This window comes from Arachis hypogaea, chromosome 17, assembly GCF_003086295.3.
Source record: "Arachis hypogaea cultivar Tifrunner chromosome 17, arahy.Tifrunner.gnm2.J5K5, whole genome shotgun sequence".
Classification (NCBI taxonomy): domain Eukaryota; kingdom Viridiplantae; phylum Streptophyta; class Magnoliopsida; order Fabales; family Fabaceae; genus Arachis; species Arachis hypogaea.
The window spans coordinates 77,310,230-77,454,408 of NC_092052.1; the positions used below are offsets into that span (position 1 = coordinate 77,310,230).

The following is a 144,179-nucleotide window of genomic DNA, read 5'->3' on the forward strand; positions in this document are numbered from 1 at the left end:
CGAAGAAATTACATGAAGACCTTACCCCCAATTTCTGCTAACAGGGAAGAAAATCAAAACCTAAAATTACAGAAATAGAAGTAGTAACAATTTGCAAAACAAAGTATGAGTAATTAAAAGAAGAGAATGTGGATTTGTATATAAAACTAATTCAACGAAGATGGAGAAGGAGAAGCTTCACAGAGGACAACACGGTGGAGCAGGAAAAATCACACAGCAGATCCATCGATTGAAGTGAAACGTTGATGGAGTGAAATGTTGAAGGAGGAGATCGCAGCTAGAAGAAAAGCGTTGATGGAGGAGCTTGCCGCCAGAGGAGAGCCTCGTGGATGAGATTGCAGATCTCATATTGCGATGGAGTTTATTCTAGGTTTCTCACATTGCGATGGAGGTTCGATTAAATAGCACAATCTTTATTAATGAAATAGAAGAATTTTTATATCAGTGAAGCAGAGTAAGTAATGGCGTTTAAATCTGTCAAAAACACCAAAAAACCGCTGCTTTCTGGAAGCAAATTATGGCAGCTGCATAAATCGCCTTAATTTATGAATATAATGGCAGTTTTATAGAAACGCCATTATGTTGCTGCCATTTTGTGCTCTTTTTTTTGTAGTGCTATCACTAAGACATCCTCGACACTCTATTTTCTTTTCTATTTCTAATATAGCAAATGAACTCGGAATTGCACAAACTTTATATCCAGGCGTTCATATTGAAATAAGCTTTCTAACAAACTAAATATCATAATTTTCTGATTTTTCTAGCCTCAAGAATAAAGGAAAAACCGTGACTACTCTGCAGTGCATAAAACCAGAAAAATAGCAGCAGCATGTGATATTCAAAATTCAATATAAAATCCAAGTTAAATCCAATGACTTTGAAAATTAATGTAGTTAAACATTACTCATCCAGGTTTCTTTCTCAATTGGTTCTGAGTCAATACCATTTTTAATGAAAAAGTTACATTACCTGGAAGTTAAGTAAAAATGAGACAAAATCTGTTTTAAAAACCAACAAGCTTAGTACCTTTCAATTAGAATAACTTTTATTACAAAACTCCAATTAAGCTAAATTTTGATTTAAGGACCCCTAGCTCATCCAAAAACAAGTGTGTCTTGGTTGCAACCCAATTTCTATTTAATTCTAAGAGTTACAAGCATTGGAAGTTGATGCATAGCTTGCTGAAATCTGTTTCTTTTCAGTTTTGACCACCAATATTCAAAAATTCACAACTCCCAATCCTCAACTCTTAAAATTCTGAAATTTTAGAGAAATAAATCAAGTTAATCAAATTTTATAACAAAATTGGTTTCGCTCCAAAACTCAACTCGTAGAAGTCGCAGAAAGACAAAAAAGTTGCTGCCCTGTTTGATCTTTTCTGCTGCTGGACAGATTTAACAACCTAACTTTAAAAATTTGCCATAAATTGTAAATTTAAGAAAAAGGTCCCAAATTTTCCAGTTTAGTTCCTTATATTCCCAAGTTTAGCCCAAACTTGGTCTCATACAATTCCGATCATTACGTAATTAGTTACAGCATATACAATACCACCACAACACAACTCTACATCCTTATTAACAAACACCAATTCTAATCCATCATAAATAAATATAAGAGCACACCATTAATAACTTTCACACCTCATAATTCTAATATATAAATTCACTAACAAATCTATTCTAACAACATTACAAGGCTAATCATTAAATACAACAAACAATCCAACTTATTCTATGGTTCCTCTAACCTAAGTTTTCACAACACCGTAAATATTAAACGTGCGAAACTTAAACCATACCTTGGCTGATCACTTAATTCACCCAAGGCAGCCTCACAACTCAAAATTACAGCCCCTCCAAACTCAATCAAACAGCCCCAAACCAAGCTTGATCACCAACAAGCCTCCAACAAGCATCAACATTCACATACACACTACCTAAACCACAATTAACACATCCAAACATAACAACTCAATACCCAAATTCCTAAATTCAGAAATTTCATTAGGGTTTAAGATCTCTTACCTTTACCCACTGATCCTTGGGCAATACCCACAAGAAATCAAGTCTAGTGGACCCCTAAAACATGAAAATCATCAAGGAATTGAGTTTCTCAAACCTTAAACCCGAAATTCATATACCAGCCGAAATGGATCTAGGAAAAAGTGATTTACTTACTGTTTTATTTGAATAGAATTGAAGAACTCAACGAGCCCGATGCGTGACCGCAAACGGCTCGTCAATCGGAGCTCCGGATCAAAAGTTATCAAAGAAAGAAGATCAAGCTAGGTTTTGGAATTCATTCTCTTCTTCTCCATGCATTTACGTTGCTTCTGTTGTGTTCTAAGGCAGAAAATGAGCTTTAGCTCATTTATATACTGGGCTGGTTGGGCCCATGGGCCTGGTTTGGGCTCGGTTCAACCGGCTCGGCCCATTCGGCTCAATTTTGGGCCAAATTTTTCGAAAGTGATATCAAAATTCTCGTTTTGCCGAGCTCTATCCTATTTTGATATTAGCTTTGCATATTTAATTTTCCTATTAAAAATTCGATTTATTGACTAATTATATACCGATTTTAGCGGGGTTTACAAATCACATTTTATAAAATTCAACCTAAACCCAAAATAACAATTATCTAAATTAAATTATATGTCCTTTCATTATTTTTTTATTGCTGGAACTTTTATTTCAATTTATATAAAATAACTAATTACAGTAAAAGTTGTACATAAACATTAATTAACTTAAACTTAAAGTATTTATAAAAATTAATTTAATCATTCCTAATAAATCAACCTCTAAGAGCTCAACTTAATAAAATAAACCATAATTTATTCGTGATAGAAATTACCTAAATTAAATTATATAATATTTCCATTACTAAATTTTATTTTTCAATCATATGAAATAACCAATTATAAAAATTACATAAGAATATTAATTAACTTAACTCCAAATTTTAATAAAACTATTTTAATAAAATTTTAATAAGGAGTTCAAAATAAAATAAGTCACAACTTATTTATAATAGGAGTTACTTAAATTAAAGTGTACAATTGTTTCTTATTTTTCAATTTTTAAAATGATGCAAGATATTCAATTATAATAAAATTACTTCAGAATATTAAATGATTCAAAATGAATTTATCTCCGAATCTCTTTAATTATTTCTAATAGAATAATTTCTAAAATTATAAAGTTTAAACTTGATAAGATAAAATCACAATTCATTCATATTTAGATTTTTAAAAATGTGGGATGTTACAGTTTGCACCTCGTTTGTATGCGAACTTTATCCTAAATCATGTGTACGAGACTCTTTGTAACACCCTAATTACCCTAAGCCTTACCTCGCGTCGTAAAGCAAAGGTTAATCAAAGGTTACGACAATTCAAAAGCTTATACATATTTATATAGAAGGAAATTAATATATTCTAGAAGCCAGATGAAGAATTAAGCTCAAAAACAAAGTTCGGAAAGCGCAAACGTACTCACGAACCTATACTAAACGAAGCACAAGATATACGTACGGATATCAAGGTATATGTATATAGATATATCAAAAGATACTAATATAGAGATCTAGCCACCACTCACAGAGTTTAAGCTGGCTAGTTAGATACAAACATACAGAGTTTAGACAGTAAAACAGCTTATACAAACTACCTCTCAAAGTAAGCCTCTAGGCAAAATAGATATAAAAGTGAGAGATCTATACAAAATAATCAAAAGAGACTTCAAAACAAGATAGCAATGCTCTGTTCTGTCACCACCAAGCAACTCACCGAGGTGGGTTACGACCTGCATCTAAAAAATAACAATAGAATATGGTATGAGAACCGGAGATTCTCAATGTGGTAACAGTGCCCAGTGATGTAAGATATAAGACTCAGGGATGCCAGAGGCAATCCTAGAACTTCATATCCATCACAACATTCAGCTTAAAGCATAACTCAAACATTAAAACATCACTTAAAACCATAATGATAAAGGGGTAATCTAACTTAGTGGATTTCTAAACTAACAACTCTCTGCTATCCCACAGCCTTCACTAATCTATCCTCCATGCGATCCCATCACCACCGCCTTCTGAACCTACTCAATCCCAGTAGAATACACAATTAATACAATGCAAGGAAAACACAAGTATAAGTATGTATATCAAGTAATTCAATTAGACAATTAGGCATGTTATACAATTAGGCATACAATTCATGTCGGCAAAGCAAGCAAGCAGATAAAAATACACATGATGAATGCCTATCCTATTGGATGTGATATCACATTGTCGGTTCAACTGCCAACCCGACACGTCCCCATGGAGATGTCGCCCTTCGGTCTCATAATGGGAACCCCTGAGATATCATGCCCGGATCACGGTCTAGGATGTCAGTGCCTGCACACTATATTGATTCCGAAGGGATGCGAGCAGGATACTCTTGCCACAGACCTCACATCTCAGCGTAAGCGGGATAAATTGACAGTCCTTACGCCGCCGCGACCTCGACAAGCAAGATTAACCTACCGTCCCTGCCAGGCGCATAGCGTCTCAACAAATCTCAGTATATAACAGTAATCCAGTGGTTTTCAAAAAAATCATTTTTCAGTATATCAATAATTCATCATTTCATTTCGAGTCCCAAACTCATCTCAACCACTGTCAATTCAAAATTTCCATTCCGAGTCCTATACTCATCTCAACCACTGCCAATTCATAATTTCCATAATTCTTTATATCAATCGGTATTATAGTACTTCGTCATCTCTCTCAGCTAATCCGTCCTCATTACACCAGAAACCTAAGCCTCCGTTCTCTAACTTTTTACCAGAAATACCAAATTAAATTGCCTAGGACCTTTTCTATGTTTTGACACAAGCCAAAGAGTCTTATATAAGTGTCACGGAAGTTTACAAGCTTGTCGGGAAGGTGAAACAGTTAAAAACAAGGTTTTTATTGAAAAACAAGGCAGTGTGCGTACGCATAGGGTTGTGCGTACGCACGCCCATAGGAATTTTCAAGAAGTGTGCGTACGCATAGGGTTGTGCGAACGCCCTCAACAGAATGCACCTTTCATCGTGTGCATACGCACAAGGCTATGCATGCGCACATCTTGCAAAACTTTGTAGGTTGTGTGTGCGCACAGAGCGTGCTAGCGCTCCCAACAATAGGCCTCCCCTTCTGTGTGCGTGCGCACAAGGGTGTGCATGCATACAAGGGTGTGCGTGCGCACATGTTCAAGATTACACAGGGTGTGCGTGCGAACAAGGCTGTACGTGCGCACACAAACCAGAAATCACAAATTCTGCAGCATTCACAAAATTCAGATTTTAGACACCAACTTTCAACGATCATATCTTTCTCTACAAAATTCATATTTCTACAAAATTGATATCGTTTTAAAGCTCTTTAAATTATCTTTGATTATAAAATTTATTCCAATTCAAAAATGGTAGCTCAAGATATGATCCATCAAATTTCATCAAAAGTCCATTTTTTACCAAAGTTCACTAAATTCTCAACTTACCAAAATTTTCAACCAAAACCATACCAACTTCATCACACATCAGTTCTTACCATGTGTATCACATTCCACCACTCATATCATCAAATTCTTAAACCCAATTATCAATTATATCACCTTAAACCATCTCTCACATACAAACTCATCAATCATCATTCCATCAATACTAATCATGAGAAATCAACTTCAATTTCAACATCCAATATCATTTATCAACATCAATACCAACATTCATCAAAATAACCCAAAATCATCAAATCATCATACATCATCATTCAACAATTCAACAACCAATTTAATCCAATCCTATCCTATGGGTCATTAGCCTAAGTGTCCAGAAATATTATATATTACATAGAAAAAACCGAAATCATACCATGGCCGATTCCCAATATGCAATAATTTACCAAATTGACCCTAACCAAGTTTCCACAAGTTCCCAAGCTCAATCAAGCCACCAAGTCCACTTTCAAGTCACCAACATTCTCCATATAACACCCATTCAAGCTATATACACATAATTCATAGCTAATCAACCTAGGGTTTATCATAATCACAATTTCACAAGGGTTAAGAATAAACTCACCTTACCCAATGTTGATTGAGTCAAAACCCAATAGGAATCAAGTGCTAGAGTGTACCTAAACACCCAAAATCACAAGATTCCACTCAAAACCAAAACCAAATTTTCGAATTTCACAAGGGCAGGAAATTTCGAGAAGCTTAACACAATGCTTAGCTAGAAGTGACGGACTTGGCGAGAGCTTCACGTAGCCGCCGATGGCACGTAAATCGGAGCACCGTAGCTCGAGATATGATGGATTGAAGAAGAGAGTGAATAGTGTTAATGGAACCCTCTTCTCCCTTCTCTTCTCAGATGTGTTGTGTTGTTTTTGAGGATGGTAAATGAGCTGATGGCTCATTAAAGAAGGTCTTATATTTTGGATTGAATTGAGTGGATTTTGTTAACTTTTTTCACATTTATTCATGTAAATTACATGTTTTTATGATTCCTTCATAATTATGCTTCATAGTTCAAAACATGTTTCTTATTCCTTAAAAATGCTAATTATTCAAAACATGCATATGGTTTTATATGCGACAAAAAAGTTCCTTTAAAACTTAAAGGTAAATTCTATCGCACCGCTATAAGACCAGCTATGCTTTATGGTACGGAGTGTTGGGCGGCTAAAAGGGAGCACGAACATAAGCTGAGTGTGGCAGAGATGAAGATGTTGAGATGGATGAGTGGTCATACGCGTTTGGATAAAATAAGGAACGAAGATATAAAGGAGAGAGTTGGAGTAGCACCCATTGTGGAAAAGATGGTTGAATCGCGTCTCAGGTGGTTTAGACATGTGAGAAGAAGACCGATAGAACATCCAGTCAGGAGGGTGGATGAGATGGAACATGGACAAGGGGCAAAAGGCAGAAGAATACCTAAAAAGACCATCCATGAGGTGGTCAAATGAGATCTACACGTAAACAGTCTCTCTGTAGACATGATACATTACAGAGCACAATGGCGTCATTTGATTCATGTAGCCGACCCCACTTAGTGGGACAAGGCTTTGTTGTTGTTGTATTAATCCTTTCTTGTTATCATTCAATGCCGTGATGCGTTTGTTCAGTGATTTTAGAATTTATAAGGCGGGAATTGGCTTAGAGGATGGAAAAGAGGCATGCAAAAGTGGAAGGAAAACATGAAATTGAAGAATTGAGAAGTGGCTACTCACGCGTACGCGTGACCAAGTGCAGTAGTCGACTGACGCGTACACGTGGTTGACACGTGCGCATGACAAGCATCACATGCCTCACTTAAAGGAACACGCTGGGGGCGATTTCAGAGCTCTTGTTGTCCCAGTTTCAAGCCCATTATGCATATTAGAGGCTGGGAGTGAAGAAGGATGGGAGCATACATTTGATTAGTCTAATTTTACATACTTTTGAATTCTAGAGAGAAAAACTCTCACTTCTCTCTAGATTTTAAGGTTCCTTAATAATTTTCATTTGAATTCTTGGATGAGTTCCTTTTTAATTTCAGCTCTTGTTGCTTTAATTGTAGTTTCTATTCTCAAATTTTACTTAGCACTTTTGCAATTTTACTTGTTTTGGGTTATAATTTTAGATCTTGTTGGATTTTGATTTTATTAAGGCATTGAAGTTTTTCATATTCTAATTGTGTTAGTTGAATTGCTATTGTTGATTATTGCTAGTGGGTACCTTTGATTTGGATTTATTTTCCAATTTTATTATGTCTTCTTTTAGCGCATACAAGGTGTTTGTGAAAATGCATCTTATGATTATGGAGTAGATTTCTAATCTTGGCTTTGGGGTTGAGTATTGGTAACTCTTGAATTGTCAAAGCCTATGGTTGATTGAGTATTGGAAGTTGCTAGTTGGCTTGAATTTAACTAAAGCTAGTCTTTTATTGTGAGTTGACTAGGACTTGTGAACTCAAGTTAATTGTATTCACTTGACTTTCCTTTATTTGTTAGAGGATAACTAACTGGAAGCAATAGACAATTTCCATCAAGATTGATGATGACAATAAGGATAGAAACTCCAATTCTCTCCCCTAGCCAAGCCCTTTATATTGATTGATTGTCATTCACTTTTGCTAGTTGTGATTTCCTAGTTTTCTCATTCAAATATCATAGTTCTTATTCTTATATGCTTCTAGTTGTAGTTATCTTGATGCATTCTTGTTAGTTAGACAATGTTTGCTTGATATTTCGAGTTATCTCAACTTAATTGTTAGTTGTTTGTTGCTTTTATGTACTTGTCATTTTACTTCTTTCGTAAGCAATCCAAAAACCCCAAAATTCCTAACCAACAATGTGCTTTCTAGTGCAAGTCCTTGGAAGAACGACCCGGGATCCTACTCCCGGCTATTGATTTCATAGTTGTGAAATCCTCTTGTAAACTTTGATTAGGGGTATCTCGTCAACTTTGCGACATTGAATTGGAAAAATCCTTTGCTGAATTCCTAACCGGCATTTATCCCTCATCAATCTCCCCGCGTTTGGCCTCTCTCTCTCTCTCTCTCTCTCTCTCTCCTGAACTCTGCGCGTCTCTCTCTCTCTCTCTTCGCTTCGTCGGCGATGTGACAGCCTTGACAGTGCGGTGGTGGTGCGCGACGGTAGCGGTGTGACGGTGGCTCCCTCTCTTTCCTCAGCTTGATCTTTTTCTCCTCTGATGTCTCTCAGATCTCACTCTCTTTTTTGTTTATTTGGGTATATGCGTTGTAGCTGAGAGGGGAAAAAAGATAGGATGGCAGTGGGTGAGGTGGTGCTAATGTGATAAGGGAGTGAGGGTGAGTGTTAGGTTAGGGTTTTGTGTATGAAATTGGGAATTTCGGGTAGTTTAGTAATTTTAATAAAATTAGGGTAATAGAGTAATTGAAATCCAAATTTTAATACAATATTAATATCTATAAAAATATCATTTAATTATCAATTTACAAATTTATTTTTAAATAAATACTCTAATTCAATAACTAGAGATAATTAAATTAATTTCTCTTAAATCATAAAATAAAATTCAAAATCTAATTATTCAAATTAAAGCAGATAAAATTCTCATTATTTTTCAATCACTAAAGTTGTAAATTAATAATAAAAAAGTACCCAATTAATATAAAAATCTCTGAAAATATTTTCTAGATAAATAAAATAAATCATAAATAATTTATTAATTAATTTTTCAAAAAAATTTAGGTTCTTACATCTTACCACCATTTATAAAAATTTCCATTCTCGAGAATTTAACTTAATACTCAAAACATCACAAAGTCTCAACACTTTACTTTTAGACATCTTATGGAAAGACAAAATGTCTCAGCATATAGATACATTTACAGTTTCAAATACCAAGATGTTCATATGGCATAAAACATTTATAGAGAAAAAATGTGGTACAAAGCAGAACATACAATATAGGTTCGATACAGAAAGATTATAAGACGGGCTGGCATTAAAACGAAGGGTATATTGTCTGCACACCAAACTCCTACCGACTCCAGAGCTTCAACTACCCAAACTTCAACTCTTAACGTTTCCCAAACCCCACGATATGTGTTACCTATGAGTTCTATCTTGTCTATGTTAACCCGTGCTCTCATGTACATAAACCATCAGTATTAAGCTGGCCAAACTTAATATCATGAAGTATGCAATGATTGCTTAACGGCATTAATCAATAGACAGTCATGTGCATAAAGATCTAACTCTCGTCATTAGGATAAGACCTACAACATGACAGACACTCAGAGTATGCAATTGAAGCATAGTCAGTCCATTTTTCAGGTTCTACAGAAAAAACTGCTCTGATACCATAATGTAACACCCTTACTATTAGAATGTCACGCTTCCAGTTGCGGCTCTCTGATAGCAAGAAGTATTACGATAACTTTATATACTTAATAATAAAATAGGAGCCTTTGACTTGAAACTGTTTTGCTGTTTTCTTTGATAAAAAACCGAAAAAATACTTTATCATGAAAATCACTAAGTATATCCATATATACAAAACTTATTACATAAGTAGCTTATAAATATAATATACATATAAAACGTACAACTTCTATACCTCTTACAAAATTACAATAACAAGGGCGAGAGAAGAAAAATTATCTAACTAAAACAACATTGTATAGACAAAACGCAATAAAACTCTTCATAATGCTCCTTCATCAAATTCCTAAAAAGGTAAAGTTGTAGGGGAGTGAGAACATCGTCCTCGTTGGTTCTCAGTAGAGGGTTTAAAAGAGTTGTTATAAGAAGATATTTTAAATAAAACCGTTTTCAGTCGCAGTGAATGTCAACGTCAGTTCATTGGTTAAATTTTAAAACTTATATTTTTCTAATAAAATTCGCACAAAAATAGCACTCCATACATTTCACCGCTTACTAAGAAACCTTTTTAAACAAACTTACCACTGAACTAACCAATCATGACCTCTGGCCCAAATCAAATATATCAATTTGGCCTCCGTCCCAATATAAAATAAATCACCGCTATCATCAATCCACCTCCAATACTTCAAAATAGAAATCAACCACAATCACATACAAATACAATGCAAACACGTTTTAAGAACAGTTACAGCATGTATCACAGTTATCAGTTAAATAGAATTCATCAAATAGGCAAACCAAAACACTTAGGCATACCCAAACAAAGCAAACAAATGCAATATGATGAGTGCCTGTCCTACGGCTAATGAGCTTATTCGTCGGTTATATAGCCGAACCCAATATGTCTGGTAGCTAACCCAGACAATGTCTCTCTATTGCACATTAATACCACTAGAGGGAATACGTGCCCTGTTACCATTCCAGGGATTATGTGCCGTGTCACCATTAGAGGGAATAGGTGCCCTGTCACCTTTACAATCAGACAGAAAATACATGTAACACCCTAATTACCCTAAGCCTTACCTCTAGCCGTAAAGCAAAGGATAACTAAGTGCCATGATAGTTCTAAGGCTTATACGATAATATACATATATATAGAAAGAAATAATAGTACGAGAAGGCCAATGAAGGATTACAGCTAAAAAAATGAGATACAAAATTGCAAAGCGTTCACACGATAACTAAAAGAGTAAAGGATAAGATATCGGTACAAGATAACAAAGTGAATGTAGACATATAAGCATAATAGTCATAGAGTACCAGCCGCAACCCGCGGAGTTTAGGCCGACTAGTTATATACAGACATAACAGAGTTTTATAAAGGTACAACCATAAACAACTTGTCTCTCAAGTTTAGCCTCTAAGGCAACAAAGTAATAAAGGTACAAAAGATAGAGAGAACTATAACAAAATAATCAAAATGCAAAAGGTGATGAAAGATCCTCCGCTATGTCACCATCACGCAACTCACCGAGGTGGGTTACAACCTGCACCTGAAAAACAACAACAGAATATGGTATGAGAACCGGAGGTTCTCAGTATGGTAATAGTGTCCATGTAAGATATAAGGTTCCGAGACGCTAGAGGTAATCCTAGAACTTCACATCAAATGTAAGATTCAAACTTAAAGCATAACTAGATTTAAAACCATAACTTTAAAACCATAATAAAACAGGGGTAATCTAACTTATGGGATTTCTAATCTAACATTTACACCAATATCCTACAGCCTTCGCCAGCCTAATCACCATGTGATCCCATCGCCATTGCCTACCGAACCTCCTCAATCCCAGTAGAAAACACAAGTAGTTTCATACAAGTAAAACACAAGTAATAATCATGTATAAAAAGTAATTCAAGAATATAAATGGGCTGTGATATCACATTGTTGGTTCAACTACCAATCTGACACATCTCCATGGAGATGTTGCCTTTTGATCATGAATATAAATGGGAACCCCCATGAATATCGTGCCTGGCACACTCTTATGATTCCGAAAGGATGCGAGCGGCATACTCAGCCACAAACCTCACATCTCAACGTAAGCGGGACTAGCCACCGCCCTTACACTGCCACCGCGACCTCGACAGGCAAGATTAACCTACCGTCCCTACCAGGCGCATAGAGTCTCAACAATATCAGTATAATACAATACATATCCATATCTCATTCAGTGATCACTTTCAACATTTAATAATTCATCATTTCTCTTCGAGTCCCAGACTCGTCAAAACCATCATCGGTCCATAATTCCACAACCCATCACATTAATCATCATTATAGTACTACGCCATCTCACTCAACTAATCCATCCTCAGTACTCTAGAAACCTAAGTTTCCGTCTTCTAAACTTTTTACCAGAAATATCTAGTTAAACTCATTTATAGTATTCTCTATGTTTCAAAGCCTAAAAACAAGCTAAAAGATCTTAACCAAGTGTTATGAAAGTTTGCAAGCTTACCGGGAAGGTAAAATGATTGAAAACAATGTTTTTATTTGAAAAGCAGGGATTGTGCGTATGCATAGGGTTGTGCGTACGCACGTACTAGTAGAGTTTTCTTAACTTGTGCGTACGCATAGAGTTGTGCGTACGCATAAAAGGTAAAATTTCCCATCTTGTGCGCCCGCATGAATACGTGCGAACACACTCAACAAAAGGCTCTTCCCAGCTTGTATGTACGTATGATGTTGTACGTATGCACAACTTGCAACTTTCATGGGGTGTGCGTGCGCACACCCCTCGTGTGCACGCATGAGTCATAACATCTGTTCTGCTCGGTGCGTAGTGTAACCACCCTACCCCACGAAGCCTGTGATTCCTCATTCTTTACAACATTTGCTGACGCGCATAGATTTAGATATATAAATATATAGCATAGATAACGAATTAAAATTAAAACACGTAGCGCTAAAATTTTTTTTAGTGCTTCCAAGTGACGAATCTTGGTAATTAAATAATTACCGCTATAGTAAATTTTTCTTTCAAATTAGCCACATCTTGTTAGTTTATTAGTCTCATTAAGTGATGAATTAGTAAAGAAACAACCCTAGATAGATCATCAGTCAATTAGTACATGATCACAATTTTTATTGTCAAACCAAAATGCCCTTGTTATATATTAAGCTAAATTAAAGCTTTAACTATCCTTGCATAAAACCATAAATTAACCCCAAACCATTAGTTCACTTAAACCCATCAATGTTTAACCATGGCTAAGAATAAAAAGAAAAGAAACCTACCCTCTCCTTCCTTTAATCCCCACGGACATCACCCTCAAACCATAGTTACACCACTTAGTTAATTAGCTAGTACATGCTTAGTCATTAGTGCTGAGTACAGGTGTTACCCTATCCTCCTACAAGAGCCACAAAACATATATAGAAGCTTACACCTATCCCACCCTTCCCTTATTCAATTTCTCACAAAAAAAATAATCTGATTCAAAGAAGAGAGAAAAAGAGAAGACCGAGAGCAACTCAACAGAGAGCACATTTAGCATGTAACCTTCTCCAATCCTTTCGACTTCCATAGGAGCTTGAAGCAATATAATTTTCACCTTCCTCTATCAACCCTTGCTATTTTGGAATTCTTCACTAGGTAAGCTAGATTTGGTTTCTTCTTCTCTGTTCAATTCAGTTTTCACCATCACCTAGCAGCCCATCCTTGTTTTCCCTTCCAATTTGTGTAGCTCAAGTGCATTTTCCTTAACCTATCTAAACCACCGAACCACCTAGCTTAAGGAGGTGAGTGTTTCATCTTTCTTTTCCTGTGATCATGGGTTCAGTCTCAAGGCCATAATGATGATGATGAATGAAAATAAATTATGATGCATTAGGTGTTGTAGCCGAGCAAGTAAGCTTAAAAGCAAAGCCCTTCGATTTTCGACACCACCAAGTAAGGGATAGGATAGTTAGATTATTATTCTTGTGGTTCTGTCTGCTGATGAGAATTATTCAAATATCATATGTTTGATTGATGGTGAACATAACTTTATTATGTGTTTGAATGATGATTATTAGTGTATATAAATTGTTATGTACGACATAGTGCAGAAAAGTGAAACTTTGATTATGATTAAGTACTTGAAATTGTGAAAATTATTGAATTTAGGTTTTTGGGCTGTGTTGGCTGTGAAAGAAACTTTGAATAACTGAATAAAAGTTAGAAATGTGATTTTGGAAGGGTTATAAGTTTAAATGAGTGTTATAGTATGTAAGGTTGTTGAAAAAGTCCAAGGCAGAATTTCTGCATAATTGATAGTGAAGTAAATCCATTTCTGGGAGCAGTCCCGATTATAATTTTGAATGAAACTATTTTTTCATGAAACATTAAGGTGTTTTGAGCATCTCATAAAAAATCCAGAATTTATTGATGAGTGGTTTGGGAGAAATAAATTTTTGAAGTTTGATGGTTTCTGCAGAAAATTCTGCTTCTTTACTGCAGAAGCACCAACTTCCAACCCACTTAAATTTTAATTCTGGAAAGATTTTGAGCTGAAACAAACGGCAATTTTAAGATTTGCATACCCAAAATCTTCAGTTAAAATTTTATGTCAATACTTTTTTTAACCAATTAAATATGTTGCAAAAAGTGTGAGTAGCTCACTGGATTTTGAAAACAGAATCCTAAAAGGCAGGGCTGTGTTTCAAACCTCATAACTTATTCATATGGCATGATAATGATCTGAAACTTAATTTCATGGAAAACTGGAAGAGTTTGTTTAAGGTCATAAATTTTGAAAGGCAATGGGTGAAAATTGGATTTTTAGTGAATTTAATACATTTACTGCCCCTGCTATTTTTTCTGCACTTTCTTAAAAACACTGACAACATTTTTTTTTTAAAAGAGATAGTACAAGTTTAAACTATGACCAAATTACCTCAATACCAAGTTTTGGATTCTAAAAGAGTAGTATTAGAATAACCAAGGGAGGTTTAAGGTTAATTGGTGATGCGAAGATATGTGTAATTAGGCAGTGATGCGGAGGAACGTTTAATAATGTAGATGATATGGAGGTGTGTATATAATTAGTGATGTGGAAGTATAATAAAAAAAAGAAAAATGAGAAGTCATGTATGAAAGAGATAACCGAAATGGATAATAATTTATGAAAAGTGTATGCTGAATGGGCCTGATGAACGGACTTTTGTGTGGTCTAGAATTCACAAATATATTCTCGTTGAAAGTATCACTACAAGAAAAAAGGCCTACGACCACGCTTTTTTTGCTATGCTTTTAAAGCGTAGCCAAAAGTGGTCTATGGCCACACTTTTATGAGGGTGGCGATGGAATAAAGATTTGGCCACGTTTTTTTTTTGCTACGCTTCAAAAGCATGGCAAAAAGTGTCAATGGCCACGCTTTTATGAGGATGGCCATTGATGCGAGATTTGATCACGTTTTTATTTGCCACGCTTAAAAAGCATAGCTGTAGAGAGAAACTGGCACGCTTTCAAAGCGTAGCAATAGAGTTTTATTATTGCGGCGTTCGAAAAGCGTAGCCGTTTCCTACAAGCCTTTTGGCACGCTTCAAAAGCGTGGCCAAAAGGTTCCAAAAAAATAAATAAATAAAGACTTGGAGAAAATAAGAAAAAGCTTCTCTTCTTCGTGCCCTGCCCTAATTCCTCCTTCAGAAGAACGTCCTTAAAGAAAAACCACACTCCTCCTTCTTCGTGCGCTGCCCTAACTCCTCATCCTTCATTGCGCCTCGCCCTCACCGCCACAACGACACTCCGACGAAACTACGTGAAGAACGTCGCTGCGCTCGCAATGCCTCCTCCAGCAATCCCTCTTCCGGCACCACTAACCCTCCTTCTACGGTGACTCTCTCTGGCGGTGACTCCCTCCGCTCACCCGCTGTGGATCCTCCCCTTTGCCGCCGCTCCCTTCCGTCACTGCAATTTTCCTCACGAAAAACCCCTAACCACAACGAAGAACCCCTAACCACGATGAAGAACCCCAATTGAAGAACCCCTAACAGCACTCTGCGAAGAACGTCGTCAGTTGCCGACGCTCGTAATGTCTCCGTCGAAGAACCCCTAACCCTCAAACTCACTGAGTCTCATCCTCCGTCGTCAGTCTTCGCTCTTTTCTTGCCACTCTCACCCTCAAGCTCACTGAGTCACACCTCTCTCACGGCTGGTCTCGCCGTTGACCTCTCTCTATATCTCTGGTATATCACTTTCTTTGTGGGTGTTTCAGACTCAAGTTCATCGCGCTCTGCCACCGTCGCTGCTCTATTGCGTGCTATCGCAAGCTCTGCTTCGGCCATCAATGCTTCCTTCGCTGTGAGTTGGTCCCCGGGCAGGTGGTGGTAAGAATTTCAAGGTCCTTATGTAAGTGTCTTTTGCGTATTTATGCTTACAATTTATTAGTAAGAAAATAATTTGAATCTCTTACATGAAATTCTGATTAGGAGGTGCTATACTGTTACTATGAGTTTCTCATTACTTATCCCGTTTTCATAGCCATTAATAAAAATTTGAAAGATAGCCTTAATGAGAGTTGTCTTCTGAATTTAGTGTTGTCTTCCATTTGTATTTACTCTGTGGATTGTGTTTGGGATTCTGTACAAAAGCACATTTGATTATAAATCCTTACCAGCATTTGTAAGTATTGAAGCTGTTAGAATATGTGCACCTTTTGTAGTCCCCTTAAGCACTTTAAGATAAATGGTCTGCTTTGATTATTTTGTTTTTTTATTTTTTTTGGACCTTTTTCTGCTGCATTAAGCTCTAAATTTTGACAATAACTTAGAGGGATATTGGGGCCAGCATCTTCGTGTTGCAATTTGTAATATTTTGGAACTAAGATCTGATGCAAGATTATAAATTACGCCTCTGAATATGTTGCATCATTCTCTCGGTCACGGTTTCCAGAAAATAGAGTTCCTTGTTTGATTGCCAACATTTTACCTTCTTGACCAAACAGATTTTCATCTCTCTTAATGACTTTTAGTTTATAACTGTAAAATCGATGAGCAAACCAGTGAGTTTTAAGGAACTAAGATGTAACGACCCAATTTCTGGTACATCATGATCATACTAGAAACTGAGTGAAGAGCGGATAATTTATACGCTTTTTGACATTGTTTTTAGTATGTTTTTAGTAGGATCTAGTTACTTTTAGGGATGTTTTTAATAGATTTTGTGTTAAATTCACATTTCTGGACTTTACTATGAGTTTGTGTGTTTTTCTGTGATTTCAGGTATTTTCTGGCTGAAATTGAGGGACTTGAGCAGAAATCAGATTCAGAGGTTGAAAAAGGACTGCTGATGCTGTTGGATTCTGACCTCCCTGCACTCAAAGTGGAATTTCTGGAGCTACAGAACTCGAAATGGCGCGCTTCCAATTGCGTTGGAAAGTAGACATCCAGGGCTTTCCAGCAATATATAATAGTCCATACTTTGGCCAAGAATTGACGACGTAAACTGGCGTTCAACGCCAGTTTTCTACCCAAATCTGGCGTCCAGCGCCAGAAAAGGATCCAAAACCAGAGTTGAACGCCCAAACTGGCACAAAAACTGGCGTTCAACTCCACAAATGGCCTCTGCACGTGCAACACTTAAGCTCAGCCCAAACACACACCAAGTGGGCCCCGTAAGTGGATTTATACATCAAATACTTACTCATGTAAACCCTAGTAGCTAGTTTATTATAAATAGGACCTCTTACTATTGTATTTTGACATCTTTGGACGCCTGGTTCTTAGATCAGAGGGGCTGGCCATCTCGGCCATGCCTGGACCTTTCACTTATGTATTTTTAACGGTAGAGTTTCTACACTCCATAGATTAAGGTGTGGAGCTCTGCTGTTCCTCAAAGATTAATGCAAGTACTACTGTTTTCTATTCAATTCATCTTATTTCGCTTCTAAGATATCCATTCGCACCCAAGAACGTGATGAAGGTGATGATTATGTGTGACGCTCATCATCCTTCTCCCTTATGAACGCGTGCCTGACAAACACTTCTGTTCTACATGAAATAAGCTAGAATGAATATCTCTTAGATCTCTTAACCAGAATCTTCGTGGCATAAGCTAGAATGATGGCAGCATTCAAGAGAATCCGGAAGGTCTAAACCTTGTCTGTGGTATTCCGAGTAGGATTCGATGAATGAATGACTGTGACGAGCTCCAAACTCGCGATTGCAGGGCGTTAGTGACAGACGCAAAAGGATAGTAAATCCTATTCCAGCATGATCGAGAACCGACAGATGAATAGCCGTGCCGTGACAGGGTGCGTGAGCATATTATTCACTGAGAGGATAAGATGAAGCCATTGACAAAGGTGATGCCTCCAGACGATTAGCCGTGCCGTGACAAGGCATTGGATCATTTTCCCGAGAGATGACCGAAAGTAGCCATTGACAGTGGTGATGTATCACATAAAGCCAGCCATGGAAAAGAGTAAGACTGATTGGATGAAGACAGCAGGAAAGTAGAGGTTCAGAGGAACGAAAAGCATCTCCATTCGCTTATCTGAAATTCCTACCAATGAATTACATAAGTATTTCTATCCCTATTTTATTATATTAAATTCGAAAACCACATAACTGTTTTATATCCGCCTGACTGAGATTTACAAGGTGACCATAGCTTGCTTCATACCAACAATCTCCGTGGGATTCGACCCTTACTCACGTAAGGTATTACTTGGACGACCCAGTGCACTTGCTGGTTAGTTGTATCGAAGTTGTGACAGACTGTAAAACTAGATCAGAGTATCTGGCCTAAGAAGCCATTACCAGAGATCACAATTTCGTGCACCAAGTTTTTGGCGCCGTTGCCGGGGATTGTTCGAGTTTGGACAACTAACGGTTCATCTTGTTGCTCAGATTAGGTAATTTTCTTTTTGTTTTCTTTTCAAAAAAATTTTTCAAAAACCTTTCAAAAATTCCTCACTTGTTTTCAAAAAAAAAAAAAATTTACTAAAAATAATGTTTTCGAAAATAAATTATTCTATGGCTTCAAAATTTTTAAGAATGAATTCTAGTGTTTCATGAAGCATGTTGCAGCCTATCTGGCTGTAAAGCCATACCCAAACTGCTTTGGGATTGGCTAATCACTTCAGTGGAGTCATGGCCAATCCTTCTGGATAGGGTATGTCAGGCTTGTCATGTCTGAATTACACTCATATTTTTATTAAAGCTTGGCTGGCTATTAAGCCATGCCTGATCCTTTGATTGGAGCTTTAAGGCTAACATGGCAAGATTCCTGGAATTCATATTAAAAATTTTGAAATCCTTATTTTTATTTTTCACAATAATTTTTGAAAAAAAAATAATAAATAAAAATACAAAAAAATTAGAAAATCATAAAAATCAAAAATATTTTGTGTTTCTTGTTTGAGTCTTGAGTCATGTTATAAGTTTGGTGTCAATTGCATATGCATCTTGCATTTTTTCGAAAATATCATGCATTCATAGTGTTCTTCATGATCTTCAAGTTGTTCTTGGTAAGTCTTCTTGTTTGATCTTGATGATTTTTTGTTTTGTGTCTTTTCATGTTTATCATATGCATTCTTGAATTCTTAGTGCGTAAGCATTAAAGAATTCTAAGTTTGGTGTCTTGCATGTTTTCTTTGCATAAAACATTTTTCAAAATTGTGTCTATGATGTTCATCTTGACATTCAAAGTGTTCTTGGTGTTCATCTTGACATTCATAGCATTCTTGCATGCATCACATGTTTTGATCTAAAAATTTCATGCATTGCATAATTTTCACGTTTTCATAAAAATTCAAAAAAAATCAAAAAAATATCTTCCCCTTTTTCTCTCATCAAATTCGAAAATTTGAGTTGACTTTTTCAAAAATTTTTAAAATCAAGTTGTTTCTTATGAGTCAAATCAAATTTTCAATTTGAAAATCTTACCTTTTTCAAAAATTTTTTCAAAATTCAAAATCTTTTTCAAAATTCATGATTATTTTCGAAAATTCCAAAAAAATAATTTTCAAAAACCTTTTTCTTATTTTATATCATAATTTTCGAAAATAACATAATCAATTAAAGTTTTGATTCAAAAATTTGAAATTTGTTACTTGCTTGTTAAGAAAGATTCAAACTTTAAGTTCTAGAATCATATCTTGTGATTTCTTATGAATCAAGTCATTAATTGTGATTTTAAAAATCAAATCTTTTTCAAAAACTAATTTCTATCATATCTTTTCAAAAAAATATCTTCGTATCTTATCTTTTTCAAAATTTGATTTCAAAATATCTTCTCTAACTTCCCAACTTCTTATCTTTTCAAATTTGTTTCAACTAACTAACTAACTTTTTGTTTGTTTCTTAACTTTTTCAAAACCACCTAACTAATTCTCTCTTTCTAATTTTCGAAAATATATTCCCTCTTTTTCAAAATTTCTTTTTAATTTATTAATTATTTTAATTTTTAAATCTTAATTTTCGAAAATTACTAACATTTTTTAAAAACTATTTTCAAAAATCACTAACTCCTTTTCAAAAATTATTTTCGAAAATTCTCTTCTCTCTCATCTCCTTCTATTTTTTTTTATTTATTCATCTACTAACATCTCTCCCTCATTCAAAAAAAAAGGATCTCTATTATTATTATTTTTCTGTGCCTTCTTCTTTGTCATATGAGCAGGAGCAAGGACAAGAATATTCTTGTTGAAGCAGATCCAGAACCTGAAAGGACTCTGAATTACAACTAACCAGTAAGCACCTGTTAGGAATTTTCAAACAAGAAGAGGAGATGGCAGCCGAAAATAATAATAATGCAAGGAGGATGCTTGGTGACTTTACTGCACCTAATTCCAATTTACATGGAAGAAGCACCTCCATTCCTGCCATTGGAGCAAACAAATTTGAGCTGAAACCTCAATTAGTTTCTCTGATGCAGCAGAACTGCAAGTTTCATGGACTTCCATCTGAAGATCCTTTTCAGTTCTTAACTGAATTCTTGCAGATATGTGATACTGTTAAGACTAATGGAGTAGATCCTGAAGTCTACAGGCTCATGCTTTTCCCTTTTGCTGTAAGAGACAGAGCTAGATTATGGTTGGATTCTCAACCCAAAGACAGCCTGAAGTCTTGGGATAAGCTGGTCACGGCTTTCTTAGCCAAGTACTTTCCTCCTCAAAAGCTGAGCAAGCTTAGAGCTGATGTTCAAACCTTCAGACAGAAAGAAGGTGAATCCCTCTATGAAGCTTGGGAAAGATACAAACAGTGACCAAAAAGTGTCCTTCTGACATGCTTTCAGAATGGACCATCCTGGATATATTCTATGATGGTTTATCTGAGCTATCAAAAATGTCACTGGACACTTCTGCAGGTGGATCCATTCACCTAAAGAAAACGCCTGCAGAAACTCAAGAACTCATTGACATGGTTGCTAATAACCAGTTCATGTACACTTCTGAAAGGAATCCTGTGAGTAATGGGACGCCTATGAAGAAGGGAGTTCTTGAAGTTGATACTATAAATGCCATATTGGCTCAGAACAAAATATTGACTCAGTAAGTCAATATGATTTCTCAGAGTCTGCATGGAATGCAAGCTGCATCCAACAGTACTCAAGAGGCATCTTCTGAAGAAGAAGCCTATGATCCTGAGAACCCTGCAATAGCAGAGGTAAATTACTTAGGTGAACCTTATGGAAACACCTATAACTCAACATGGAGAAATCATCCAAATTTCTCATGGAAGGATCAAAAGCCCCAACAAGGCTTTAATAATGGTGGAAGAAACAGGTTTAGCAATAGCAAGCCTTTTCCATCATCAACTCAGCAACAGACAGAGAACTCTGAACAAAATGCTTCTAATTTAGCAAATCTAGTCTCTGATCTATCTAAGGCCACTGTAAGTTTCATGAATGAAACAAGGTCTTCCATTAGAAATCTGGAAGCACAAGTGGGCCAGCTGAGTAAAAGGATCACTGAAATCCCTCCTAGTACTCTCCCAAGCAATACAGAAGAGAACCCAAAAGGAGAGTGCAAGGCCATTGACATAAGCGCCATGGCCGAACCTCTGAGGAGAGGAGAGGACGTGAATCCCAAGGAGGAGGACCTCCTGGGACGTCCAGTGATCAATAAGGAGCTTCCCTCTGGGGAACCAAAGGACTCTGAGGCTCATCTAGAGACCATAGAGATTCCATTGAACCTCCTTATACCCTTCATGAGCTCTGATGAGTATTCCTCTTCAGAAGAGAATGAGGATGTTACTGAAGAGAAAACTGCCAAGTTTCTTGGTGCAATCTTGAAGGTGAATGCCAAATTATTTGGCATTGATACTTGGAAAGTTGAACCTCCCTTGTTCATCAATGAACTAAGTGATCTGGATCAACTGACATTGCCTCAGAAGAGACAGGATCCTGGAAAGTTCATATTACCTTGTACCATAGGCACCATGATCTTTAAAGCTCTGTGTGACCTTGGTTCAAGGATAAACCTCATGCCCCTCTCTGTAATAGAGAAACTGGGAATCTATGGGGTGCAAGCTGCTAAAATCTCACTAGAGATGGCAGACAGCTCAAGAAAACAGGCTTATGGACAAGTAGAAGATGTATTAGTAAAGGTTGAGGGCCTTTACAAACCTACTGATTTCATAGTCCTGGATACTGGAAAGGAAGAGGATGAATCCATCATCCTAGGAAGACCTTTCCTGGCCACAGCAAGAGCTGTGATTGATGTTGACAGAGGTGAAATAGTCCTTCAATGGAATGAGAACTCCCTTGTATTCAAAACTCAAGGATCTCCCTCTGCAACCATGGAGAGGAAGCTTGAAAAGCTTCTCTCAAAGCAGAGTCAACCAGAGCCCCCACAGTCAAACTCTAAGTTTGGTGTTGGGAAGCCACAACCAAACTCTAAGTTTGGTGTTGAACTCCCATATCCAAACTCTAAGTTTGGTATTGGAGAGTCTCAACAAAGCTCTGCACATCTGTGAGGCTCCATGAGAGCCCACTGTCAAGCTATTGACATTAAAGAAGCGCTTGTTGGGAGGCAACCCAATGTTTATTTATCTAACTATATTTTTCTTAGTTATGTGTCTTTATAGGTTCATGATCATGAGGAGTCACAAAATAAATATAAAAATTGAAAACGGAATCAAAAACAGCAGAAGAAAAATCACACCCTGGAGGAGCATCTGTCTGGCGTTCAAACGCCAGAACAGAGCATAGTTCTGGCGCTGAACGCCCAGAATGGGAGCATCCTGGCGCTGAACGCCCAGAACAAGCATGGTTCTGGCGTTCAACGCCAGAAATGGCAGCAAATGGGCATTGAACGCCCAAAATGGGCACCAACCTGGCGCTGAACGCCCAGAGTTGTGTGCAAGGGCATTTTGCATGCCTAAATTGGTGCAGGGATGTAAATGCCTTGACACCTCAAGATCTGTGGACCTCACAGGATCACCTCAGGATCTGTGGACCCCACAGGATCCCCACCCACCTCCACTCACTCTCTTCTCTCTTCTCAATCATCCTCTATTCCCAATAAACACTCTTCCCTAATTAACCCTTTACCACTCACATCCAAACACCCACTTTCCTTCAAAATTCAACATCTCTTACCCACCCAATCCCACCCATATGGCCGAATACACACTCTCATCCATCTCCTCCATATCTTCTTCTTATTCTTCTATTCTTTCTTCTTTTGCTCGAGGGCGAGCAACATTCTAAGTTTAGTGTGGTAAAAAGCATAGCTTTTTGTTTTTTCCATAACCATTGATGGCACCTAAGGCCAGAGAAACCTCTAGAAAGAGGAAAGGGAAGACAAAAGCTTCCATCAAGGGTCTATAGCTCAGTGGTAGAACATTTGACTGCAAATCAAGAGATCCCTGAGATACCTCAGGGGATACATTTTCTTCCACACAATTATTGGAAGCAACTAAGGGTGGAACATCAAGAGCACTCCATCATCCTTCATGAAATCAGAGAAGATCTAAAAGCAATGAAGGAGGAGCAGCAAAGACAAGGAAGAGACATAGAAGAGCTCAAGGACATCACTAAGGTGGACTCATTCCTTGTTCTTACTTTCTCTGTTTTTCATTTTCTATGTTATGTGCTTATCTGTGTTTGTGTCTTCATTACATGATCATTAGTAGTTAGTAACTATGTCTTAAAGTTATAAATGTCAAATGAATCCATCACCTCTCTTAAAAAAAAATGTTTCAAATCAAAAGAACAAGAAGTACATGAGTTTTGAATTTATCCTTGAACTTAGTTTAATTATATTGATGTGGTGACAATGCTTCTTGTTTTCTGAATGTATGCTTGAACAGTGCATATGTCTTTTGAAGTTGTTGTTTAAGAATGTTAAATATATTGGCTCTTGAAAGAATGATGACTAGGAGACATGTTATTTGATAATCTGAAAAATCATAAAAATGATTCTTGAAGCAAGAAAAAGCAGCAAAGAACAAAGCTTGCAGAAAAAAAAATAGAAAAAAAAATAGGCGAAAAAAAAATAAAAAAAATATATAGAAAGAAAAAGAAAAAGCAAGCAGAAAAAGCCAAAAGCTCTTAAAACCAAGAGGCAAGAGCAAAAAGCCAATAACCCTTAAAACCAAAAGGCAAGGGCAATTAAAAAGGATCCCAAGGCTTTGAGCATCAGTGGATAGGAGGGCCTACAGGAATAAAATCCTGGTCTAAGCGGCTAAACCAAGCTGTCCCTAACCATGTGCTTGTGGCGTGTAGGTGTCAAGTGAAAACTTGAGACTGAGCGGTTAAAGTCAAGGTCCAAAGCAAAAAAAGAGTGTTCTTAAGAACCCTGGACAGCTCTAATTGGGAACTCTAGCAAAGCTGAGTCACAATCTGAAAAGGTTCACCCAATTATGTGTCTGTGGCATTTATGTATCCGGTGGTAATACTGGAAAACAAAGTGCTTAGGGCCACGGCCAAGACTCATAAAGAAGCTGTGTTCAAGAATCATCATACTGAACTAGGAGAATCAATAACACTATTCGAAATCTGAAGTTCCTATAGATGCCAATCATTCTGAACCTCAATGGATAAAGTGAGATGCCAAAACTATTCAAGAGGCAAAAAGCTATAAGTCCCGCTCATATGATTGAAGCTCTGTTTCATTGATGGTTTGGAATTTATAGTATATTCTATTCTTTTTATCCTATTTTGATTTTCAGTTTCTTGGGGACAAGCAACAATTTAAGTTTGGTGTTGTGATGAGCGGATAATTTATACGCTTTTTGACATTGTTTTTAGTAGGATCTAGTTACTTTTAGGGATGTTTTTAATAGATTTTGTGTTAAATTCACATTTCTGGACTTTACTATGAGTTTGTGTGTTTTTCTGTGATTTCAGGTATTTTTTGGCTGAAATTGAGGGACTTGAGCAGAAATCAGATTCAGAGGTTGAAAAAGGACTGCTGATGCTGTTGGATTCTGACCTCCCTGCACTCAAAGTGGATTTTCTGGAGCTACAGAACTCAAAATGGCGCGCTTCCAATTGCGTTGGAAAGTAGACATCCAGGGCTTTCCAGCAATATATAATAGTCCATACTTTGGCCAAGAATTGACGACGTAAACTGGCGTTCAACGCCAGTTTTCTACCCAAATTTGGCGTCCAGCGCCAGAAAAGGATCCAAAACCAGAGTTGAACGCCCAAACTGGCACAAAAACTGGCGTTCAACTCCACAAATGGCCTCTGCACGTGCAACACTTAAGCTCAGCCCAAACACACACCAAGTGGGCCCCGGAAGTGGATTTATACATCAAATACTTACTCATGTAAACCCTAGTAGCTAGTTTATTATAAATAGGACCTCTTACTATTGTATTTTGACATCTTTGGACGCCTGGTTCTTAGATCAGAGGGGCTGGCCATCTCGGCCATGCCTGGACCTTTCACTTATGTATTTTTAACGGTAGAGTTTCTACACTCCATAGATTAAGGTGTGGAGCTCTGCTGTTCCTCAAAGATTAATGCAAGTACTACTGTTTTCTATTCAATTCATCTTATTTCGCTTCTAAGATATCCATTCGCACCCAAGAACGTGATGAAGGTGATGATTATGTGTGACGCTCATCATCCTTCTCCCTTATGAACGCGTGCCTGACAAACACTTCTGTTCTACATGAAATAAGCTAGAATGAATATCTCTTAGATCTCTTAACCAGAATCTTCGTGGCATAAGCTAGAATGATGGCAGCATTCAAGAGAATCCGGAAGGTCTAAACCTTGTCTGTGGTATTCCGAGTAGGATTCGATGAATGAATGACTGTGACGAGCTCCAAACTTGCGATTGCAGGGCGTTAGTGACAGATGCAAAAGGATAGTAAATCCTATTCCAGCATGATCGAGAACCGACAGATGAATAGCCGTGCCGTGACAGGGTGCGTGAGCATATTATTCACTGAGAGGATAAGATGAAGCCATTGACAAAGGTGATGCCTCCAGACGATTAGCCGTGCCGTGACAAGGCATTGGATCATTTTCCCGAGAGATGACCGAAAGTAGCCATTGACAGTGGTGATGTATCACATAAAGCCAGCCATGGAAAAGAGTAAGACTGATTGGATGAAGACAGCAGGAAAGCAGAGGTTCAGAGGAACGAAAAGCATCTCCATTCGCTTATCTGAAATTCCTACCAATGAATTACATAAGTATTTCTATCCCTATTTTATTATATTAAATTCGAAAACCACATAACTGTTTTATATCCGCCTGACTGAGATTTACAAGGTGACCATAGCTTGCTTCATACCAACAATCTCCGTGGGATTCGACCCTTACTCACGTAAGGTATTACTTGGACGACCCAGTGCACTTGCTGGTTAGTTGTATCGAAGTTGTGACAGACTGTAAAACTAGATCAGAGTATCTGGCCTAAGAAGCCATTACCAGAGATCACAATTTCGTGCACCACTGAGCGCTACCAACTTGTCCACCTAATTATTATCTATTATTTATTATATGAGCCTGATTTGTTGTTAAAAGCGTAGTTATTTTGTGAGGTATTTTTTTTAAACGTTTGGATTAATAAACAGAATCATTCATAATCAATTCACAAATAATAACAGATAAAACAGTTATAAACAACCACACATAAATACATCACAAGTAGTTGACAACATTCGGTGATTCAGCCTTTATTAGAATATAGGCTGTTAGTTAGAATACCCCTAGATATAGCTAAATAATAACTATATACATATATATACATACAACATCCCAAGTCCTGACCTGTTCAAGACGTCCCTAAGCTGGCACCCAGGCTAGCCTAGACTCTATACTCACTTAGTCCCTCTAAACTACTAAACCGAGGAAAAGTACGTTCTAGGTCTTCAAGACTCAAGTCAGGCAGAACATCATCAAAAGGTGGGGCACCATCTACTACTCCTCTGCATGATCAGTCATTGCCATATGACGTCTTTCTGGTACCTCATCAAGTAGCCAGATAGCAAGAGTCTCGTACACAAGACTTAGGTTAAGGTTCACGTACAAACGGGGTGCAGACGTTGGCTGGTCTTACAGTATATACATATAAACAGAGAACGAGATTCACCCTAGATTCAGAAGACTACCTAGAGTAGAATCCTCTTTGCGAACGGTCATCAGTGAATTACGGAAGGGTACTCATGCTTCCATCTGAAGGGGGAAGGGAAAGAGAAGGGGTAAGAACTGGGGAGTTCTTAGTAGGGTCGGGGTTATTAGTTACGTTCATTAATTCCGTGTTGTTTAGCAGATAAATAGCAGAATACCGAGAAGCAGTAGACATAAGAAACAGATAAATAGAGAACATAGAGAAAACAAAAAGCAAAACACACACAAAATAATACAAGAAAACAAAACACAGACACGGAGAATAGAATGAAAACAAAGAAGGCATACATTCAAACAACAATCATAATAGAGGAAATGCGCAACCAAATATGATGCATGTCTAGCCCTAGTGCAGGTAATGAGCTCATCTGTCGGTTACATACCCGCTCCCAACGTTACCCAGCAACCTCTGTCTAGATAAGGCTTTCCTGTTGGCAATATCCACTGCAAGCAACCTTTGTCTTGCAGGGTATCCACTGCAAGCAACCTTTGTCTTGCAGGGCGGCACTTATTAGCCGATATACGCCCAACAGACTCACTGTAAGTAACCTCTGTCTTACAGGAGCAACAACATACTCACTGTAAGCAACCTCTGTCTTACAGGAGCAATAACACACTCACTGTAAGCAACCTCTGTCTTACAAGAGCAACAACACACTCACTGTAAGCAACCTCTGTCTTACAGCAAAGCATTATAGCAAGGTATCCCAGGAAAGCATTCTCAGTGGTCGTACCACTATCTATCTGACTGCCTCTCTGTAGCAGATTCTTACATAATCATTCTCATTATCATCATTCATTAACATTCTCATTATTCATCATCTCTTTCACATTCTTATGCAGTACTTCTTTCTTTCTCTGTTCAATCATGCTATACAAACTCTACAGCTTTTACTTTTACAACATCTTAACTCAAACCATTTCTCTTTATCAGATTACTCTTTTCTCTGTATCCCTTTATTCTTCTCTGGTTACTCTGTTCTCTGTGTTTCTTTACTCTGCTTTGATTTCTCTGCTTAACGTATGTATTTAAAGCTTATGTAAATTTCGGTATGAATAGTTAGTCTGTTCCAAGTATAGGTTCATTAAGTCTATACTGAAACATTTTAACTTTTCATATTATACCTAACCCTAGTCGGAACTCAAGAACTAACTATGTTGCCCTAGTTCGTTCACTAATCTCTGTCTGTTTTTCTGTCATTAAAACCTTACAGACTTTTCTTTGGTTCTTATATTTTCTTCAACTTTTTATCTTTCCTTTATCTTTGCCTCACTAATATGTTCTTACCACTCCCTAAGTGTTTTATGAAGGTAATTATGAGATTCTGCGCTTAAAGTTGTCTTTCTAAAGTTTTTACAGAAAACTACCTTTTTTGCATTATTTTATTATTTTTATTAAAATATTATTTTTAATTAAATATTATTATTTATTATTTTATTAATATATTTTTGAAAATTACCCCACTTCAACTTTTAACTTTAAAATTCACTTTTTACCACCCGTAACTTTTAATATTTCTACTTTAACCACCCTAACTTTCAGAAATTACAAAATAACCCCTCAAACACCAAAATATTTACTTCCTTGCCCTTTTCAAGATTTAAAAGGTGTTCTTCATTGTTCTTCACCACACTCAAAGTGTTCTTCATGTTCTTCATAAATTCTTCAGATTCTTTCTCTGTATTTAGCCGTTTTTCAGTCTTTCTAGCAACCGATTTTTACCATAATTCATAATAAATTAGCAGCCACTAAAACCCCATCTTTTCTACATGATTTTAACACAAATTGAACCCCATTTTAAGCTCTAGGTTTCGTTTTTCCAGCAGCCCTCAAGAACAACATTCATAGCTTAAATATCATCAAATTTCATCAAATTTTCAACAAACTTTCACCAAGAATAACTCATATAAGCAATCAATTTCAAGCATAACCAAACCATATCATAATCACACATCTAAAACACAATAAATCAAGATTAAATTCGTCACACCCTACCTGGTTTTGCTGCTCCTAATTCGGTTATAGTTTCAGGTGGTCCTTAAGCACTTTTTCCTCTTAAATCACATCAAGAAAAACTTTAAATCCAAAAATCCTCAACTAAACAAATCTCACTCAGCATGTTAGGAAATGATTTCTGACCTTATACTTGCTGAAAATTCACGTTTCTTGGCCCTCAAGTCAAGTTAAGCATGATTCCTAAGGAAAAACATCAAGAAAACACATGTTTTGCATGGTTTTCCTTGAAAACCGAATTGAAGAGGGAGGGAGACAGCCATCTCACCTTATTTTCAGCCTTGATATGTTATATGGTTATGTAGAGGAAGAAGAAAGGATCATTTTGGTGAAATCGGAATTTTGATTTGAGTTTTAGTTCAGAAGAAATCAAGCTTTGAAGATTAAGTATTCATGAAAGTTTCTCTCTTTTCTCTCTTGTTATTTTCGGCCAAAATGAAGAAATGAGACACCCTTGTAGTGTCTTGGAGGTGTAGGGTGAGTTGTGATTGGTTGGCTTGGAGGTGGGTTAAAATAATATTAAAATATCTCAGGTGTATAACTACTAAAACTAGATGTATTGGAACACTTGTAAAAACATCTCTAAAAATTATTTTCTGAGCTACTAGCATAAATGACACTAGTAACATATTTATTATGAGAATAAAATATGTATAATGAGGCCTTAGCATTGCTAAAGTCATCAGAGAGTGCTGGTGTTAAGCTGCACCAGTAAACTGTGAACCTGGTTAAACCGATTTTTCTGTTTTTAATTAAAATAGTCCAGGTAACCTTATAATATCATTCAAGCATCTTCTAATACTAATATAATACTAATATTATACTATTATCTCTATTTTCTCATGAATCAAGTTCGGTTCCTCAAACTGAGACTACTTACGAAAATCAGAATTAAAACTCCTAACCGGTACGATTCAAAAACTAGGTTCTTCATGATTGCGTTATCGAGCTTGCCTCTGAAGAAGTTCTAGCTTAAGGATGACATAATGACAATGAGGATCAAGATACTTGTTGATATAGAAGAGGTGTTTCCTTACTGATCTTTCGGAGGAATCCGTACCTTTAGAAAAGACCTCGCGTACTCGAAAATCAGGGTTGTTACATTCTACCCTCCTAAAAGAAAATTTTGCCCTCAAAATTTCAGCCGCGTGCAAGAATTCTTCTTCAAGCGGTCTATTTCCTTCAAGCCATCCTAACGAAGAGATCGGTTCGTTCCTTACAACATCCAAATCTCACACAGCCATATCCATGAAGATCATAACAGCTATGAAGATAGCTGTGGCTCACGTCGATTCATCATTCGGAGCTCGATTAAACCATGCCTATTCACAGTCATTGAGGTCTTATCTGCACTAAACAATCAACATTAAGGTGATCAGTCTTAATATTTCAAGCTAGGCACGAACATTCCCAAAATGAGCGCTCATAGACATTCATACCAAATGTATCTTAAAGATACCCTAATAGCATGAGACACACAATAGAGTATGCAATGAAGCATAGTCAGTCCACTCCCCAGGCTCTACTGGGAATGAACTGCTCTGATACCAAATTGTAACGACCCAATTTCTGGTACGTCATGGTCATACTAGAAACTGAGCGCTACCAACTTGTCTACCTAATTATTATCTATTATTTATTATATGAGCCTGATTTGTTGTTAAAAGCGTAGTTATTTTGTGAGGTGTTTTTTTTTAAACGTTTGGATTAATAAACAGAATCATTCATAATCAATTCATAAATAATAACAGATAAAACAGTTATAAACAACCACACATAAATACATCACAAGTAGTTGACAACATTCGGTGATTCAGCCTTTATTAGAATATAGACTGTTAGTTAGAACACCCCTAGATATAGCTAAATAATAACTATATACATATATATACATACAACATCCCAGGTCCTGACCTGTTCAAGAAGTCCCTAAGCTGGCACCCAGGCTAGCCTAGACTCTATACTCACTTAGTCCCTCTAAACTACTAAAGCGAGAGAAAGTACGTTCTAGGTCTTCAAGACTCAAGTCAGGTAGAACATCATCAAAAGGTGAGGCACCATCTACTACTCCTCTGCACGATCAGTCATTGCCATATGACGTCTTTCTGGTACCTCATCAAGTAGCCAGATAGCAAGAGTCTCGTACACAGGACTTAGGTTAAGGTTCACGTACAAACGGGGTGCAGACGTTGGCTGGTCTTACAGTATATACATATAAACAGAGAACGAGATTCACCCTAGACTCAGAAGACTACCTAGAGCAGAATCCTCTTTGCGAACGGTCGTCAGTGAATTACGGAAGGGTACTCGTGCTTCCATCTGAAGGGGGGAAGGGAGAGAGAATGGGTAAGAACTGGGGAGTTCTTAGTAGGGCCGGGGTTATTAGTTACGTTCATTAATTCCGTGTTGTTTAGCAGATAAATAGCAGAATACCGAGAAGCAGTAGACATAAGAAACAGATAAATAGAGAACATAGAGAAAACAAAAAGCAAAACACACACAAAATAATACAAGAAAACAAAACACAGACACGGAGAATAGAATGAAAACAAAGAAGGCATACATTCAAACAACAATCATAACAGAGGAAATGCGCAACCAAATATGATGCATGTCTAGCCCTAGTGCAGGTAATGAGCTCATCTGTCGGTTACATACCCGCTCCCAATGTTACCCAGCAACCTCTGTCTGGATAAGGCTTTCCTATTGGCAATATCCACCGCAAGCAACCTTTGTCTTGTAGGGCGGCACTTATTAGCCGATATACGCCCAACAGACTCACTGTAAGCAACCTCTATCTTACAGGAGCAACAACATACTCACTGTAAGCAACCTCTGTCTTACAGGAGCAACAACACACTCACTGTAAGCAACCTCTGTCTTACAGGAGCAATAACACACTCACTGTAAGCAACCTCTGTCTTACAGGAGCACACTCATCTCGATACCTCTGTAAGCAACCTCTGTCTTACAGCAAAGCATTATAGCAAGGTATCCCAGGAAAGCGTTCTCAGTGGTCGTACCACCATCTATCTAACTGCCTCTCTGCAGCAGATTCTTACATAATCATTCTCATTATCATCATTCATTAACATTCTCCTTATTCATCATCTCTTTCACATTCTTTTGCATTACCTCTTTCTTTCTCTGTTCAATCATGCTATACAAACTCTACAGCTTTTACTTTTACAACATCTTAACTCAAACCATCTCCCTTTATCAGATTACTCTTTTCTCTGTATCCCTTTATTCTTCTCTGGTTACTCTGTTCTCTGTGTTTCTTTACTCTGCTTTGATTTTTCTGCTTAACGTATATATTTAAAGCTTATGTAAATTTCGGTATGAATAGTTAGTCTGTTCCAAGTATAGGTTCTATAAGTCTATACTGAAATAGTTTAACTTTTCATATTATACCTAACCCTAGTCGGAACTCAAGAACTAACTATGTTGCCCTAGTTCATTCACTAATCTCTGTCTGTTTTTCTGTCATTAAAACCTTACAGACTTTTCTTTGGTTCTTATATTTTCTTTAACTTTTTATCTTTCCTTTATCTTTGCCTCACTAATATGTTCTTACCACTCCCTAAGTGTTTTATGAAGGTAATTATGAGATTCTGCGCTTAAAGTTGTCTTTCTAAAGTTTTTACAGAAAACTACCATTTTCGCATTATTTTATTATTTTTATTAATATATTTTTGAAAATTACCCCACTTCAACTTTTATTTTTAAAATTTACTTTTTACCACCCGTAACTTTTAATATTTCTACTTTAACCACCCTAACTTTCAGAAATTACAAAATAACCCCTCAAACACCAAAATATTTACTTCCTTGCCCTTTTCAAGATTTAAAAGGTGTTCTTCATTGTTCTTCACCACACTCAAAGTGTTCTTCATGTTCTTCATAAATTCTTCAGATTCTTTCTCTGTTTTTACCCGTTTTTCAGTCTTTTTAGCAACCGGTTTTTACCATAATTCATAATAAATTAGCAGCCACTAAAACCCCATCTTTTCTACATGATTTTAACACAAATTGAACCCCAATTTAAGCTCTAGGGTTCATTTTTCCAGCAGCCCTCAAGAACAACATTCATAGCTTAAATATCATCAAATTTCATCAAAATTTCAACAAACTTTCACCAAGAATAACTCATATAAGCAATCAATTTCAAGCATAACCAAACCATATCATAATCACACATCTCAAACACAATAAACCAAGATTAAATTCGTCACACCCTACCTGGTTTTGCTGCTCCTAATTCGGTTATAGTTTCAGGTGGTCCTTAAGCACTTTTTCCTCCTAAATCACATCAAGAACAACTTTAAATCCAAAAACCCTCAACTAACCAAATCTCACTCAGCATGTTAGGAAGTGATTTCTAACCTTATACTTGCTGTAAATTCACGTTTCTTGGCCCTCAAGTCAAGTTAAGCATGATTCCTAAGGAAAAACATCAAGAAAACACATGTTTTGCATGGTTTTCCTTGAAAACCGAATTGAAGAGGGAGGGAGACAGCCATCTCACCTTATTTCCAGCCTTGATATGTTATATGGTTATGTAGAGGAAGAAGAAAGGATCATTTTGGTGAAATCAGAATTTTGATTTGAGTTTTAGTTCAGAAGAAATCAAGCTTTAAAGATTAAGTGTTCATGAAAGTTTCTCTCTTTTCTCTCTTGTTATTTTCGGCCAAAAATAAAGAAATGAGACAGCCTTGAAGTGTCTTGGAGGTGTAGGGTGAGTTGTGATTGGTTGGCTTGGAGGTGGGTTAAAATAATATTAAAATATCTCTGGTGTATAACTACTAAAACTAGATGTATCGGAACACTTATAAAAACATCTCTAAAAATTATTTTCTGAGCTACTAGCATAAATGACACTAGTAACATATTTATTATGAGAATAAAATATGTATAATTAGGTCTTAGCATTGCTAAAGTCATCAGAGAGTGCTGGTGTTAAGCTGCACCAGTAAACTGTGAACCTGGTTAAACCGATTTTCCTGTTTTTAACTAAAACAGACCAGGTAACCTTATAATATCATTCAAGCATCTTATAATACTAATATAATACTAATATTATACCATTATCTCTATTTTCTCATGAATGAATCCGGTTCCTCAAACTGAGACTACTTACGAAAATCAGAATTAAAACTCCTAACCGGTACGATTCAAAAACTAGGTTCTTCATGATTGCATTATCGAGCTTGCCTCAGAAGAAGTTCTAGCTTAAGGATGACATAATGACAATGAGGATCGAGATACTTGTTGATATAGAAGAGGTGTTCCCTTTACTGATCTTTCGGAGGAATCTGTACCTTTAGAAAAGACCTCGCGTACTCGAAAATCAGGGTTGTTACATAAGACAGCGATGAAAGAAGGAAATACTTGCTATTTAATTCTTTGTTGATTGTCATTATCAATCTTATATTTGGTTTAATATTTCTTCAATGGCATAGAACTAATGTTATTTTTTGTGCCTTAAAATACTAGTGAAGTGACTATCATAGTACTAAATATGCTTCAGGGATTTGGCCAAATTTAAGGGCTAGGTTCTTGTCCCGGTCTATGTTTCACTTATCTTTTATTTCATGACTTCATAATAAAAATAATAATAATAATAATAATAATAATAATAATAATAATAATAATAATAATAATAATAATAATAATAATAATAATAATAATATATTTGTGAATTTTGCATTTCTTCTCACTCTTCTTCTTATGTAGTTATTGTCTTTGTTTCCCTGTTTCTGTGTTTCCACTCACTCACTTCACTTTCACACACACTCTCCTCTCTGCTGCTTCTGTCACCGCCCTTTAATTTTGCTCCATGAAACCGTTGCAACACTAAGCTTGCTCTTTATCATACAGTCACTCAAACCTTGTCTTGTGACCCTTTTCAGTTTTGATCCTTAATCTCTACATAAATGTCAGTAATGTTTCCTATTCTTTTATTTCCCCTTTTTCAAGTGAAATTCCTGATGTATTCATAGCATTTCTTCTTTTTTTTTTCAGTATCTCAGGTGTGTGTTAATTCACCAAAGTTTGTAACTTTCTCTGTGATTCTCTGAGCTGTTATGTTTTCTGAGTGGCATTTTCTGCTGTTTGCTTTAATTTTGGAACTGGGGTTTGTCAATTATTCCATGACACTGAGTTGAAGTAATTAACTGGCCCTTTAAATTATTGTTATTATTATTTTGAAAAAAAAATATTCTCTGTTTTTTGGGTGAGCTTGATTTATGTTGTTTGTGGTGTTTGGCTTGGATTTTTGCTTGGTGTTTAAGGTTTTATAATGGGTTGGTGTGTGAGTGGACATGTTGCAGTTCATCCTGGTCTTTTATCTTTGATGTGAAGCCTTTTAGTTGTTTTCTATAAAGTTTGGTAAGTTGTGTGAAACCAGCTTCTCTTTTTATCTTTGTTGTTTTGGTTGATTAGAACTATTGTAGAATTTTTTCGCCTTTATTTCATACGGTTATTGTCCCGGTCTATGGCCAATAAGTTAATAACCCTATTGTAGAATTTTTTCCCCTTTAATTCAACTGAGCATATTGTTTGTTGTATCCAGATTAAAGATGGTTCCTACCTTTCTAATATGCAATGTGTGATGGATTCGGGAGCAGAAGGTTATGATCAGGTATGCTTCTTTCCTGAAACTCTGTGGTGGTCACTCATGCCTGTCATGAAAGCCGGTGTATTTTAAGTTCATCAGTGCGATTTGTAGCTTTTTATCTGTCTATTTTCAAGATCTGGAACTTATTATTAGGTTGAATCTGGTTTGATTATGACTGGTGCGTCTATTTGGGTGCAAGGAGTTGTGGTGGAGAGCCAAGGATCCAAGCAAAAAGTGGAATTAAAAGTCAACAAATTAATATTGGTTAGTCTTCCCTCATTCTCAATCAAATTGGTCATTAATTCATTATTTTTCTCTCATATAATTTCAGCATCTTGCCTATATTAGTCAGCCAAAATGTTGTATAGACATCTTTCCAATTATATATCGGCATTGTAACTGCTGTTTGTTATTTTCAAACTCAATGCTGTTTTCACTGCTATGATCATTATTATTCCTTAAAGCAAAAGAGCAACCTTTGATCTTCTTGTGACTTGCTCTATGACCCCCAAGGGCTTGGTATGAATGGAAGATCTTGTTGCAGGTTGTACACTCTAACTTTCCTCTCTTGTGATTATGAGAAGAACTGCTCTTGTGATTTTTATTTTTGTAGAATTTAGTGATTGTCATTATGCTTGTCATTGTCTATCTTGTTATGTGCATGACAATTTTCAGTGGTTTCCTTTACAGAACTCATACATGCCAAAGGTTTTAAAACGATTGCCTCTTGCATGCGAAATTGACAAAATAACACCAAAGGATTCGCAGGTATTAGGATTCAGCTGTACAATATATTGAATTATATAACATTTTGGCATTTTTTCATGCAACCAGTGTTAGTGTCAAGTGTGCTTGGAATTTATCATTTTTCTGTTTATGATTTGAAATGGTTTTGAATGTAATTTGCTTGAGGTAACCTCCATATTCAAGAGGTTTTCCTTATTGCATCTTTACAAACGTACACAGTAATTTCTAGTAACAGACTTCCAGTCTCATGTATATTCTTGCTTTTCAGGTTTGACTTGAAATTCTGTTTTGCATTATTGCTCCTTTGTGCCGACTGGATATGGATAATTGTGTTCTCAAATTCTATTTCTCTTTGCTATTTTAGGTGAAAGCTGAGAAAAACTGGTTTGATGGAAATCCTAACTCAATTGAATCAGTTACTGAAAATGACAACAGTGAGGAGGAACAACTGAGTGAACACAAGCAAATAAAAGCCAGTTCTAAACAATTGAAGACATTGCAACAGGTCTGATGCCTTTATATATACCTGAAATAATATATAGATATTATTTCCAGTTTATTTAATTCTTCTCAAATGTTTCATATTGCAGGAGCTTATGTTTTTTGTTTGTTTTATTCTTGCTTTTGCTCCTTTTTCTCCCCATAGGTGCGCATGGATGTCAAGGATTTTGCTGGAAAACAGAGAAATATAGAAATTTGGAAAAGAAAAAGAAAAGAGAAGAAGAAACGTAATCTTCATTCTGAAAATATATGATATCTTTTCTTCTTTTCTAGTTATTTATTAATTAGATCATTGGCTCTAGCATGTTCTAAATTTTCGGAATGTTGTTGCTTCAGGTTTGCAAGATTAGTGAAGAAAGCAGAAGAGAAAGCAAAAGCAGGACAATGAATAGAATTACAATACATATGATATATAAAGTTAGGCAAATTTTGCACCAATTCAAAGTTTTGTCATTTGTTGCTGGATAATTTTAAGGCTGGGACTATGTCTCATAGTTTTATTGTGATTCTCCATAGAGCTTTGATTTCTTGTATGAATAGAATATATAATGAAAATTTTAAAATTATGTCAAGGGAAGATTATGTCAATTTGATGTTATAAGGAATTTTGTCTAGTCATGTTTCATTCAAAAGCAAGCTTATTCTAATGAAAATTGACAAGTTTAGGCTTTGATATCTCTCTCTCTCTCTCTCTCTCTCTCTCTCTCTCTCTCTCAGTGTAGCTGTATCAACCTCTATTGGCACACTTTAAAAGCGTAGCCATAATTAGCATCAACAGCCACGCTTTTAAAGTGTGGCTGTATCTCACGCTATTGGCACACTTTAAAAGCGTAGCCATATGTCATGCTATTGGCACGCTTTAAAAGCGTAGCCATATGTCATGCTATTGGAACGCTTTAAAAGCGTGGCCATATCTTGCTATTGGCACATTTTAAAAGCGTAGCCATATCTTACACATGTAGCCACGCTTTTAAAGCGTGGCGATCTTTAAAAGCGTAGCGAAAAAGTGTGGCGATAGATCACCAAAAGCGTGCCAATAGAGAAACCGGCACCCTTGCAGATGTGACCCTTTCAAAAGCGTGCCGGTAGCTCAAAAAGCGTGGCGAAAAGCTATTGCTATGCTTTTTTGGACTTTTTGCCACGCTTTAAAAGCATAGCAAAAAGCTTGTTTTCTTGTAGTGTATAGTTTCTAAACCAACAATAATCCTTTCATGCAAAAGCTTGGTTGTCACAAGTAACAAACCCCTAATAAAATTGATAACCAAAGTATTTAAACCTCGGGTCGTCTCTCAAGGAATTGCAGGGAAGTATGCTTATAATTGGTTATGGAAAAGTATGTTTTTGGTTTTGGGTAAGAAACAGGAAAGATAAATGGTGATGAAATTCAAATGATAAAAAGGCCTTGGTAAGGTTTGGTGGTCAAGGATCTCTATCCTTATTACTAACCACAATATGAGAATTGGAAAGGATCAACCCCATTAAATCATCCTTTAACTTAGTAAAGGAAAGTCAAATGAGCTATATCAATCCAAGTCCATAAGTTCTAGCTATCCACTAAATCAATTAGTGATGGCTAAAGTCAATGGCTTCCAATCGTCAATTACTTGGACATTAGTGACCCAAGGGATCCTAAATTACCATCCCAAGCCAAGAGGGTAGAAATCTAAAATAAAATTCTCCCAAGCATTTTATCAAACACTTGGTGGGTGCAAAATAAAAGCATAGAAAACAAGTAGGGAAAATAGAGCTAACAACCAATTGCAAACATCAATGAACACAAATGAAAGAAGAAGCAATAAACATAAAGGAATTCAAATTGCATTAATAAGGAGATTGAATCTAACATGGAGAAATTCATAAATCAAATTGGGGAAATAAACACTTAACAAGGGAATTGAATAAACCAAGGTGCCAGAACAATTAAAGTAGAAAAAACCTAGATTCAAGCAAGGTAGAATTCTGAAATTGAGAAGAAATGAATCTATAAACCTAAGACCTAGAGAGAGGAGAGAGCCTCTCTCTCTAGAAACTACATCTAAAACCTAACTAAATGTGTATGCTTGTTGGAATGATTTTTTGATGCCTTCCCGCTTTCAATCCTTGGTCTTTTTAGCCATTTTCGGCCAAAGATTCGCCTTAAAACTGGGCCAGAAACCCCTCTGAAATCACTAGGTGTGATTTCACTAAAGAAGTCAGCGCGGGCATCGACGCATACGCGTACAGCACGCATACACGTCCCTGGGGTCTTGCGCGATCCACGCGCACGCGTCTTGTGCGCGCGCGCGTCCATGGGCGCATCCCAAATTCTTGGCTTTCCATGATTTCTCCACTATGCATGCTTTCTCTTCACTTCATTGATCCATTCCTAACCCTTTTCAATCTAAAATCACTAACAAAACACATCAAGGCATCCAGTGGAATCAAAAGAAGATTAAAATTCTCAATTTAAGGGTCTAAAAGCATGTTTTCACATTTAAGCACAAATTAGGGGATAATCACAAAACCATGCTATTTTCATTGAATAAATGTGAGAAAAGGTTGACAAAATACTCTAAATTCAACACAAGATAAATCCTACAAATAGGGTTTATCAACCTCCCCACACTTAAACCTTAGCATGTCCTCATGCTAAACCAAGAATGAAACAAGGGGTATAACATTTGTTCAATGCAACGAAACTATATGCAAACTACCTAAATACAACTACTTATTATGAATATAAATGCTTAGGTCAAAACAAATCAACTTTTCAAGAGAACAAATGTAAGCATAAGGGCTAAAGCAATAGGAAGTAATTCCAACCCACAATTGCATTGAATTTTCAAAAGGTTTCACAAACTTGCAAGAATATAGAAGATAGTGGTGAATACATGTGATTGAGCAATCGAACCCTCACAGGATGTGTGTCTGCTTTAGTCACTCAAGTGTTTAGGGGTTGATTTACTCTAGTCTTCTCTAGTCATGCTTTCTAAAACTTTGCTCTTCATCTAACCAATCAACAAATAACTAGTGTATGAATGCAAACATTATGAGGTCTTTTCAAGGTTGTAATGGGGCCAAGGTAAGGGTGAGGATATATGTATGGCCAAGTGAGCTATAAATTGAACCTTTGACTAACTTAAGTTCTCACCTAATACATACACACACTCTACATGCTTCTAGATTCATGCCTAGCTACCCATAATCTCATTTTTGTATTTTTCACACACTCATGTGATTAAATGTTCTTCTATTTCATCTCATATGCATTGATCTTTTTATTGAACTCAACTTTGGGGTGGTTTTATTCCCCTATAAAATATTTTTTTTTGAATGGAAAATTAGTAGATCAATGCATATGGTTTTCATAGTTTCACATGAGAAGCACTCAAATTCTCACTATTTCTCAATAAAATAATACACAATCTTATCAACCAAGGTTCCCACATTTTCCAACACTTAATTGACACACAATCTCTATCTTAAGCTAACCAAAGATTCAATTGGCATAATTACTTGTTTTTCCGCTTTAGGCTAGTGATGTGGTAACATAACGAACAATTGGGGGTTAAAAGGCTCAAAGTGGCAAACAAAGGTAAATGAAAGGGTAGGCTATTTAGGATAGGTGAGCTAATAAGAAATGATGGCCTCAATCATATGTATGCATGAATATACACTAAACAATGGACATATAGAATGAAGCAAAGCAAAGATTGCAATTGTAGAGAAGAAAACACACAAGAAGAAAAATCATGGTTAAATAATGTAACCATATAATCAAGCTCAAAATTTCACAGGTTGTGTGTTCTTAGCTCAAAACATGCTTCACAAAACATAAAATTCAAGCAAGTTCATCAACAATTTCCAATCAATTGGGATGATGCCTTATAGATAGATTCCTTGAAAAATCTCATAGTTTGACTAAACTTTTTCTAAATGCAATGTTGTGATTGAGAAATTCTAAATTTTCCTTAGTTTATCCCCTTTTTCAATCAACACAAATTTCATATGCAAAAAGGGTCAACTCAGGTCTCAACAATCCAAAATATTTTTCTAATCACAACCAAAAGCTAAAACTAGCTATATAAAGCAAAAGTGCAAATCCAACAAGCTAAACAGAAGTATCCACAATACTAGTATATACAACAATCCAAAAAATGCAAAATAAGACAAAATAACATAAACTAAGAGATAAATGTCTGAAAAGAAAAGAAAAATGTTCACCCAGAATAGAGCTATCCACCGACGGCGACGACGGTGACCTCCCCACACTTAAAATGAAGCATCGTCCTCGATGCTACTGCTCGGGCTCAGGAAGGGGGTCAACTGTCATATCCGGCTGGGTATCAGGTTGTGGCTCCTCCAAGGGCTACTGAGTCTCCGAGAGGGCCTGTGTCACTGGAGGTGCCTCTGGCTGAGCTGGCTCCTCCTCGTGCTGCTCCTCCTCAGATGCAGAAGAGTCGGGGAGAGGGGGCAACTCAACGCCCAGCGCCACGAACATCTGATCCACTCTGTCCAGACGTCGCATGATACGGCGCTCAGTACGCTCAATGAAGTGGAATAGATGCTGGACGACAAGATAAGTCAGCTGGGGTGCTGGTGGTGGTAGTGGTGCTGCTAGTGCTAAAGGTCCTGCTGTTGTGGAGGAAGAAGAAGGACCGGCTGCTGGGGCTGCTCTGACCCGGGCTCTAGAGGCACACCGGGATGGGGGCTTCTCATGCACCCATGTCCCTCCCGGAATAACGTCCTCTGAACCGTCGTCTGGAGGTAGGGGTGACACGTCATCCTCTCTCCAAGGAGCGCTAGCTAGCTCAGCCATTCGAGTAACCAGAGTGGGGAATGGGAGTAAGCCACAGATATGTGCTCGCCACATATACCTCCTGATCAATCTGGGGAAGTACACCTCCTTCCCCTCCATAACACATCCGATCAGGACGAGTATGTCGATCAGGATCTCTGTGAATTGTGTGGTGGGCATGACATAGGAGGCAAAGATCTGCTGCCATGTCCGAGCCTCTCTTGACAGGTGAGCAAACAGCATCCCCTTGGGTCTCTTATTATCAGCATCCATCACCCAAGGGGCTTCGGGGGTGGCAATGACACATCTCAAAGCATCGTAGTCAAAGGTCATACAGTTCATTGCCACTTCTGCCTGCTGATAGGCATCTGTGTCACCAGTCCTAGGCAGACAATGGAGGGCATCCTCAATAGCAACCTCTGTAACTAGTATCTGTCCGCCTCGCAGGTAAACCTACTCAAGGGTCCCTCTGAAGAAATTGTAGTAAAATTCTTTGACCCAAGACGTGTTCACCCTGCCCAATTCTCTGTCAACAAAACCAAGACCCAGCCCCTGAATGCGAGCCTCAATGGATTTCCTCAGATCTACGGAGAGGGCCAGTTTCTTCTCAATATTTAGATTTTTCTTCCGATAGTTAGGGAAGAGAAGCTCACAATACAGGTTAGGAAACCTGTCTGTATCGGTAGATGGTAGCTGCTGACCCGCCTTATCCTTCTCTGAAAGCAAATTCTTAGCATAGTAGGCGAAGGGAGAAGGAGTGGAGGTTTGAGGGTGCTTCCTTTTTCTAGAAGTAACCTTGGCTTTCCCGCGGTCAACCATCCTGAAAAACAAATATAGCAGGATAGAAACAATTAAACCAAGTAGATGCAGTCATTGATGATGAAATAAGAATTTGTGCATAAAAGCATATAAGAGGGAAACAGGTCATCAACAATGCCATGGTCACTAAATGTGCAATAATTGGTATTGCAAAAATTAAAATGCATGTTGTGTAACTAAAGCAAGTTAAGAACTAAGTTGAATGAAAAAGGTTACACAAGCAAAATGTACCAATCATTGCAAAATAATGAGCCATATTCAAGGTTCAGAGTGTATCACGGGAAGCAAAACAGACAAGGGAATGCTAACCAAAACAGCCTAGGAATTGAGCGTGGTGTAAGATAGGTAGATCTCAAAGCAAAAGTGCCAAGTTCAATGCCTAGGGTGCAAGTTGAAGAACAAAATAATTTTCTAAAAATTTGGGCAGCATTCTGGCTGTAAATCGGACATTCCCGGATAACAGAAAATAGCAAAAATCACATATGAATCAAAAAATACATCAATCATGAGAGAAACAAGGATTGTATATGCATAGGCAGCAGCAAGCTCAATCAAAAAAACTGAAGTGTAGCAAGGCAGCATGGAACAAAACAGCACAGCAATTACATGAGTCACACAAAGCATCAAGCTAACATCATCCAGCAAAGAAGCAGTTCACATGCAGAAAGTAAACATGAACGGAGTAGTTATCAGGCTTAGAATCCTCTAACCACAACCTAACTACCTAACAGTAGGCATCTCTATCTAACTTAACAACCAAAATTAATCAACTAACTAAATAAAAATAATAAACAGAATTGATGAAAGGAAAAAAATAAGGAAACAGAGTAATGGAGGCAGGGAACCTGGAGCAGGACAGAAGAGAGATGGAATTGGAAAATGGGAAGGGGGAGGAATGGGGTTTATCAGGGCCTTGTGCCAAATTGCTAATGCGAAAGTGCCCGCTTAACTGATAGCCTGAGATTGCTAATGCAGGAATGTTCACCTAACTGATAGCACTGTTTCTTACTATGATGTACATTAAAATGTTATTATGATCAGGTCTAACTGACACGGGTAACCGTGATGCCAAGGTGTCTAATTGACATAGTAAAGGAACCATATTCGGGGTTCACTCCGAGTAACATTGGGTTGCAGGTAGACAACCGACACATGAACTCATGGCCTGCGCTAGAAACAGGCATGCATCATCTTGTTTGCGCACATGAACTTCCTGTGAATTATTTATTGCCATTTCCTAATTGTCTATACTATTTACTTGTTGTATGTATATTTGTACCCTGTGTTTTTGTGTGTATTCTTCTTTTTTGTTTCACGATAACTTAGAGACAAAGACCTTAGGTTCCCCGTGCTGAGAACTATAAGTTCTCATCCTTCTTCTCTTTCTTTTTCCCCTCCCCAGATGGGATCGGCAAAGGAGTTCGTTGAGTTTCGGGTTTCGGTACATCGCCCACATTTCGATCCTGGCATGTCGTACGTGTTCGCTCTAGTTGAAGACCATTCTAGAGATTGACCTAGCTGAATTTTTACTCCTTTTGATGATCAGTAGTATTACTTTTCCCTTGCTTTTGTTGTATTTTTAGAGGGGTAGGACCTCTTAGTAGTTTCGTTCCAGTTTAGGAAACCTGTGTGAAGGATGGGATCTGACTTCCTCTTTTGTATCTGTATATATAACTTGGTGTTTGTACTCGGCTTTTGGATAGATGACATGTATTTATAAGTTTAACCTTGTGAGCAACTAAATGATATTTCACGATTAATAATTTATTCACGCTAAACCGATAAAGGCTTTTATTAATATTTGTTTACAAAATCTGAGTCTAGAGCCAAGTAGGTCCTTACGACAAGTAATACCTGAACGTTTGGCATTGGTCATGACATGTCGAAAGTTGGGGTGTTACACGTAGGCACACAAACCAGAACTTACAATTTTCTACAATATCACAGAATTTAGATTTTTTATACCAACTTCCAACGATTATATCTTTTTCTACAAAATTTTAATTTCTACAAAATCTATACCGTTTTAAAGCTCTTTAAATTATCTTTCATTTGATATAAAATTCAATCAATTTCAAAAACTGAGGCTTAAGATATGATCCGCCAAAGTTGGCCAAAAATTCATTTTTACCAAAAACCTTTAAACCCCAAATTTACCAAAGCTCTCAATTCAAAACCAATTATTCCACATCCAAAATAGTCCTAATGTACCTAAATTATATTTATATACCTTCTAATCATTTCACAACTTAGTAACATATAATATCATCCATCCCACACACCAAATTCCACTTATAAAACTCAAATCACAATAATTAACAACCCAAAACATCATTTCACCATCCTCAACATTTATCAACATCAACATGCCTCATAATTCATTATCAATCCTCGTAATTCATTATTCACTTCAAACCCCATGTTCATAATTCAATATCCTCGTCAATCATCAATCATTATCATAATTATTATCAATATCCTCTTGGGATGCTACTTTGAGTTGTTGTGGTGTTTTTATGATTTCAGGTGAAATTCGGGCAAATTTGGCACAGTTTTGTGCAAAAGCAAAGGAAGAAAATAGATGCTGTCAACCTTGACCTCCTTGTATTCCAACGAGCATAACTTGAGCTAAAGAGGTCCAATTGATACGGTTTCAACGCTATTGAAAATCCAACGCCCAGAGCTTTCCAAGATATATAATAGTCTATACTTTTCTTCTGGAATCACTACTAAATCTGGCGCTAAACGCCGAGCCTGGCGTTTAGCACCCAACAGGGACAGAACTAGCGCCAGAACTTCCCTTTGCCGGCATTAAACGCCCAACTGGCATTTAACGCCAGCAGGGGACCTCAACATACACAAATTTATGACCCCTTTGGGGCGTTTAATGCCCATCTCTAGAGTTAAACGCCAACAGCAGCCCGTTTCACACCTCTTTGGACCTCCAAGTAGATTTAACATTTATCAGTCTTATTTTATTTTCTTTTTGTAATTTTTATTTACAAATAATATCTTTTTAAGTCTAGCAGTTATTGTTTGGTTAATATTTAATGAATAAGATGCACCCTTTTTAGGGCAGCAAGCCTCATTAAATGGCAATTGCATTTTCTCTATAAGTATGAGCAACTAAACCTCTTAGTTAATGTTAGGAGCTCAGTTTATTTCTATGGATTAAGATTATTATTCTTCTATTTTAATATATGTTTCATTCAATTTTAAGGTTTTGTTTTCGTTCTTAATATTATGAATTGGATGGAATGAGAGTATAACCCTTTTCTACTTGAGTTCTTGTGATTCTCGGGAGAGTTATCTCGCTTGAACTACAGCTTGACATCACTCCTCCTAGATGGCTAATCACACAACCCGATGGTGATAAGCAACATCTATTCAGCTAAGATTGGGGTGATTAGGGCCTTTGTGGTATAAACTAGTTTTCTAAACTTCACCTTCTAATCTGAATTGAGTGACCACGGGAGTGGCATTTGATGATGGTTAGAGGAGATTAAATCGCTAAGGGATTAGGGTTTAATCACTTATGGTTTCCCATAGAATGAATCATTCATTGTTAAAATAGTTGGTAAGACATTTTAATCCAGAAAGGTAAACATCTTCGAAACCTTAACTGTTTTCTCATAGTATTTTCACACCAAACTATTTATTGCTTTCTTTATTTTATTGCTTATTCTTTTATGTGAATTGCATTTAACAAACCCCCTTTTTGATTCGTCTAACTAAGTCCTACAAGATAACCATTGCTTGCTCAGTCCGACAATCCTCGTGGGATCGACCTTCACTCACCTGAGGTATTACTTGAATGACCCAGTGCACTTGCCAGTTAAGTTGTGGATATTTAAAAAATCCGCACCATGTTTTTGGTGCCGTTGTTGGGGATTGTTCGTGATTGACAACTACCGGTTGTCTTGTAAGAACCGAGACTAATTAATTGTCTAATTAAATAATTAATATTGTCCAAATAAGGATCCAAAAATTTAGAATGAGAATTAGGGGATTTAAATATGATTTTTGAACTCAGTTTGCCCGGTACTGTGCGAGAAAAAGTAAAAATAGTAGAAAACCTTAGAAAAATAATTAAAGTAAAAAACCGGCCGTTAATTTTAAAGGTTTGGCCCAAAGTTGGGCCAAACGAGCTAAAAACGCTAACGGGTTGGACCGGGCCCAAGTTGGACCCAAGCCCAATATATATATAGGTTCATTAATGAACCCATTCAGCCTCATCAACACCAAAACACAACACACACAGCTGAGAAGAGAAGGGAGAAGAAACCCCATTGTTACTATTCACCTTCAACTTCTTAAGCTCATAACTTGAGCTACGGAGCTCCGATCGCTGCACCGTTTACGACCACGCGATTCTTGCGAAGAGCTGTACAAAACCCACCCAAAAAACTGGTAAGGAAATCATGAAATTGCTCTCGGTTTTTCCTTCCAAAATTTCGAATTTCTAGGGTTGTGGATTAAGTGAAATTTTGTGATTTTGAGTGTTTAGGTACACTCTAGCCTTTGATTACCTTTGGGTTTGGCTTCCAAAACTATTGGGTAAGATGAGTTGTTCTTGAACCCTTGTAAATTTATTAATGGTAAGTATTATATTTTGATTTATATGAAATGTGTGATATTAGCTTGAATATTGGAGCTTGTTGGTGATTGTTGATGCTTGTTAGAGTGATTGGTGGCTTGGATTGTGGTTGAAAGCTTAACTTGTGCTCAATTGGGGTTTTGGTATATATTGGGAATCGGCCAAGGTATGGTTTCAGTTTTCTCTATTTAATATATAATATTTCTGGACACTTAGGCTAGTGACCCATAGTATAGGTTTGAATTGAATTGGTTGTTGAATTGTTGAATGATGATTTATGATGAATTATGATGAATTGATAATTTTGAGTATGTTGATGAATTATGATGTTAAAATTGATAAAGATGGTGTGAAAGATATAGATTGAGATGAAATGAGATTGACTATGATGCTTGGTATGGATAGATTTATGATTGATGAATGTGTTGGTAGAGGATTGAGTATAATGTTATATATTTGATATTTAAGGATGAGAATAATGATTGTGAAGCAGAATTTGGTATGAATGGTGGAATGTGACATAAAGGGTGAGTTATGATGTAAATTGGAGTTTGGAATGGTTTGATTTGGTTTTGGTTATGTATTGCAAGGAATTGAGAAATTTGTGGCTTTTGGTAAAAACTGTTTTTAGTGAATTTTGACGGGTCATAACTTGTGCCTCAATTTTCAAAATTTGTTGAAATTTATTTAGAATTAAAGTTCATTGAAAAGTCTTCAAATTGATATAAAGTTTGTAAAATTTGGATTTTCGTAGAGGAAGTTATGATCAATCAAAGTTTGGTGTCAAAATTTGAATTCTGCAATGTTGCAGAATTTTGTGATTTCTGGTTTGTGTGCGGACGCACACCCCGTGAATTTTAAAACCTATGCGCACACACACACGGGGACGTGGCTACTGATGAGAGCGCTAGCACACTCTGTGCACGCATATAAGCAACGAAGTTCTGCAAGCTGTGCGCACGAACACGTTGGAAGGTGCATTCTATTGAGGCACTAGCACGCCTTGAGCAAGCGAACAGAATTGTAAAATTTTGCACTTGTGCATATGCACAACTCTATGCTTATGCACACGTTATAAAAATCTCCTTGGGCATGCGCACGCACACCCCTGTGCGAACGCACATGCCCTGTTTTTCAACTAAAACTTTGTTTTTAACTATTTCACTTTCCCAACAAGCTTGTAAACTTCTGTGACACCTCTTTAAGACTCTTGGGCTTATTTTTGGGTATCAAAACATGGGATAGGCCCTAGGAGATTTAATTTGGTATTATTTTTAAATATTAGGTAGCGTTTGTTTTGAGGTACTGAGACAAAGACTGGGAGACTGAGACTCAGTATCATGTTTGTTGGTTCAGAGACTGGTACTAAAATTTATGTCTTTGTCCCCAAAATTTCAGTATTTTAGTACCTCCAAAAAGTAGGGACACAAGAGAATAAAATTTTTAGAGATGGAGATTGAAACTTTAATAACATTTTATACCTAAAATATCCTTATTTCAATTAATTAATTCCAATTTTACCCTTTGTGCAAATTAAATTAGAGTTTTATTCTTGTTTTAATTTCTGTCTCCCATTTTGCACCAAATAGAATACTAAGAACGAAGGCTTAGGTTTCTAGTGTACTGAGGATGGGTTTGGTGGAGTGAGAAGGAAGAGTGGTATATGAATTGAGAAACTGATGAACTAATGAGTTCAGAATGGAAATGTTGAATTGATAGTGGTTGAAATGAGTCGAAGACTCGAAATGGGATGATGGATCCATGATATACTGAAAAATGTTTTTGAAAACCACTGAAATACTGTTTTATGCTGAGAAATATGAGACGCTATGCGCTGGCAGAGACGGTGGTTATCCTACCTCTTGAGGTCGCGGCGGCGGCGTAAAGACGGTGGTTAATCCCGCTTACGTTGAGATGTGAGGTCTGTGGCAAGAGTATCCTGCTCGCATCCCTTCGGATCAGTAGAGTGTGCAGGCACAAAATCCTGGACGGTGTTTCGAGCACCATATCTCGGGGGTTCCCAATTATGATTCCGAAGGGTGACATCTCCATGGAGATGTGTCGGGTTGGCAGTTGAACTGACAATGTGATACCACAGCCAATAGGACAGGCATTCATCATATGCATCTTCTATCTGTTTGTTTGCTTTGCTGACTTGAAATTGCTTGTCTATTTGTATAACATGCCTAATTGCCTACTTGAATAACTTGCCATATATGTCTATACTTGTGTTTTACTTGCATTGATATTATCTGTGTTTTCTACTAGGATTGAGGAGGTTCGAAAGGCGGTGGCGATGGGATCGCATAGAGGATAGGTTGGTGAAGGCTGTGGGACAGCGGAGAACTGTTAAAAAGATGGACTACCCCTTTCTATTATGTATGGTTTTAGTTATGCTTTAAGATGAATCTTGTGATGGATATGAAGTTCTAGGATTGCCTTTGGCGTCCTGGGGTCTTATATCTTACATCATTGGGCATTGTTACTATACTGAGAACCTTCGGTTCTCAAACCAGATTCTGTTGTTGTTTTTCAGATGGTGAGTTGTCTTGATGGTGACAGAGCGGAGAATCCGGTATATTTTTGAAGTCTTTTGATTTATTTTTTTTATATCTCTCACTTTTGTATTTTACTTTTGCCTAGAGGCTTACTTGAGAGAAAAATTTGTATAAGCTGTTTTAACTGTCAGGTTTTCTGTATGGTCTGTATATAGCTAGTCAGCTTAAACTCTACGAGCCGTGGCTAGATCCTTACACTATTATACTCTTATATTTTGCTATATTATATCTTTTTCTTGTGCGTTAAGTTTCTAGCTTCGTGAGTATGTTTTGCGCTTTTCAAATCCTGTTTTTGAGTCATATCCTTCATCGGGCTTCTAGAATATATTATCTCTTCTATATATTATATGTATAAGCTTTAGACTTGTCGTAATCTTTGATTAACCTTTGCTTTATGACGCGAGGTAAGGCTTAGGGTAATTAGGGTGTTACATGTCTTGTTGCTTAGATTAGGTATTTTTCTTAATTTTTTTCATTCACTTTTTCTTTTAATTTTCGATCTTTATCTTATTTATCTTTCCCTTTAATTTTGAATTTTGTTTTGTTTATTTTATTTTCATTCAGTTTCTGATTTTAAGTTTGGTGTCCCATTAGTGTTTTACTTTCTTTTATTTTTATTTTTCAAAAATTTATATTATTTTTCCAGTTTTAGTTTTCAAATTTCTAGGTTATCTTGGTATTCTTTTTTTTTTTTTTGAATTTTGTGTTGTTTAATTATTTACCTTGTTTTATTTTATTTACTGGGAGCTCTCTATACTGTGACAAAGAGACTCCCACTTTTTCTTTGTTTCTTGTTTGTGCGTGAGCAGAAACAGGAAGAAGTCATGGAGGCGTATTCCATAGATACAATTCATGCTCAGAACGAGCTTATGCGTCAACAGATAAGTCTTCTTACTCAACAATTGGGTATGCCGAACCCAGTTGCAAGAGTACAGAATGCCTCTCCAGATGTTCCTTATGGTATGCGTGGTAGCCCCCCTCAAGGTAAAACTTGCAACTATGACCACTATACACATGAGGAAATCAATTACATGGGAAATCCTTCCAGAAACCCCTATGATACCCCCTTATTCTCAGACTTTTAATCAAGTGTGGAGGAATCACTCAATTTTTGGGTGGAGAGAACAAACCCAGGGTTAGAAACCGAATTATGCCAATAGCTTTCAGGGAGGTCTTAATCAAAATCCAGTCAACAACTTTCCTTCACAGCCTCCACAATCTCAGTGTACCCCTGACCTAGCATCCATGTTTGTAGAACTTGTAAAGAGCCAACAAAGCTTTATGCTAGAAACCAAAGCCTCTATAGGAATCTAAACATGCAAATAAGCCAGAGGAATCAGCAAATATATGAGCAGATAAGAAAGGAATGCCAGGCTATTCAATTGAGGAGTGGCAAGACCTTGAATACTCAACATCAGAATAATGAAGCACAGGATGAAAAAGAGGCACTAGAGAGTGAAATTACAGCAGCAAAGGACACCACCAAGGAAGTAAAACACCCAAGAGGGGGCAGAGTGGAAGTAGAACGCCCAGGAGGGAGCAGAGTGGAAGTAGAATGCCCAGGAGGGGGCATAATAGACGTTGAACGCCCAGAGAGGGGGGCAATGGACATCAAATCAAAAGTCGTTCCCCCCAGGCACCCTGACAATTCTTTTCCAATCACTCTGGACACTCATCTTACATTACCAAAGGCCCCAAAGTACAAAGCCAAATTGTCATACCCTCAGCGACTTCAGAGACCCCTCACTCTTCCCAGTGTCATAGTGCCTACCCCAAGAGAAAAGTGCAAGGCCATAGTTGTTGAAGGATCAGAGCAAACAGAAACACCAGAAGAGGCTGAGAGCATTAAAGTACACCCTCAGAAGTCACAAGAGGAGATCGAGGGTGAACAATTCATTCAGTTCTTGTACAATATTCCTTTTACTGTGGTGTTAGAGGAGGTGCCTCCCTATATAGCTTTCATGAAAAGCTTACTCTCTAAGAAGAAGGCCCTAAAAGGAGATGAAATTGTAGTCTTGACCAAAGAGTGTAGTACACTGATTCAGAGGAAGCTACCCAAGAAGATGCCAGACCTTGGAATCTTTCTGATCCTCTGTACGATTGGGACTATTACTTTTGGGAAAGCACTGTGTGACGTTGGCTCAAGCATAAATCTAATGCCTCTGTTTGTAATAAAGAAGCTGGAAATCCAAGAGGCACAACCTACAAGAATAGCACTAGAGATGGCTAACAAGTCTCGGAAGCAGGCATATGGGCTAGTGAAGAACGTACTAGTCAAGGTTGGAGAGCTCTTCCTCTTGGCAGATTTTGTGATACTTGACATAGGAGAAGAAATAAATGACTCCATCATCTTAGAAAGGCCATTCCTAACCACTGGAAGAGTCCTTATTGACATTGAGAGAGGCAAATCGATACTAAGGTTACATGAGGATTGGATGGTCTTCAAGGTTTTTCAACCTCCACCACCCTCTGACAAAGGAGGTACTTGCATGCAGAATGTAATGCTGATGCTTCCCCCCTTGGTGCAAACTCATATAGTTTCCCCAGACATCAAACCTAAGTTTGGTGTTGGGCATTCACCACCCACCAAGGAGAGAGAAAAACCCAAGAGGAAGGTGCCTAGGGGATGGAAAAACAAAAAGATCCATACTGAAGGCTTCTCACTAAGGATTAGGGTGGTATTCACTGCAAGCCCAATCTTACCTCATACAATGAACAGGATCATGTCTCTTGAGCATATTGAGTTGATCCATGAGAGCACAGAAAAGAAGTTCACAGTGAGGGGTGAGGATTTAAGCCTTTATGACTATCTTCCTCCTTATAGGAGCTGACCGTCAAGCTAGTGACGGTAAAAAAGTACTTGTTGGGAGGCAACCCAACCAGGAGTATCCTTTAGGTTATTTCAGTTTTATTTTAATTTGATTTCATTTTATTGTTCATTGATTTTTTAAAGTTTTCCTAGGTTTTCTAATGTTTGTGATCATGTACAGTGCTCAGAACAGGGACATGAAGACTTAGACAGAAAAATAGAACACCCTGAAGGATCTACGTTGCAGGCGCTAAACGCCAAGGAGCCATTAAGCGCCATGAGGGGAGTAGCGGTTTAGGCGTTCGCATGCAAACTTTTGATCCCCTTGGGGCGTTTCACGTACATAATAGGCGTTTAACGCTACAAAGGGGTAAAAAATGAAAAAAAAGGGATTTTTATATTTAAAGTTTCCTTCCCCTTCTATCACTTTTATCCTTTTCTGTATACGCATCCGTGTGCTCTTCATGTCCCTTCCCATTTTTAGTTTTCTTTGCTTGGGGACAAGCAAACTTTTAAGTTTGGTGTTGCAGAGTAAACTCTCGGTTTATATTATCATCAATGGCACCAAAGGAAGGTGAATCATCCTCATGGAAGAGCACAGCTTGAGGAGGGAGCAGTAGCACTACAAGAAAAAAGGCCTATGGCCACGCTTTTTTTTGCTACGCTTTAAAAGTGCGGCCAAAAGTGGTCTATGGCCACGCTTTTGTGAGGGTGGAGCTTGAATAGAGATTTGGCCACGTTTTTTATTGCTACGCTTCAAAAGCGTGGCGAAAAGGGTCAATGGCCACGCTTTTATAAGGGTGGCAGTTGATGCGAGAATTAGCCACGTTTTTTTCTGCCACGCTTATAAAGCGTAGCCATAGAGAGATTTTGGCACACTTTTAAAGCGTGACAATAGAATTTTATTATTGTGGCGTTTGAAAAGCGTAGTCGTTTCCTACAAGCCTTTTGGCATGCTTCAAAAGCGTGGCCAAAAGGTTTCCTTAGAAAAAAAAATTTTAAAATGCTCATATACCCTACAAATTAAAATGTTTAAGTCTTGTAACTTAAAACATTTGAGATTAAAGACTAAAAAGCTCGTGTACTACCCTTCAGAAGCTCGTATACTACCCTTCGACAAAGACTAAAACCCTAACTCCTCCTTCTTCAAAGATTAAGCCCTAACTCCTGTGACGACGAACCACTCCTGCGACGATGACACTCCGACGAAGAACTACTTCGACGACACTTGTGAAGAACGTAGCTGCGCTCGCAATGCCTCCATTGGTAATCCCTCTTTCGGCACCCCTAACTCTCATTCTGTGATGACTCTCTAGCAGTGACTCCCTCTGCTCAATTGCCGTCGCAAACCCTCCGTCGATGCTCCCTTTGCCGCCGCTCCCTTCCGTTTCTACAAACCCCTAACTCCTTTGGCACCGCTCCCTTCCTGCTTAGCATTGGAAGAAACTAGACTCTCCAGGCATTCATCGATCTTAGCTTCTTGCTTCTTTGTAAGTCCTGTTCTTATTCCTTTCTTTTATTTCTTTTCATGTTTCACACTTTATGTAAAAGATTTGAAAAGAACTAGGGGACAATTTTTTATACTTCCAAAATAAGGGTTGTTTTCGTAAATAGAGTAAGTGCAATGAAAAGTATTAGAAATTTGTTAATAAGGTTTTGGCTATTCACTTTTGGATCGCCAGGTTATTCCTGGATACGGACATGGTGTTTTGCACAAAACAGAGCCAAGATACACATGCCAAAGGGAGTTTGCTTTGAAGCCTTTGCCAAATGATCCATATTTCCAGCTGATAATTGTTTATTTCCTAATGTCAATATTATTTCCTAGGGGAGTTAATGAGCCAACAAATGTTGTAACTAACCTTCCAAATGGCAAGTTAGGGGAGGGGTGGGATTCTTAGACATTCACTATCTCGCCAATGAAAATCCTTAGCCATTAGGTAAAAACTTGGGAGGTTTCTATTTTAATTTAACAAGTGCCCTTATTCTTTAGGGAACTTATTTGCTGAACCCTTTCTATAAGTAAGCTATTCTCAGTGTAGCACATATGAAGGTGCATCTCTGCATGCACTTAGGTATAACCCCTGCACCCAAGGTACGGTGCTACCTTTTAGATCGTAGACTTCATGATCTCTGATGCCTATGATTAGTGAAAGAAAATAGGTAAGAATGCTAGATGTGAGGATCTAAGAATCGAGGAAGTCAAATTAGGTAAGGATTTATAGCAAATTTGTTGATTCATGCCATCGTTTTATTTCCCGAATCTTGATTCACGTCTTAAACCCCAATAAGGAGAAAAATAAATGAACATAATGCGAGATTGGTGAAAGAATAATGAAGAGATGGTGAGTGAGGAGGATATTTACGGTGCAGGAGATGGTGAGGGAATCATTTAAACTGTTGAAATAGGAGAATCAACTCTCTAAAAAGCTTGATACTATCACGGTTTCTTTCATTTTTCTCAAATTTTATAGTTTATTAGGAGGCCACACTGGTTTTAATTTAAATCTCAGTTTCTGCTACTGTTTTGTCTCTTTTTCCCATTTAGATACCATTTGTTATATCTAGTTTCGTCAAAATCTAATTTGACTGTCACTGTTTCAGGTGTCAAAAATAAAAGAGGTTGCATTGTGCCTCCTATTCTCACCAAGTTAGGCAAGGTAATGTTGTGCTTGTTATCTTTTGATAAACATTCTGATACAAGGTGGTCTATGCTTCGGTAGTCAATGGTCTATTGGTGTTCAATAAGCATTCCCATAGAATAATGAATTTAAAGTGCTTTGTTGACCTTTTGGCAACCTCTAATTCAATGGCATCACTCCACCATTCTTGGTAAATTTCATTTCTAAAGTTTCTTAGTTTAAAAGAAAGAGGTAATATAGATTTAAATGATAGAGAGATGTAGCAACCATGCAGTTCTATTTTTATTCCATTGTATTTTGTAACATCCCGCATTTTTGAAAATCTGAATATGAATAAATTGTGATTTTATTTTATTAAGTTTAAACTTTATAATTTTAGAAATTATTTTATTAGAAATAATTAAATAGATTCGGAGATAACTTCATTTTAAACCAAATGAGATTCTTACGTAATTTTATCATAATGGAATATTTTGCATATTTTAGTAATTGAAAAATAAGAAAAAATTGTACAATTCAATTTAAGTAATTTCTATTATAAATGAATTATGGTTTATTTTATTAGTTTGAGCTCTTAGAGATTAATTTATTAGACATGATTAAATTGATTTTTATAAATACTTTGAGTTTAAGTTAATTAATATTTTTGTGTAATCTTATTTCAATTGATCATTTTATATAATTTGGAATTAAGTTTTGATAATAGAAAAAAAATAATAAAAAGTTATATCATTTAATTTGAATAATTAATATTGAGTTTAAACTATATTTTATAAAAATGTGATTAATATGCTTATTTTATAACTTAAACTAGAAATAATTAATTGAACTTAGCAATATGTTGATAAACAATATTTTTAGATATTTTTAATGAAGTGTATTTGATTTTAAAATCACTCTACCCTTCAATTTTATCAAAATATCTATTCATATTTATCCTTATTCCTTTATAAAAACTCTAATTTTACCCTAATTCCCAAATTGGGAAACCCTAACCCTTATTCCATCCGCCACTCTCACTCACGGATAACACATAGACGAAGAAATGGGGAAGAAGAGAAAGAAAGCGCCACTGTCACGCACGTTGCCGCCAAGCTACTGCCCCATCGCTGTTCTGTCAACACTGCACCCCGTCGCGTCTATTGCTGCCATTTCCAAGCATCGCTGCGTGCTTTGCTTTTGTCACCGTCGTCCATGGAGCTTCGAGTAGCATCGCTGTTGTCGCGTACCAGAGGAGAGGAGAGGACGAATGCGAGGAGAGGGAGAGCTTGTGTGCGAAGGGTAGCACCGATGTGCCTCGGTCGCGCCTTCATCACTGCCGAAGCTGCACCGTCGCGTCACCATCGCTGTGCCTCCGCCGAACCCGTCACACCGCCGCTGCCATTGTTTCCATCGCCTCCATGCTTCATGGTCACCGTAGGTTACTCTGCCATTGTTGTTCTATTCTGCTTTTCCTTGGTAGCATTGAGTTATGTTCTGTTGCCACTATTTGGTTTGCTACTGCCTTGAACATAACATGCCTCGTTTTCTTGATCTTCCCTAGCTGCCAATCATTATTGTCTTTGTTCGGAATTTCCGTCCTTATCCGGAACCACCGATGTCATTGTTGTTGCTGCCCCAGAAGAACTGAGGCTACTGCTGCTGTTCCAGCCACACTGGTGATGAATGCGCATCATGTACCCTTTTTCTTATCTAAAAGGGTCATAAAAAGAGCATAATCTTATTGAATCAATGCAATTTCATGAACCAAATGATATATATTATGGTACATTGCTTTAAAATGGATTTATGCTGAATTTTAGGTGAAAAGAGCAACAAAAGGGGAAGGAAATAAGAAATAAAGCTGGGCGTGTGAAGCTGGGCGTGCCACTTGAAGCTCTGGGTGTGGCACGCCAAGCTTTTGAACCAACTCTCAACAATGGGCATGCCACCTGGAGCTTTGGGCGTGGCACGCCAAGTTTGTGAAGCCAAGTCTCAAAGAGGGCGTGCCACTTGGTGTTTTGGGTGTGGCACGGCAGGCTTAAGTTCCAGAGGAGTGATTTTGAGCCCCATTATAGGCGTGGCACGCCAGGACATATGCCAGCCTGACCTCCTCTCATTCAAATGAAAATATCCTGAGCTACACAACTCTAAATGAAGTGATTCTAGTGTCATTAGAAAGTAAACATCCAGGTCTTTCCAACCATATATAACACTTTATGATGGACATTGGAATTAAGGGAGATATTGACCCCGAAATCACAAGGAGAAAAACACATCACTACAGAGTTACCAGCCTGACCTCTTCATCTTTAAAGGAACATAACTTGAGTTGTAGAGGTCCAAATGATCTGATTTTTATGGTGTTGGAAAGATGACATCAAGAGATTTCCAACGATATATAGTAATTTATAGTGGACATTAAAACTGAAGGTGAAAAAGGCCATTATTTCAGCATTTCAAAACCTGGGCGTGTCACTTGATATTGAAGGCGTGGCACGCCAACTCCATTTTCATAATGGGCGTGCCACTTGAAGCTTTGGACGTGGCACGCTAGTTCTAATAGCCAGAGAGAAACATATAGGGCGTGACATGCCAAAGAGTGGGCGTGGCACGCCAGTTTTACAACATAGGGGGCGTGGCACGCCAGAAGTGAGCGTGGCATGCCGGGCTACTTGACAGACTGACCTAGTCACCTTTAAATGGGCATAACTTAAACTACAGAGGTCCAAATGAGTTGATTCCAAAAGCATTAGAAAGCTAACATCCAGGGATTTCCAAAAATATATAATACATTATAGTGGACATTCAATTTAAGGCCCAAAAAACTCATACTTTAACGTTTCAAAGTGGGTCACAATCCAAAGAGCAAAATCAAGTGGGAGTGGCACTTGGAACCACATGCCAACTTCTTCCTGCAGCCCCCAACCTTCAACCAATCCTACTCCAACTTTCATTCAAGCTACAATTGTCAACCAATCAAGGCCACATGAAGCATATAAAATAGTTTATTTTTATTTTATTGTAATTTGCTTTTAATTTCATTTAAGTTTGTAATTTAGGAGAGCCTATATAAAGGCCTTAGTTCATAGAATTAGGCATGCTGGATTGGGGGAAAGTCTTAGGACCCTCTCTGTTCACCATCAATTTCTTTTCTTTTCTTTCTTACTTTGTAAATAATTTAGTTACGAATTACTAACTCTTTCTATTCGGAAAGAGAGCTCTATTGTTTTTCAATGGATTGATTATTTTTATTCTTCTTCTTCTCTTCATATCTCTTTGATTTACTAGAAGGAATTTTGTTCTTGATTCTAGCATTCAATTATCTTGGAAAAGAGATTGAATGTATTTGGGTTTTATGTGAACCTTGGAAGAGGAATCATAAAACCATGCTTGAAATCCTTTCTCACACTTGAGTAGATTTGGGTTTTCGTGATTGGATATGGTGACATATAATCCACCCACTACTTGGATCTATGAGGATGTGTGGTATAATCAGGGAACAAGCTTCATCTTCTCTCATGAGTAACTAGACCAAGGAATTGGCTTTTGATCAAGATTGGGGAGATTGAGTTACCAAGGGATTGGGACTCAATCACTCATGATTGCCAAGAGGTCAATGAGTTACATGATTGAAGATGAGATGAAATCAATTAATTCGAAGAATGCAATATCTCTTTATCCCAATCTTTATTTTTTCTTTCTTTCTTTTATTTACTTTATGGTTATTTACTTTTCTGCACTTTACATTTCCAACACTTTACTTTCTCGTACTTTATTTTCCTTGCCATTTACTTTCTTGTACTTTATTGCTTTCCTTTACTTTTATGTTATTTACATTTTCTTGTTGCTTATCATCTAATTATGCTTGTCTAACTAGGCTAATTAGTCAACTATTGCTTGCTTAATCCAACTAATCTCTGTGGATTCGACCCCACTCCACTGTGGGTTATTACTTGACGACAATTTGGTGCGCTTGCCAAAGAACGGATTCATTATATGTATGGGTAGTGAATTCTAGTCATCAAGTTTTATGGTGCCGTTGTCAATGATTAATTGTGATTAACAAACTACCGGTTGGTTGATTACCTAGATTAGACACTTTCTTTCTTTCTTTTTGTTTTTGTCATTTAATTTCTTTTAATTTTCTCTTGCTACTAAGGTATTTGTGTTATTGCCTCACTAAGAACCCCTCATCGATGACAATGGGATTCCAATTTCTTTTGGTGATTATTATTTGAGACAGAACATTTTGCAAGTAAGAATGAAGTTTATCTCACATTTTGATCAATCATGTCATATGGGATATTTCCCACAACCACAAAATGATTCTAGTCATTATTCTAATGGTGGCTGGAAATATCACCAAGAAATGATAGAGTATGAAGAATCAAATAAAATGGAATATCTCTCAGAGCCACAAAACAGTTCATATTGTTATGACACCTACAGAAATTTTGGCTTTGGAAGGGATTTTAATGCTACATACCCCATTTTTCAAGGACTATTATCCCGTAATTGTCCAACCTATGTACCTCCACAAAATCTTCTAGAATTTGCAATAGAACTCCCCAAGAGATATCTCTTCATTGCCCAACTCAGTGAGTTTTTAAGGCAAAATGTAAAAGAGGTGATTGAAGATGGAAATCTCAAGGAGAAATCAAGAAGAGAAAATGAGACAATTGGCATAATATTTTGTTGATGAACCAACCAATGTCTTCCCTTGGCTAGGGGAAGAATATCATGCCATCAGTCTAAGGAGTGGAGAAGTGCTTAATGAGGGTGAAAATGAGGAATTGGTAGAGCAAGAAGAAGAGATCTTTGTACCAAGAGAGCTACCATTCCAAGAACTTCTTGATGAAGAAGACACTCTAACCATCACACAACAACCAAGGCTTGAAATCAAAGAAGTGAAGGCAACCAACAAAAGCACTAAAAAGAGGATTGTGACCAAGAAACAAAGGACCATATCCATGAAAAAGAGAAGGTCAAAGAACAATCCCACCCCTACCCCAACAAGCAAGTTCACTCAAGCTAACAACAAAAGAAAGCTTGTTGGGAGGCACTCAAAACAGGGGACATCAACTGGCTCATCTTTCCTCTTGAGGTCATTCCTCTTAACAAACTGGAAGAAGAAGAAGAAAGTTGAGAACAACATGTCAAGCTAATGACATTAAAAGAGCACTTGTTGGGAGGCAACCCAACCATAGGTAAAATTTTCTCTCCTTGCTTAGTTTACTTTCAATAATTTGACATATGATTGCATTCTAAGTTTGGTATTGCCATGCAACAATTTGATTTTCAATCTTCACTGGGTACTTGCAACATTCTAAAATAAGAGTGTCACACTAAGTTTGGTGTTGCTACTTATCTTTCATGCAAAGTACCATGCACACCACTTATTAATGCAATCATATTGTCTCTGTTTCCATTCTTGTGCCCTTGTTATATCTTTAATTTTTGCTTGCTCAAGCACATGCATTACTCACATTTCATTATTTAAGATATTCATGACCCATCATAGACCCCATCACCATTGTTTTATTTGTTGCTTGAGGACAAGCAATCATTCTAAGTTTAGTGTGGGAAGGGAAAGAATAGGAAGAAAGTGACAACAACAATGAAGATGAACTACAAGGTGGTAAAGTTCTTTTTCCTCTTATTTGTTTCCAGTATTTTTAAATTGCATGATTGTCTTCTATTTTCTTTGTATGCATGTGTGATTACTCTTTGTGAATAAGCATAGCTTGATTGCTGAATTGTAACATGTGCTATGACATTATGACTACCATCTTGAGTTTTGCGAGTTCAAAGTAATTAAGAATCATGATCTTAAACAAACAAGGTAATTAAAGAAGAAGTTAGCATGAGCTTATAAGTATTGGGAAGCTAGCATGGCTATTGTTGCTCAATTGCATTTGAATTTGTTTGATGAAAGTTTTCATCTAGGACATTTTATGAAATTTTTGAAATCATGAAAACCTTGAAGAAGCAATTGTAAATAAGGCAAGAAAAGAAAAGGGAAAGAATGAGAAAGCTGAAAGCTCTGAGTACCAATGACAATTCAATTGTTAAGTACTTGTGGTGTTTATGTATCAAGCAAAAAGCTTGAAAATAAAACACTTAGAGTCAAGGTTAGGCTCAAGTGCAAAAGCACTCCCTCAAGCTCAAGGCTCTGAGAATCAATGATTAGAGAGTAAAGAAAAGAAACAAATGAGCAAAATGAGTCCTTTAATTAAATTCTCGTGGTGCTTATGTATCAAGTGGTAATACTTGAAAACAAAGCATTTAGAGTCGTAGCTGTCAACAAATGGTGCAAAGCACCCAAGAAGCTAAGCTAAGAAAAGAATGAAAAGCTTGTTTCAAGGAAGGAATATAAAGAAAAAGATTTCATAAAATGAGCTAGATAGAAGCATCAATCATTTGAATTTATTTTGTGATTGTAGCATGCATAAGAAACTAGCCAACCATGAACATAAAAATTGCTACTCTTCTCACCTTGGTTTGTCAAACTTTATTGCATGATTCTTTATTTGCTTGAGGACAAGCAAAGTTTAAGTTTGGTGTTGTGATGACTGCGCATCATGTACCCCTTTTCTTATCTAAAAGGGTCATAAAAAGAGTATAATCTCATTGAATCAATGCAATTTCATGAACCAAATGATATATATTAAAGTACATTGCTTTGAAATGGGTTTGTACTAAATTTTAGGTGAAAAGAGCAACAAAAGGGGAAGGAAATAACAAATAAAGCTGGGCGTGTGAAGCTGGGAGTGGCACGCCAAGCTTTTGAACTAACTCTTAACAATGGGCGTGCCACTTGGAGCTCTGGGCGTGGCACGCCAAGTTTGTGAAGCCAAGTCTCAAAGAGGGCATGTCACTTGGTGTTTTGGGCGTGGCACGCCAGGCTTAAGTTTCAGAAGAGTGATTTTGAGCCCCACTATGGGCGTGGCACGCCAAGCATTGGGCGTGGCACGCCAAGCATTGGGCGTGGCACGCCAAGCATTGGGCGTGGCACGCCAGCACATATGCCAGCCTGACCTCCTCTCATTCAAATGAAGATATCTTGAGGTACACAACTCCAAATCAAGTGATTTCAGTGCCATTAGAAAGTAAACATCCAGGGCTTTCCAACCATATATAACACTTTATATTGATCTCGAAATCACAAGAAAAACACATCACTACAAAGTTACCAGCCTAACCTCGTCATCTTTAAAGGAACATAGCTTGAGTTGTAGAGGTCCAAATGATCTAATTTTAGTGGCGTTGGAGAGCTGACATCAAGAGCTTTTTAACGACATATAATACTCTATAGTGCACGTTAAAACTGGAGGTGAAAATGGCCATTATTTCAGCGTTGCAAAACCTGGGCATGCCACTTGATATCGAAGGTGTGGCACGCCAGTTCTATTTTCATATTGGGCGTGCCACTTAAAGCTTTGGGCGTGGCACGCCAGTTCTAATGGCCAGAGAGGAACATATGGGGCGTGGCATGCCAAAGAGTGGGTGTGGCACGCCAGTTTTACAACATAGGGGGCGTGGCACGACAGAAGTGGGCGTGGCAGGCCGGGCTACTTGACAGACTGACCTAGTCACCTTCAAATGGGCATAACTTGAGAGTTTCAAATGAGTTGATTTCAAGGGAGATGAAAAGCTAACATCCAGGAATTTCCAACAATATATAATACTTTATAGTGGACATTCAATTTGAGGCCCAAAAAACTCCATACTTTCAACGTTGCAAAGTGTGTCACAATCCAAATAGCAAAATCAAGTGGGAGTGGCACTTGGAACCACACGCCAACTTCTTCTTGCAGCCCCCAACCTTCAGCCAAGCCCACTCCAACTCTCATTCAAGCAACAATTGTCAACCAATCAAGGCCACAAGAAGCATCTAAAATAGTTTATTTTTATTTCATTGTAATTTGCTTTTAATTTCATTTAAGTTTGTAAGTTAGGAGAGCCTATATAAAGGCCTTAGTTCATAGAATTAGGCATGCTGGATTGGGGGGAAGTCTTAGGACCATAGTTATCAGAACCGAACCGGTAATCAACCCGGTCATATGACCGGGTCATCGGGTTACTGGTTCAACCGGTGGGTCACTAATTCACCCGGTTAACCCGGTCATAACTAAAAAAATATAAAATTATATTAATAAAATTGAAATAATGTCTTAAAACTTAAAATGCGAGTCTTACAAACATTAATAATCAAATATCAAGTCTTAAACATAACTAATAATCTAAAGGAAGAGTTAATAAACTAGTTTTTAGTACAAAATATGTTCTCAGTTTAAATCAACTAGAGCAAGTTAAAGATAACACAATCATTAAATCAAGTCCAAGGGGTGAGCTCAAAGTCGGCATCAACATCTTCATAGGGCAAATTAGGAGCTTGATCAACATTTCCCTCATTTTGATTTGTATCCATATCTTCCATAGCATTGTTACTTGGTCCATCATTATCTTGGTCATCTTCCAAATTTAATTGATCTACATTTGTGTATTTTTGACAAATCAATATCAAGAATAATTCATAATAGCAACTGACGATTAAAATATTCAAGCAATTGAAGAATTTACCTAGATCATCCAAAGTTGGTTGAATGGACATATTTGCCAAATCATTTCGTAGAGCATCAACCTCTTCAGGAGTTAAAAACGGCGGTGAATCTTCCAATATCCAATCCGAATGCTCATTAAATGTATCAAGACAAATTGGATCATAGCTTTGCTTTCTCATTAGATTCCTATGTTATCAAGTTATGTAATTACTAAACTAAAGATTAAATTTTAATGAACAATACTTTTTAAAATTAGATAAATAATTATAGAAGATACCTTTGTTGTAGCCTCAAGTTATAATGAACGAAAACAAGATCATTAAGCTTTTGGTGTTCTAACCGATTCCTCTTCTTTGTGTGGATGTGTTCAAAAATACTCCAATTTCGCTCACAACCAGAAGAACTACAAGTTTGACTTAAAACACGAATGGCTAACTTTTGTAAATTTGGTGCTCCAGTTCCATAAGATTCCCACCATTGGTCTTAAAATCAAAAGAGGCAATGCATTACAAATAGCTTTTCTAAATAAATTAACGAATAAAGAAAGATAAAACTAAATAAAATATTTACCTGGCATCACTGTACTTCGTTCACGCAGTGCAGATTGTCTTCCAAAATCATCTTCAGCATTAGAATATATTCTCTTCTCACTTGTCAACTTAGTATTCAATTCTGGATCATCATATGAATATTTCTCAATTACATCTAGTAGGCCAGAAGTGGTTTGCATATGTTTTTCAAATTCAGCAGCATTGAATCGAAAAGCAGGGTTTAACCAATAGCCAGCAGCATGAAGATTTCTTTTAAGTTGTGAATCCCAACGAGTATCCAAAATCTTCAAGTAAGGCTCCACAATCTTCTTTCTTCGTCGAAACCTCTTCACCATCTCTTCTCTAGCCATATTAAAAGCTTGATAAAGAAAACCCATTGCAGCTTTATCTTCACTATCCACAATACGAAGCACACGAACAAGTGGCTCAGTAAGCTTGACAACATCTGTACATTGATTCCAAAACTTAGAGTCTAAAACTTGATCCACAAATGTTTTAGCTTTAGCTTCTTTGGAGTAGGCTGAGATTGTCCATTCTTTAGAAGTTACCATAGCTCTTAATGCATCTTTTTGAGCCAGAATACTCTGCAAAGCTATGAAATTGGTAGCAAAGCGAGTTGGAGCTGGACGAAGTATTTCTCGTCCACCGGTAAACTTCCTCATAAGATACAGTGGATGACAATGATTATATATGTATTTAGTAATCTTTGAAGCATGTGAAACTGTCTCACTGACTTCATTCAACTTTCCAATATCTTGCAACATCAAATTAATACAATGCGCAGCACAAGGAGACCAATACAACTTAGGGAATTCAGCTTCCAACAACCTTCCAGCAGCAACATAATTTGCAGCATTATCCGTCACTATATGAACAACATTTTCAGGACCGACAAAGTTGACAACATCCTTAAAAAGCCTAAACAATAATTCAGCAGTCTTGGAGGCATGAGAAGCATCAACAGACTTTAGGAAGATAGTTCCTTTAGGACAATAAACCAAGAAGTTAATTAAAGTGCGCCTACAACGATCAGTCCATCCATCAGCCATTATAGTACATCCAGTTCGCTTCCAAATTTCACGATACTGTTCAATCATCTTTTTCACATCCTCCACCAACTTACTCAACAAATACCCACGAACTCTACCAAAGTTTGGACCTTTATATCCTGCACCCATGTTTGCAATAGCATCAATCATTGGTTGGTAATATGCTGAATTAACTGCATTAAATGGCACAGAAGCATCAACCATCCACTTTGCAATGGCAATGTCACATTTTTCCACAATTTCTTTACTTTGCAATACACTTTTTATCGTTGGTTGGGCTCCAGGTGTTGTTGAAGATGGGAAAAAAGTCTCTATTCCAGTAGTCTTTTTCCCTTTCCTAGCTGCAGGTGGTGGCAACCTTGTCCTTGAATGTTGGAGTTGTTGCTGTCGTGCTTCAACCTCTTCCATTCTATCAAATTCTCTTTCAACATCATCACATGCTCCATAACTTTCTGCATAATTTTCTTGAGTTTTCCTTTTCTTATTCATAAATTCTTCAATACTTTGCCCAAATTGATGAGCAACAGCAGGTGGAACCTTTTTGCACTTCTCAACATCTCCTCCTTTTCCAGCCAAGTGATACTTAAATCGATTAATCCCACCTCCCCTAACAGGTTTGTCACAATATATGCACATCATAGTAATTTTCCCTGTTTTTTCCACAATTTGTTTACAATGACCCCAAGCTGGATCAGTCTTTCCTCTATTGTTATAAACTCTTTTAGTGGTAAGATCAGGGGTAGGAGTTGCTGATGATGCTTGTTCTTGAGATGGTGGCGTTTCTGATGGTGTTTGAGATGAAGCCATTTTTAAAATTCTAGCAAAAAAACCAAAAATATTTTCAGCAACAGGATTTGCTTAAATCAGTTTTTAAGCAACCCAACAACCACCACCACCATTTCACCAAAGTTTCCTGAATCCTGATTCAACTAACAACAACTCCAAAGTCTAAAGTCTAAACAAACCAGCAGTAAACAACAACACCAAAGTTTTCTGATTCAACTAACAGCAACTCTAAACAACCAGCAACTAAAAAACTATATACCAAATTACCAACACAGCAACTAGCAACAGCAGCAACCAGCAACAAACAGGGAAAATACAATTCAAGAAGACAAGAACAATGCAACAGAATTGAAGTGCCTCTCAACTGAGAAAGATCGGAAAGGCAGATTCAAGACAAGAATCAAAGGACTAGAGAGCAAAATGAAGAAATTTTTTGACAAATGCCAAGGATCCGAAGCAGAGACCAAATTACCAACCAGCAACAATATAATTCAATTCAACAGATACCAAATTACCCACCAGAATCCAGCAACAATACAATTCAAGAACTACTCTAAAAAATCAAATTTATCAACAGATTCCATAACAATAGGTCAATAGCAGAGGCACTGACCTGAGGGAGCAGAGGAACTGAGGCAGAGACTGTGAGTGACGGAGAGGTGAGGCCGCAGAAGCGTTCTGAGCTTTCTGAGCTAGTTGATGAACAGCGCTGATGAGGACCACCCGAGACTGAGAGTGACGACGAGAGGTGAGGCCGCGACTTGATGAACAGCGCCGACGAGAGGTGAGGCCGCGACTTGATGAACAGCGCCGACGAGAGGTGAGGCCGCGACTTGATGAACAGAGCCGACGAGGACCACGCGAGACTGAGAGTGACGACGACGAGGTTGGCAGGGGGGTGACGACGAGGACGACGCGAGACTGAGAGTGACGACGAGGTTGATGAAGTTAGACTCTCAAAGTCTCAGAGAGTCAGAGAAGTGAGAAGTGAGAACTCTTCTCAGACGCCATTAGAGAGATCAGGAGATGTGAGGTGAGGGCGTGAGGGCGAGGCAATGGGGGAAGGGGGGGATAGCCATTAGGGTTTGAGGTTTCAGTTCAGTTTGGGGAGGGGGGAAATATGCATTAGAACGACGCCGTTTTGCTTAGGAATAAAAAAAAAAAAAAAAAATTCCCAACCCGGACCGGGTCACGTCACCCGGCCGGGTCACCGGTTTTCATCAAAACCCGCCGGGTTGAACCGGGTTCCACCGGGTTAATTGCAAGTCCGGTTCAACGTATGGCTCGGCCCGGGCAGGTGACCGGGTGACCGGGTTTCCGGTCGAACCGGCCGGGTCGAGCCGGGTCTGATAACTATGCTTAGGACCCTCTCTATTCACCATCAATTTCTTCTCTTTTCTTTCTTACTTTGTAAATAATTTAGTTATGAATTACTAACTTTTTCCATTGGGAAAGAGAGCTCTATTATTTTTCAATGGATTGATTATTTTTATTCTTCTTCTTCTCTTCATATCTCTTTGATTTACTAGAAGGGATTTTGTTCTTGATTCTAGCATTCAATTATCTTGGAAAAGAGATTGAATGTATTTGGGTTTTATGTGAACCTTGGAAGAGGAATCATAAAACCATGCTTGAAATCCTTTCTCACACTTAAGTAGATTTGGGTTTTGGTGATTGGATATGGTGACATATAATCCACCCACTACTTGGATCTATGAGGATGTGTGGTATAATCAGGGAACAAGCTTCATCTCCTCTCATGAGTAACTAGACCAAGGAATTGGCTATTGATCAAGATTGGGGAGATTGAGTTACCAAGGGATTGGGACTCAATCACTCATGATTGCCAAGAGGTCAATGAGTTGCATGATTGAAGATGAGATGAAATCAATTAATCCGGAGAATGCAATATCTCTTTATCCCAATCTTTATTTTTTCTTTCTTTCTTTTATTTACTTTATGGTTATTTACTTTTCTGCACTTTACATTTTCAGCACTTTACTTTCTCGTACTTTATTTTCCTTGCCATTTACTTTCTTGTACTTTATTGCTTTCCTTTACTTTCATGTCATTTACATTTTCTTGTTGTTTATCATCTAATTATGCTTGTCTAACTAAGCTAATTAATCAACTATTGCTTGCTTAATCCAATTAATCTCTATGGATTCGACCCCACTCCACTGTAGGTTATTACTTGACGATAATTTGGTGCGCTTGCTAAAGAACGGATTCATTATATGTATGGGTAGTGAATTCTGGTCATCAACTGGCTACTGTAAACTGGAAAAAGAAGGGGATCATCGCATTTAAATTCGACGGTCTCGACTAACTGAGGTAGGGGGTTTAATTTAAATGGTTTTAATTTAAGAACGCCTACAAGGTTTATTGAATAACTGCAAATAGGATTAATAGCTGTGAGTAATTAATTGATTAGATGAATGTTGGATTGTGGTTGCGATTGTGCTTGGTGTTGTGATTGAATTGATTGTAACTATGTGTGGTAGATGATTGAATTATTGATTGTTGGTTGTTGAAATGGTTGTTTGGTATATTGCTATGGCTGTGAAAGTGACTCGAGACTAGTTGAGAATTGTGGTTTTGATTGATTATGTATAAATGGTTGAGACTGAGATAATCATTCGATATATTTGATACTGGATTGAGAATTGTTGAAGAATTAGGACCTAAAAGACTAAACTATTATTAAGAATCAGGTTTTCAAAATAGAATGGTTACTTTGAGGACGACCCAGTAATTTTCTAGTGATCAAAATGGTATGAGATTAAAATATGAGTAAACTTTAACAAGTGTAGTTATTAGAATTTAAATTTGAAGGTTTCGTATTAACTGAAGAATTAGTTATGATTTTTCAAAGTTAAGCCGTGAAATCTGATTTCTGCATTACCTTTAAATGAAAACAGTAACTTTGAAAAGCTGTAACTAATTATGTGATGATCGGAATTGTGTGAAACCAAGTCTTGGTTAAACTTGGGAATAATTGGGACTGAACTGGAGAGTTTGAGATCTTTTCATTAATTATATGATTTATGGTGAATTTTTTAGTAATGGTTGTGGAATCTGATTTTTACTGTAGAATTTTTGGAACAGCAGTAACTTGTTGGCTCTGCTGTGAATGTTTCGAATTGAATTTTGAAATAGAACCAATTTTAAATGAAACTTTAGTCCTATTATTTTAATTTCGTAAAATTTCAGAACGGTTGAATTTGTGGTTTTAAAGATATGAATTTTTGAAAAACGATGCATTATGCAATAAACCCCAGATTCTGTTTTCTTAAATCAATGACTTTGAGAGTTTATAACTTTTGAATCTGGTCAGATATCGAGATTCAACCAATTGGAAGTGAAAATTAAGTATGTTTAGCATATGTGACTTAACTTTCATGGCTGTCTATGTTTTAATGAGTAAGTTATGGGTCTTGGAAGAAGATAAGTTCATTTACTTTTAAAACAGAATTCTGCGGAAAATTACTCAACTTCTAAGTTACATAACTTTTTTATTAAAAATGATAATGTCTTGGAGCCAATTGGAAAAGAAACCTGGATGAGTGAAGTTGAACCATATTAATTTTTAAGGTCATTGGATTTAACTTAGATTTTATATTGAATTTTGAATATCACATGCTGCTGCTATTTTCTGGTTTTACACACTGTAGAGCAGTCACGGTTTTTCCTCTATTTCTAAAGCTAGAGAAATCAGAAAATCATGACCTTTGATTTGTTAAAAATATTATTTCACGATGAACACCTGGACGTAAAGTTGCGTAATTCCGAGTTTATTTTCTATATTAAAGATGAACCTTAGCGTTATATAGCTGATTCAATGTTGAAATTTGTTTGATTCTGAATTGATGTGATGCTGGAAAGGTTGAAAGAGTTTGGTAAATTGTTTGGTTTAGACCCGCAAGGGTGGTTAAGTCCTATTTTTAGAAGAGATCATGTTCAAATTTTCATAAAAGTATAAGGACTTAATCAAAATGAATATTTAAGACTTGTTTAAAGACGATAACTTTCCTGATTCTTTTGAGAAAAGATTATTTGGTCTATGAGATTGTTGGCAAGGGCGTGGGTCTTGTCCCGCTTGCGTATTTGCAATTATGAAAGAAAAAGGAAAGAATAAAGTACTTATTATATGATTGTCTGTTGCATTGAGGCAACCCAAGAGATATTTGCTTATTTATCTGTTGCTTGAAGCAACCCAAGACATATTTGCTTATTTATCTGTTACTTGAAGCAACCCAAGAGATATTTGTTTTTTTATTTGTTGTCCTGAGGCAACCCAAGAGCTTCTGTAGGAAAACTAGGATACCTACAGCAATTTTCCGTTCCCAAGAGTATATATTTCCTGCGAGTAGAAAATAGAGGCTGTCTCAATAGAGCTGCTAATAATTTTATGTGCATTTATTTGAACGGAAAATCGTATCCAGGAAACCGTGAACTCATGACCGGATAAATGTCGGGAATGCAGGTGCTAACTGACACATGAGCTCATGGCCTGTACTAGGACTAGACATTCATTATATGCATCTATGTGACATTGTTTGGGTGTGTATATTGTAATTGGTTTGCCTAAGTGAATAATTCTGTTAACTGTTAATTGCTATACTTGATGTAATTGCTCTTGATTGTGTTTGAACCTCATTACTTGTGTTTGTAACTGATTGGCTGGATTGTGGTGAATTAGGTGTTGACTGAATTGCTTGGGGCTGAGACCGTGACTGGTTTGTGTTTGAGGTCTAGTACTGTATAAAGTATCTGACTGGTTCGGCATAGACTTAATGAACCTATGCTTGGAACAGGATGATCATTTATACCGTGTAGGTAACTTTTTTTTATGTTTATGGACTAGTAAAGTATGAAAAATCAAATTCTTACAGCATAGGCTTAATTGAACCTATGCTTGAGACAAGTTGGTCATTCATACAGTATAGGAAAACTTTTAAGAGTTTTATAAAGAAAAAAATGGGTTTAAGATTTTAGATAATTAACTGATGCTCTTAAAGAAAGTTTTGGATTTTGAATGTTAAACTGTTGGTTTTCAAGAGGATTCGTAAGGCTAATGAAAACAGTGTTATTTTAAATGTCTCTGAACGAAGCTAACTGTAACAACCCTGATTTTCGAGTACATGAGATCTTTTCTAAAGGCACGGATTTCTCCGGAAGATCAGTAAAGAGAACACCTCTTCTATATCAACAAGTATCTCGATCCTCATTGACATTATGTCATCCTTAAGCTAGAACCTCTTTTGAGGCAAGCTCGATAACGCAATCACGAAGAACCTTGTTTTTGAACCGTATTGGTTAGGAGTTTTGATTCTGTTTTTCGTAAATAGTCTCAGTTTAATGAACCGGACTCGATTCATGAGAGAAGATAGATAATAGTATAATATTATCATTATATTAGTATTAGAACATGCTTGAATGATATTATAAGGTTACCTGGTCTGTTTTTGTTAAAAACAGAAAATCGGTTTAACCGGGTTTACGGTTTACTGGTGCAGCTTAGTACCAGCACTCTCTGATGAATTTAGCAATGCTAAGACCTCATTATACATGTTTTATTCTCATAATAAATATGTTACTAGTGTCATTTATGCTAGTAGCTCAGAAAATAATTTTTAGAGATGTTTTTACGAGTGTTCCGATACACCTAGTTTTAGTAGTTGTACACCAGAGATATTTTAATATTATTTTAATCCACCTCCAAGCCAACCAATCACAACTCACCTTACACCCCCAAGACCTCCAAAGCTGTCTCATTTCATCATTTTAGCCGAAAATAACAAGAGAGAAAAGAAAAAAAATACCCCGCAAATTAACTACGTTTTTAACAACGAATCAGGCTCATATAATAAATAATAGATAATAATTAGGATGACAAATTGGTAGCACTCAGTTTCTGGTATGTCCTAGGCGTATTGAAAATTGGGTCGTTACACTAACTATTTGCGCTTTATTCTTTACTTTAACGGCATTTTCGACCTCTACTGAGAACATGTGGTTTGGTTCTCACCCCCAAATTTTCCACCCTTTCAGTGACACAGGTTTGAAGACGCAATTTGAAGCTGCGAGCGATTAGTAGGTTTTCTTTATGGTTTAAATTGCTCTTATAGAGTCCCCTCGCTGTTGTCCCTTGAAATTTTATTTCACAGAGGGGTAGGTTTGGCATATTGTATTTGAGTTTCATTTTGTTTCTTTTGTATAAGAATTATTATTAATAATATTTATGTGATTATTATTTGTTGAAAATCTTTGAAACATGACTTTAATGAATAAAAACAAAATTTTCTGGTATTTTCTTAAAATTGAAACGCGAACTCGATACAAAGGCTCGATAATTAAGTAGTTAATACTAGAAAAGGTTACGTAATGTTCCTTCTAGTAGAAATACCCTGACTTAAGCACGGTATTTTGCTAGAAGGAATGTTACATATTTACTTTGCTTATTTCTTGCCGCACATGATTGATCCTTGAATCTGGATAACACTGGTTCACGTTTTAGTTTTGTTCTGTCTGGGTTCTATTTATGCTTTTATATATATATATATATATATATATATATATATTGAATAAACTATCATTTGAATGTTATGTGGCGGGACATTTTGTTGTATATTTTCGCAGTTTAATTGATGAACCATATATAGCTGTACTCTTTGCTATCTTGCTATTAAGGTCATTTTTCCTTTTATGGTGATTAAATTTGAGATATTCTATGGTGGTAGGTTAAAAACCCCTAGACTCTCCAGGCATTCATCAATCTTAGCTTCTTGCTTCTTCGTAAGTCCTATTCTTATTCCTTTCTTTTATTTCTTTTCCTATTTCACACTTTCTGTCATTGATTTTCCTATTTATTTTCCTATGGTTAAACAGGATTTGAAAAAGTTTTAAAACTTGCGAAGAATATGCGTGGACTTATCCGCTGATGAAGAATGCATCACAGGGTAGGTACAATGTCTTTTGGAAACCCTATTATGTTTATTGGATTTGATGAAATAGAATTCTGTATTTGATTGAAGTTTAATTTAAGTAGCAAGTCTCTATAATCAAATCGGTGCATATGAGTTGGTTATTATGGCCGTGTTGTGTTGAATGTGTTAGTTGAATTGATTTATTTTTTTTTGTTAATATTATTCTTGGGTGCCATGGAATTATAGAATAGAATAGAACTGATGTTATTAAACTCTGAATTGATTTATTTTTGTGTTGTGTTGAATTGAAAAGTTGCATTTCTCTTGAAAGTTGAAACCAAGTTAATACTATTGTTTTAACTCTTTCCTAGCAGTCAATAGGCATTTGGTTTAAATATGCATGTAACGTTGTTACAAAGAATTTGATCCTTGTTACTTAGCTAGCCTAAAATATGTTTTGTTTTATTACTTAAGTTCACAACTATAACAGGTTTTGGGATCACGTTTCTGTGTCTAAAATGAAAAAATCCTTGGTTTTTCAGCTAATGCCTCTGCTTTTTTTTTTTGCCTGTCCTTTTGCTTTCTTTTTCTCTAATGTATGTGTTTTTTGAAGCCTCACAAACTTTAATTTCAAGTTTTAGGCTTTTTTTTCCTTTGGGGAGAGGAGAGAAAGGAGAGGAGAGGATAGCTTAATTAGACTAGAATTGAATATCCCTTCTTATTTTTATCTTTTTCATTTAAAAAAAATGTTTTTGAAGTAGTTGGTATTAAATATGCTTCCTTTTAAATTAGTTTCTTTTTAGCTTCTTTTATAAAGTAAGGATTGCTGGGACTTTTTAGTTCTACAATTTTTAAAAAAGTTCACTGCTTTAAACTTACTGAGTTATCTTATAAATGAAGTGAATGCATTTACTGAGTTATCTTACAACTTCTCATATTAAATAAATTACATTAATGAAGTATTGTATCTATCAAGTAGCTGTGCAAGAAAAAATGGTCACTAAAGTACATTTATGGGTCCATATAGTATTTAATATGAACTAATAATCTTCTTGTATCAGTGTGTTTTGAAGGAAATTGAACGAAATTGAATAGAACTTTTGCTATTGAATAAATTGAAGTATATTGAATGTCAATGTTTATATAGCCTCTGAATTATTAAAATTTGAATTGTTGTATTATATTTGAATAAACCTAACTTTATAATTGCATAAATTTCTAGTAATTTTGAATTGGCGCCGTTAGAATGCTTTTTGTAAGTAGAAGTAGTGTTACTTATATGAAAAACTCTTACACTTATCTTAAATCACATATAGTATTAGCTAAATCCAAATTGTTATTATTTACTTTTAAAACACCTAATAAGTTCTTTTCAACACATATTCATCATATATATGCATTAAATTGTGCTATTGCGTGTTGACTGTTAAGTGTATATTATGTTCATATATAGTATTGCGAATTAATTTTGATGCTTTAATTAATTACTAGGTCAAATGCACTAGGCTTTATGATAAGAGAATTAATTATTAGGGCAATTATATATGCCTAGGTAATTTATATCATGCCGAATGTTTTTTGCATGTTTTCTAAGAATATAGTTATGCTCAGCGCATTCATTAATGTGCAATCGAAGGATTGAACTCAAATATTGGTGCAATATTCATATTTATATATTTAATTAAATTATAATCTAATAATTTTTAATTATATCAACAGTTCAGGTCCTTTAATAATTTTTTTTGGGTGTTGTAGAACTTATTAATTAACAATTAACTTTTTGCTAAATGAATTGAGACTTCACTTATCCAATCCAATACCTATACGAGTAAAATTATACTGATTGTATATATTTTTGAAGAGAATTCATCTGTATCTTAAAAGCAATCACATCAAGTAGGGTTCATGAAATGAATGTAAGTGTTAATGTATTTACATATATATAAGGGTTTAAAAAACCCAGACTACTGTTTTTTATGCTTGTATAGGTTTAATAAAAACGAGTAAGATTAATTCCGTTTGATCCATGAAAAAGGACAAATATTGGAACTACTTAAGGAGAATTTTTTAGATGTCTTAAGAATAAATGAAATTTTTCGTTCTATTATACTTATGTTGTGAGTTGTGACATATAAGCAATGTTGGAAAGAAAAAAAATAGTTAATTCAAAAATATATACTTGTTAAATTTTGAAAACCAAATTTTAAATAATAAAAATGATGGACGTTAACAAATAAAATGAAATTTACTCTTAAAACACGTAAAAAAATCCTCCTATCTAAGCTAAAATGTGCTCCTATTTAAGCTTAGCTTAGAGTATTTGATCGTAATTCACAAATGTTGCATACAGAAATTAGTGAAGAAAAGAAAAGAAAAGAAAAGATAAAGGAGATGGCGCCATTTTACGGTTGTTAGTGGTTGCAAGCGCGCACATAGTCACTCACCTGCATTTGCATGCATGCACTCTTACACTCTCTCTGTCTCTCACACTCTAACTAAATTTTGGTACAGAAAATATCAATTTTTTTTATCTAATTAATAAGTTCTGCTGTTTATGTGGTACTGCTTTGCTATTGCTTTGGTACTAATTAATTATCTACTGTCGAACTGCTACTCGCCGTCGCTGCTACTTTTCTAATTCTGCTTTTGTTGTGTTACTACTTTGGTCACTATTAAAAAACTAGTTATTACAGACGGATATTTTCGACGGATTTTATCCGACGGAAATATAGAGGGAATTTCAGAGAGATTTTTTGTCAAAAAACAAAAAAATGAATTAGCATAAATTACAGACGAAAAAAAAAAATCCGTCGATAATTCCATCGAAAAAATTAATTTTTTTCCGTAGAAAATAATTACAAACAAAAATCTATCTATAATTAAATAGGTAAAATGCTGCATTCTATTAAATTATTACAGACAAAAAATCCGTTTGTAATTTAAATTTTTCTTCGAAAATATTAAGGTATTCCTAATTTTATCGCCACCCATTCACGCTCCAACTCCATTCCCACTCCATTCGAACGTTGCCAGCAGCCTCATCCCTCGAACTCTTCTCCTCCGGTAGAAGGTGCTGTCGCCGCCGGCGGAGACAGACCGTGGGTGCCTTCATCATCTGGGAAGCTCTACTAGACCCTCTTCGCATCGTTCCTCCTCTCCTCGCCGTCGCACGAAGTTCTGAGTTGAGCTCGTGGTGTCGCCGTCGCGAAGGGTTCCTCCCCTCCTTGCCGTGCGTTGTTTCTGATTCTCTGCTCCTCGCCGTTTTTGATTTAGGATTAAGCTAGCGTTTGCCTTTGATTTTGTGATTTAATATCTGCTTCCTTTAATTCTCAAAGGTGCTTGATCTGCGCTTTTGCCTCTTATTTCCATTTCTCAAAGGTGCGTTGTTTCTGATTCTCTCTCTCTCTCTCTCTCGTTTTCCATTGCCGCATCAAAGGTGCTTGATCTACTTGTTCTTGTTCTTGTTCAGGTAGTAGTTGCTGCCTGTATTGGCTTTGATGTTTGTGCAAAGGAGTTGACGATTGACCAGCCTTGAAGTTTGGTAAATGTGGTAATTCATATCTTCAAAATTTGCTTCAGGTGCCACTCTTCACCACCACCGCTTTCAGTTTTTCAAACCTAATTTCTCTGTTTATTCTTTTTGTTAATTGTTATAATTACTGTTTTTTTTATTTTTTATTCATATTAATTTTTTGTATTGTTTGCTTGATGGAGTATATTTTCTTCTACGATGATAAGCTTTTTTTCTTTTTTCAACTTTTTTATTTTCCGATTTGATTTGATTTATTTTGGGGTTGATGGATGATGCTGCGGCTCCTAATCACTTAGCTTTGCTTGATTCATGCATCCAGCCATATCCAGTGAGGGAAAGGTTTTGATGTTGTCATGATAGGTTTTAGTGAATTACATCATAGTTTGATTTTATTACTAGCTACTTTGGGTTTGTGATCATCCAAGATTATCCCTCTCCAACCAGGTGAAAGAATAACTTCCTCACAAATGAGATTAGGAGAAGACTCTTCCATTAAAATGACAGCTTTTTTCCAAATTGATATATTGAGACAAATTTCGGCATGAAAGTTAAATGCACCAGAGAATTGGCCATTTAATTAGTATATGGAAACTAGAGTTACATGTTCAACCATTAAACATACATAGAACAGAATAAACTAAAAGATTAATATAGTTGGAGCAGAGTAACAAGGTCTGATTTGAAGCGCTTGTTATCTGATTTGGAATCAAGGAAGAATTTCCACATCAACTTTGTCACTGTTAGGAAACTCACGGTTAGTTATAATTTACAACAATTATATGTTTTTAATTTTATTTATTTATGTTAATGCACTTGATATCATGTTATTTTACTTGAAGTTGACAGAACATGAAAGATTAAACAAATTCTTATCATGATGTGCTGTTAAAGATTAAGCAAGTTCAATGCATGCTCTAGGAACATTCACAACCACACACTTTTTTTGTTTTATACTTTTATATAATTTGAAAACCTTACAAATGAAAATGAGTGGTTGATGATGCTCTTGAAGCAAGTACCAAATGTTCTTCAAGAGCATGCAAATATTTCTCATGTATGTTAAGGCTTTTTCAATGATGGCTTTAAATTGTAGTCTGCAACATTAACCTGAGTTGTAATTTATTTGTTCTAAAGCCATAGAACATGATTGTGTAGTTTGATCCATATAGCAGACGCCATGTAGGGAAAACTGTATTGTTGTTGTTCTTGTCTAACCTTATTGATGTTCCTTGCAATGCGATAATGGACTGGCATGATGGAAATAAGAGTAATTTGGTTTTATGATGTGATGAGGTTGCAGAGCAAAGCTGATGCTTTTGAGTATGCTGATCAAGTTTTGGAGCGTTGGTATCCTTCCATAGAAGAAGGCAACAACAAGGGTATTGTGGTTCTTGTCACAAGCCAGAAGGAAGGAGCAATCACCGGTGGCCCGGCTTTTGTCCAAGCTGTTGGAGAAAAGGTTCTTGATGCTACTGTCTCTGAGAACCCTCCAGGTACTTCCAAATTCCGCTCTATAACCTAATAGTATCATCATGAACAATTGTGGCTAACTTAACTGAATGTCTTCTATTGATGGGAATAGATTCACTCGTGAAGATTTTACATGATTGGATCATGTATGATGATCTTTCACTGTTAGCTCTCTTTCGTTAAATTTCTAGTCTGAGCTCTGCTTTCTAAATTGATAGTGAAATATCACACATTAAATGAGAAGATCTAGCATGCATGTTGTTAAATTTTTTATAAGACAGTTGATTTCTACTAGGTGGGCCAGCTTTGAACAATTTCTAAGTTGGATTTTTAATATAGATATAGGGAATTAGATTGGAGTCATATTGGAACATAAAGTGGTGTAATAATAGAACCTTGGTGGGTCATCATGTAATAAAATATAAATTGAGAGTCAGATTTCCTATAAAGCAGGGTTCAGCATGTGTAGTTAATGCAGCTAGTGAAAGAGACATATCTGAGTTTGATTTTTCATTTGCTTAATACTTACCAATAGAAACTGCTTTACTCCTTGTGCTGCCTTTGCTGATTTTTCGTGTCCTTGTTCATTTTAATTTTGGCAGGTTGCTTCTCTTAGAGAAGGTGTATCCTTAGAAACCAAACTTCTGAGAAGGTAAGCTAGCTTGTGTGCTATTTATGTAGGAAGGAAGCTGCTTTGCGACAAAGAGAGGTATGCCAGAAGAATGGATATTAATCATATTATATGTGGCAGAAATATGAACTGAGGAAATCACAGCCCTTCGTGGAATACTCAATTATATTGAGAGACAGAATTTTATGGAATACTCAATTTTTTTATTTATTTATTGTCACAGGCTGTTCTCAAGGCTGGCAAACAAACACAGGATGGGAGAGATGAGGAAATCACAGCCCTTCGTGTGGAAATTCAAGTAATTTTTGAAGAAAGCATGCATTTCTTTCCATAGTTAGATTACTATATATATTGTTTGACCTTAATCATCATAGCGTAAACAATTTTCTAGTTGTGACATATTATTACTTTAATTCATCCCATGACCCTTATATATAAATAGTATTTGATAAGAAATAGTAGTCAACTATGTTAGGGACTATTGAGCATTTACTCGATAATTAGATATCTAACATATCTTTTCACTAAGAGCTGCTACAAAGATGAAAGATGTTTTTGTTTCAATTAGCAGAGTGCTTTTGTTGGTGGTAAAGCCTCAGAAGGAGTTTTTGTTGGTGCTTTCCTTTCTATGTCTTCAACAGCAGTGGTATAACATCATATCCGATCTAGTGTCCTATGTTTAAAAGTTCAGATGCAGACTCACGTACTTCATGCCTTGTAAGGCTGTAACCAATCCTGTTTCCTTTTCCTGTGTTTTTTACCAGGTCTTGAAGTTTTTGATGGACAAGAACACTATTAATGCCCTTCATGGACAAGTCACTATTGGGACCCTTATTTTGCAGGTACATAATTAGTTATTGCTTGATCAGTTATCATGTCCTATATTGTTTCAATTTTTTTATATAGTCAACATGAAATTCTTTCTTGTTTTGAGAAAGGAAATTAAAAAAAAAAAGGTGATACAATCGGCTTCAAGCAAATGAAACCACCGCAGCTTAAGCACATTTCAATCAATTCTTTTAGAAAATTAATAGAAGTTTCGTTTATGAATTTATTTTAATAAATAATACACTTTATTAAAATTTAAATGTGACAGCGTTTACACCTAATATGAATTGAATATTATCACTCAACAACTCTATCTAATAGTTTTAGACATTGCATTCGAATTTTTCTTTCTTTAAGGTTTTTCTAAGAAGAATTTATTTCTTTATAATTAATGTCTACCTCCTATAGAAACAACAAAGTAGACAATTAATAAGTACAAATTGAGGTTGATTTTTAGCTGTAACATTTCTTACTTCATACAGGTGCATGTGATAGTGACAGCCACAACTATACAACGATAATAGATAATATAAAATACACAGCACAACATTACATTCAATAATTTAGAGATGCATGCATATGGTGGATTAGTCCTTTGACATTTTTATTGAGCGCATGTTAAAAGATTTCAATCATCAAAAAGTTCTTTTACTCCTATTTGAGATGTTATCCTAATCACAACTCACTATAATCTTGTATTATTGTGTTTTTTTTTTTGGACTTCTACTATTCTAAGTTGGACAAAACATTATCTAATTGTTTCAAATAAACATCATCTAATTGTTTCAAATTACTAGTACTTATTTGATTTATAATTGGGTTTTAGATAATGATACAATTTCTAATGGCGAAAATTTTAAGGTTTTATTCCATCATTTCAATATAAAAATTTGCAAGCTAAAGCTAAAATATTGTATGAAGTTTCAAAAGTAATGGATGAAAAGGCACCCTTCTTAAAACCGTTTGACCCTCTTTTTGGCTCTCAAATTGTGTTCTTTTTTCAACAGATTCCACTTGGATGTGGGTTGGCGTTTGCTCAGAGGTTGTAACATCCCGCATTTTTTTAAAATCTAAATATAAATAAATTGTGATTTTATCTTGTTAAGTTTAAATTTTGTAATTTTAGAAATTATTTTGTTAGGAATAATTAAATAGATTCGGAGATAGTTTTATTTTGAATCAATTAATATTTTTAAGTAACCTTATTATAACATAATATTTTGTATAATTTTAATAATTGAAAAATAAGAAAGAATTGTATAATTTAATTTAAGTAACTTTTATTCTGAAAGGTTACGATTTATTTTATTGATTTGATATCTTATTTTATAAATTAATCAATTGAGAGTAATTAAATTAGTTTTATTAATATTCTGAGTCAAGTTAATTAATATTTTTGTGTAAATTTTTATAATTGGTTATTTTATCTAATTTCAAATTAGAATTCAGTACTGGAAGTGTTATATAATTAAATTTAAGAAATTTCTATTATGAATAAATTATGATTTATTTTATTAGTTTGAACTCTAAGAGATTAATTTACTAGAAAATGATTAAATTGATTTTTATAAATACTTTGGGTCTAAGTTAATTAAGGTTTATGTACAATCTTTACTATAATTAGAGTTATTTTATATAAATTGGAATTAATGTTTTGGTAATAGGAAAGTAATGAAAAAAATTATGTCGTATAACCTAAATAATTGATATTTTCGGATTTAAACCGTATTTTATAAAATGTGATTAGTATGCTTATTTTATAATTTAAATTAGAAATAATTATTTGAGCTCGTTAATAGATTGATAGATAAAATCTTATGCGTTTTGAAAGTAATCTTTATAGTATTATATTTGAATCTTAAATTGTTATTCTATCTCAAATATTTTATAAAATTTATGTTACTTGTATATATTTTTTCTAGTCTTATGTTTCTTATTTTAATACGTACTGTTATTATCTAATATGTATAATCCCTAACCAATCACAAACGCATACGCACACTACCACTAACCCTTTTCCCAAGTGATCCACGTTCTTTCATTCCTTACCATTCATTTACACTCAACAATTCACCACACATTTTCAATAGTATAACGCATAGAGGGAGAAAAGGGGAAGACGAGAGACTGAGAAACAGGGGAAGAGGGAGTAAGAGAGCACGAGATGCAGAGGGAAGAGGGGAAGGAGGGAGCAGTGCCGGTGGGTGTCACTGCCACCGTCGCTGCTGTTGCTATCGAGTAGAAGAGGGAGGGAGGCTGTCGCACTTCTAGCCGCCGCTGCTGAAGCTCCCCTCACCACTGTCAACGTCGGTTAGGGCAGAGGAGAAGAGGAAGAATAACGGAGAAGAGAGACTGACGGGGAGGGTAATACCGTTGCTGTTGATTTGGAGCTGCTACAAGAACGGCGGTTCCTGCTTCTAATCCCTGTCCTTTTGATTTTTGGAGCTGCAGTGGATGGAGCTTGTCATCGGAGAAAGCAAGCTGCCGCCACCAACTCTCAATTAAGCTAGGATCCTTCTCCTTGTTCTGATTTTAATTTCCCCATTTTTGAAACCGTAACACTCTCACCCTTACTCTGATTATACTTTGTTTCTCTTTCATGTGCTTGTTTTAATCATGGTTGCCTATATTTTTTTTGCTCAACCCCTTTTTGGCTCCTATTTCCTGCTACAATTAGGTCGAGTATTGAAGCTGGTGTTGCCATGGGACGGTTGAAGCCATTACTGATTCTGATTTTGTTATCTGGGTACTGGTCTTGTCTTCTCCTTAGGGTTGATCCATTTACACGTTTTGTTTTGTCACTGCTGTGGTTGCCATGTTCTGGTTTTAATTCTATTTTAGTTCTTGCTTTGTCTTGAATCCCTAGAGCTGAAATTGCTTGTGATTCTTATCCAATTTGAATCCTCTATTTTATTGCAACCATGGTCAGTGCTGCGAAGGCTAATATTGTTTCTGTTCCGGTTGCGTGAGAGTTACCGCTGCTGCCCTGAAACTAAAAGAGAAGAGAGTTGTTACGTTATAGTATGCGATTGCGACATCGAGGTAGTGGGTTTAAAATGATTTTAATTTAGGAATGCCAACAAGGTTTACTGAATAACTGCAAATAGTATTAATAGCTGTGAGTAATTAATTGATTATATGAATGTTGGATTGTGATTGCGATTGTGAATGGTGCTGTGATTGAATTGATTGTAATTATGTATGGTAGATGAGTGAATTATTGATTGTTGGTTGTTGAAATGGTTGTTTGGTATATTGCTATGGCTGTGAAAGTGACTTGAGATTAGTAAAGGATTGTGGTTTTGACTGATTATGTATAAATGGTTGAAACTAAGATAATCATTTGATATATTTGATACTGGATTGAGAATTGTTGAAGAATTAGGGCCTAAAAGACTAAACTATTATTAAGAATCTGGTTTTCAAAATAGAATGGTTACTTTGAGGACGGCCTAGTAATTTGCTAGCGATCGAAATGGTATGAGATTAAAATCTGAGTAAACTTTAACAAGTGTAGTTGTTAGGATTTAAATTTGAAGGTTTCGTATTAACTGAAAATTTAGTTATGATTTTTCAAAGTTAAGCCATAAAATCTGATTTTCTGCATTACTTTTAAGTGAAAACAGTAACTTTGAAAGACTGTAACTAATTCTGTGATGATCGAAATTGCGTTAAACCAAGTCCAGGTTAAACTTGGGAATAATTGGGACTGAATTGGAGAGTTTGAGATCTTTTCATTAAATATAAGATTTATGGTGAATTTTTGAGTAATGGTTGTGGGATCTGATTTTTACTGCAGAATTTTTGGAACAGCAGTAACTTGTTGGCTCTGTTGTGAATGTTCCGAATTGAATTTTGAAGCGAAACCAAATTTAAATGAAACTTTAGTCCTATTATTTTAATGTCGTAAAATTTCAGAACGGTTGAACTTGCGGTTTAAAAGATACAAATTTTTGAAAGATGATGCATTATGCAGAAAAAGTCAGATTCTGTTTTCTTAAATTAGTAACTTTGAGAGTTTATAACTTTTGATCCTGGATAGATATTGAGATGCAACTAATTGGAGGTGAAAATTAAGTATGTTTAGCATATGTGATTTAAATTTCAGGGTTTTCCATGTTTTAATAAGTGAGTTATGGGACTTGGAAGAAGTTGTGTTCAATGATTTGTAAAACAGAATTCTGCAGAGAATTACCTAACTTTGAAGCTACGTTACTTCTTCATTAAAAATGGTATGACCCTGGAACCAATTTAGAAAGAAATTTGGATAACTTATGTTTAACCACATTAATTTTGAAGGTGGTTGGATTTAATTTGGATTTTATATGAAATTTCGAATGTTGTACGTTGCTGCTGTCTTCTGGTTTTAAGGCACTACAAAGCAGTCACGGTTTTGCTTATATTCCCGAAGCTAGAGTCAGCGAAAAATTGTGATTTTTGGTTTAATAAAAATCTTAATCCGAGACGGTCGCATGGATATAAGGTTTGCATAATTCCGAATTCGTTTGATATTTTAAAAATAAAATTGAAATTAGATTGCCGATGTTGTTTTGGTGATTACTTGGATATGGAATTTAAGAAAATAGATTTTCTATACTATTATCAAATATTTTTGAAAATATATTGTTGTGGCAATTGCTGATAAGAGGTTGGTGAAATGTTGAGAAAGAAGGACCCGAAAGGGTGGCTAAGTCCTATTTTTAGAGGAAATTATGTCCAAATTTTTATAAAAGTATAAGGATTTAATTAAAATAAATTTAAGGCTTGATGATAACTTCACTAATTCTTTTAAGAAAAGATTATTTGGTTTATGAGGTTGTTCTCAAGGGCGTGGGTCTAGTCCCGCTTGCGTATTTGCAATTATGAAAGAAAAAGGAAAGAGTAAAGTACTTATTGTATGATTATCTGTTGCTTGAGGCAACCCAAGAGATATTTGTTTATTTGTTTGTTGCTTGAAGCAACCCAAGAGATGTTTGTTTGTTGCTTGAGGCAACCCAAGAGATATTGTTTGCTTATTTGTTGCTTAATGCAACCCAAGAGATAATATTTATTTATTTGTTGCTTAAAGCAACCCAAGAGCTTCTGTAGGGAAACTAGGATACGTACAGCAATTTTCCGTTCCCAAGAGTATATTTCCTGCGAGTAGAAAGTAGAGGCTGTCTCAATAGAGCTGCTAATAATTATATACGCATTTATTTGAACGGAAACTCGTATTCGGGAAATCGTGAACTCGTGACCGGATAAATGTCGGGAATGCAGGTGCTAACCGACACATGAGCTCATGTCCTGCACTAGGACTAGACATTCATCATATGCATTTATGTGACATTGTTTGGGTGTGTATATTGTAATTGGTTTGCCTAAGTGAATAATTCTGTTTAATTGCTAATTGCTATACTTGATGTAATTGCTCTTGGTTGTGTTTGAACCTCATTACATGTGTTTGTAACTGATTGTTTGGATTGTGGTGATTGGATGTTGATTGAGTTGTTTGGACCTGAGGCCGTAACTGGTACGTTTGAGGTCTAGTTCTGTATAAAGTACCTGACTGGTTCAGCATAGACTTAATGAACCTATACTTGGAGCATGATGATCATTTATACTGCGTAGGTAACTTCTTTTATGTTATGGTCTAGTAAAGTATAAAAAAATCAAACTGGTTCAGCATAGACTTAATGAACCTATGCTTGGAACAGGTTGGTCATTCATACAGTCTAGGAAAACTTTTAAGAGCTTTATAAAGAAAATATAGGTCTAGGATTTTGAATAATTAACTAATGCTTTTAAAGAAGGTTAATTTTCTTTTAGATGTCTCTGAATGAAATTAACTATTTGCGTTTTATTCTTTACTTTCACGGCATTCTCGACCTCTACTGAGAACATGTGGTTTGGTTCTCACCCCCAAATTTTCCACCCTTTCAGTGACACAGGTTTGAAGATGCAATATGAAGCTGCAAGCGATTAGTAGGCCTTCTTTACGGTTTTAATTGCTTTCATAGAGTCCCCTCGCTGTCGTCCCTTGAGATTTTATTTTACATAGAAGGGTAGGTTTATTATATTGTATTTGAGTTTTATTTGGTTTCTTTTGTATTAAGAGTTATTATTAATAATATTTATGTGATTATTATTTGTTGGAAATCTTTGAAACATGACTTTACTGAATAAAAACAAAAATTTTCTGGGATTTCCTTAAAACTGAAACGCGAACTCAATACAAAGGCTCGATAATTAAGTAATTAATACTAGAAAAGGTTACGTAATGTTCTTTCTAGTAAAAATACCCTGACTTAAGCAAGGTATTTTGCTGGAAGGGATGTTACAATATGGTATTAGAGCAGTCCTTCCTGTAGAGCCTTAGGAGTGGACTGACTATGTTTCATTGCATACTCTGAGTGTCTGTCATGCTTTCTAACTTGTTCTGAAGACAAGAGTTTATGTTTTATATGCATGACTGTTTAGTGATTAACGCTATTAGTTTACCATTGCATACCTCATGGTATCAAGTTTGGCCAACTTAATACTAATGATTTATGTATATGGAACATTAATGGGTTATCATAGACGAAATAGAAGTGATAGGTTAACGCGAATTACGAGGTTTTGGGGACGTTAGAAACTAAATTCTAGAGATTAGTTCCGTTTCAACGTATGCTCTTTATTCGTGCTTAGCATTATCTCTTTCTCTACTAATTGTATTGGAATTTCTAGTATCTTATCTCTTTCTTACTAACCTTGTATTATCATTCGTGCACGTCCTTGCTTGACTCTGTATCTGGTTGTTGTTTGGATCTTTTGAAACATTTATCCTTACCTTACAAACTCTATGCTCCTTGCTCTGAACTCTGATTTATTTCGGTGTAACATACCATTTCTTCTAATTTTCTTCTTGAGTACTTGTTTCAGATTCTCTTCGAAAAAAATTTCAATTTACATCTTTTCTTACTTGATTGTATCCACAACCCTTGCTCAAATTTTGATGGGATTGTTTTTAATTCAGCCTAGACTTTCTTACACAAACTCTAAAACTTCTTTATGTAGTTTGATCTTGTTTATCTGTGATATACCACTTACTTTTATTGATTTATAGAAAATTTTGTTTCAGAATTTATTCTTTAAATAAAAGCTGATTTTCTGCCAACTTTACTATAATTCTATGGCTATCCTTACCTAATTATGTACTTAAGTATCCTCCAAAATTTTTAAAGAAAATATTTTGCCCTTAACATCAAACAAGCTTTAATTTACAAACCATGCATATGATTTGTTTTGATTTGAAAATTAAATAGATATAACATATTATTTATACTAAGTTTAGTACTTTGAAAAATGTTAGATTTATATATATTCTTTTGAAAAAGATAAACTAATTCTCTCTATTTCAAAATTGAAGTTGTTCAAAATTGTTGTACTATCTTTCCTAATGATGTTCATATTGAAACTATTCGATTTAAAATTGCTTCCTAAACTTCGAACTAACTCCCTTTATGCTCCATTTCATTGCTTATATATATATATATATATCCTTGTTTGTTGATGATTTCACGTATTCCTTCAAATCCTTGCAAAATACCATCTTGTACAATTGCGAACTTGAGTATTCTTTCAATTTCTCGCATAAACCTTTCGTGCCGCTTGGCTTTCTCTTCTCATGTTTCGTATTCCTTATATGCGTTAGTTCTTAGGGATGCAATTTGTACGTGCGAAAATTGAATGTGGTCAGTATACAAAGTTATAAGGAGTTGTGGAATTTTGAGGTGACAAGAGGAAGTGGTCATACTTTGTTAAGTGTTCTGAACGAATATTGTGCCTATTTGATTTTGAATTTTGAAATTTGGTTTGCGTGAAATTATTTTTATCAACTTTTGCAACACCTAGTATATTTTCTTCTATGTTTGTGATATGAATTTCTTGATCTCTTTAAAATATTCAAAAAGGGATGTGAATATAAATCTTTTCTCCATCTTATATCAATTTTCGAGGGCGAAAATTTTTGTAAGTTGGATAGAATGTAACATCCCGCAATTTTTTAAAATCTAAATATAAATAAATTGTGATTTTATCTTGTTAAGTTTAAATTTTGTAATTTTAGAAATTATTTTGTTAGGAATAATTAAATAGATTCGGAGATAGTTTTATTTTGAATCAATTAATATTTTTAAGTAACCTTATTATAACAGAATATTTTGTATAATTTTAGTAATTGAAAAATAAGAAAGAATTGTATAATTTAATTTAAGTAACTTTTATTCTGAAAGGTTACGATTTATTTTATTGATTTGATATCTTATTTTATAAATTAATCAATTGAGAGTAATTAAATTAGTTTTATTAATATTCGGAGTCAAGTTAATTAATATTTTTGTGTAAATTTTTATAATTGGTTATTTTATCTAATTTCAAATTAGAATTCAGTACTGGAAGTGTTATATAATTAAATTTAAGAAATTTCTATTATGAATAAATTATGATTTATTTTATTAGTTTGAACTCTTAGAGATTAATTTACTAGAAAATGATTAAATTGATTTTTATAAATACTTTGGGTTTAAGTTAATTAAGGTTTATGTACAATCTTTACCATAATTAGAGTTATTTTATATAAATTGGAATTAATGTTTTGGTAAAAGGAAAGTAATGAAAAAAATTATGTCGTATAACCTAAATAATTGATATTTTCGGATTTAAACCGTATTTTATAAAATGTGATTAGTATGCTTATTTTATAATTTAAATTAAAAATAATTATTTGAGCTCGTTAATAGATTGATAGATAAAATCTTATGCGTTTTGAAAGTAATCTTTATAGTATTATATTTGAATCTTAAATTGTTATTCTATCTCAAATATTTTATAAAATTTATGTTACTTGTATATATTTTTTCTAGTCTTATGTTTCTTATTTTAATACGTACCATTATTATCTAATACGTATAATCCCTAACCAATCACAAACGCATACGCACACTACCACTAACCCTTTTCCCAAGTGATCCACGTTCTTTCATTCCTTACCATTCATTTACACTCAACAATTCACCACACATTTTCAATAGTATAACGCATAGAGGGAGAAAAGGGGGAGACGAGAGACTGAGAAACAGGGGAAGAGGGAGTAAGAGAGCACGAGATGCAGATGGAAGAGGGGAAGGAAGGAGCAGTGCCGGTGGGTGTCACTGCCACCGTCGCTGCTGTTGCTATCGAGTAGAAGAGGGAGGGAGGCTGTCGCACTTCTAGCCGCCGCTGCTGAAGCTCCCCTCACCACTGTCAACGTCGGTTAGGGCAGAGGAAAAGAGGAAGAATAACGGAGAAGAGAGACTGACGGGGAGGGTAATACCGTTGCTGTTGATTTGGAGCTGCTACAAAAACGGCGGTTCCTGCTTCTAATCCCTGTCCTTTTGATTTTTGGAGCTGCAGTGGATGGAGCTTGTCATCGGAGAAAGCAAGCTGCCGCCACCAACTCTCAATTAAGCTAGGATCCTTCTCCTTGTTCTAATTCCAATTTCCCCATTTTTGAAACCGTAACACTCCCACCCTTACTCTGATTATACTTTGTTTCTCTTCCATGTGCTTGTTTTAATCATGGTTGCCTATATTTTTGTTGCTCAGCCCCTTTTTGGCTCCTATTTACTGCTACAATTAGGTCGAGTATTGAAGCTGGTGCTGCCATGGGACGGTTGAAGCCATTACTGATTCTGATTTTGTTATCTGGGTACTGGTCTTATCTTCTCCTTAGGGTTGATCCATTTACACGTTTTGTTTTGTCACTGCTGTGGTTGCCATGTTCTAGTTTTAATTCTATTTTAGTTCTTGCTTTGTCTTGAATCCCTAGAGCTGAAATTGCTTGTGATTCTTATCCAATTTGAATCCTCTATTTTATTGCAACCATGGTCAGTGCTGCGAAGGCTAATATTGTTGCTGTTCCGGTTGCGTGAGAGTTACCGCTACTGCCCTGAAACTAAAAGAGAAGAGAGTTGTTACGTTAAAGTATGCGATTGCGACATCGAGGTAGGGGGTTTAAAATGATTTTAATTTAGGAATGCCAACAAGGTTTACTGAATAACTGCAAATAGTATTAATAGCTGTGAGTAATTAATTGATTATATGAATGTTGGATTGTGATTGCGATTGTGCTTGGTGCTGTGATTGAATTGATTGTAATTATGTATGGTAGATGAGTGAATTATTGATTGTTGGTTGTTGAAATGGTTGTTTGGTATATTGCTATGGCTGTGAAAGTGACTTGAGATTAGTAGAGGATTGTGGTTTTGACTGATTATGTATAAATGGTTGAAACTAAGATAATCATTTGATATATTTGATACTGGATTGAGAATTGTTGAAGAATTAGGGCCTAAAAGACTAAACTATTATTAAGAATCTGGTTTTCAAAATAGAATGGTTACTTTGAGGATGGCCTAGTAATTTGCTAGCGATCGAAATGGTATGAGATTAAAATCTGAGTAAACTTTAACAAGTGTAGTTGTTAGGATTTAAATTTGAAGATTTCGTATTAACTGAAAATTTAGTTATGATTTTTCAAAGTTAAGTCATAAAATCTGATTTTCTGCATTACCTTTAAGTGAAAACAGTAACTTTGAAAGACTGTAACTAATTCTGTGATGATCAGAATTGCGTTGAACCAAGTCCTGGTTAAATTTGGGAATAATTGGGACTGAATTGGAGAGTTTGATATCTTTTCGTTAAATATAAGATTTATGGTGAATTTTTGAGTAATGGTTGTGGGATCTGATTTTTACTGCAGAATTTTTGGAACAGCAGTAACTTGTTGGCTCTGTTGTGAATGTTCCGAATTGAATTTTGAAGCGAAACCAAATTTAAATGAAACTTTAGTCCTATTATTTTAATGTCGTAAAATTTCAGAATGGTTGAACTTGTGGTTTAAAAGATACGAATTTTTGAAAGATGATGCATTATGCAGAAAAAGCCAGATTCTGTTTTCTTAAATTAGTAACTTTGAGAGTTTATAAGTTTTGATCCTGGATAGATATTGAGATGCAACCAATTGGAGGTGAAAATTAAGTATGTTTAGCATATGTGATTTAAATTTCAGGGTTTTCCATGTTTTAATAAGGGAGTTATGGGACTTGGAAGAGGTTGTGTTCAATGATTTGTAAAACAGAATTCTGCAGAGAATTACCTAACTTCGAAGCTACGTTACTTCTTCATTAAAAATGGTATGACCCTGGAACTAATTTAGAAAGAAATTTGGATAACTTATGTTTAACCACATTAATTTTGAAGGTGGTTGGATTTAATTTGGATTTTATACGAAATTTCGAATGTTGTAAGTTGCTGCTGTCTTCTGATTTTAAGGCACTACAGAGTAGTCACGGTTTTGCTTATATTTCCAAAGCTAGAGTCAGCGAAAATTTGTGATTTTTAGTTTAATAAAAAGCTTAATCCGAAACGGTCGCATGGATATAAGGTTTTCATAATTCCGAATTCGTTTGATATTTTAAAAATAAAATTGAAATTAGATTGCCGATGTTGTTTTGGTGATTACTTGGATATGGAATTTAAGAAAATAGATTTTCTATACTATTATCAAATGTTTTTGAGAATATATTGTTGTGGCAATTGCTGATAAGAGGTTGGTGAAATGTTGAGAAAGAAGGACCCGAAAGGGTGGCTAAGTCCTATTTTTAGAGGAAATTATGTCCAAATTTTTATAAAAGTATAAGGATTTAATTAAAATAAATTTAAGGCTTGATGATAACTTCACTAATTCTTTTAAGAAAAGATTATTTGGTTTATGAGGTTGTTGGCAAGGGCGTGGGTCTAGTCCCGCTTGCGTATTTGCAATTATGAAAGAAAAAGGAAAGAGTAAAGTACTTATTGTATGATTATCTGTTGCTTGAGGCAACCCAAGAGATATTTGTTTATTTGTTTGTTGCTTGAAGCAACCCAAGAGATGTTTGTTTGTTGCTTGAGGCAACCCAAGAGATATTGTTTGCTTATTTGTTGCTTAATGCAACCCAAGAGATAATATTTATTTATCTGTTGCTTAAAGCAACCCAAGAGCTTCTGTAGGGAAACTAGGATACGTACAGCAATTTTCCGTTCCCAAGATTATATTTCCTGAGAGTAGAAAGCAGAGGCTGTCTCAATAGAGTTGCTAATAATTATATGCGCATTTATTTGAACGGAAAATCGTATTCAGAAAATCGTGAACTCGTGACTGGATAAATGTCAGGAATGCAGGTGCTAACCGACACATGAGCTCATGGCCTGCACTAGGACTAGACATTCATCATATGCATCTATGTGACATTGTTTGGGTGTGTATATTGTAATTGGTTTGCCTAAGTGAATAATTCTGTTTAATTGCTAATTGCTATACTTGATGTAATTGCTTTTGGTTGTGTTTGAACCTCATTACCTGTGTTTGTAACTGATTGTTTGGATTGTGGTGATTGGATGTTGATTGAGTTGTTTGGGCCTGAAGCCGTGACTGGTACGTTTGAGGTCTAGTTCTGTATAAAGTACCTGACTGGTTCAGCATAGACTTAATGAACCTATACTTGGAGTAGGATGATCATTTATACCGCATAGGTAACTTCTTTTATGTTATGGTCTAGTAAAATATGAAAAAATCAAACTGGTTCAGCATAGACTTAATGAACCTATGCTTGGAACAGGTTGGTCATTCATACAGTCTATGAAAACTTTTAAGAGCTTTATAAAGAAAATATTGGTCTAGGATTTTGAATAATTAACTAATGCTTTTAAAGAAGGTTAATTTTCCTTTAGATGTCACTGAATGAAATTAACTATTTGCGTTTTATTCTTTACTTTCACGGCATTCTCGACCTCTACTGAGAACATGTGGTTTGGTTCTCACCCCCAAATTTTCCACCCTTTCAGTGACACAGGTTTGAAGATGCAATATGAAGCTGCAAGCGATTAGTAGGCCTTCTTTACGGTTTTAATTGCTTTCATAGAGTCCCCTCGCTGTCGTCCCTTGAGATTTTATTTTACATAGAGGGGTAGGTTTAGTATATTGTATTTGAGTTTTATTTGGTTTCTTTTGTATTAAGAGTTATTATTAATAATATTTATGTGATTATTATTTGTTGGAAATCTTTGAAACATGACTTTACTGAATAAAAACAAAAATTTTCTGGCATTTCCTTAAAACTAAAACGCGAACTCGATACAAAGGCTCGATAATTAAGTAATTAATACTAGAAAAGGTTACGTAATGTTCTTTCTAGTAGAAATACCCTGACTTAAGCAAGATATTTTGCTGGAAGGGATGTTACAATATGGTATCAGAGCATGGATGTTCTTGCTGTGAAACAAGCTTGCAAGTTTACAAAGGAGCATGCTTTGAAAAATGGGCCCTTGTGAGTATATTTGTTTGCTATATTTGATATTTATATCTTAATAATAATTATAGCAATTCAAAGTTCTAAGTGGATCATCAACAAATGCTTAGTTGACATAACAAATTAAAACTCTCTAGAATCTCTGAAAGAACTTATAAGTGGTATCGCCTTAACCATGAAAACATTGCTCCACTTACATTCATTTATTTCCTACCCTTTCTTTTGTTTTTTTGTTTTTTTTTGGCTCATAAATATATGATAAAGTTCAATGAATAACCATTCCCCTCATTCCTTTAAGTGTAGTTTGAAGCAGAGATAGACTGCCTCAATCGGATATACATTCGGCGGCGGCATGTTCGAGATGAATGAAGTGAAGGGTGACAGTCCGTACGGTGCCCGAACTTATGCTGGTGATGATGGATCAAGACAACCAACTAAACTTGAGTTGGAGCAAGCATTTCACCAAGGCAAGAATGAAGCTCAAGAAAGAATGAAGCTATCCATTGTAAGACCCGGTTAATTAACGGCTAATTAACCCATAAATGAGAATTTATTCTAGAAAGCCAAAAATGTAATTTTTATGGCTAAATATGATAGAGGAGATTGAGACAAGAATTTCGATACCAATTTTATAGAAATCAGACCAAGATTGGACAGAACGGGCCAAATCGGTCCAACCGGACCCAAAGTGGGCCCTTGGCCCAACTAAACTAAACCAAAACCCTAGTTTTCAGCACTCTCTCTCCTCACAACACACTCAAACACGCTGAAATTGGTATGGAGGGGGGAAGAACACTCTCTCAAGTTCTCTCCCTTGGTTGATCTTCAAACCACCATAACTTTTGATCTAGAGCTCCGATTGCCGCTCCGTTTGCGGCCACGCGTTCACCGCGGAGAGCTCTACAAAACCCATACAATTAAACTTGAGGTAAGCCACGTTTTACTGTTCGAAATTCCAGCCCTTGATTTCGAGTTTCATGAGCAAAAATGTTGAGATTTTGGGTTCTTTGATGTTATAGGACCCAACTCTCTTGAAGGAGAAGGTTAATCTTGTCTCCTTGGACCTTGGGTGTGGTAAGATTCTCAACCCTAGTGTAATTTGTTGTTCTATGATGTTTGGGTATTGAGATGTTGTGTATGGGTATGATGATTGTGGCTTAGGTTGTGTATATGTGAATATTGGAGCTTGATTGGTGATTTTGGAAAGCTTGGGAGAGGGTTTTGTGTGATAAAATCTGTTCTTGGAGGTGTTGAGACCTTGAGAGCTTGTGGCCAAGTGGTTTAGAAGTGCTCCGGTTGAGCTTGGGTAATCGGCTAAGGTATGGTTTCGGTTTCCCGTATCTAATATGTAATGTGGTAGGAAATACTTAGGCTAGAGGCCCTAAGATAGGCATTGAATTGTTGATGTTGTTGAATGGTTGAGATATATGATGTGATCATATATGTGATTATGAATATTGATGCCTTGATTGTGTGATATATGAGAAATGCATGTTGTGATATATGCTTGATGGATGATTGAGGTTGAATTGATGGGTCGTACCATGTTGATGGTGAGTATGATGATGATTATGTATAATGATGGTTGATTGGAAATGGAATTATTGGAAATTAGAATGATGAAGGATGTATGACATGATATTGTGTTTGTCCTTTAGCCATTTGATTGAGAAGTGTTAAAAGGGTTGGAAATTTTGGTAAAGTGTCAATGTGTGAGTTGAGGATGGATTGTTGTTGATTTTGGTACATTTTGAATGATTTCAAAGAAAAAGGTTGAAATTGGCATGTTTTGATTGATTTTGAAAAGACTTGAAAGTGGCTTGTTTTTGAAAATGGCACTTTATGGTTTTGTATGAAAACATGGTTTTTGGGCATACTTTGACGGGACATAACTTGGACTACGGATCTCTGATTTGTGCCAAATTTGTTTAGAAATGAAATTGGATCCGGGATGTCCATGCCGTTCGAAGAACGGGTGAAAAATGATTTAAAATGAGAGAGTTATGACCGTCGGAAGATTGGGGTTTGAATCTGTGAATTCTACAGCTTTTAACTTAGAAGATTTTTAGCAGAATAACCCTCCGCGCGTAGGCGCACTTGGCGCGTGCGCGCCATTCTTCCAGGAAGCACCATCCACGCGTGCGCGTGGCGTGCGCGGGCGCGTCGATGCGCTGCGCCATATGCCCAGCTATTTTCCAGAGAGTTGTGCCAGAATTGTGCCAGTTTTGTGCCTGGGCGCAAGAGCACCCACGCGTACGCGTGGCTGACGCTTGCGCGCCGTTTGGTTTCAACCGCGCATTCGCGCGTATGACACTTGCACGTCGATGAGTTTTAAGGCCATCCACGCGTGCGCGTGGAGTGCGCGTACGCATGGCCCTGTTTTCATCCCAAAGTTGATTTTTGAGTTTTAAAAGCCAAATTTCATACTTCTAAGCCTCCGATCTCACCACTTATGTCTTAAATCATTATGATATGCCTAGCATGAGGAAAAGGGCTAGTGAATGTGGTAACTTGCGAGTGAAGCAAGGGAAAAATGAATGATCCATGAGGATCAAAGATGATTATGTGAGATGCGGAGAATGGCGGTGGAAGTGCTTGTTATGCCATGGGCCGAAGGGCCATAATTGTTAATGAATTGGCTAGTTATGGATTTAACCGTGAGCCGGATGGCTAGATTATTGCCGTGTTACGGTGGAGCCATGATTATGGCTAAGTATAAATGCATATATGCTGTTGAATGAATTGTGAATGTTTGCACTTCCACTACCGGAGATGAGGGTTTCCCTAGGAGGAAGCAGTGACTAGCCACCACGTGCTCCAGGTTGAGACTCGAAGCTCTTTTGACCCTATGTCGTAAGTGTGGCCGGGCACTGTGAAAGGCCCGGATGAGCTCGCCCCCATAAATATTCACCAGTGAGGGTGATGGATATGGATCATGATTATGATCAAGTTTATGATGAGTATAACTCGAGTTGGGGATGCACGACAGAGGGACAGTCCAATGGTTAGCTACCAGGACTTGTCGGGTTGGCTCTATAACCGACAGATGATATCATCAGCCACTAGGGACAGGCATGCATCATAAGCATACTACATGAATTGTTTGAGATTGCCTATTGACTGCATATTACTTGCTAATTGCCTAAATGCCTTATCTTTTCCTATTTGTAAATCTCTTGTCTGATATAACTGTGTTTGCTATATTATACTCCTGCTGGTGGTTGGGAGGTTTGAAGGAATTGGAAAGGGAAGTATTAGTTAGACTGAAGGATCTTTAGTCAGTTGCCACTTACGGTTTAGCTTGTTTATAAGCTTTGATATTACCTGGAGGAAGTTCTAGGATTGCCTTCGGCTTTCCTCTATTATTATGTATTATATATGTGGAAGCTGTTACCGTACTGGGGACCTCTGGTTCTCACCCATGCGGATTTTGTGGTTTTCAGATGCAGGACGCGAGGCTTCTCGTTGAGGCATGCTGGAGACTTCTGGATTAGCGAAGATCCTTTGTTCTCGGGACTCTGTTTTGGTTTATATATCTTGTTTAGATACTTTTATCTCCATTAAATAATACAAACTGTGATGACTCCTTCTAGAGGGGATTTTGGAGAATAGGTTTTCTGTATTTGTGTCCCTTTGGGTTTTCTTTGGGGTTTCCTTATTTTATTATATGTATATATTATTATGCTCGGACCGGTTATCTTCGCAGCCGGATTTTGAGTCTTGATATTCCCGTTTTTGACACTCCTTATATATATAATCTCGCGTTACCTTATCCTTTGCTCGTTGCGTTATCGATCGGAGTGTTGCGCTTTCGAGTTACGGTTTTTTTGTTTACCCCTTTTTCTACAAAGGCTCCTAGTTATAATCAATTATTCATACTACCATACGTACTAAATTTTTGTTTTAGAGGTCGTAATACCTTGCCATCTCTGAATTATGACTTAAGCATAAGACTCTGTATGGTAGGGTGTTACATTATGGTATCAGAGCAGTTCGTTCCTGTAGAGCCTGAGGAATGGACTGACTATGCTTCTGTGCATTCTCTGTATGTGTGTTATGTGCTGTTAGTATATCTACTTGATATGGTTGGCATAAACGTTCATGAGCATGCATTTGGGACTTTGAAGCACTAAACTTCCGATATTGAGACTGATCAACTTAATATCGATTGTTTGGTGTGTATAGGAACCAGATGGCGCCTTGTGGATGCGGTAGAGGCCGTGGGAGAGGACATACAAATGCTCGTGCACCGGAGACTAACCCTAATGACCCGATGAATTTTATGACTGCGTTGGAGAACATGGTTGCTGCTATGCAAGCCACTGCTGAGGCTCTTGGTCAACAGATGAACAACTATGGTAATGACGGAGGTAGAGTTCAGGGCCCGATGACACTGGCGAACTTTTTGAAGGTTAATCCCCCGAAGTTCAAAGGAACTACTAGCCCGACTGAAGCTGATACATGGTTTCAGGCTATGGAACGAGCACTGCAAGCGCAGGTGGTACCTGAAGGGCAGCGTGTGGAGTTCGCTACCTATTTGCTCACTGGTGAAGCGTCGCATTGGTGGCAAGGAATCCGACGCCTCCTGCAGCAGGGTGATGATTATATCACCTGGGACGTCTTCCAAGAGGAGTTCTATAAGAAGTACTTTCCGACTTCTGCTAGGACAGCCAAGGAGCTTGAATTGTTGCAGCTGAAGCAGGGTACTATGTCCGTATCTGAGTATGCTGACAAGTTTGAGGAGCTGTTCAGATTCTCTCGTATGTGTCAAGGGACTCCGGTGGAATATGAGGAGTGGAAGTGTGTTAAGTACGAAGGAGGACTTCGGAGCGATATTTTCGATTCGGTAGGGCCAATGGAGATTAGGACTTTCTCCGAATTGGTGAACAAGTGTAGGGTTGCTGAAGAATGTGTGAAGAGGGCAGCCGCTGAGAAAGGAAGTCACAAAGGATCATTTCCACAGAACCGAGGGAAGAGCTTTGCACCTAGAGGTCCATCTTTCAAGAGGGGAGGTTCTTTTAGGAGGCCCAACAACAACTACTCCCAAGGGAAAAGGTTTGGGAAGCAGCCTCAGAATGATCAAGCTTGTACTAGGTGTGAAAGTCACCATCCGGGAGTACCATGCAAGGCCGGATGGGGTTTGTGCTACAATTGTGGAAAAGCGGGGCATAAAGCCACAAGTTCTCCGGAGAAGCAAAAGCAAGGTGCTGGGAAAGCACAACAGACTGGTCGGGTGTTCACCACCTCAGCTGTGGGTGCAGAGGGATCCGAGACACTCATTCGAGGTAACTGTGAAATGGCTGGTCAAACTTTAAATGCTTTATTTGATTCGGGAGCATCGCATTCATTTATTGCATTTGAGAAAGCCCATGAGTTAGGATTGAAGATCGTAACCTTAGGTTATGACTTAAAAGTGTATAATGCTACCCATGAGGCCATGGTAACTAGGCTAGGATGCCCGAAAGTTTCGTTTAGGTTCAAGCAGCGTGATTTTGTCCATAATTTAATCTGCTTACCGATGATCAGTCTTGATCTTATCTTGGGATTGGACTGGTTATCTGGGAACCATGTCCTGCTTGATTGTTCTACAAAGTCGGTGTACTTTATGCCGGAGGATACAGAAGGGCCGGTCGTGGTGAATAATTATTACTTGAATTCGATGATGGTGAACTGTTCTGGAATCGAATGTCAGGGTATCCTGTTGTTAACCGCTGGTGTTTCGGGTGATGATCAAAAGTTGGATCAGATTCCGGTAGTGTGTGAGTTTCCGGAAGTGTTTCCCGATGATATTGAGGAATTTCCACCTAACCGAGAGGTCGAGTTTGCTATTGAGTTGGTGCCTGGGGCGGGACCAATCTCAAGTGCTCCTTATAGGATGTCACCGTTAGAGATGGCCGAGCTAAAGTCTCAGTTAGAGGAATTGTTGGGTAAGAACTTTATCCGACCAAGTGTTTCCCCGTGGGGTGCTCCAGTGTTACTGGTAAAGAAGAAAGATGGAAGTATGCGGCTCTGTGTGGATTACAGGCAGCTGAACAAGGTCACCATAAAGAATAAGTACGCATTGCCGAGGATTGATGATCTCATGGATCAGTTACAAGGAGCTGGGGTTTTCTCTAAGATCGATTTGCGATCCGGTTATCACCAGATAAGGGTGAGGGGTGAGGATATCCCTAAGACCGCTTTCAGGACTCGTTATGGTCATTACGAGTATACTGTAATGTCCTTTGGGTTGACGAACGCTCCTGCAGTATTTATGGATTACATGAATAGAGTGTTCCATCCGTTTCTGGATAAATTTGTTGTTGTCTTCATTGACGACATACTAATTTACTCCAAAACTGAAGAAGAGCATGCGGAACACTTGCGGACCGTGTTGCAGATTTTAAAGGAGAAGAAACTCTATGCAAAACTGTCTAAGTGTGAGTTTTGGAAGAGTGAGGTAAAGTTTTTGGGTCACGTGGTGAGTAAGAAGGGAATAGCCGTAGATCCAACTAAGGTGGAAGCTGTGATGGATTAGAGGCAACCAACCACAGTAACTGAGATAAGGAGTTTTCTGGGTTTAGCTGGCTATTACCGAAGGTTTATCAAAGGCTTTTCGCAATTAGCCTTGCCGTTGACAAAGTTAACCCGCAAAGACACTCCGTTTGTTTGGACTCCTGAGTGCGAGGAGAGCTTTCAGACATTGAAGAAAAAGTTGACCACTGCACCTGTGTTAGTGTTACCTGAGCCGAACGAGCCTTTTGAGGTGTACTGTGATGCATCGTTAAAGGGTCTAGGGTGCGTGCTGATGCAGCATCATAATGTGGTGGCGTATGCCTCACGACAGTTAAGACCTCATAAAGTTAGTTACCCTACGCACGATCTGGAACTCGCTGCGGTCGTGTTTGCCTTGAAGGTGTGGAGGCATTATCTCTATGGGGTTAAGTTCCAAGTCTTCTCCGATCACAAGAGCTTGAAATACCTCTTTGATCAGAAAGAGCTTAATATGAGGCAAAGGAGGTGGATGGAATTGTTGAAAGACTATGACTTTGAGTTAAATTACCATCCTGGAAAGGCGAATATAGTGGCGGATGCGTTAAGTCGAAAGTCGTTATATGCGTCTTGGATGATGCTTCAAGAGGAGAAGTTGCTCAAGGGATTCGAGAGTCTAAAAATTGGTGTTCGAAAAGTATCCGGAACCTTGTGTTTGAGCCGATTAGAAATCTCGAGTGACTTTAAGTCCGAACTCCTAAAGGCTCATGAAAATGATGAAGCGTTATGGAAGGTGTTACCGGCTATCGAGCAAGGAAAACAGTCGAGAGTGTCGGAAGAAAAAGACGGGTTATGGAGATTCAAGGGTAGGATCATTGTGCCGGATGTTGGCACTTTGAGGCAAGATATCTTAAAGGAGGCACACAAAAGCGGATTCTCCATTCACCCGGGAAGTACTAAGATGTACCATGATTTAAAGGCGATGTTTTGGTGGCCGGGTATGAAGAATGATGTGGCGGAATATGTTTCAAAGTGCTTAACTTGTCAAAAGGTAAAGATTGAACATCAAAGACCTTCCGGGATGTTGCAACCCTTAGAGGTTCCGCAATGGAAGTGGGAAAGTATTGCAATGGACTTTGTGTCGGGATTGCCAAGGACTAGGACTGGTTTTGATGCTATCTGGGTGATCGTGGACCGACTGACGAAGTCAGCTCACTTTTTACCCATTTGGATGATTTACACCCTTGAGGAGCTAGCTCGGTTATACATAAAAGAGATTGTGAGACTTCATGGTGTACCTGCTACTATACTCTCTGATAGAGATCCTCGTTTTACTTCGAGGTTCTGGGGTGCATTTCAGAAAGCTTTTGGAACCCGATTAAGCTTGAGTACAGCTTACCATCCTCAAACAGATGGTCAATCCGAGAGGACGATCCAAACACTAGAGGATATGTTGAGAGCTTGTGTTTTGGACCAACCGGCGAGTTGGGATCGGTATATGCCGTTAGTGGAGTTTGCATACAATAATAGTTACCATGCGAGCATCGGAATGGCTCCGTATGAGGCGTTGTATGGGAGGAAATGTCAATCTCCGCTATGTTGGTATGAAGCTGGAGAGAAAGGCTTGTTAGGGCCGGAGATGATAGCTAAGACCACTGAACAAGTGAAGAAAATCCGAGATAGGATGCTTACGGCACAGAGTCGCCAAAAGAGTTACGCCGATCAGAGGCGGAAGCCCTTGGAATTTGAGGAAGGAGATCATGTTTTCCTTAAGGTTACTCCGACCACAGGAATAGGTAGAGCGATTAAAGCAAAGAAGTTGAATCCTCGATACATTGGTCCATTTCAGATCCTGGAGAGGATTGGACCGGTGGCATATCGGATGGCTCTACCACCTCATCTTTCGAACCTGCACGACGTGTTTCACGTGTCGCAGCTTCGGAAGTACACCCCTGATGCTAGCCATGTGTTAGAACCCGAATCGGTTCAGTTAAGGGAAGATTTGACGCTTCCAGTGGCTCCAGTCAGAATTGATGATACTAGTATCAAACGGTTGCGTGGAAAGGAGGTTTCATTAGTCAAAGTGGCTTGGAGTCGAGGCGGTGTTGAGGAACACACTTGGGAACTTGAGTCGGAGATGCGAACGGATTATCCGCACTTATTCTCAGGTAATTGCATTTGAATTTTGTGGGCAAAATTCCCAATTAGGTGGGTAGAATGTAAGACCCGGTTAATTAACGGCTAATTTACCCATAAATGAGAATTTATTCTAGAAAGCCAAAAATGTTATTTTTATGGCTAAATGTGATAGAGGAGATTGAGACGAGAATTTCGGTACCAATTTTATAGAAATCGGACCAAGATTGGACAGAACGGGCCAAACCGGTCCAACCGGACCCAAAGTGGGCCCTTGGCCCAACTAAACTAAACCAAAACCCTAGTTTTCAGCACTCTCTCTCCTCACAACACACTCAAACACGCTGAAATTGGTATGGAGGGGGGAAGAACACTCTCTCAAGTTCTCTCCCTTGGTTGATCTTCAAACCACCATAACTTTTGATCTAGAGCTCCGATTGCCGCTCCGTTTGCGGCCACGCGTTCACCGCGGAGAGCTCTACAAAACCCATACAATTAATCTTGAGGTAAGCCACGTTTTACTGTTCGAAATTCTAGCCCTTGATTTCGAGTTTCATGAGCAAAAATGTTGAGATTTTGGGTTCTTTGATGTTATAGGACCCAACTCTCTTGAAGGAGAAGGTTAATCTTGTCTCCTTGGACCTTGGGTGTGGTAAGATTCTCAACTCTAGTGTAATTTGTTGTTCTATGATGTTTGGGTATTGAGATGTTGTGTATGGGTATGATGATTGTGGCTTAGGTTGTGTATATGTGAATATTGGAGCTTGATTGGTGATTTTGGAAAGCTTGGGAGAGGGTTTTGTGTGATAAAATCTGTTCTTGGAGGTGTTGAGACCTTGAGAGCTTGTGGCCAAGTGGTTTAGAAGTGCTCCGGTTGAGCTTGGGTAATCGGCTAAGGTATGGTTTCGGTTTCCCGTATCTAATATGTAATGTGGTAGGAAATACTTAGGCTAGAGGCCCTAAGATAGGCATTGAATTGTTGATGTTGTTGAATGGTTGAGATATATGATGTGATCATATATGTGATTATGAATATTGATGCCTTGATTGTGTGATATATGAGAAATGCATGTTGTGATATATGCTTGATGGATGATTGAGGTTGAATTGATGGGTGGTACCATGTTGATGGTGAGTATGATGATGATTTATGTATAATGATGGTTGATTGGAAATGGAATTATTGGAAATTGGAATGATGAAGGATGTATGACATGATATTGTGTTTGTCCTTTAGCCATTTGATTGAGAAGTGTTAAAAGGGTTGGAAATTTTGGTAAAGTGTCAATGTGTGAGTTGAGGATGGCTTGTTGTTGATTTTGGTACATTTTGAATGATTTCAAAGAAAAGGGTTGAAATTGGCATGTTTTGATTGATTTTGAAAAGACTTGAAAGTGGCTTGTTTTTGAAAATGGCACTTTATGGTTTTGTATGAAAACATGGTTTTTGGGCATACTTTGACGGGACATAACTTGGACTACGGATCTCTGATTTGTGCCAAATTTGTTTAGAAATGAAATTGGATCTGGGATGTCCATGCCGTTCGAAGAACGGGTGAAAAATGATTTAAAATGAGAGAGTTATGACCGTCGGAAGATTGGGGGTTGAATCTGTGAAATCTACAGCTTTTAACTTAGAAGATTTTTAGCAAAATAACCCTCCGCGCGTAGGCGCACTTGGCGCGTGCGCGCCATTCTTCTAGAAAGCACCATCCACGCGTGCGCGTGGCGTGCGCGGGCGCGTCGATGCGCTGCGCCATATGCCCAGCTATTTTCCAGAGAGTTGTGCCAGTTTTGTGCCTGGGCGCAAGAGCACCCACGCGTACGCGTGGCTGACGCTTGCGCGCCGTTTGGATATTTTTCAACCGCGCATTCGCGCGTATGACACTTGCGCGTCGATGATTTTTAAGGCCATCCACGCGTGCGCGTGGAGTGCGCGTACGCATGGCCCTGTTTTCATCCCAAAGTTGATTTTTGAGTTTTAAAAGCCAAATTTCATACTTTTAAGCCTCCGATCTCACCACTTATGTCTTAAATCATTATGATATGCCTAGCATGAGGAAAAGGGCTAGTGAATGTGGTAACTTGCGAGTGGAGCAAGGGAAAAATGAATGATCCATGAGGATCAAAGATGATTATGTGAGATGCGGAGAATGGCGGTGGAAGTGCTTGTTATGCCATGGGCCGAAGGGCCATAATTGTTAATGAATTGGCTGGTTATGGATTTAACCGTGAGCCGGATGGCTAGATTATTGCCGTGTTACGGCGGAGCCATGATTATGGCTAAGTATAAATGCATATATGCTGTTGAATGAATTGTGAATGTTTGCACTTCCACTACCGGAGATGAGGGTTTTCCTTGAAGGAAGCAGTGACTAGCCACCACGTGCTCCAGGTTGAGACTCAAAGCTCTTTTGACCCTATGTCATAAGTGTGGCCAGGCACTGTGAAAGGCCCGGATGAGCTCGCCCCCATAAATATTCACCAGTGAGGGTGATGGATATGGATCATGATTATGATCAAGTTTATGATGAGCATAACTCGAGTTGGGGATGCACGACAGAGGGACAGTCCAATGGTTAGCTACCAGGACTTGTCGGGTTGGCTCTATAACCGACAGATGATATCATCAGCCACTAGGGACAGGCATGCATCATAAGCATACTACATGAATTGTTTGAGATTGCCTATTGACTGCATATTACTTGCTAATTGCCTAAATGCCTTATCTGTTCCTATTTGTAAATCTCTTGTCTGATATAACTGTGTTTGCTATATTATACTCCTGCTGGTGGTTGGGAGGTCTGAAGGAATTGGAAAGGGAAGTATTAGTTAGACTGAAGGATCTTTAGTCAGTTGCCACTTACGGTTTAGCTTGTTTATAAGCTTTGATATTACCTGGAGGAAGTTCTAGGATTGCCTTCGGCTTTCCTCTATTATTATGTATTATATATGTGGAAGCTGTTACCGTACTAGGGACCTCTGGTTCTCACCCATGCGGATTTTGTGGTTTTCAGATACAGGACGCGAGGCTTCTCGTTGAGGCATGCTGGAGACTTCTGGATTAGCGAAGATCCTTTGTTCTCGGGACTCTGTTTTGGTTTATATATCTTGTTTAGATACTTTTATCTCCATTAAATAATACAAACTGTGATGACTCCTTCTAGAGGGGATTTTGGAGAATAGGTTTTCTGTATTTGTGTCCCTTTGGGTTTTCTTTGGGGTTTCCTTATTTTATTATATGTATATATTATTATGCTCGGACCGGTTATCTTCGCAGCCGGATTTTGAGTCTTGATATTCCCGTTTTTGACACTCCTTATATATATAATCTCGCGTTAACTTATCCTTTGCTCGTTGCGTTATCGATCGGAGTGTTGCGCTTTCGAGTTACGGTTTTTTTGTTTACCCCTTTTTCTACAAAGGCTCCTAGTTATAATCAATTATTCATACTACTATACGTACTAAATTTTTGTTTTAGAGGTCGTAATACCTTGCCATCTCTGAATTATGACTTAAGCATAAGACTCTGTATGGTAGGGTGTTACATCCATAAATTAGGATATTGAATTCTGATGAGTCTACTAGTAGTTACTTGTCATCTAATGTATTCAGTTTGTATTATTGCATGGAAATAATTGCTTCTTATTATAAAGAAAGCGCTTTGTACTCACTGGTGTGTGTTTCTATTTTTCTTATCAATAAAAATTTGTTTTATTAAATTTATATATATTTTGAATGAAAACAAGTTTATTTTGCAATGGAAAAATCTAAAAAAAATTCTATTTTACCTTACTGACGGATTTACAGACGGATTTTTTGTCTGTAATAAGGTTCAAATTACAGACAGAAAATCTGTCGAAAAATCCGTCTGTAATTACAGACGAAAAATCCGCCGAAAAATCCGTCTGTAACTATAGACAGAAAATCTGTCGGAAAATCCGTCTGTAACTACGGACAGATAATCTGTCAGAAAATCCGTCTGTAATTACAGACGAAAAATCTGTCAGAAAATCCATCTGTAATTACCGACGAAAAATCCGTCGGAAAGTTTGTCGTCTCAGGGAAATGGATGGAGAATTTACAGAGGGAAAATCCGTCGGTAACTGGTAAAAATCCGTCTGTAATTTCTGACGGAAAAAAATCCGTCGGTAAATAATTTCCGACGAGGCTTTTACAGAGGGACAAAATTCGTCGGTAATCAAAAATCCGTCTGTAATAAAGACTAAATCTGTCTGTAAATCTGTCTGTATTAATCCATTTTCTAGTTGTGGGTGCTGTTGTGGTATGGATTAAGACAATATTTAAGGTTGGTTCATGCGAATTTAAATATATCTATTAATTTGTTATTAATGTTATGCGTACAACTTAAGTGCTTTCCTGAGGCACTCACTTTAGGACCTTCTTTAAGAATTGTTAAAATTTAATTTTCTTTGCTATTTTATGTCCAATGCCTTCAAAGTATTTTGGAGACTTGGAAAATGTTGTCTCTTAGTTAATTAGGAAGCTAAACTCGTAGTTAGTGAGACTAGCAGTAAGGACTTCAAACTAGAAATTTAGCTGTCTATTTGAAATATATAGATTTTCGATGGATGTGTCCAAGGATTGAATGGATACACCATGTCATGAAAAAGAATATCAACTCAGTGTAGAAAAGTTTTTACACTTTGCTTTTTCATCACTAGGAATTCCTTAAGGGAAAGAAATTCAGTGCCCATGTGCAAAGTGTTGTAATAGACTTTGGTTAAGGAGAGATGTCATGTATGACCATCTAATATACAATGGATTCATAAAAGGTTATAGGCGGTGGTTTAATCATGGGGAATCACTTGTTGCTATGGATGTTGACAGTAACACAGATGAGGAATATAACTGCAATGATAACATTGATGAGTTGTTACGTGATAGATTCAGAGATAATACACAAGTTGATGGACATAACATGGGGCCTAACGAAGGTGCAAAAGAATTTTATAAATTGGTAGACGAGGCAAGCCAAGAACTATACCCTGGATGTAAAGGATTCCCAAGATTATCCTTTACCATCCGTCTTTACTTGTTAAAATGCTTGCATGGTTGGAGTAATGCATCGTTCACTTCTCTCTTAGAATTATTGAAAGAAGGAATGCCACATTTGAATATTCCTACTTCTTTTGATAAAACGAAGAATATGGTGAAGAATTTGGGTATTGACTACCAAAAGATCGATGCATGTCGCAATGACTTCATGTTGTATCGGAACGGGTATGAGAATGACTCATCTTGCCATGTCTGTGGAACATCCCGTTATATTGAGCATCATGTAGAAGAGGACGATACTACCTCATCTAAAGAGCCTCGTAAAGTTGCTGCAAAAACTCTAAGGCATTTCCCCCTGATTCCCAGACTTCAAAGGCTTTTTATGTGCACAAGGACGGTTGAAGCTATGTCTTGGCATCATAATGAACGTGTTAAAGATGGGTCGTTAAGGCATCCTGCCGATGGTGAATCTTGGAAATCATTTGACAGTCGACATGAAGATTTTGCAAAGGAGCCTCGTAATGTGAGACTTTGCTTAGCAAACGACAGGTTCAATCCGTTTCGAACTTTAAGTAGTACACATAGTACATGGCCTATTGTTCTAATGGTGTATAATCTACCCCCTTGGATGAGCATGAAGTCTGATTATTTTATGCTCTCTTTACTCATTCATAGCCCACAATCACCGGGAAATGATATTGATGTCTTTCTTCAACCACTAATTGAAGAATTAAAAAAATTGTGGGAGTTAGGTGTCGAAACATATGATTCCAAAGAGAACAAAACATTCAACATGAGAGCATGTCTTTTATGGACAATTAATGACTTCCCTACGTATGCTATATTATCTGGGTGGAGTACAAAAGGAAAATTGGCTTGTCCGTGTTGTAATGATGAGACTTCTTCTATATATCTGAAACATAGCCACAAGACAGTTTATATGGATCATCGAAGGTTTTTACCCATGAACCATCCATGGAGACATAATATAAGATCTTTCAATGGAAAAACTGAACTTAGGTCTCCACCGCAGTTGTTAGATGGAACAACTGTATTTGATATATTGCATGGGGTAGATAATTCTTTTGGGAAGAAGCAAAGGAGATCAAAGAATGGCATTTCAAATTGAAAAAAGCGGTCAATCTTTTTTTATTTACCGTATTGAAAGTTCAACATGTTTAGTCACAACCTTGATGTCATGCACATAGAGAAGAATATAGTTGATAGCATAACTGGAACTCTTTTGGATATTTCTGGAAAGACAAAAGATCATGCAGCTGCGCGTTTTGACCTTAAAGACATGAGTATCAGGAAAAACCTTCAACCAAAAGATACGAATGATGGTAAAAGAACTAAGTTAGCAAAGGCATTCTTCTCAATGACTGCAGTAGAGAAAACAATCTTTTGTAGTGTGTTAAAAGGGGAAAAATTACCAGACGGCAGCGCTTCCAATATCGCTCGATGTGTGCAGCAAATAGAAAAGAAGATTTCTAGTTACATTACCCATGATGCTCATTTTATGTTACATTACTTGTTGCAAGTACCGATCAAAAGCATACTTCCTGACCATGTTGCCATCGCTTTAGTTCGATTATGTTCATTTTTTCGCCAGATATGTCAAAAGGTAGTTAGCCTAGATGATGTAGTTAACTTAGAAGCAGAGATTGCTAAGACATTATGCCAATTAGAGAGGATTTTCCTTCAAGCTTTTTTGACATAATGGTGCACTTGCCTATCCATTTGGAAAATGAAGTGATGTTAGGTGGTCCAGTTCAATATCGTTGGATGTACCCTGTTGAACGATATATGTGCACACTAAAATCGTATGTTCGTAATAGAAGTCGTCCAGAAGGATCCATTGCCAAAGGATATTTGGGGAATGAGTGTATTAATTTTTGCTCAAGATATTTGCATGAAGATGTCTAGACAAGATTCAACAGAGTCCCTTGAAACAATGATGAGTCTGTTTCAGATGAGCTGCGAACTCCTAGTTTGTTTCCAAGTAAAGGATGTCCTTTGGGTGGAAAAATGGGAGATTTGTTCATGTTAGATGAAAAATAAGAAATACAAGGTCATGCATACATCCTAAACAATTGTGATAAGATCGAAGTCTACATGAGGTATTTTGTTTGATTCATTGTCATTTCGTAGACCTCAATCATAACATTTTACCCTACTAACAAATAAGAATATGAATATTTGATCTTCAGAGAGCATGAGGAGGCAGTAAATGATAACAATCCACGAAGAACAAAGTGGGAGAAAGCCAAAGACCATAGTCAACAGTTCTCAGAATGGTTTAAAACTTATGCCATGAAAAAGGATGTGCCTGGTTGGGCAAAAGGGTTGGCTAGGGGTCCAAATGGAGTTGCAAAAAGATTTTCAGGTTATGTTATCAATGGGTATAGGTTCCATACAAGGCACCGTGATGCAAGACGTAAAACCCAAAATAGTGGTGTCACATTGGAGGCATTGACTCCTAGTTTTGCTACTGTGAAAGATAAGAACCCAATTGAAACAAAAGTAACCTACTATGGTAGAATAGTTGATATGTTTGAATTAGATTATTATGGCCAATTTAAGGTAGTCCTATTTAAGTGTGAGTGGTATATAGTTGCAAAAGACAACTTTGGTCTCTCATATGTGTATTTCAGTAAAAAATGCTACTAAGAAGAACCATTTGTGCTAGCATCCCAAGTAAACCAATGCTTTTATGTGCAAGACCCATATGTGAGTGACAAACACTATGTTATGAAAACAATTCCAAGAGATTTATTTAAGATAAGTGATGACCTTGAGTCTGATTCCCTCATAATATATGCAAGGGATCCATGTGAACCTGAAGTGATTCCCAGTCTCCCAAATGATAATGGCGAAGTTGATCTAGTGAGGAATGATTTACGAGAAACCATTATAGATATAGCTTCAAATATGTTTGCCAAACAACGTGGCGAGGAAGATGAGGAAAGCGAATACGAGTACATGGAGGACTCTGATTCTGAAACATCTTGACATGTTTTCATGTAATGCTATTTTGGTAGAATTCTAAACATCTCATTTTTTTTAGTTATTTTTCTTATTTAATTACTCGCTTATGTTGATTATGTTCATTTAATTATTCATAAAATAATATTTTTTCATTGCAACTCTTTTGTGTATGCAGAATGGAGAAAGGAGAGATCACTAAAAGAAAATGGATAAGTACCTTAGCACAAAAAATGAAAGAAAAAAGTCCAAAAAAAAAGAATTCCTTTGAGGTTACATAAGTGAGGTCAAGTGCTGAATTGCTACAACAATACAATATTAAAAGAGAAAAGATTATGGCTGAAGATAAGAAGGCTAGCTTCCAAGCTCAAGACCCAAAAGATCAAACAAGAAACCAACCATCACAACCGTGGAAGATGCCATTGAAGAGCAAGCTAGGACTCCAAAGAAGAAAAAGAAGGTCCAACCAATGTCACTTTTTCAAGAATGTGAACATAATGGGAACGGGACAATGTTTCATGCTGAAAAGACCTCCAAAACTGGGAAACAAAGGACTGTTGAAGTTGATATAATGGAACAAAATGATTTAAGTTCTTATGATGAGGGAGAAGATACAAGTGAGCTAAGTGCAAGTTCAACGAAAAAAAGAATGAGTCTTGACATGTATTTTAAGGTACATGGGATAAATTTGAAAGATGAAGAAGATGAGGAAGATGAGGAAGATGAGCTTGATGATGCTGCAAATGATGAAGGTAATGGAGGACAATCTAGAAATGAAGGTGCTTTTCTTGTTTTACCTTATTGTCAAAATATAGCTTGTATTACTTCTAAGTTGATTTGAGTTAAAATTCTATTATTTTAATCGGACTTAGGCACAATAAAGAAGAAAACTCGTGGAAAGACTATGTGCAAAAAGCTTCATGCCACTGATTTTAATGATCGACGGGAGGTGGAATTTTTTGGAGGGCAGCCTGTAGGTCCAATCAAGGAGGTCGTATCTAATCTCAACCAACTTTTGGGCACAACAGTCAGAAATACTTGTTTTGTGACTTTGCTATATACTAGTTGGCATGGTGTGCCTAAAAATCTCAAAGAGGACATGTGGCAGTATGCCAATGTATGTAAATATAGCATTATAGATAATTTTTTAAAATTTATTTGTTACTTTATTTATGCTAACCTTTGACATTCTAATTTGTTATCTTGTTTAGCAAAAATTCATTCTTCCAATAACTTCAAAGCGGTGGGTAATAAAGGGATTTTGTCGTTCATGGAAAAAATACAAAGGCAAAATAAAAAAAGGAACATTTCTTGAAGTACAACACAAAGAAAGAAAAGGTAAAGAACCAACCATTAGAGATCCCTGAGGTTCAATTTCGCAAACTAATTCGGTATTGGAGTCTTTCGACTGTCAAGGTAATATTGTCCTTTAGTTCTTTATATGATTAAACTTGGTGTTTTGAAAAAAGGTAATGTGATTTTGAAAAAATAAGAAAACATGTTTATTAAGAATAATAACATCTCTTTTTCATATTTATATTTATATTTAGGCTGTGTCTACTAAGAATGCTGAAAATAGTTCAAAGCAAACATGTCCTCACCGGATGGGATCCACAAATTTTGGAATAGTGCGCAAGCAGCTGATAATATAACTTATTTTTTTTTGTGATTTCTCATTTATATTCATATTGTAGTTTTCTAGTTAGTATGCTTCATGTAAATTTTTCTATATGTACTCTAAAGAGAACAGTGAAGAACCATCAAGAGTTGAAGTTTTCATAGCAACTTGCACAAGTAAAAAAGGAAAAGAAATTGATGCTAAAACACAAAGCACAATTGTGAGTTGTTTGTATTTGTATTTGGATTTGTACAATATAAATTCTATAGTGATTTCTATTAATATTGAGTTAATGCAGCTTTGTATTTTATTGCTCCTCACTTTTGATAGGCTGAACTTCAAACCCGCATAGAGGCAGGGAAAAATGATGAGGATGCATTTGTAGGAGTGCTAAGAAAGGACCAACCAGGTCGAGTTCGTTGTTATGGGGCTTCGAGTACAAGAAGCTCTCTTAAAAAGGATAAGGAGATTTGACAAGTCAAAGTTGAATACAATGAGAAGGTCTCATCATTAGAGAAGAAGATGGACGATGTATGTAGTTTATTAATGGTATTGGTGCACCAAGTCAACCCTGGAATGAGTGAGGAAGAGGTAGCAGCCTTAGTGCAAGCTGCCCAAAATTCTCCTTTGGATACCTCAAGTAGCAGACCAAGAAATACTCCTCGCTCCTCCGAATCAACTCATATTCCATCCAAAGATGTAAGTAACTATCTTTGGATATTCGATATATTTCCATTCAAAGTTGTTGACTTATTGTTGTTGTTGATTTTGGATATTTGATAGTGAGATAAAAGATTATAAATGGTGCTAATGGTGTTGAATTGGAATCTGAATTCAAAGTTGTTGACTTTTTAATAGTGTTTTGTTTTGTATCTAGTGTGGCATTGAATCTCAATTTTGGAAAACATGAGAAATCTTTGAAGATTTATACTTTTTCTTAATCAAATTGGAAAAAGGAAAAGAAAAGAAACCGTAATTGAATTTTAATGGTTTTGTTTGTTTTGATTTTTGCAGACTCCAGAAAGAATTAATGGCTCTCATGGTATATCTCATTTTGCTTGATTTATTTATTGGGGATTGATCTTTTCTTTCTTTCTTTCTTTCTTTCTTTCTTTCTTTCTTTTCCTACCTTAAATATTAATCAGAAGAAGGAATCGGTTATAGAATTGATCCATATGCAATTTGTATTGATTCTCTAGTTGCTAGTATAAACTTATGGTGCATGTGACTACAGGTGCAGTATAGGGCTACAAGAATGGTTAATTTGGTTGTGAAATATATTAGGAGTTAGGGTGATACAAGCCATTGTTGAGTAAAACATGTGACAGTTGCAGTAAAACAAAAAAAAGGGGGGGGGTTTATTGTTAGCTTCCTATATCAGTACCCTTTCCCTTTTTGAAAACTTTAAGAACAAAAAAAGTATAGTGGCTTTCAGGTATTTACATATTCATGATTTTTGGTGTTCATTCTATTTATCCACATCCTGTTTTCATTCAATAAGTGTTGATCCATCCAATGAAAAAAATAATCAGGTTTTAGTGCTATATTCTGACTTGTTAAAATTCTGTGTATTATTTTTCCTTTTATAAATCAACCTACTAAGGTTGGAAGTAATGTAAAATATGCTGTGTGGATAATCTCTCTATTCAAAATTGTATGGATAATCTCTTGTTCGTGGCACACTTAATGCTTCATTTTGTGCTTTTGGTTTAATAGGAAATAAATTTATTCATTTTATTTAAAACTGTTCACTTTATGTTATATTGTATAGAGATTGTGCAAGAAAATTGAAATATTTGTTTGCAAATATGATTAGTTTTAGCCTTTCCTGGTTACAATTATTGTATGACTATAAGGCAATTTGTTGATAAAACAATTATTGCTACTAACATTGCTAATGTGTAATATATGTCTTTTCATTTTTTGGTTTGATATAAGATGCACTAACACACAACAATATTTAAAATTATGCAGGGCAGTAGTGAAAATAATTTCGGTCACAATGATGATCAGTAATCATGAAGTTTTATATTTTGTAATGAAGTGTAAAGGAAGTACATAATGTAACCCATGTTGGAATTGTAATTCATGTATTAGGAAATTGCTAGTGGATGAGACTTTGATTTTTGGTATTTTGTTAGAGTTTATCATGTGATCAAACACTTTTTTTCTGTGACAAGTTTATGAAGTAAGGATTAGTTGATTTAAAATTAGTAGTCATCTTTTATATTTTAAAATTATCTATGATTTTGTAAGGTTTATTAAAAAAAGAGTGCAAATAGGTATGAACTAACTTATAGCCACGCTTTAAAAGAGTGGCCATATTGTACAGCAACAATCAACAGCCACGCTTTATAAGCCTGGCTGTAAGTTAGTTAAGTACCTATTGGCACGCTTTAAAAGCATAGCCTGATCTCCACTATTGGCACGCTTTTAAAGTGTAGCCATATCTCCACTTGTTGCCATGCTTTGAAAGTGTGGCCATAACGTTACAGTGGGCATCAACAGCTACGCTTTAAAAGCTAAAGCATAGCTGTATTTCACGCTATTGGCACGCCTTAAAAGCGCAGCCATATGTCTAGCTATTGGAATGCTTCAAAAGCATAGCCATATGTCTAGATATTGGCACACTTTTAAAATGGTAGCCATAGCTCGATGTGGGCACCCTTTAAAAGCGTAGCCATATCTGGCACATATGGCCACACTTTTAATGCGTGGCGATGTTTTAAAGCGTTGCAAAAAAAACGTGGCGATAGGTCACCAAAAGCGTGGCAATAGAGCAACTGGCACCCTTACAGACGTGACCCTTTCAAAAGTATCCCAATAGCTCCAAAAGCATGGCGAAAAGCTATTGCTACGCTTTTTTCAGCTTTTCGCCACGCTTTAAAAGCGTAGCAAAAAACATGTTTTCTTGTAGTGTGGTTAAGTTTCATTATCCCTTACCTTATCTTATCTTCTGTTTTTCTAATACTTTTTAGCTTATTTCCTGTTTTTCTATTCTAGCTTTTGCATGATCACTAGTAGGATTTTCTTGCTTTAGTTCTTTATTTTGCTATTTTATGTTTATTTTAAAATATGTCTCATGTATTGCTCACTAAGCTTAAAATAAAAATCATTCTAAAAAAGTAGTAAAATGCATAATATTTTGAGTTATATATTGTTCTTATTATCTTAATGTGGTGGCACTATCTCTATTTCTAAATGTGTGAAGAAACAGTGCATATTTGATATTGAAGTAAAGAGTGTTGATCCCTGAGGTTCAAGAACTTAGAGGGATATTGTGAATTCTCGGAAACAAGAAAAAGATTGATTCTTGAAGCAAAACAAACAACAAAAAGAATTGAGAAGAAAGGAAAAATCAAAAGAAAAAGGTCCAAGGCTTTGAGCATCAATTATTAGGAGGGTCAAAACTGATCTAAAGCTCAAAAGAGTAGTTTTTCTTAACCATATGCTTGTGGTGTTAAAGTGTCAAGTAACCCTTGAGACTGAACACTTAAAGTCGTGACCCATTGCTATTACAGAGTATGCCTAAGGCTCTGAGCACCACTATCTGGGAGGAGTAAAAAGAAAAATTAGAACTCAAAGAGTCCCCTAATTAAGTGCTTGTGGTGCTCTTGTATCAAGTTAAGTTTGAAGACAAAACACTTAGAGTCACGGCTAGGCTCAAGGTGCAAAGCACCAAGAAAAAAAAAATTCAAAAGCTGTATTTAAGAATCAATTAGAGCCTAAAGAAGATAATCTATAATATCATCTGAGTTCCAGTTCCAAGGGGATGTTGATATTTCTGAGTTTCAAAAGATGGTGAGATGCCAAAGCTATTCAGAAATAGAGTGTCATAAGCCACATTCAGTTACTAGACCTGAGCTTCATTGACAACTCAAAGTCTTAAGCATTATCTCTTCTTTGGTCTTATATTGTTTTGGTTGCTTGAGGACAAGCAACGGTTTAAGTTTGATGTTGTGATACGTGAATATTTTATACCCTTTTTCATAGCATTTTCTAGTTGTTTTTAGTTAGATTTTATTAAGTTTTATTATATTTTAGTGCAAAAATACTCTTTGAATGCTACTTTGAGTTGTTGTGGTGTTTCTATGATTTCAGGTGAAATTCGGGCAAATTTGGTAGAGTTTTGTGCAAAAGCAAAGGAACAAAGTAGATGATGTCAACCCTGACCTCCTTACATTCCAACGAGCATAAGTTGAGCTATAGAGGTTCAATTGATGCGGTTTTAACGGCATTGAAAATCCAACTTTCAAAGCTTTCCAACGATATATAATAGTATATACTTTTTCTCTAGAATCACTGCCAAATCTGGCGCTAAAAGCTGAGCCTGGCATTTAGCGCCCAACAGGGACAGAACCAACGCCAGCAGGGGACCTCAGCATGCACGAATTTTTGACCCCCTTTAGGGCGTTTAACGCCCAACTCTAGAGTTAAACACCAGCAGCATCCCGTTTCACAGCTCTTTGGGCCTCCAAGTGGATTTAGCACTTATCAGTCTTATTTTAGTTTCTTTTTGTAATTTTTATTTACAAACAATATCTTTTTAGGTCTAGCATTTATTGTTAGGTTAGTATTTAAGGAATAAGATGCACCTTTTTTAGGGCATCAAACCTAATTTGACGGCAATTGCATTTTCTCTGTAAGTATGAGCAACTAAACTTCTTAGTTAAGGTTAGGAGCTCTGTTTAGTTTTATGGATTAAGATTATTATTCTTCTATTTTAATATATGTTTGATTCAATTCTAAGGTGTTATTTTCGTTCTTAATCTTATGAATTGGGTGGAACGACAGTATGACCCTTTTCTACTTGAGTTCTTGTGATTCTCGGAAGAGTTATCTCGCTTGAACTATAGCTTGAAAACACTCCTCCAAGATGGCTAATCACACAACCTGATGGGAATAAGGAACATCTATTCAGCCGAGATTGAGGTGATTAGGGCTTATGTGGTATACACTAGTTTTTTTTAACTTCACCCTCTAATCTGAATTGAATGACCACGGGAGTGGCGTTTGATTAGGGTTAGAGGAGATTAAATCGCTAAGGGATTAAGGTTTAATCACTTATGATTTGCCATAGAATGAATCATTCATTGTTAAAATAGTTGGTAAGATATTTTAATCCGGAAAAGTAAACATCTCTGAAATCTTAACTGTTTTCTCATAGCATTTTCACACCAAACTATTTATTGCATATTGTTTTATGCGAATTGCATTCACCAAACCCCCTTTTTGATTTGCCTAACTAAGTCCAACATGATCACCATTGCTTGCTCAGTCCGACAATCCTCATGGGATCGACCCTCACTCACCTAAGGTATTACTTGGATGACGCGGTGCACTTTCCGGTTAAGTTATGGATATTCAAAAAATCCGCACCACAAAATACCAAGTCCTCAACCAAGATCAACAAGTCTAGCCACCAAGTCCACTTTCAAGCAATTCAAGTTACCAATTTACTCCATATATAAGAACCGACTTAACCGCTTTAATAAAATAATAATTTAATCGCCCCAAATAGGTTTAAAAATATAGAAATGATATTTTAAAAATAAAAAGGTAAAATTTTATTTCTAAGAACTTTTCTAAGATGGAAAATGTATTTGTCGGCGGAAATTTTTTGTAAAAATACGTATCGGAGCTTAAGCCGGTAGTACCGACTCTAGTCTGTCTGGTACCGTGTTTTGAGAAAAATAAGATTTCTGAAAGTTGATTTATTGTTTTGAAAGGACAAAAAATAATTTAGAATCGAAAGTCGGGCACTAATCTTAAAGGTTTTGGTCCAAAGTGGGCCAAACGGGCTAAAATCACTAATGGGTTGGACCGGATGATAAACCCCATTTTTAGGGTTTATCTTGTAGTGAATTTAGAGTATTTTGTCAACCTTTCCTCACATTTATTCAATGAAATAGCATGGTTTTATGATTCTTTCTTTATTTATGCTTAAGAGTTAAAACATGCTTTTCAGGCCTTTAATTTGCTAATTTTACTTCACCTTTGATTCCACTAGATGCCTTGATGTGTTTGTTAGTAATTTTGGATTGAAAAGGCTTGGAATGGATCAAAGGAGTGAAGAGAAAGCATGCAAAGTGGAGAAATCATGAAAAGCCAAAGATTTGGGATGCACTCATGGACGCGCACGCGCAATAGACGCATACGCGTGGATCGTGAAATTCCAAGGGACGCGTACGCGTCGATGTCCGCACGTGACCTCTTTAGTGAAATCATGCCTGGCAATTTCTGAAGTACTTCTGGGCCAATTTTGGAGTGGAACTTTGGCAGGAAAAGGTAAAAGGACCAACGATTGAAGGGGAATGCATCAATTGCACATCATAGATCAGGAGATACATTTGAGATCTAGTTTTAGTGTTAGTTTTCTGGAGAGAGAATCTCTCTCTTCTCTCTAGAATTAGGATTAGGTTTAGATTAGAATTTCTTAGATCTAGGTTTTAATTCTTGCTTTCATCTATTTTTACCATTCAATTCTTTGTTTCTACATCTTGTTCTTCTATTCTCTTGTTCTAATTTCCTCTATTTTGTTTCTATGCTTTGTTGTGGATCTACTTTTGTTCCTTTTATTTTCGTCTAATGCAATTTGAGGTAATTCATGTTAATTGTGATTTCTTTGATTATTGTTGTTAATTCTTTGCAATTAGTTGTTGTTAGATTTTATTCTTGTTGTCAATTTACTATGTTTTCCTTTTATGCCTTCCAAGTGTTTGATAAAATGCTTGGAAGGATGTTAGAGTAGAATTTTATTGTTCTTTGCTTGGGAAGGTTACTTAGGAACTCTTGAGTTACTAATGTCCAAGTGATTAATAATTGATAGCCATTGACTCTAGCTTTCATTAATTCAATTAGTGAATAGCTAGGACTTATGGACTTGGATTGATATAGCTCATTTGACTTTCCTTTACTTGTTAGAGGATGATTCAATGGGATTGATCCTTGCAATTATCATGTTGTGGTTAGTGATAAGGATAGAGATCCTTGACCACTAAACCTTGCCAAGACTATTTTATCATTTGATTTCCATTGCCATTTAGTTTTCGTGTTTCTTATCCAAAATCCCAAAATATACAACTCATAACCAATAACAAGAACACTACCCTGCAATTCCTTTGAGAGACGATCTGAGGTTTAAATACTTCAGTTATTAGATTTATTAGGGGTTTGTACTTGTTACAAACAAATTTTTGTATGAAAGGATTATTGTTGGTTTAGAAACTATACTTGCAACGAGATTTCATTTGTGAAATTCTATACCATCAATTTTCCATTCATCAAAATGGCGCCGTTGCCGGGGAATTGCAATTGTGTGCCTTGTTATTGGTTATTGTATATATGTGAATATTGTGTATATGCTTGTCTTTTGTTTGTTTGTTAGCTTTTGTTAGCCTTAGGACTTAGTTAGTTTGTTTTTGCTTTCGCTATGAATTCTCACCCTTTTGGCTATGAGTTTGGTTCAAATTGTGTTGTAGAGAATGTGAATTTCAATGACAACATGTATCAAGGATGGAACCATCAAAAATGGGAGGAGCCTCAAGGAATTGATCACTCCTCTTGGAAATAACCTCCGAACACTTATAGGTATAATTCCTATCCTAATGCATGCCAATTCAATGGGGCTATGGTGGCTCTCTTTGTGACGATCAACTACCATCATATACCTATGAATCTTATCCTCAACATGACCATCAACCCTACTCACAAGCCCCTCTCTACCAAGCACCTTTCTATGATCCATATCCATCATATGACCAATCACCCATACCACATCCTTGTGATCATTATGAGCAAGAACCTTTAGAACTACCACAACCCTATCAGGATTATTACCAAGAACCACCTCAATACATACAACTCCATACCCTTACCAAAAAGAACCACCTTCCTACTATGAACCCTTTCTCCAAAATTATGAACCTCCCTATCCACCCCAAGCCCCAATAGATGAGTATCTCACTTTGCTACTTCAAGGACAAGAGGCCATGCAAAGGAATACACTAGAGTTTGTGGCTAACTTGACCAAGGTAGTGCATACTTTAGCCTACCAATGCTTGAACACTCAAGGTACTTCTGTGGTCACATGTGAAAAATTAAAAGAAGAGCAAAGCATGAAGGAGAAATTGGAAATTTTGGTGGAGAAGGAGGAATCGGCATTTATATTGGAGTGATTGGAGAAACCTATGATTATTGAAGAAAAAGAAGAAGTGGTTGAAGATCTAGGAGATGCGGAACCACCATGGGAATCTTAACAACCTCCGGAGCATATCAAAATTAAGGAATATGAAGAGGTTGATCAAGAGATGGATTCAATCATCAATGACTTCCTATCAAACATTGAATCCCCTCCTGTTGGACATGAAATTGAGGGTATTAAAGATAACTCAACGCCAAGTGATATTGGTGAACTCGTTGAAGACTCTTCCATTGGATGTGAAGTTGATATTGAAGTAGACTTCACACTACCTCCAAAGTTTGACTTGATCGATGATGAGGAGGATTTGGAAGAAGTTGACAAGCAAGATGAATTTGAAAGAAGTTGTCAAGAGGTGGACATAACCAAAGAAGAGCATAAGGGAATAACACCTGAAGAACCATTGGAGGTTTCCCTTCCTAAGTCACCATCCAACACAACATTCAAGTGGGTAAAATTCTTACCCTTAAGCTTCACTTTTTCACTTGAATATGATTTGATTGAAATAGATGGGCAACTTAGAGCTCTTTGTAGAACTAAGAGTAAAAGGGAGCTGTGTGGTGGTCGGAAGTTTGGAATTAGGCTCATTAAGGTCGAAGCTTCAAAGCATAGGGACCATGATTGGATGAATGCTACTTTGTATGGGTTTAGAAGGAGAGTTTAATGTTCTAAAGGGAATTCTATGTGCCAACCACCCGGATGGAAGATTTATGATGATCAACTAGAAGACGGGTGCAAAAATAAGATATGGGACCCGGATCACAACATGAAGACCACTTGTGGGAGCTCATATCTTGGGTAGAACTTTACACAAGCTTGGTGAAGACGGTTGGAAATTCTGTCAACTAACTGAGGAGCATGCATCCTTGGAGATTCAAGGATGAGTACAAGCATAAGCCACCATGACAAAGAGCTTCTCAAATGTCCAACTTAAGGACTTAAAATAAAAGTGCTAGTGGAAGACACCCCACCATGGTAAACTCTTTCCACTCTCTTGTAGATTTGATTAATAAGTGATTTGAGTTGCCATTGTAGGTAGTTTCCTCTTCATATAGTTGTTTTAATAATTTGGTTGCTAGTTGCTTGTGATGCAAGCTTTCCTTGGAAAAACTCTTCAAAAGCCAAAAAGATTTTTGTAATTTTGCATTTTTGATTGGTTTTGAGTTGTATGTATTGTTAGGGAGATTTTAAGCTGCTTTTAATATTCCTGAAAAAGGGGGAGGGGGGCAGGGACGCGTACGCACACCTTACGCATACGCGTCGATGAGTGGATGCAGCCCCCATACATTTTCCAGAGAGTTGTGCAAGTTGATCGCGAACACTGGGCGTGTAGCGCAAGTTTCATGCACGCGTACGCGTACATGACGCGTACGCGTCGATGCGCTGACACAGATCCCATACATATAACCTGAGAGTTATGAAAACGTGGCGCGAGCATTATGCTTCTCGCGTAAGCTTCTACCCGCGCAGACGCGTACCGTATGCGTACGCGTCCACACGCACTCTCCCTATCCGTGCTTAAGCGTACATGATGCTTCCATGCCCATCATCTTTTCGCCCACCCATGTGGACCGCACAGGACATGTACGCATGGATTCAAAATCATTAACCCCCATCCACGCGAGAACTCTAGCCATTCGTGTCCCTTACCTCTTCTCTCTTCCAATGTTCCCCTTCCATTCGTCCTCTATAGCCACTACCTCCCAAGTTGCAGACCCCATCGCCGCCACCGTCCAGCGACCTCACCACCGCCGCCGAGCCTACCACCCTCTTCTCTCCCTCCTTCCTTTCTTCCCTCTCCTTACCTCTGCCTCTCCCCCTCTCTCGGCCAACTGCCAACCTCCGCCCAGCAATCACTGCGACACCCATTGTCGCCGGCAAACTCCACCCACAGCCACCAACCATTTTCTATTTCCCCACTTCCACTGTCTCGCCTGTAACCCCTGCTCTGCCTTGCTGCTCCGCGACTCTACCCTGCCCTCTGTTCGCTCTGCTCTGTGCCACCTTCTTGGTGCTGCCGCAAACCACCGGCCACCACCATCTCTGGGTGGTGCTGCTGACTCCTCTTCCTCTTTCCATTTTCCAGCTCCCTTCTCTACTCTCCCTTCAGGTTCCCCTGCCTTATCACTGTTTCTCTGTTTTACTTGCTTTTCAATTAATTCTGCTGTTAATTTTAGTTAGCTTAGTTCATTTAATTTCTATTTTGCGTAGGTTAGATAGAAATGCATGTGGTTAGGTAGCTAGGTTGTGGTTAGAAGATTCTAGGCTTGATAAGTGCTCTGTTCCTTCTATCTGAATGGCTTATTATTGCTTTGTTTGCTCCATGATGTGGTTTGGTGTTCTCAGCATTCTTGTTATTACTGTATTGATTTCTAATTCATATGGAATATGTCACTGCTTCTTTGCTACTTTTACTTGTTTCATCTGATTAACACTGCCTGAGCATATGCAATCCTTGCTTGTAAATGTGTTTGACATATTTTAGATTCATATGACATTGTTTTTGCTATTGTTTGCTATCCGGGAACGTCCGATTTATTGCCGGAATGCTGCCAAAATTTCTGAAAATTGCATTGTTCTTAAACTTGCAACCTAGGAATTGAACTTGACACTTTTAAATTTGAGATTTATTTGACCTACACCAAGTTCAACTCATGGTTAATTTGGTTGGCATTTCCGCTTTTAATTTGATTCCCATTGATACGCATTTAAAAAGGTCAGTTAAGGAACTATTTGTCAGATTTCTATGTAAAATAGTACCTGGCCTAATTCATCAATTTGAGCCTTCTTGTGTTTTCACTTTTCAAGTTAAGTCAAATGCCTTGTGACTTCCTGGTCAAGGTTCACTTTTCAACTTACTTGACTAATGAGGCCAATGCTAAGCTCACCATTTGATCTTAACTTGCATTTTTCTTGAATATGGTTCATTCATTTGTAATTATTGGTACCTTCCACTAGTGTGACCCTTTTAATTTGAAACTACTTTCAACTTGCTTTTGGTTACACAAAGTGCATGTTTCACATCTTTCAACACTAATTGTTAGAATTTTAGTGACCTTGTGCATTGTTGATGACTTGCTTTCCATTGCTTGCTTTTTGCAAATTCATATTTCATCATCAATGACTTGCATCATCCTCATAAATGTGAGTGTGCTTGTTTTCCATACTTTTTGAATTTCTCTTGATTGAGCCAATAACTGCCATACCACTAATATTTGAACTAGTTTTCTAACTTCTAACTTGTTTAACCGGCTAACTTTTCTTTTTAGTTTCACATTAACCCTTTCACCATTCTTTTGGGTATGACATTTGTTGTGCTTAGTAAACAAGCATTATGCGACTATTGCTTGAATTCTTGGTTTATGGCTTTGATTGATTTCTTATTTTTGTTGTTTGCATTCCAAGAATTCTCTTCTTTTCTCACTTAATGAATATGTCAATCCTTGCTTTCTATTCCTCTACTTGGCTTAATTGTTTATACCTTGTCTTATCTGTTTTTCAAGATGTCAGATAGAGGGAAAGCAAAGGTCACCTCTAGAAAAAGGAAGAAATCTCAAACTTTTACTGCTTCTCCCTTCTCCGATTATGCCAAAAACCCCCTTTTAGAGAAGGAGAAAGCATATCAGCTACTACCACCTACTGATAGACACAGGTTTCCTAACCTATACTGTGAGCTCCGCCTTCCAACCTATCGGCAGAAGAATCTCAACATTGAGAAGAAATTGGCCATTCCCGCCGACCTAAGGCAATCTATTAAGAAATGTATTGAGGGGATGTGCCTCTGTTTTGTTGATAGGGAGCTTCCTAGGGTGAACACGTCATGGGTCCAGGAGTTCTACTGTAATTTCTTTCGACCGACCCTTGACTCGGTTCAGCTGAGAGGCGGACAGATATTGATCACAGAGGATGCTATTGAGGATGCACTCCGCTGCCTGCCTAAGACCGGTGATACAGATGCCTTTACGCAGGTTGAGGTGGAATTACACCGTATGACATATGATTATGATGCCTTGAGGAGTATAGTTACCACAGTATAGAGGTTCCCCTATGTAAGTGGAAGAAGAGGGGGAGACAAAGAATGTAATATAATGGAAGAAAAACAACTGTGAGGATGGAAGAGAGGTGAGATGAGATGTTAGGATATGAATGAATAAATAGAATGAGATGGGGGAGGGATAATTTTCGAAAATTATTTTGAAAAAGAGTTAGTGATTTTTGAAAATGGTTTTTGAAAATTGTTAGTATTTTTTTTTTTTCGAAAATTTTTGAAATCAAAAATAAAAATAAAAATAATTAGTTAATTAAAAAGAAATTTTTGAAAAAGGGGGAGATATTTTCGAAAATTAGAAAGGGAGAATTAGTTAGGTGGTTTTGAAAAAGTTAAGAAACAAACAAAAAGTTAGTTAGTTAGTTGAAACAAACTTTGAAAAGATAGGAAGTTAGGAAGTTAGAAAAGATATTTTTGAAAAAGATAAGATAAGAAGATATTTTTGAAAAGATATGATTGAAATTAGTTTTGAAAAAGATTTGATTTTTAAAATCACAATTAATGACTTGATTCATGAGAAATCACAAGATATGATTCTAGAACTTAAAGTTTGAATCTTTCTTAACAAGCAAGTAACAAACTTCAAATTTTTGAATCAAAACATTAATTGTTTATGTTATTTTCGAAAATTTGTGAAAAAATTAAGAAAAATATTTTTGAAAAATATTTTTTGAATTTTCGAAAATAACTAAGAATTTTGAAAAAGATTTGATTTTTGAAAAAGATTTTGAAAAAGATAAGATTTTCAAATTGAAAATTTGATTTGACTTATAAGAAACAACTTGATTTTAAAATTTTTTGAAAAAGTCAATCCAAATTTTCGAATTTGATGAGAGAAAAAGGGAAAGATATTTTTTTGATTTTTGAAATTTTTATGAAAAACATGAAAATTATGCAATGCATGAAATTTTTAGATCAAAACAATGAATGCATGCAAGAATGCTATGAATGTCAAGATGAACACCAAGAACACTATGAATGTCAAGATGAACATCATAGACACAATTTTGAAAAATTTTTAATGCAAAGAAATCATGCAAGACACCAAACTTAGAATTCTTTAATGCTTACGCACTAAGAATTCAAGAATGCATATGATAAACATGAAAAGACACAAAACAAAAAATCATCAAGATCAAACAAGAAGACTTACCAAGAACAACTTGAAGATCATGAAGAACACTATGGATGCATGATATTTTCGAAAAAAATGCAAGATGCTTATGCAAGTGACACCAAACTTATGATATGACTCAAGACTCAAATAAGAAACACAAAATATTTTTGATTTTTATGATTTTCTAATTTTTTTGGATTTTTATTTTATATTTTTCGCATATTAAAAGGAAAAATAAGGATTCCAAAAATTTTTAATATGAATTCCAGGAATCTTGCCATGTTAGTCTAAAGCTTCAGTCCAGGAATTAGACATGGCTCACTAGCCAGCCAAGCTTTCAAAGAAAGCTCCGGTCCAAAACACTAGACATGGCCAATGGCCAGCCAAGCTTCAGCAGGTGATCATGGATCAGCAGCAGGTGGATGAGCAACAACTAAGTTGCTCTTTGATAACAAATTGCAAGCCTCAGTCCAAATGAATTTAGACATGGCTTTACAGCCAGCCAGGCTTCACATGCTTCATGAAACACTAGAATTCATTCTTAAAAATTTTGAATAAATTTTTGAAAACATTTTTTTTTTCGAAAACAGATGAGAATATTTTGAAATATTTTTGAAAATTTTTTTTGAAAAGAAAACAAAAAGAAAATTACCTAATCTGAGCAACAAGATGAACCGTCAGTTGTCCAAACTCAAACAATCCCCGGCAACGGCGCCAAAAACTTGGTGCACGAAATTGTGATGTCCAGGCTCGAACAATCCCTGGTAATGGCTCCAAAGCTTGGTGCTTTGATCTTAATACATAATTGTCACAACTTCGATACAACTAACCAGCAAGTGCACTGGGTCGTCCAAGTAATACCTTACGTGAGTAAGGGTCGAATCCCACGGAGATTGTTGGTATGAAGCAAGCTATGGTCACCTTGTAAATCTCAGTCAGGCAGATATAAAGTGATAATGGTGTTTTCGAATTTAATATAATAAAATAGGGATAGAGATACTTATGTAATTCATTGGTAGGAATTTCAGATAAGCGAATGGAGATGCTTTTCGTTCCTCTGAACCTTTGCTTTCCTGCTATCTTCATCCAATTAGTCTTACTCCTTTCCATGGCTGGCTTTATGCAAGGGCATCACCGTTGTCAGTGGCTACATCCCCTCCTCTCAGTGAATAATATGCTCACGCACCCTGTCACAGCACGGCTATTCATCTGTCGGTTCCCGATCATGCTGGAATAGGATTCACTCTCCTTTTGCGTCTGTCACTAACGCCCAGCACTCGCGAGTTTGAAGCTCGTCACAGTCATTCAATCATTGAATCCTACTCAGAATACCACATACAAGGTTTAGGCCTTCAAGATTCTCTTGAATGCCGCCATCATTCTAGCTTACGCCACGAAGATTCTGGTTAGGAGATCTAAGAGATACTCATTCTAGCTTAATTCATGTAGAACAGAAGTGTTTGTCAGGCACGCGTTCATAAGGGAGAAGGATGATGAGCGTCACACATAATCATCACCTTCATCACGTTCTTGGGTGCGAATGGATATCTTAGAAGAGAAATAAGAAGAATTGAATAGAAAACAGTAGTACTTTGCATTAATCTTTGAGGAACAGTAGAGCTCCACACCTTAATCTATGGAGTGTAGAAACTCTACCGTATGAAAATACATAAGTGAAGGTCCAGGCATGGCCGAGATGGCCAGCCCCCTAAAGCGTGATCAATATTCTCCTAAGATGAACAATTGATTAAAACTGAGACCAAAGATGGTTCAAAAGACTAGTAAAAGGTCCTATTTATAATAAACTAGCTACTAGGGTTTACATGAGTAAGTAATTGATGCATAAATCCACTTCCTGGGCCCACTTGGTGTGCGTTTGGGCTGAGCCTGAGTTTTGCACGTGCAGAGGCCATTTGTGGAGTTGAACGCCAGTTTCTGTGCCAGTTTGGGCGTTCAACTCTGGTTTTGGATCCTTTTCTGGCGCTAGACGCCAGATTTGGGCAGAAGGCTGGCGTTGAACGCCAGTTTACGTCGTCAATTCTTGGCCAAAGTATGGACTATTATATATTGCTGGAAAGCCCTGGATGTCTACTTTCCAACGCAATTGGAAGCGCGCTATTTCGAGTTCTGTAGCTCCAGAAAATCCACTTTGAGTGCAGGGAGGTCAGAATCCAACAGCATCAGCAGTCCTTTTTCAACCTCTGAATCTGATTTCTGCTCAAGTCCCTCAATTTCAGCCAGAAAATACCTGAAATTACAGAAAAACACACAAACTCATAGTAAAGTCCAGAAATGTGAATTTAACATAAAAACTAATGAAAACATCCCTAAAAGTAACTAGATCCTACTAAAAACATACTAAAAACAATGTCAAAAAGCGTATAAATTATCCGCTCATCAAATTAGGATTAGGTTTAGATTAGAATTTCTTAGATCTAGGTTTTAATTCTTGCTTTCATCTATTTTTACCTTTCAATTCTTTGTTTCTACATCTTGTTCTTCTGTTCTCTTATTGTAATTTCCTCTATTTTGTTTCTATGCTTTGTTGTGGATCTACTTTTGTTCCTTTTATTTTCTTCTAATGCAATTTGAGGTAATTCATGTTAATTGTGATTTCTTTGATTGTTGTTGTTAATTCTTTGTAATTAGTTGTTGTTAGATTTTATTTTTGTTGTCAATTTACTATGTTTTCCTTTTATGCCTTCCAAGTGTTAGATAAAATACTTGGAAAGATGTTGGAGTAGAATTTTATTGTTCTTTGCTTGGGAAGGTAACTTAGGAACTCTTGAGTTACTAATATCCAAGTGATTGATAATTGATAGCCATTGACTCTAACTTTCATTAATTTAATTAGTGAATAGCTAGGACTTATGGACTTGGATTGATATAGCTCATTTGACTTTCCTTTACTTGTTAGAGGATGATTCAATGGGATTGATCCTTGCAATTATCATGTTGTGGTTAGTGATAAGGATAGAGATCGTTGACCACCAAACCTTGCCAAGACCGTTTTATCATTTGATTTCCATTGCCATTTAGTTTTCGTGTTTCTTATCCAAAATCCCAAAATATACAACTCATAACCAATAACAAGAATACTACCCTGCAATTCCTTTGAGAGATGACCCGAGGTTTAAATACTTTGGTTATTAGATTTATTAGGGGTTTATACTTGTGACAAACAAATTTTTGTATGAAAGGATTATTGTTGGTTTAGAAACTATACTTGCAACGAGATTTCATTTGTGAAATTCTATACCATCAATTTTCCATTCATCACCCGGCCCAAGGCCCAACATATATATGCTCATTAAATGAAGATTGCAGCTCATTTCCACCCTAAATTGAAGAAGGGGCGTAGCTTAAGAGAGAAGATAGGTGATGGTTAGTCACTATTCACTCTTCTCTTCAGGAGACCATAACTTAAGCTACAGAATTCCGATTGACGAGCCATTTGTGGCCACACATCGCTCTCGCTGAGCTCGTCATTTGTAGCTAAGTTTTGTAGGTAAGATCTCTAAAATTGTGCTCCAATTTTCAGTCCTAGCATTTTCTCATTTTTGAGTTTTGTTTTTGAGTAGATTTTGAGATTTTTGTTTGTTTAGGGGTGATCTAGCATTAAAATATTGTTGGATTTTGTTCCTAATCTCGTTGGGTAAGGTAAGGTCTCACTAAACCCTTGCATTTAGTTGTTTTGTGAACCCTAGATTTGATGTTTGTATGTTATGTGATGTTAGATTGAGTTTTGGTGTTTGTTGGAGTTGGTTTGAGGCTTTGGATCGAGCTTAGTCGCTTCGTTTTGGTGTTTGGTGTATTTTGGAAATCGGCCAAGGTATGGTTTCGGTTTCCTTTACATAATATATAATGTTTCTGGACTCTTAGACTAGTTAACCCTAAGATAGGATTGAATGATGTTGGTGTGTGATTAATTATATGTATGTGAATTTATGGTTGATGATGAAGAGGATGATATGGAGTGTGGTAACGTGTGATATATGCATTATGATAATAAAATGATGAGTAAAAGTGTTGTTTATGATTATGATCGTTATTGTTGATTTTTGATGTTGAATGTTGATGAGAATTTGTAGCGTGTAGTGGTGGTGGTGTTAATGATGAGGAGTATGAGGTTTGGTAACATATTGAGGAGTTTTCGGATGGGGATTGAGAATGAATTGAGTGATTAGGTGTGGAAATGTTTTGGATATGATTGAGGAATAATGGCAAATGTGTGGTAGTGTTTTGGTAAAGAATTATGATTGTAAATGTTTTGGTTTGATTTTGAGTTTCAGAAAAATAGGGAACTCTGTGAAATTTGGTAAAAATCTGTTTTTGATGAACTTTGAGGAATCATAACTTGAGCCTCGATTTTCAAAATTGATTGGATTTTATTTAAAATTAAAGATGGTTTCAAGAGCTTTAAATTCATATAAAGTTTGTAAAAAACGGAGTTTTGTAGTGGAAGTTATAAGCGTTTAAAGTTTGGTGTTTGAAAATTGAAATTCTGTAGCATTTAATTTCTGGGTCTGATGCAGCATGTGTACACGACCACCTGCACGCAACGCGACCAACCCTTTCGGGTTTGGTATTACGCGTACGAGAGCAAAGTGCATGCGTATGCGAGGAAAGGGAAATGGCACCCATGCGTACGTGTGGCCCATGCGTACGCGTGACCTTTTCATAATGTACTCCCACGCATACGCGTGGTTTACTCGTACGCGTGATCTCTGCTTTGCTGAAAATGTGTTTTCTTCACTTTTAAGGGTTCTCTAGCTTTCCAAACTTCTTTAACTTCTCCTTAAGACTAGTGGATAGTAATTAGGCCCTAAGACTAGTATAGAGGGGTTTACGTTTGAGATTAACATATTTATATACGGGTTTTAGAAGACGGCGACTTAGGCTTTGGAAGGTTTGTGGATGAGAGTAGTAAATGTGGTGTGGTGAGGTATTTCGTTGACCATACTTTGAGATTTAGAATGATTAAGTTGTATTTGAAGAACTTGAGGACTGATAATGGATGATGGAGAGGAATTTGAAAATGAATGACTACGATTAATGGAATGAGTATGAACGGAAATGTGCTATGAGCAGTGGCCTCTGAGATTGATTATGTGATTGTGACATGCATTGTTCTCCGTCGTAGGGACTGTGGCAGTCTCTCGCCTATGTTCGGATGTGAGGGCTGTGGCAGTCTCCCGCTCACGTGACATGCATTGATTTGAACAATCGCTATGCGCTTTTGGCAAGGGCTGTGGCAGTCTCCCGCTTGTCTGAGGTAACAGTGCCGGTGTAGGGGCCGAGGCAGTCTCCCGCCTAATTTGAGATGTGAGGGTTATGGAAGTCTCCTGCTCACATAACCTTTCTGCTGCAGAGTGAACTCGGGCACTATAACTCGAAAGAGTGTGCCGGGTGATGAATCCATATTTGACGATAAATTTTGGGTTGAATTGAGTGGATTTCATCATATAAACCACATTTATTCATCTAAATAGTATACTTTTGTGTTTTCTCTCTAAATTATGTCCAATTGTAAAAATATGCTATTTTGTGCTTATTTTGATCAATTTTATTCCACTTTCATTCCATTCGATGCCTTGATGATTTTGATGAGTTATTTCAGGAGTAATATGTAGGAATGACTTGATAAGAGTGGAAGAGAAGCATGCAATTGGGAGAGAACATGAAGAAAACAAAGGAGAAGCACATTGCCAAGTGAGCGTACGCACAAGATAGAAATCAGCATGTGTGCATACGTACAAGTCCCAGACTTCATTGTCACGTGGCTCACGATTTAGAGGCCTTTTGGCCCATTTCTAAAAGCTTTGGAGCATATAAGGAGGCTAGCAACACACACACTCATAACATACATCATACAACACACTTAGGATAGTTTTTAGGTAGTTTAGGGTAGTTTAGCTTAGGTTTTCTCTCAATTTCTATAGGGTTTAATGAGGGTTTACATTTCAAGTTTTTATTTTCCACTTTCGATCTTAGATCCTAACTTGTTTCTATTGTAAGTATCTCTTAATTTTCTCTTGAATTACACTACTTGTTCTACACTTTCTTATAATTTTAATTCACTTTGTCAATACATATATGCTTTTGTAATTTTGAGTTTTAATTGATGAATTTGATGTTTGATAGTTATTATATGTTTATTGAGTTGCCTTTGTTGCTTTTGATCATTGGTTGTTCATAGTTTCAAGTAATTTTACAATTTTTCCATGTTTTAAGGTTATGCCTACCATGTGTTTGATGAAATGCCAATTTTAATTATGGAGTAGATTTTCACCCGCTGGCTTGGAGAAATCGGTATTTAGAATGCTAGAGTCATAATGTCCGACATTTAGTGATAATTCTTGGGTTGTTAGTTGTTATTGTTTTCACTAACACTAGCTTTTTACTAAGGTAATTAGTAAGTTAGCTAGGATTTGTGGATTAATAACAATTATGCTCACTTGACTTACTCCTCAATGTTAAGGGTTGACTAGGTGAGATTTATCCATTATAATTATCATAGTTGTGGTTATGACAAGGAAGGGATTCCATAACTCATCCCAAGTCAAGGTTTCATTTATGTTTTGAACCACATTTCCATCATTTTTAAAATATTACTTGTCTATATTACATAGATAGTTTTTTTATTCCTTTATTAGTTTATTAATTACAATTTTAAGTGTTCTTTTATTTCTTAATTGTTTGCATCAACCATTGAAAACTTCCTTGTTTTTCACAACCAAAATTGTACACTTATTGTCACTAGTTTCTAGGGAAGTTGACCCAAGGTTTAATTATTGTCAGTTATTTTTATTTGAAATTTAAACTTTGATGCTGGGAGTTGGTTGCTGGTTTGGTCTATACTTGCAATGGATGTTATTTTAAGTGAAAAAATCCAAACCGGTGAAATTCTCGCTCATCGAGTTTTTGGCACCATTGCCGGGGAACTTAGTGCAATAAGTACTATAATTTTGGTTGTTGTGAATATGTGAATAGTGTGAATAGATACTTTTTGGGTTGTTTGTTTGATTTTGTTAGTAATTAGAATTTTGTTTCTTTTGATTGATGTCTTTTGTTTTTATTTTCCTATTTCCTTTGAGTTATCACCCTTTTTGCTTGGAGTATGGTTGTCATCATTTTGTAGCGAGTGATAACTTTAGCTTTGGATTGCACCATGGGATGAGAAATCAATTGAGGAAGGAGCAACCTCCTCCTTATTACAATGAGCAAAACCATCCCATTGTACATACCCAAACCAAGGATATGGTGGATTTCATCTTGATTATGCACCTCCAGCACCATATACCTATGGCCCATACCCTCAACATAATTCTCAATCACCATATTTTCAAACACCACACCAATACCAACATCCACCTGCTTACATACCACCTCAAGATACTGATGACAAGTCATCTTAGCCTAGTTTTACTAGTCTTTTTCTTTGTTTTTATTTGGTTTTATGCACTTTCTTGCATTCTAAGTAAGTAATTTGGAATGGAAATGCATGGTTTCTTTGAATCAAACAACCACCATTTAATTGATGCTAAATAATGAGATTTAAGCTAAATTTAATAGATTTTTAATGATATATAAACCTTGTGAATTTGATGATACTTTGATTGGTTGTTTTGATTAATTGTAGGTGAAGAAATGAAGAAAATAAGAAAGCGTTGCCTAAGAATCGTGGCCCAAGAAAGAGAAGAAGTGTGGCGCAACAATGAAGGAAAGCCACGAAGCTTTCTCCAAGAGCCCAGTGCTCTCCAAGGGAGCGCAACAATGAACCAAGGAGGCAAGCTTCAATGCTCTGCTCCCCTTGAGAGCGGAGCACAATTTGAAGCCAAGAAACAAGGAAAGCAAAAGCAATGCTCCGCTCTCCTTGGGAGCATTATTGGGCTCTTATAAAAAATAATTCCAAGGAAATGTGTGCCAATTGTTCTCTCCAAGATTCGAACCCATGAGCAAAGGGGAGAATGGGGAGCGCTACTACAAAGCTTGGCAAGAGTAAAATACACCAAAAGCATCCTCCAAGGTTCGAACCAAGTACCTCAAGGAAAAGGAGAGAGAGAAGCGCTACTTCCTTCACAAAGAAAAGAAACCAGCGTGCCTTCACCAAGGGTTCGAACCAAGGACCTCCCCTTGGAAGCACCAATGCTCAGCTCACAAGGAGAGCAGAGCGCTACTCCTTGGCGCACACAAGCATCATGACACGGGCCAAGGGAGCATGAGGCACGCAATTGACACGGCCAGAGAGCTTGTTGCACGCATCATGACACGGTCCAGGGAAGCACAAGCCAACGCAAGACATCCCCCACACACAAGCCAATGCTCCGCTCCCCACATGAGCGGAGCATTCCCCTGATGCTTTTCCCAGCCTTGGACGCAACAAGGATCCCCACACAAAGCTCCAATGCTCTGCTCCCACATGAGCAGAGCATCCTCCTGGGAGCAATTTTCACATGGGCTGAAAATTCAATCAAAAATCCAATTAAATTCAAATTTTCACCAAATTAAAAAGCCCACCCAAATTCTAAAAATCCAAGAATAGAAAGTGTATAAATAGGAGCTAGTTTGATTTAATTAGGACCTCTAGACTTTACTTTGAAATTTTCTTTGAACTTTCATTTTCATTTTGAGCGTTTACTTTTGAATTTAGATCTTAGAGAATTGGGAAGGGGAATTGATCTCTCTTCTTCCTTGTTCTTGCTTGAGCACTCTTTTATTTTCTTGCTTTTGATCTTGGGTGGAGAATTGAAGAACTTTTGTTTCAATCTCACCTTGAGATCTCTTGTTTACTTTTCTGTATAATTCAATTTCCATTTCTGTTTACTGTTTCACTCTTCTACTTTTGCTACAATTTACTTTTCTTTATTTCTTTTGCAATTGTTCTTGTTGGATCGAGGAAGGATTTGAGATCTAGAGTTGTTTTCTAGTCTCTTCCACTCCTGAGATCTTCAACCCCCTTTTAAATTGCTACAAATTAAGCATCAGTCACTTTCTGGTTTATTCCTCAAAGCATTTTACTCTTCTGTTTGAGATCTACTTCACTTCAATTCATATTTTGCCTTTCCGCTTAATGCAATTTACTTGTTCTTGTTTAAATTCTGCAATCCCAATTCCCAATTCCTTTTATAATTCAAGCAATTTATATTTTTTGCACTTTAAGCTTCAGCCATTTGTATTTCTTGCAATCTAAGTTTCTTCACTTTATATTACTTGCACTTTAAGATTCAGTTTCTTTACTTTCTTGCTCTTTAATTTACTGCAATTCTTTCCTCCCCCTTTATATTTCAAGCAATTTAGTTTCTGCCAATTACAAACCACTCAACCAAAACTTGATTCACTTGACTAAATCAACCACTAAACTAAAATTGCTCAATCCGTCAATCCCTGTGGGATCGACCTCACTCATGTGAGTTATTATTACTTGATGCGACCCGGTACACTTGCCAGTGAGCTTTGTGTTGGATCGTTTTCCACACATCAAGTTTTTGGCACCGTTGCCGGGATTTAATTAGATTGACAATGATTAAGTGAAGTGGAGATCTAGATCTAGCACTTTTTATTTTCTGTTTCTTTGACTTTTAACTAACACACTAACTGTTTGAATTTTTGCTTAAGCTAACTAAAATTTCACTCTAGCAATGGGTTTTGTGTGATTCTTTTTGTTTTGATTGTATGTCAGGTACAAGGAGAGTTATACCCACTTTTTGTGAACAAGACGAAAGAACTCTCAGGAGATTAAGGAGAGCTGAAAGAGGGAAAAAAATTGTTGGAGAAGAGGATTCAGAAGAAGAATTCCAAGATATGGAGGAACACTTAACAAATCCACCAAATCCACCAGAAGGAGCAGCCAATAACAACAATAATACACCACAGAAGAGAGTTTTGGCTTCCTACACTTTTGCAAATCCTAGACATTGTGGGAGTAGTATCCTTACCCCAAATATTAATACAAATAACTTTGAACTGAAGCCACAACTCATCACCTTGGTTCAAAATAATTGCTCTTATGGAGGAGGACCACTTGAAGACCCTAACCAACACTTGTCTACCTTCTTGAGGATTTGTGACACTGTCAAAACCAATGGTGTGCACCCTGACAGTTACAAGCTACTGTTATTTCCATTTTCTCTCAGAGACAAAGCCACTCAATGGTTGGAGTCCTTCCCAAGAGATAACATCAATAATTGGGATGATCTAGTAACCAAGTTCCTTGCTAAATTTTACCCACCTCAAAGGATCATTAGGTTGAAGACTGAGGTACAAACATTCACACAAATGGAAGCTGAACCCATCTATGAGGCATGGGAGAGATACAAGGCTCTAATCAGGAAGTGCCCTCCTGAAATGTTCACTGAGTGGGATAAGTTGCAGAATTTTTATGAAGGCTTGACTTTGAAATCCTAGGAAGCATTGGATCACTCAGCTGGAGGATCTTTGCAACTCATGAAAACTGCAGAGGAAGCCCAAAATCTCATTGATATGGTGGCCAATAACCAGTCTTTCTTTGTTCATCAAAGGCAGCGCCAACCATCACAAAGGAAAGGAGTGATGGAGTTGGAAGGAGTGGACTCAATCCTAGCTCAGAACAAAATGATGCAGCAGCAAATTCAACAACAATTTGAGCAAATGGCCAAGAGGATTGAGAATCTCCAAGTTGCAGCAGTCAACACAAGCCAACCATCAACCACATGGGGGCAAAATGAAGAGACTCAAGAGGAGCAACAGCAAGAACAAGTCCAGTACATGCACAACTAAAATTCTGGGCCAAATGAAGTCTATGGTAATACTTACAACCCCTCATGGAAGAACCACCCCAACCTCAGATGGGGAGACAATCACAATCAACCTCAACAACCATGGCAAAGAAACTCAAACCAAAACAGTTGGAAAAATACAAACCACAACAACCAGCAGAATAATAACCAAAACACATACAGAAAATCACAAAACACTTACCCCAACTCTAACCATCATCCATCCAATAACCAAGCCTCCAACCAAAACACTTACCCTCAGCCCTCAACACCCCACAACCAACCAATCTCACAAGACTCTCAGAGGATTACCAACTTGGAGCTCTTAATGGAAAAATTGATGAAGCACCAAGAGATGACAACAAGGAACCAGGAAGCCTCCATGAAGAATATGGAGAGGCAAATTGGACAGCTCTCCAAGCAGATTACCATCGAAAGACCATCAGGCTCACTACCAAGCGACACCATTCCTTATCCAAAGGAGGAGTGCAAATCAATACAACTAAGGAGTGGAAAGATCCTGGTGAAAAATGAAGAAGTAACTAAAAAGCCAAAGGAAAGTGACAAGAAAAAAGCTGAAGAAGAGAAAGCCAATGATGAGGATGTAACAGCAAGCAAGCAAACTCAGAATCAGGCTCAAGAAAAGGAAGACCAGCCACATAAATCAAGAAAAGAGAAGGAAGCGATGGGAGAGCCAACCAAGGAACAAAGGCAGGGAGTGAACTTCACACCTCCATTGCCATATCCTCAAAGGTTCAGCAAAGAGACTAAGGACCAACACTTCCCTAAATTCCTTGAAGTCTTCAAGAAATTGGAGATAAACATTCCACTGGCTGAAGCATTGGAACAGATGCCCCTGTATGCAAAGTTCTTGAAAGAGCTTATCAACAAGAAGAGGAGTTGGCAAGTTAATGAAACTATACTGTTCACTGAAGAATGCAGAGCATTAATCCAGAAAGGACTTCCCCCGAAACTTGAAGATCCTGGAAGTTTCTTTCTACCTTGTGCCATTGGTAGTATGACCATCAACAAGGCAATGTGTGACTTAGGAGCTAGTATCAATCTAATGCCCTCCTCTCTAGTGAAAAAGCTGTGCATAGAAGAAGTGAAACCAGTACAAATGTCTTTAGAACTGGTGGACAAGTCAATGATATGTCCCAGGGGTGTGATTGAGAACCTTCTAGTCAAGGTGGACAAATTCATATTCCCTGCAGATTTTGTGGTCTTAGATTCAGATAAGGATGAAGGTGATTCCATTATACTGGGAAGACCATTCTTGGCCACTGCTAGAGCCATTATAGACGTAGAGCAAGGAGAATTGACCCTCAGAATGCATGATGAAAGAGTTACCTTGAATGTACTTCCAGAAACACAGTTCATTGATGAAAAGAAGGACTGTATGGAAACCGACAAGGAAAAATTGCAGTGGAAGGAAGGAATCAACAAGACGATCGATAGTTAGCTTCCAAAGCAAGAAATAGATAATACAGCAAGGCAAAAAGAGAAAGAGATTGTGCAGAATGATGAAGAAATTCAAGAAGACATTGGAGTGTTAGCAATCAAGAAGAAAAACCTCAAAGTGAAGCCTACTGTCAAAGAAAAAAGATCAACAAAAAGAAGGAAGAGAAACAAGAACAAAACCAAAAATGGTTGGAAGAACAAAAAGATTCCAATAGAGGGGTTCTCCAAAGGTGATAAAGTATAGCTGATCTATCAACAACTGGAAGCAAGTCAACAAATTGATGATTACTATACAGTCAGCAAAATACTCTCACTGGAGCATGCTGAGATTGAGCATCAAGGAACAAAGAAGAAGCTCACAGTCAGGGGGGACAAGCTGAGACATTACAGTCATCAACCACCATAAAAGAGGGGTTCAATGTCAAGCTAATGACAATAAAAGAGCGCTCCATGGGAGGCAACCCATGATTTAAGATTCCTGCTTGTTTTTTTTTTTAATTCAATAAATCATGATCACCCTAGCATGATTTTGAATTCTCTCAGACATATTTGGAAGATGCATTATTTGAAACACATGCCAGACTTCTAAGTTTGGTGTGCTTGACAGCACAAAAAAAATCAGCTTTTTAAGCATTCTTAGATCATATGCTTAGTCACTTTGATGAAGTATATGACCAAACACTAAGTTTGGTGTCTGCCTATGTGCCAATCTTGAAGAAAGATCAACTTATGTTCAGAAAATCAAAATCATGCATAGATGAATCATGCATTGTCCTATTTTAGGAATTTATGTTAGGAAATGAATTAGAATTTATGATGAAAGTATCAATTGTGACAAATGCTTGTTTTAACATTGATCCCTTAGCAAGAGACAAGTTTGGTGTTCACCAAACCTTGGTTCACTAAGTAAGGGACACAATTGATCTTTCATGACTAAGGAACATAATAAATAGTGTAAGCATTTACCACTTTATCACCGTGCCTTAATTGAGTTTTAAAGCATATCATTTTGATTTAATTAGGAAAAAGGGGTTGAGGAAAAGACAAGATGAAGAAACGGCTATGACAAGTCAAGAGAGGGATCACATGTGCCTAGAGAGATGTGCCAACCTTGGAAAGCAAAAATCTGCATGCTACTCACCTTGAAGGACGAACCTCATGCAACCAATGGGAAGAGAATCCTTGTCAATCCTCAAGAGAACATGCAAGCCGTTCATCTCATGAGGTTACTATGTTGTTCAACTCAATCTTCACCCTTCACAAGTCATGACCGAATCACTCCTCAAGAGTGGTCTTCGTCCAATATTTTAATACCTTGCCTATAAATAAGTTGAGACATCTCTTACATCACATGTTCCTACAAGCCTTCCTTACAAACATAAGTCTTTGTTCCCACTTTGTGCAAGCCTATACACACCACTCCCCTCATAACAGCAACATTTCTTTCTTCACTCTCTCTACACCACAAAACCATACCTCAACCAACCTTAAGTCCACCCTTGTCTCATCCTTTTGATTGCATTTATGGCTTCATCAAGTTCAAGGAGAAGGCCAAGCAAGGAGCTCATGGTAGCCGAACCCCCATCCTATGATGCAAGAAAGTTCATATCTCAGTTTCATGAAAGAAAATATCATAGATTCATGAAAACAAAGCACATCATTCATGAAAGGGTTTTGAGCTTAGGGACGGGGAATACCCCATCATGAGGCAAATCACTAGGGAAAGAAGGTGGGACCTTCTATGCGATCCCCTCCCCAAGATTAGTGCAGTCATGATCAGGGAGTTCTATGCAAATGCTGTGAAAGAGAGTAAAGACAGCACTCCTTACAAAAGCTATGTTAGAGGAAGTGAAGTGGATTTCAGTCTAGCATCCATTACAAGGGCCTTGAAGTTGAGAACCATAACTTATGAAGAGCCCAGCTATGAGGACAGATTGCAGAGAGAGAATGACCCTGATGAAATCCTACAGGGGATATGCTTGGAAGGCACAGACTGGGAAAGAGATTCGAAAGGAGTCCCAAGCCAATTGAAAAGAATAAATCTCATTCCTGAGGCAAAGGGGTGGTATGAGATAGTGAGGAGATCCATACTCCCTATTGGAAATACCTCAGGGGTCACAATCAGGCGAGCACTTTTGACATACTGTATTCTACATGGAGGAGAAATCAACCTTGCACAACTCATAGCCGACAGTATTCAAGAGATAGCTAATAGCACAACCAAATCTACTAGGCTCGGCCATTCAAGCACAATTCTAAGGTTGTGCAATAAAGCTGGGGTGATTTTTGAAGATGAGGACACAGAAAAAGTAAGAAGGGGGTCGAGAATCACAAAGAGAAGCATGGAAGGGATTAATGAGGATGATGATCAAGAAGAAAGACCCCAAAGAAGAAGAAGACCAGAAGAAGGGGAAGAACAAGCTCACAGTGCCATAGATATGAGTCAACTACAAAGAGCTCTTGAGGAAATATCACAACAAAATGTGAGACACCAAGAGCAATATCTAGAGCACCAGGAGAAATATCTGAAAGACAGGGAGCAAAATGAAGCTTGGCAGCACATAATAGAGGAAAGACAAGAAAGCTGGCAGCAACAAATGATGATCCAACAACAAGAATTCCAGCCAAAATTCTTGAAGGGCAGAAGGAACAAATAGAAAATCTCAAAGAGTCATACGACAAAATGTTCTTGACTCAAGCCAAATATGGGGAGTACACTCACAATTTGTATCAATGGAAGAACATACATCATACCATTGGAGAGTGTAGGGATGTGGATAGGATAGAATATGATGAAGATACCCAAGCCAAGCTGGATTACTTAACTCATAGCATGCCAGCAATAAATCCACAGATTAAACCATTTGGGATGTGCCCTGAGTTAGTGAACTAGCAGAGAGCAAGAACATATAGATACTCAGCACGTATGCAAAACAGATTAGAGGATGTTGGACTCTCGGGCTTCCTAGACTCTGTCTGGGACAGAAGATGCCCTGGCGAAGAATCTCAAGATTATATAAAGACGAGGAAAAAGAAGAGGGGAGAATCCAGCAGAATGAAAATGCCTGACAAATAGAGGTGGTAAAGTTCTTTTTACTTTTATTTAAATAAGAAAGATGTATGTCTGAGACATGATATACCTTCAATGCTTTTATGTTTTGCATTTTAATGCCTTTATGTTTTACATTTTAATGCTTTAATAGATTACTTGCATTAGAATCTTATCATCATTCATTAGCTTTAGTATTTTGTTTTGTTCCCTTGCTGTATGAATAAAAGAAAGATGTTTGATTTGGAAAAGTAATTGTTCAATGTTGCAAAAGTTAGAATGAAAGTTAGTGGTGGTATGTGTTTGATTTAATTGATAGCTCATAGAATAAATGCTGCAAAATGACTTGTTACTTAAAGCTTAAGCTATTTTGCTGCTATGATTCTTCAATTAATGAAAGTCCCTTGAAAATAAATCAAAACAGAAAGAAAAAAAAAAGAAGAAAAGTTAAAAGTTGGCAAAGAAACAAACAATAAGGCTAGACACCAATAGCTTGGACCCTAGGACACATGCCTGTGGTGTTTTTTTCTGGGATATACTTGGACAAGTAAGTTCTAAGGAGTATTTCAAAACTTGGCCACTTAGATCAACTGATTTGGGATTGCCAACTGAAAGTCCACAATAAAGAGCAACCTAGCTACAAAACACTTAGTTATCCAAAGAGATGCTGGGCATCAATGATCCTAGGAGGAAAAAGGTGAGCCATGTGTCTGTGGTGAAAAAATGTTGAGTAAAATTAAGCCAAAGGCCACTGCAACATTTGCCACCAAGCCTTCAATAAGAAATAAGCTCTTTAATGCAAAAGAAAGAAGAAAAAACTAACAAGGGAAATAAGCAAAAAGTAAGGCATTATAGCAGCAACCTTGGTGAACCCTTAAGGAAACATTGTTTGTTTTGACAGCAAGTAATAAATGAGCTACTTTTGATCTGCATAAAACCCCATAAACCAAATTCAACTATTTGCTTAATAAGGACATATGTACTTCTCTAGTTCATTCTATCTTCTCTTATGTTTAGTGCTTGCTTGGGGACAAGCAAGTTTTAAGTTTGGTGTTGTGATGACAAGTCATCTTAGCCTAGTTTTACTAGTCTTTTTCTTTGTTTTTATTTGGTTTTATGCACTTTCTTGCATTCTAAGTAAGTAATTTGGAATGAAAATGCATGGTTTCTTTGAATCAAACAACCACCATTTAATTGATGCTAAATAATGAGGTTTAAGCTAAATTTAATAGATTTTTAATGATATATAAACCTTGTGAATTTAGTGATACTTTGATTGGTTGTTTTGATTAATTGTAGGTGAAGAAATGAAGAAAATAAGAAGCGTTGCCTAAGAAGCGTGGCCCAAGAAAGAGAAGAAGTGTGGCACAACAATGAAGGAAAGCCACGAAGCTTTCTCCAAGAGCCCAGTGCTCTCCAAGGGAGCGCAACAATGAACCATGGAGGCAAGCTTCAATGCTCTGCTCCCCTTAAGAGCGGAGCACAATTTGAAGCCAAGAAACAAGGAAAGGAAAAGCAATGCTCTGCTCTCCTTGGGAGCCTTATCGGGCTCTCATAAAAAATAATTCCAAGGAAATGTGTGCCAGTTGTTCTCTCCAAGATTCGAACCCATGAGCAAAGGGGAGAATAGGGAGCGCTACTACAAAGCTTGGCAAGAGTAAAATACACCAAAAGCATCCTCCAATGTTCGAACCAAGTACCTCAAGGAAAAGGAGAGAGAGAAGCGCTACTTCCTTCACAAAGAAAAAAAACCAGCATGCCTTCACCAAGGGTTCGAACCAAGGACCTCCCCTTGGAAGCACCAATGCTCAGCTCACAAGGAGAGCAGAGCGCTACTCCTTGGCGCACACAAGCATCATGACACGGGCCAAGGGAGCATGAGGCGCGCAATTGACACGGCCAGAGAGCTTGTTGCACGCATCATGACACGGTCCAAGGAAGCACAAGCCAGCGCAAGACATCCCCCACACACAAGCCAATGCTCTGCTCCCCACATGAGCGGAGCATTCCCCTGATGCTTCTCCCAGCCTTGGACGCAACAAGGATCCCCACACAAAGCTCCGATGCTCTGCTCCCCACATGAGCAGAGCATCCTCCTGGGAGCAATTTTCACATGGGCTGAAAATTCAATCAAAAATCCAATTAAATTCAAATCTTCACCAAATTAAAAAGCCCACCCAAATTCTAAAAATCCAAGAATAGAAAGTGTATAAATAGGAGCTAGTTTGATTTAATTAGGACCTCTAGACTTTACTTTGAAATTTTCTTTGAACTTTCATTTTCATTTTGAGCTTTTACTTTTGAATTTAGATCATAGAGAATTGGGAAGGGGAATTGATCTCTCTTCTTCCTTGTTCTTGCTTGAGCACTCTTTTATTTTCTTGCTTTTGATCTTGGGTGGAGAATTGAGGAACTTCTGTTTCAATCTCACCTTGAGATCTCTTGTTTACTTTTCTGCATAATTCAATTTCCATTTCTGTTTACTGTTTCACTCTTCTACTTTTGCTGTAATTTACTTTTCTTTATTTCTTTTGCAATTGTTCTTGTTGGATCGAGGAAGGATTTGAGATCTAGACTTGTTTTCTAGTCTCTTCCACTCCTGAGATCTTCAACCCTCTTTTAAATTGCTGCAAATTAAGCATCAGTCACTTTCTGGTTTATTCCTCAAAGCATTTTACTCTTCTGTTTGAGATCTACTTCACTTCAATTCATATTTTGCCTTTCCGCTTAATGCAATTTACTTGTTCTTGTTTAAATTCTGCAATCCCAATTCCCAATTCCTTTTATGATTCAAGAAATTTACATTTCTTGCACTTTAAGCTTCAGCCATTTGTATTTCTTGCAATCTAAGTTTCTGCACTTTATATTACTTGCACTTTAAGATTCAGCTTCTTTACTTTCTTGCTCTTTAATTTACTGTAATTCTTCCCTCCCCCTTTACATTTCAAGCAATTTAGTTTCTGCCAATTACAAACCACTCAACCAAAACTTGATTCGCTTGACTAAATCAACCACTAAACTAAAATTGCTCAATCCTTCAATCCCTGTGGGATCGACCTCACTCATGTGAGTTATTATTACTTGATGCGACCCGGTACACTTGCCGGTGAGTTTTGTGTTGGATTGTTTTCCACACATCAGATACTCATCAACATGAACTACCTCCCACATATACAACCTTTATCCCACCCAATGAACCTTCTCTCTTATCTAATTGTGGAGATCTCTAACCCTTGTCCCAATAAGTACAAGAGCTTTAAGCCTTTCTCTAAGTGCAAGAAGAATTCCGAAGGACACAATGACAATTCGTGGCTACCAGAGTCGAAGCGGTGAACCGCTTAGTCCTCCTACGCTCATCCGATCAAGGCACTCCTTTTGAAGAATGTCAAGAATTGACTAAAGGGTGTAGTGAGGAGGAGAACGTGGAGCCTCAAGGGAAAGAAGAAGGGCTAGAGCATGGATTTCAACAAGATGAAGAAAAGGAAGTATTTGAACCGGAAGAGGTAAAGGGAGAATTGAGGGAGATTGATCAAGATGTGGATTCCATCATTGATGATTTTTTGTCCGCATTGGTCTATCCCCTCAATGATCTCAATGGACCTTCCCCCATTGGATTTGAAGAAGAGGTTGATGTGGACTTCACACAACCTCTAAGGTATGACTTAAGTGATGGGGAAGAGGAGAAAGAGGTTGGTGAGGAAGGAGTTGACAACCAAGAGGTGGAATCTACAAGAGTAACTCCATTCAAGGAGCAAATTGAGTGGGTGACAATTTCATCTATGAACTTCATTGGCCCCTATCAATATGCTATCCTGGAGACGGATTACCAGTTTAAGGTCCTTCTTGGGTTGGTACATGGTGTAGAAAGGAGTATTGGTTACCAAGTGAACCCAAGGTTCTTCAAGAAAACCAATTCAAGAATTGGAGCTCCAGTGGGATGTAAAGCACAATTGGGTGATTTCTGGAAAGTGTTGGGTTGCTTCAAGGGTAATGTGAGAGTTTGTCCATCTGGGTTGAAGCATAAAGATCAACGAGAAGGAGAACGAAAAACTAGAATATGGGATCCCGGAGGAGCTTTGAAGTGCAAGCTTGGATGGAGAT

At 37.0% G+C, this 144,179-nt stretch overlaps 3 protein-coding genes and 1 long non-coding RNA gene across 44 annotated transcripts in view; 2 read left to right on the forward strand and 2 right to left on the reverse strand.

The window, feature by feature from the left end:
• LOC112764676 (uncharacterized) overlaps positions 1 to 2,344 on the reverse strand; it is a 6,048-nt gene extending 3,704 nt beyond the window's left edge. For 8 of the 16 annotated variants that reach the window (XR_011875318.1, XR_011875312.1, XR_011875314.1 and 5 more), the window contains exons 1-3: positions 2,178 to 2,344; positions 2,025 to 2,078; positions 1,799 to 1,936 (exon numbers count right to left, since the gene is read on the reverse strand). This is a non-coding gene — a long non-coding RNA (uncharacterized lncRNA). Of the gene's footprint in view, positions 1 to 25; positions 536 to 1,798; positions 1,937 to 2,024; positions 2,079 to 2,177 lie in introns of those variants that run through there. The other 8 variants (XR_011875322.1, XR_011875320.1, XR_011875309.1 and 5 more) reach the window with 2 other exon arrangements.
• A 61,520-nt stretch (positions 2,345 to 63,864) lies between these two features.
• On the reverse strand, positions 63,865 to 66,500 carry LOC112763443 (uncharacterized). The gene is made up of 4 exons (XM_025809110.2): positions 64,664 to 66,500; positions 64,371 to 64,575; positions 64,113 to 64,279; positions 63,865 to 64,022 (listed from the first exon to the last, which is right to left on the reverse strand). The coding sequence occupies exons 1-4, from the start codon at positions 66,498 to 66,500 to the stop codon at positions 63,865 to 63,867; spliced, it is 2,367 nt and encodes a 788-aa protein (XP_025664895.2).
• Positions 66,501 to 76,943: 10,443 nt separating this feature from the next.
• LOC112764148 (UPF0603 protein At1g54780, chloroplastic-like) lies at positions 76,944 to 86,007 on the forward strand (the record flags this gene model as incomplete). Its single annotated transcript, XM_072222947.1, has 10 exons — positions 76,944 to 76,987; positions 77,595 to 77,694; positions 78,241 to 78,433; positions 79,013 to 79,119; positions 79,265 to 79,339; positions 79,613 to 79,687; positions 79,806 to 79,883; positions 80,877 to 82,424; positions 82,547 to 82,615; positions 85,792 to 86,007. Coding segments are annotated over 4 exons (351 nt in total), but the record flags the coding sequence as incomplete, so codon positions are not given.
• A 2,823-nt stretch (positions 86,008 to 88,830) lies between these two features.
• LOC112767020 (uncharacterized) lies at positions 88,831 to 113,656 on the forward strand. Of its 26 annotated transcripts, XM_072222936.1 has the most exons (10): positions 88,834 to 89,387; positions 89,476 to 89,578; positions 89,762 to 89,874; positions 93,144 to 93,236; positions 93,522 to 93,723; positions 110,007 to 110,607; positions 110,701 to 110,945; positions 111,040 to 111,666; positions 111,777 to 112,145; positions 112,461 to 113,656. In XM_072222936.1, exons 6-8 carry the CDS (start codon positions 110,298 to 110,300, stop codon positions 111,193 to 111,195), a joined length of 711 nt encoding a protein of 236 aa, XP_072079037.1. In that variant the 5' UTR covers positions 88,834 to 89,387; positions 89,476 to 89,578; positions 89,762 to 89,874; positions 93,144 to 93,236; positions 93,522 to 93,723; positions 110,007 to 110,297; the 3' UTR covers positions 111,196 to 111,666; positions 111,777 to 112,145; positions 112,461 to 113,656. The 26 variants fall into 26 exon arrangements, 14 of the variants coding, with proteins under 14 accessions (XP_072079040.1, XP_072079047.1, XP_072079041.1 ...); XM_072222939.1 differs by lacking the exon at positions 93,144 to 93,236 and having other exon boundaries at positions 88,831 to 89,387; positions 89,510 to 89,578; XM_072222946.1 differs by lacking the exons at positions 93,144 to 93,236; positions 93,522 to 93,723 and having other exon boundaries at positions 88,831 to 89,387; positions 89,510 to 89,578; positions 111,745 to 112,145; positions 112,461 to 112,488; positions 113,421 to 113,656.
• Positions 113,657 to 144,179: the final 30,523 nt, after the last annotated feature.

What these genes read in the sequence shown, in the direction of transcription:
- LOC112767020 (XM_072222935.1), top strand. Translation starts at nt 106,584, where the DNA reads ATGTATGACCATCTAATATACAATGGATTCATAAAAGGTTATAGGCGG.
- LOC112763443 (XM_025809110.2), bottom strand. Translation starts at nt 66,500, where the DNA reads ATGGCTTCATCTCAAACACCATCAGAAACGCCACCATCTCAAGAACAA. An exon ending in ACGAAGTACAGTGATGCCAG is followed by an intron (nt 64,576 to 64,663) that starts GTAAATATTTTA and finishes TTTGATTTTAAG; the next exon opens with ACCAATGGTGGGAATCTTAT. An exon ending in ACCAACTTTGGATGATCTAG is followed by an intron (nt 64,023 to 64,112) that starts GTAAATTCTTCA and finishes ACACAAATGTAG; the next exon opens with ATCAATTAAATTTGGAAGAT.